The sequence below is a fragment of the Neoarius graeffei genome, chromosome 1 (genome assembly GCF_027579695.1).
Source record: "Neoarius graeffei isolate fNeoGra1 chromosome 1, fNeoGra1.pri, whole genome shotgun sequence".
Taxonomy (NCBI): Eukaryota; Metazoa; Chordata; class Actinopteri; order Siluriformes; family Ariidae; genus Neoarius; species Neoarius graeffei.
In genome coordinates, this window is record NC_083569.1 from 104334510 (window position 1) to 104473120 (window position 138611).

The following is a 138611-nucleotide window of genomic DNA, read 5'->3' on the forward strand; positions in this document are numbered from 1 at the left end:
TTAACCTAACCTGCATGTCTTTGGACTGTGGGGGAAACCGGAGCACCCGGAGGAAACCCACGCGGACACGGGGAGAACATGCAAACTCCACACAGAAAGGCCCTCGCCGGCCCCGGGGCTCGAACCCAGGACCTTCTTGCTGTGAGGCGACAGCGCTAACCACTACACCACCGTGCCGCCCGCAGATAGAACAGTTAGAAGAAAAGTTGAAACGGAAGGAAAAAGAAGAGTCTGCAGATAATGTTAAGTTCTTAGGGGACTGGTGGGCATTTTCTGCATGGAAAGAAGAAACACTTAAGAGAGAGTACAAAAGAAAGAAACAACAGGCAGGGCTCTCACCCTCTTCTCAGTGTTTGAAATTTCAGATGGACCCTGACCTGGAGTCTGCCCCACCACCCCGACACACTGCCTTCTCAGCAAGGCGGCGCATCACTCCCACAAGCACTTCACCCACAGAAAGGGGGAGAAGTCGAGACAAAGGGAAAAAAAACTGAGCCTCTGGAATCTCTCTCAGCCTACCAGCCGCCTCCAGCATCAGCGCCTCTCAGCGCTTCTCCATTACACACGAGATCCGGTCTTGCATATGGCGACAAAAGAGACACCCTCCTGGACCTGACCACATGCTCACCAGTGGGTCCTCAAGGCCGTAACCTAAAGTCTGAAGTTCTTCATCTTCCAATGGTGGAAGTGGCTGAAGCTGGCGGTGTGCTTCTAGTCCACAGACCCTGGATGACAGCTGATATCAAGGAAAGCATGGCTTCTCTTCCCAACGTGAGAAAGGTAGGAGGAAAGAGATTTGGTAACGAACTGTTGATGTTTTGCAGAGAATTCCGGCTGACCACCCATGAACTTCGCCGCCTACTCATGACCAAGATGGGTATAGATTGGAGCAAGGTTTCCAGAGAGCGGCCAGAAGCTGACCAGCGGATGGCAATAGTGAGTATAGAAATACCCTCACTGCTCTCTGTGCTTGTCTGATCAAAGCTTTTCCCTTGAACATAGACATTACTAAGATCAGTATGTGTAAGCAAGAAGATGGTGAAGTGGTGTCAGCGTTTCTCGCTTGTCTCACCGCCACGCACGAGAAACACAGTGGCCTGACCAGACCCGTGACCCTGGCTGGAGTGGAAGGCACTCCTGAGGTCTGGGAAGTGCACCTGTGGAACAGTTTCATAAATGGTATGATTCCAGCAGTGGCCAAGTCAGTAAAGCAGCTCTGTCTCCTGTGGGAAACCGCCAGTCTCACCAAGATCGAGCAGTACGCTGTGCATGCAGAAAGGCTGCTGAAAGAGGAGAAGACAAAGTCAGCACAAAGAGACCAAGACCTACACGCTGCCACTCTCACTCTTCTCCAGACTGTTCGGCCTGGACAAAGAGGAAGAGGTCGAGGTAGGGGCCGAGGCAGGATGACCTGGGGTGACTCATCCTGGATAAAAGGCCCAACCTGCTACAACTGCAATCAGAAGGGACACATGGCTCGAGATTGTCTCCACAGTAGCAGGCAGAGGCCCCATGAGGAGTACAGCAAAGCAGACTGACAGGCAGACTCTGGGAACGGGCCCCGCACAGAGAACAGGGGAGGTAACACACACACACACACACACACACACATACACATAGACAGGAGCATTCACATAACGTTAAACACATTAGTAGCAGCACCTGCATGCAACAGCAATACTACACAGAAACGCCCGATACACCAGTCCAGATACAGTGGGGCAAAAAAGTATTTAGTCAGTCACCAATTGTGCAAGTTCTCCCACTTAAAAAGATGAGAGGTCTGTAATTTTCATCATAGGTATACCTCAACTATGAGAGACAAAATGAGAAAAAAAATCCAGAAAATCACATTGTCTGATTTTTAAAGAATTTATTTGCAAATTATGGTGGAAAATAAGTATTTGGTCAATAACAAAAGTTCATCTCAATACTTTATTATATACCCTTTGTTGGCAATGACAGAAGTCAAACGTTTTCTGTAAGTCTTCACAAAGTTTTCACACACTGTTGCTGGTATTTTGGCCCATTCCTCCATGCAGATCTCCTCTAGAGCAGTGATGTTTTGGGGCTGTCGCTGGGCAACACGGACTTTCAACTCCCTCCAAAGATTTTCTATGGGGTTGAGATCTGGAGACTGGGTAGACCACTCCAGGACCTTGAAATGCTTCTTACAAAGCCACTCCTTCATTGACCAGGCACTGTGTTTGGGATCATTGTCATGCTGAAAGACCCAGCCATGTTTCATCTTCAATGCCCTTGCTGATGGAAGGAGGTTTTCACTCAAAATCTCACGATACATGGCCCCATTCATTCTTTCCTTTACACAGATCAGTCGTCCTGGTCCCTTTGCAGAAAAACAGCCCCAAAGCATGATGTTTCCACCCCCATGCTTCACAGTAGGTATGGTGTTCTTTGGATGCAACTCAGCATGCTTTCTCCTCCAAACACGACAAGTTGAGTTTTTACCAAAAAGTTCTATTTTGGTTTCATCTGACCATATGACATTCTCCCAATCCTCTTCTGGATCATCCAAATGCTCCCTAGCAAACTTCAGATGGGCCTGGACATGTACTGGCTTAAGCAGGGGGACACGTCTGGCACTGCAGGATTTGAGTCCCTGGCGGCATAGTGTGTTACTGATGGTAGCCTTTGTTACTTTGGTCCCAGCTCTCTGCAGGTTATTCACTAGGTCCCCCCGTGTGGTTCTGGGATTTTTGCTCACCGTTCTTGTGATCATTTTGACCCCATGGGGTGAGATCTTGCATGGAGCCCCAGATCGAGGGAGATTATCAATGGTCTTGTATGTCTTCCATTTTCTAATAATTGCTCCCACAGTTGATTTCTTCACACCAAGCTGCTTACCTATTGCAGATTCAGTCTTCCCAGCCTGGTGCAGGTCTACAATTTTGTTTCTGGTGTCCTTTGACAGCTCTTTGGTCTTGGCCATAGTGGAGTTTGGAGTGTGACTGTTTGAGGTTGTAGACAGGTGTCTTTTATACTGATAACGAGTTCAAACAGGTGCCATTAATACAGGTAACGAGTGGAGGACAGAGGAGCCTCTTAAAGAAGTTGTTACAGGTCTGTGAGAGCCAGAAATCTTGCTTGTTTGTAGGTGACCAAATACTTATTTTACCGAGGAATTTACCAATTAATTCATTAAAAATCCTACAATGTGATTTCCTGGATTCTTTCCCCCCATTCTGTCTCTTATAGTCAGGGCCAGCCCAAGCGTTTAAGGGGCCCTAAGCAGAATTTGATTTGGGGGCCCCCTACACCACCAAAACTACACTGCTAGCTGCCTTATTATTTCTTAGGCTACACAGTTAGTCTAGTTAGTCTAGCCACCCACCATAATCTGCGTTTTTAGTTGGTTTACATTATACTGCAACTTGTGGCTATTGCAATATAAAATATTCAGAGTGATGTGTGGCATATTTGTAAGTAAAACAACAAATCAGTAGACAAGACACTGTATATGTAAACAAGTTAACCAGTTTATTTTGCACTAATGTGCAAAACAAAACCTAACATGCACAGTTCTTACAAACAGTACTTAGTACTTGTACGTGTAACCGTTATTAAATAACAAACAAATAAATAAATCTTAAAATCTGGAATAAACCTTACATCTTAAAAGAAATCTTAAATAAATTCACAAAATGAACAGAGAAATTTGCAGCATAATAACATCAACAATAACACAACAACAACCTATTATGTTGCACTTAAAACTATTTATAGGATTTATTGGTCATGTCATTCAAAATAAATATTCAACTGTGTTTCAACAACAACATTATTTTGAAATAAAAGTGTGATTAATTCATGATTTGGTAGTAACATATTATGACTCACTCGGAGCACTTTCATCAAAGGAGCAGGAGGCGGAGGTACCCGGATCTGCCTGGGCAGATGTGGTTGATTTGTGTCCCAAAAAACCTCAGCAGGGCTCCTGCAAAATAATGGTACACCAGTACATCATTAATAAATTATTTTAATTTAATGACACAACAATAGTAACATTGGACATTCAAGTTTACCTTTTTCTTGCTGCTTTTTTTCTTCCTCTTCCTCTTCTCTGCCCCAGATGGATAATTTCTTTTTTGAGAGCCATCTAGTCCACCTGTCTTCCGAAGTGAATAACTCCTGTCACGTCATGTGCGTCTGGTTGTGCAGGAGCGCAGTGGCAGCAACCAGCAGCAAGGATTAGTTAACCTATGCCGCTTTTCCACTACAAACGCGGCTGAGTCGGGCTGAGCCGTGCCATGCTGAGTCGAGCTGAGCGGGCTGTTGGAGTTGCATTTCGACTACAACCGCGCTGAACCGTGCTGGCTGGAAGTGGGTGGACACATTGGGTGGAGTTAGCGAAAGTGGGTGGACGTTACGTGATGTCGTTAAGCAGCGCAAACAGTGACATCAGTGATCTTTTAAGTGGTAGTCTCACGACCCGGATAGTAAACAATAAACATGGAGGACATGGAGTCGTTAGTGTTGCTGGTCTTGGTGCTGTGGCTTGTTGTCACCGACAACGCCAACAGATACTGGCAAGAGCGTATAGATGAGGCGAGGCGCATAAGGCTTCATAATTCTCGTAATTCGTAATTCTCCTTCTTCCGGGTTTATGGTGTTTACAGATCCCAGCGTGCTCGCGGGGCGTGTGTGGGCATGTGAGGACACTCCTCCTCACCAATCAGTGCACAGGGGAGTGTCTCCTCACGCCCCCAGCCTCACTCGGCACGGTTTGGCTCGCTTCAGCCCCACTCCAAAACGGTGCGAGTTTTAGGGGCTAAGCAGGGCTGAAGCGAGCTGAGTCGTGCTGTTTTTTGGTAGTCGAAACGCGAGCCGTGTCGGGCTGAAGTGAGCTGAAGCGAGCTGAAAAAGGGTAGTGGAAAAGGGCCACTAATGTACCAACTATGAAAATGATACAAAAAACGTTATTTTGTGTCTTATTTTTGTGTCTTTTGTTTCTGCTATATCATGTCATTGATATTACGTTTTTTTAATTAAAAATATTTTCGCAGGTGGGCATTCCAACTGCTCTTGGGGGCCCCCTGGTGGTGTGTGGGGCCCTGGGCGGGCCGTGCTCATAGTTGAAGTGTACCTATGATGAAAATTACAGGCCTCTCTCATCTTTTAAAGTGGGAGAACTTGCACAATTGGTGGCTGACTAAATACTTTTTTGCCCCACTGTAGATACACCTGAAGTTGCATTAAGTTTGTTAAAATACACAACTACTCCCTTCTCTAAACTCCCTTGCAGGCCCGCCGACAGGGGGGGACAAACGGGTATGTTGTCCCGGGCCCAGGAATGGGGAGGGCCCAGAACTGGGCTCTGATGAAGTTGCGATTAAATTATTTTATTTCATTTCAAAATGTGTTGATTTGGGGGAGAAATGTGCTATATTTGCATTCAATAAATGATTTCTAGATCTTTTGCCTTTATTGTCTTTGAAAAAGGCGTCAAGAACCCCCTACCACCCCTAATGCAAAAATGGTTTGGTCTGACTCTTTGATTAAGGGGAAAAAAACGACATCGTTCGATCATAGTGCTTTGACAATCAGCGTGCGTGCCATTTGCCAACATGCACAAGTCAGGAGCACAGAAAAGAAAAGAGAAAAGAGAGGAAGAAACCAAGAGACTCAGGGGCTCACTGCATAAATATTTAAAAAAAGATTCGGATGATGCAGCAGGTACTAGCAAAGGCAGTGGGGCAGCTGAGCCAGGTAAGACACAGCCAACTTTTTCCAGCCCCGTAAAGTAACCCCAACCAAGGCACGTGCGGCACGCAATTCATGTTACAAACGAGGGGAGAGCAAGTCACACTGAACACCATATCAAACGCACAGGGCATTGAATCATTTCATAACCACAACGGCTTAATAACATTGTGTTTCATATATCTGATTGAAGCTAAGAATATTCACATTAGCCCGCAATCATATCCCGCCGTTTCTCGAGCGGTGTGTTCTTCTCTGCTTTTCACACTGGACAGTACGCACGCACAGTATACTATGTTCGCCCCCAGCTCTGCCCGAAATCCCCCGTCCATCGCTGCTCCTTCAAGAGCACCCCAATCGCGTGATTATAGTAGACTATCCACGAGTTTAGGAAGGCATTGTGGGGGCTGTCGCATGCAGGCTTGGGGCGTAACGGAATACATTTAATGGCGTTCGGTTAAAGGATACAAAATAACAGTAACCGCTTATTCCGTTAGGGGGGAAAGATTCAGTGAAATTGGGGATTACTTCACAGGATCACAATGTGTGTGAGGTTGCTGGTTTTGGGCTTTTTTTTTTGTTAAAATGTTAAAACTGTAAAAATGTTGAAATGCTAAAATGAAATGGTTGTTGACCGGTTGAATGGTTTTTGAATACCTGTCATTTAAGGGTTGGAGTGAGTAGAGACTGGGATAAGAAAGGTGGGTGTGTGTGTGTGGGTTGGCCCGGGGGGGGGCCCATTCAGAGCATTTTGTCCCGGGCCCAGCCAAAGCTGTCAGCGGCCCTGCTCCCTTGTATGCCCCTCACTGTATGTGGGCATGTGTTAACCTTTTTAGTAGATTCTGGAGCAGGACACTCAGTCATACAACATGGGGTACTTCCAGTAGACCCACCGCTCAGCTCAAATTCTATTCAGACGATGGGCATCTCAGGACGACCTGTAACCGAAACTTTCTCAGTCAACCTCCTGTGTAAAAGTGAGGGAGGAATAGTTACGTCCCACTCATTCCTCATCTCATATACATGTCCAGTAAATTTGTTAGCACGCGATTTAATGTGCAAATTAGGAGTAAATCTCACGTCCACTCCAGATGGACTAACTATTGAAGTAACTGAAATGTGCGGTGTACAGTATGGGTTTGGAAGCCCCCTGTATGTGTATGTCTGGCGGCTCTGCTCAGATCAACTCACACAAACTCCCAAACACCTTGTACAGCTCGCACACTTGAACACCTCATCAGGTGACACAGATTATATGAAAGAGGAAGATTTACATTGCACAGCACATGTTCAGCAAGAACAAGATGTAGAGTTTGAAAGACTTGGTTTGCAGACCCCCATGTACGTGAAAGATTGACCCTCAAAACTATGTATTGGTCTAAACATTATTGCGCTGTGCAGGGCCATTTTACTCGTTGTCCAAAGAGCTGCATCAATGTTCATCGCAGTGTTCTCAAACATGTTATACGCGGCCTCGTGTCAGAGGACTCCGAGGTCGGCTGCTGCCAGCATGATTTCTTTGACATCGTTAATTCTATATCCCATGTCTCATTAGCAAAGCCATGAGCTGCTCATTGGAAAGACGTGGGGAAGTGGGTCAAGAAGTGCGCAGTCAATGGGAATGAATGGTCCCAAACAGAGGATCCTAGTGTGTGTTTTGCCAAAAGCTTGGGGTCTACAAACAAAGTCATGCTATGTGTGTGCATGTTAAGCACAGTGTAATATTAGCCACTGATGACCAGGGTCCTGGGGACCCCGGCCATACTGGCCTGTTTGTCTCTGTTTCCACAGGCATAACTCCAGCAGAGGTGCACCCCAAATTGGCGGGAGTTCCAAGTTCCATTTGGGCGAAGGGTAAACATGATGTAGGCCTAATAAAGAATGCTGAACCAGTGGTGATCACCCCCAAATCAGATTTCAGGCCTAAACAGACCCAGTACCCACTCAAACCAGAAGCAATCACAGGTATAAGACTGGTCTTTGATTCGTTGCTGAAGGCAGGTGTAATTGTCCCTTGCCAGGACTCTCCAGTGCGCACTCCTATTTTCCCAGTTAAGAAGGCAAGAAAACCGTCCCAGCCCGATGAGTGGAGGTTTGTCCAAGATCTGCAAGCAGTCAATGCTGCAGTTGTCCTGCGCGCACCTGACGTCCCTAAAGAGCGCTCTGCAGACCACACCCACTCTGGGATTGCCTGACCCCAATAAACCATTTGTTCAAACTGTAGATGAAAAGAAGGGTTTCATGACCTCTGTTTTTTTTGCAGAAGCACGGGGATAGATTAAGACCTGTAGCCTACTTCTCCAGCAAATTGGATCCAGTGGCAGCTGGACTTCCTGTTTGCCTGCGTGCAGTTGCTGCAGCTGAAAAGGCAGTAACTGCCTCCAGAAATATTGTGGGGTATTCTAACCTCACCCTTTTGGTCCCACATGCTGTCTCCCTGCTTCTGTTGGAGAAAAAGACGTCACATTTGTCAGCACAGAGATGGTTGTAGTACAACACTGTCATAATTGATATGCCTAACATCATTGTGAAACGTTGTACTGTTCTGAATCCTGCCTCTCTTCTCCCTACAGAGGACGATAGAGAGCCACATGACTGTGTTGCTCTCACTAACGACTTAAAGAGCGACCCTTTAGGAAATCCAGACATGATCCTCTATGTGGATGGTTCAGCCTACAGAGACTCAGAGATGGGAAAGAACAAAGTAGGTTTTGCTGTAGTCTCAGATCACGAGGGCCTCAAGTCGTCGTGTCTGCCCTCAAAGCTGTTGGCGCAGGCCGCAGAGCTCTGTGCCCTTATCGAGGCATGCAAATTGGCTGCAGGGCAATCTGTCAATATTTTTACGGACAATAGGTACGCATTTGGCGTTGTGCACGATTTTGGCACCATTTGGAAACACAGAAATTTTCTCACTAGCACAGGATCTCCCATTGCACATCATAAACTGGTCTCTGAGTTGTTGGATGCTATTCTACTCCCTAGAGCCATTGCTGTGTGTAAGTGTGCTGCCCATACTAACAATACTGATCTTGTGTCTCAAGGAAATGCCAAGGCGGACGCAGCAGCTAAGTGTGCAGCCTCAGCTTCCAGTTCACCCTCTAACCTTGCTTTTCCTCAGGTTTCTACCCCCTGCTAGCGGACCTTCAGAGCACTGCCACCCAGGATGAGAGACAAGTCTGGAAACGGGCTGGCTGTATCTTTGCAAACTCGGTCTGGGTTTGTCCCTCGGGCCGTTCCTGTCTACCAAAACACATGTTCCCTTTCTATGCAAAATTGGCATATGGGCTCACCCATGTGTCAAAAGGGGGGATGGTCGCAGAAGTAACAAAGAGATGGTTCACACAGGGGTTTTCAAATTATGCTGCGAAATTTTGCAAGCAATGCTTGATATGTGCACAACATAATGCAGGTCAAGGTATCAAACTAACTCAAGCAGCACACCCAATACCAGACAAACCATTTGATCATCTCCAAATGGACTTCATTGAACTGACACTTAGAGAGGGAAAATGGGTCCCTTAAAAAATAAACTAAGCAAAGCTTGTGCAGAAACAGGGCTAGGATGGACAAAGGTCCTCCCTGTAGTACTCACACAAATGAGGATGCAAACTAGGCCTAAACATGGGTTAAGCCCATTTGAAATTCTGTTTGGACGAGTACCCAATGTGGGGATAAGGCCAGCCCAAGGAACACTGCCGGACACCACACTGTGTGATGATGCAATGTTGAATTAGGCCGAATCCCATTTCACCCCTTGGACCAACCCCTTGGCCCTTCCCCTCCATTTTGCGCGTTCACGTGAAGGGGTAGGGGTATCCCAATCCCAGTTAACGCGGAGGGGAAGGGGTAGGGCTTCTGTACCCCTCCAAACGGAGATTTTCCTGGAGCTGACTCCGAACGAAGGGGTTTGAGTGATTTCCCACAATGCCATGCGGATTTCAGCAAGATTTCATGCGGATTTCAGAAAGATGGCGGTTCCCGCGGCGAAAGATTGTCATAAATGTATTTTCTCCATTATTTACGTGTTTTAAGTTGTTATCCAGAGGAAACACGCCGCTTGATTCGCTTTCGAGCTGAGAATGAGCAGCGATTTCTGAAATCCAAGCTGCTGCTAAAAAGCTTTGGGAGTGAGTATTGTTTTCGGTTGCTTGACTGCGTACGTTTTGTTCTGTTATTCTCGCTTTTATTGTTTACATGAGTGTTCTGACACCTCATTCTGTCGGATGTGGTGCACGAAGCGCCAAAGATATCCCATTCAGTGGTGTTAGTTAACAAATCACACCCTGCCAGCAGAGATTTCTGCCTCTGGCTCTGACTGTAGCGGCTGGTCGCAGCCAATGACGCATTTGGTCGCGTTTTGCTAACGTAAACGCTGACGGAGGTACGCGATGACGTATGCGATCGTTGAAGGGCTATCCCAATACGTAGGGGTTGAATTTCAAGCCTTGTAGCTCAGTTTCAAGGGGAAGGGCCAAGGGGAAGGGGGAGGGGTAGGGGTAGAAATTAGAATTGGGATTGGGCCCTACTGTGCAACGTTGTCCTCTGCTTTGAAAGCTATCCACAAACAGGTAAAAGAAGCACTTCCCAAACCCGCTGAGGGACCTCTGCACGATCTACAACCAGGGGATTGGACAGTGGTGAAGGACTTCCGACGAACCAAGTAGAAAAAGCCACAGTGGAATGGCCCATTCCAGGTCCTGCTCACAACCCCAACGGCAGTGAAGGTCACAGGCAGAGTGATGTGGATCCACGCTAGCCACTGCAGGAGGGTTCCTGAACCGGCTGAGCAGGAGGAAAAGAAGGCCTAAGTGACCCAGACGCTGACTAAAGCTCGTGAGGAAGAAAGGCATCACTGCATGGAACAGTGTGAGTATCACATCAATCACGCATGCACCCTCAATAGGGAAGAGTATTTCAGTGTCTAGCCGATAGATAAGTCTTAGGGTTTTGAGTTTCCTCCAAGTCCCGGTGAGGTGGGACGAGGGCTGATGGGGCGTGCCCGCCCTCTGAGCACCAACAAACATCAAGAAGGACAAGGGTTAACTTGGTAACATCACAGAGGCACTGAACAAGATGTGCAAGGTTGCTGAACAATTATGAGCAGATGAACATGGAGGAGTAAAAGACAGCTGGTGGCGTTGGTTTAGTGGATGGAAGACTCTGATTCCATCCACCATATCGGTCCTGGGCTTAGTGATTGTGATGCTATGTTTGCTACCTGTTTTCTGTCAATGTTGTATGTCTGTGTTTCAGAGGCAGCTGACAAATATTGGTTACCAGATGGTGAAAATAGACCCAGACGACTTGCCTGACTGGCCTCCAAACCCACGCGAAGACTATAACATACCGTTCGATGACATCAGCACAGCTGACATGAAATTAGCCCTAACTTAAAACTCCTTCATTTGTGGTTGTTTCCTGTTCTATTGTTTCCTGATCTATGTATATAGCTTGCTAGCATTAACTTAAGATGTCTATGTCTTACAAAACAGCCTTAGCATTATCCCTGTACACTCAATGACATGTTAAGTCGAATCTCTCTGGGACCTCTTACCACTGAAATTGTGTACATTTCTTTCTTTAGCAATTATTATCCTGTAGGATAAAAAGGGGAGAAATGTGAGGGAAATTTAGTGGATGAACATTCCTATTCTCTGTGTTTCTGTGTGTTGAGCTCAAGTGGCCTAGTGTACTGAGAAAGATGTTTTTCCCATGTTGTAATCACCTTTCTGTGGCCTTGGTGGTGATAAGCAGGGTGTCTGAGTTCTCCATAACTATGCATCCGCCTGCACATACCAGAGCATGCCAGGTGCATGCTTTAACAATGGCTCAAGATTTTCTATGAAGCCATCACGTGAAGATGCAAGCAGTAAGTGAATGCCTTTAGAGTATAATAGATAACAGTCTTCTTGTTGTTCTTCTTTTCTTTGGACTGTTCCCGTTAGGGGTCACCAGAGCAGATAATATCCTTCCATTTCCTCCTGTCCTCCATATCTTTTTCTGTCCCACTAACCGTCCTTGTATGCTCCTTCACCACATCCATAAATCTCATCTTTGGTCTTCCTCTTTTCCTTCTACCTGGCAACTCCATCTCCTTTCCAACTATCTGGCAATGAAGTCTCCTTGTTCTTCTTCTTTTTTAGGCTGTTCCCGCTAGGGGTAACCACAGCAGATGATGTCCCTCCATTTCCTCCTGTCCCCCATATAATCTTCTGTCCCACTAACCATCCTCATATGCTCCTTCACCACATCCATAAATCTTATCTTTGGTCTTCCTCTTTTCCTTCTACCTGGCAACTCCATCTCCTTTCCAACTATCTGGCAATGAAGTCTCCTTGTTCTTCTTTTTTAGGCTGTTCCCGCTAGGGGTCACCACAGCAGATAATGTCCCTCCATTTCCTCCTGTCCCCCATATAATTTTCTGTCCCACTAACCATCCTCGTATGCTCCTTCACCACATCCATAAATCTCATCTTTGGTCTTCCTCTTTTCCTTCTACCTGGCAACTCCATCTTCTTTCCAACTATCTGGCAATGAAGTCTCCTTGTTCTTCTTCTTTTTTAGGCTGTTCCCACTAGGGGTCACCAGAGCAGGTAATGTCCCTCCATTTCCTCCTGTCCCCCATATAATCTTCTGTCCCACTAACCATCCTCGTATGCTCCTTCACCACATCCATAAATCTTATCTTTGGTCTTCCTCTTTTCCTTCTACCTGGCAACTCCATCTCCTTTCCAACTACCTGGCAATGAAGCCGCCTTCTTCTTTAGGCTGTTCCCGTGAGGGGTCACCACAGCGGATAATGTCCCTCCATCTCCTCCTGTCCTAGCGTATCTTTTTCTGTCCCACTCACCGTCCTCATATCCTCCTTCACTACATTCATAAATCTCATCTTTGGTCTTCCTCTTTTCCTTCTACCTGGAAACTCTATCTTCTTTCCAACTACCTGGCAATTGAGTCTTCTTCTTCTTCTCCTTCCGGCTGTTCCCATTAGGGGTCACCACATCGGATAATATCCCTCCATCTCCTCCTGTCCTCCATATCTTTTTCTGTCCCACTAACCGTCCTTGAATGCTCCTTCACCACATCTGTAAATCTCATCTTTGGTCTTCCTCTTTTCCTTCTACCTGGCAACTCCATCTTCTTTCCAACTATCCACCAATTGAGTCTTCTTCTTGTTCTTTTTCAGGCTGTTCCCGTTAGGGGTCACCACAGCAGATAATGTCCCTCCATCTCCTCCTGTCCTCCATAACTTTTTCTGTCCCACTAACTGTCCTCGTGTCCTCCTTCACCACATCCATAAATCTCATCTTTGGTCATTTTCTTTTCCTTCTACCTGGCAACTCCATCTTCTTTCCAACTACCTGGCAATGGAGTCTTCTTCTTTCAGCTGTTCCTGTTAGGCATCACCACAGCAGATAATGTCCCTCCTTCTTCTCCTGTCCTCCATATCTTTTTCTGTCCCACTAACCATCCTCGTGTCCTCCTTCACCACATCCATAAATCTCATCTTTGGTCTTCCTCTTTTCCTTCTATCTGGCAACTCCATCTTCTTTCCAACTACCTGGTAATGAAGTCTACTTCTTCTTCCTGTTTAGGCTGTTCCCATTAGGGGTCATAAAAACAAGGGTGACTGCAGTGACTGTAGCAGTTACTGGGGTATTTCCCTGCTGAGTATTGTGGACAAGGATTCTAAACTGACTCCAAGTGCTTGCCTCTCGTATCTATCCAGAATCCCAGTGTGCATGGCCGTAGCCATCTATGAGGCCACTGAGGTCTGGACCTCGGTCATTTTTAAGAGCTGAAAATACATTTGTACGCTAAATATTCAACTGGATAAAAAAAAAGAATAACCTTAAAACATCTCCATAAAAAGTGCATGGTTAATTATGTTAAACATTGATTCTGTTTTCTGTGTCTGTTTCGTGCGTGCGGCTCTGAGACCAAGAACACGAAAACGAATGAGTGCGCGACTCAGGGGAGTGAACGCAGTGCAGTAGACATGTTTTTTTCATGGTAACCATCAGCGCACTTTCATGAAGCTGTTAAATTTACATTTTCAAAGCAGCGCAGTTTTGTCCTCATCGCTTGGGCCAGATCAAACCATTAAACAAGCTCAAATTATTCTTACTCTTGCCACATACATGATTTTTTTTTTCAAAACTGATGATATTCAGTTCAAACACCATTAAAAGTAATTTCAGGAATAGATCTCTTGAGCGCTGTCGCCTCACAGCAAGAAGGTCCTGGGTTCGAGCCCCGGGGCCGGCGAGGGCCTTTCTGTGCGGAGTTTGCATGTTCTCCCCGTGTCCGTGTGGGTTTCCTCCGGGTGCTCTGGTTTCCCCCACAGTTCAAAGACATGCAGGTTAGGTTAACTGGTGACTCTAAATTGACCGTAGGTGTGAATGTGAGTGTGAATGGTTGTCTGTGTCTATGTGTCAGCCCTGTGATGACCTGGCGACTTGTCCAGGGTGTACCCCGCCTTTCGCCCGTAGTCAGCTGGGATAGGCTCCAGCTTGCCTGCGACCCTGTAGAAGGATAAAGCGGCTAGAGATAATGAGATGAGATGAGATCTCTTGTGTGACATGTAATTCACCCCTCTCATTTAAATATGTCGAAAATTTTTCAGCGCGCACTTTGCACGCGCATCACAGACCTCGGTGATTTTAAATTGCTGACTACGGCCCTGCCAGTGTGGCTTCAGGGCTGAGAGATCCACAGTTGATATGATCTTCTGTACATGTCCGCTCCAAGAGAAATGCCAAGAACGACACATGCCATTATACATCGCCTTCATTGATCTGATCAAGGCGTTTGACCTTGTGAGCAGTAGAGGTATGGTCCAGCTATTAAAGGAAATGAGCTGTCCCCCATAGTTGCTCAGCATTATAACCTCCTTTCAAGAGAACATGCAGGGTGAGGTCAGCCATGACAGGGACACCTCTGACCCTTTCTCAATCAAGACCAATGTGAAACAAGGATGTGGCCTTGCATCAACTCTGTTTGGCATTTTCTTCTCTATGGTACTGAACTTTGCGTTCAAGTGCTATGCTGAAGGCATCAACCAGAAGCGACAGGAAGCTGTTCAAATTGGCTTCCCTAAGGGCAAAGAACAAGATTCGCACTGTCCTCATTAGAGAATTGTTGTTTACTGAAGATGCGACCCTGATTTCACATACTGAGGAGGCCCTCCAGCAGCTGATCAACCATTTTGCCCATGCCTGCAGGGAGTTTGGGCTGATTATCAGCATTAAGAAGACTAATGTCATGGGCTAGGATGTCCCTGCTCCACTCTTGATCAGCATTGACGGCGAAGTGCTTGAGGTTACCGACCACTTCACTTACCTGTGGTCCATCAGCAGCAGCAACCTGTGACTCCATAGTGAAATTGACAGTCAGATTGCCAGAGCTGCCGGTGTGATGGTCAAACTGAGCAAGAGAGTGTGGACCAACAACCAGCTGACCCTGGACACCAAAATCAAAGTTTCCCAGGCATGTGTCCTCAGCACCTTGCTGTATGGCAGCGAATGCTGGACTACTTACGTCAGGCAGGAGAATCACCAAGAGAGCTTTCACCTTTGCTGCCTACGACACATACTTGGCATCACATGGTGAGACAAAATTGCCAATTGCAAATTTTGCATTTCATTTGGGAATCAAGGTCCTACATTCTGCCATACTGGAGCAAGCTGGCTCACTGAGCATGCATATTCTCCTTTGTCAGAGACAACTGTCCTAGAATACCTGGACAAAAATGGACAGAGAAAATGTCAGAAGTGTCTTACCTGGGTTAAAGGAGAGAAAGAACTAGACTATTGTTCAGTGATCCAAAGTTCTCTTTTCAGATGAAAGTAAATTTTGCATTTCATTTGGGAATCAAGGTCCTACATTCTGGAGGAAGAGTGGAGAGGCACAGAATTCAAGGTGTTTGAAGTCCAGTGTGAAGTTTCTGCAGTCTCTGATGATTTACGGTGCCATGTCATCTGCTGGTGTTGGTCCACTGTGTTTTATCAAGTCCACTGTGCAACAGTCCAGTTCTTTCTCTCCTTAGCCCAGGTAAGACGCTTCTGACATCTCTGGTTCAAGAATGGATTGATATTAGGAATGCAACAGTTGTAGCCCCTTTCCTGAAGACATCTGTGCATGGTGGCTCTTGATCAGTGGTGGCTGGTAGTCTTTCAAACAGGGGAGGCTGGTCGGTTATGATATTTCCAGATTTTAAAAGAAAAAACACATCAATTTTGCCCATACTCTTGCCTCTGATCTGGCTGATTGTTGGGCAGCATCACAAACTGTGAAATAACAGGTTCTTTTGGCCCATTAGCCTACTGTCCAATATACATGATGGTGGTGTTGGGGGGGGGTGGGTGGGTTATATTTTAATATTTTATATTTTAAAATTGTGGCATGTTGTTTAAAAATTGACCTCGGCTGTGTTTTTGTTTAAAAATGTTTTCCAAATTGTAGCGGTGTTTAATTAATATCCAGAGAAATATATATTCCAATATAATATACTCAGCATAAACATTTTAAATAGATTCTATATTTTTGGTCCATCCATGACATATTACTAAAGTAGCCTATTTACTGTTGTTGATGTGGGTCACTTGCTGTTAGCCAATTCACTTTCTCGTACCAGGAGAGCTGAAAGGAACGAGTATTATTCCCTACCTTTTTCACTAAGTCAATTTGAGGCGTTGGTCTACCCTGCTCTTTAATTTTTTCCTCGAAAGGAAGACTGGCAAATGGCTTCGCCAAAATTAAATCAGCAATACTCGGCATCCGTGCGCAGCTTTCTTGCTAGCTGACTAGCCCCCTCAAGTTCAAGTTCAGTCACTCAAATAAACGAAATTTCTGGAACTAAGATAGCAAACTTGACAACACTATATTTACACTTTATTTACAATGAAAATATATACAAACTAAAAAAGCTGGTAGAAACCGTATGTAATGAATGAAATCGAAATGTAAGCCGATCTCTTACAATACACCACAGCACTTGCGAATCCGCATGGGACTGAACTGATGTTGCCAGATACTGCTGACGTTATCCAGCCCAAAATATGTTCAAAACCCGCCAAAAAGCACTTAAAACCGCCCAATCTGGCAACACTGTACCACTGCCTGTCTATAGTTGAAACGAGCTGTCAATCAAAGAAAATATCCGGCCGCTTTCACCAATCACCAGTCTCCTCGCGGAAACTGCCATGTCCCTCCCATGTGAGGCTCGGAGTCCGTGGGCGGGCATTTTCGCAGTATTTGTCCAATAACCGTCTTGCATTTTGAGATTGAAAAGCGCATAGCTCCCAAATGCCGTTGAAGTCCATTGAGGCTGGGAGTCCGTGAGACTCCGTGGGCGGGCATTTTCGCAGTATTTGTCCAATAATCGTCTTGCATTTTGAGATTGACAAGCACATAGCTCCCAATCCACTGAGGCTGGGCTGCATCGCGCTGTCACGAGGGGGAAAAACTCACGCACACATTAGGCGAACTGGGGAAAGTTATAACGGAATGATTTCGCACTGTAGTTGGGTTGAGCACATATGATTCTGTGATTCTGGATCTGAAATAGCAATGTTATAAGGTCGGCTATAACATAAGCCTAGCGCAATTCATCCTACACGATGTTCGTCATTTTTAGAGGAGGCTGAGCCTCCCTCGTTGTCTTAGAGCAATCGCCCGTGCTCTTGATGCACTCAAACCAACCTCAGTCTACTCCTTGTGAAGCTCTCCCAAGTTCTTGAATTGTCTTTTCTTGACAATCCTCTCAAGGCTGTGGTCATCCCTGTTGCTTGTGCACCTTTTCCAGCCAGCCTTTTCAGCAATGGAGTAGTTCTGTGCCAAATCACCAGATTTTAGAGAAAGTTCCTGACTGACCATCTCAGATTTTGTTCATTTTTTTATTTTAATGTCCTTGTTACTAATAACTGCTGTGCAAAATTTTAGGCCAATATCTCCACTAGTTTCGAAGATATTAAGCCTTTAAAAAGGGGGCGTGGCCCCATATTTAGCATAAAGTGTTACAATGAAAACAGCCATAGTTTGATGGCTAATAACTTTTGAACTGTTCACACTAAATGGTTCAAATTCGCACATGATTCTTTGATATAATAAGGCTATATATACCGAAGGAGAGCTTTGTATGTGACATATTTGCAGATTTATGGCATGCCAAATATGGCTTCCTGGAATGCGCATTTGTCCATGGTAGCACTTTTGGCTCTCTAGATCTCCAGATTTAATGACACCAGATGTCTGATTCTTTTTAATATATGAGACATGTTATAGTACTATCAGGAAAACATGTTATATCTGTGACAAAAATTATACTTGTCTCATATATAGGCTCCTAAAAATGGAAAAAAAAAGCTTGTCACGTCTATATTTTGAATGCTTATAGCAAAAATCTGACAAGGTCTACCAGAAAACAAATTAGATCAGTGAAAAGAGCAAGGTCTAACTGATATATGTACCAAATATGAACTTGGTGCTGTGAAGAAAACTATTTTATGCTCAACCAACAGCCCAATGGTTCAGGATCCGCCCACCTGTGGTAAGCAGTGAAACTTACCTGACCTAATTACCTGTATTCTCACGATGCTTTGTGTAGCGTGACCTGAGACAAACAATATCAGTCAAACCAATAAAATGCTCCAGAAAGAGGTCATTCTACCACTATCTTGATCATGCAACAACAGCAGAACAATCAGTGACAATGATGATGAAAAGACTGAAACAAGGGAAACTTGGAACATTTTTCATCAAGAAAGACAAGAAATGGTAAGCTATATAAAAGTTTCTAATATCAGTATTACAAATGCCTAGCTAATAATGATATGTATGTACATGTGTCTCTTGATCATGTTGATAGGGGGACAAAGTTTCAAACTGAGAAAAAGAAGACTTACCCAGGCCAAGTGTCCTTGCCTAGGAAAGCAGGCTGATTTATCTTCATGGACGTATATACTTACAATTTTTTACAATCTGTTAGATTCTTGGGCTGGACCCATCCCTGTAACGGTCCCACAATACAGATAACTATAACGATAACTAAACGTGACACGGTGGTGTAGTGGTTAGCACTGTCACCTCACAGCAAAAAGGTTCTGGGTTTGAGCCCAGTGACCGATGGGGACCTTTCTGTGTCAAGTTTGCGTGTTCTCCCCGTGTCTGTATGGGTTTCCTCCGGGTGCTCCGGTTTCCCCCACAGTCCAAAGACATGCAGGTTAGGCTAATTGGTGGCTCTAAATTGACCGTAGGTGTGAATGAGAGTGTGAATGGTTGTTTGTCTTTATGTGTCAGCCCTGCGATAACCTGGCGACTTGTCTAGGGTGTACCCCGCCTCTCGCCCATAGTCAACTGGGATAGGCTCCAGCTTGCCCATGACCCTGGACAGGATAAGCAGTTACAGATAATGGATGGATGGATGGCGATAACTATACATAAATTGGTCCCCTGCAGTTTATGCGGTTGGTGCTCACACCAGACCGATAACAATACCTATAGTCCAGGCCTGGATTTATCGGTATCGGTGAGATTGCTTCTGGAGCCATTTTTCCAGGCCTGGACCTGAGCCGATAAAATATCTGACCAACTAGGTAATTATTTACATGTGACGTTGTCTGAGAAAACCTTGTCTTCATGGGAAGACAATTCCCAAACAAGATGGTGGAATTCTCATAGCTTCTCTCTGTGCTGCAGGATTTCATGCACCCAGATTCTCCTTTTCTTCTTCTTTCGGCTTTGCCTTCTGTGCAAAATGAGCATCAAAAGCAGCTCTTCCTCACCGTCAGCCATTGTGTGCTGCTGAGTGCACTGGGTGTGCACACAAACAACATACAACCGCTACATTTTCCAGCGAAAACCAACAACCACGTATATTTATTTACCTGAGTGGCAGGACCAACCAATATTATAGTCAAGATTATAGTTGTGGTGTGACTGCTCCAGACTGGAACTAAATTCAAGCATAGGTATAGTCATAATTATTGGTGTTGTGGGACCGGGCCCTAAACCTTTTCCAGCGTGACAATGCCCCTGTGCACAAAGCAAGGTCCATAGAACAACTTAAATGAGAAATGTCTTAAGAAATCTGAGACGCATCTTGAAAGGGAAGTCATTTTTACACAGCGTTTAATGTGCATAAAGGAAGTTTGTGCATTGCCAGTAAGTTTCTCAGAATGAAAGATTATGAAATACATAGTACAGTGGATATACTGTTTATTCGATTTCAAGGAAATGCTGGAGAATCCTTATTGAGAATGTGTATAATTTGCAAGGACAGCATTCATTCACAGACTTTCAGTTTTTAGGCATTTTATTAACAAAAAAAAAAGTACATTTCAGATCATGTTAGAAAAAAGAAAGACTGTTCAACTCTGAGAACAGATTTCCCAAGAAAGAAGAAAACTAAAGAAAACTAAAACCATCACAGGTTGTGTTAGTGTGGCATATGCTTGCCTTCATGACGTTGTGCCTCATTTACTTTGTTCAGAACACCTTGTGACATTAAGAGAAAAGTACCCAGTTTATCAGCTTCCTGCTGCCAGTAAGGCTTAAAAAGTGAGCTTGTTCTCTTTCTAGCTGTATTTTCACACAGTGTAATGTGCCATTAGTGTGAATACTCATTGAGTCCTGCTAGCTGTTTTGAAGTATCGAGTACCAAGACAAACACTCACATGTACTTTTATTTAAAGAAAAACAAAACCCACCCATATTTCCCATGTGTTTCCTTCCAGTGTTAAACAAAATACTTTCCTATTTAATCTTCTAAAACAAACAACAGAAGAAATAACTTGAAGAAAATGTCCTTTGCAATTTTCTTTTCCTGATATTTTCCTATGTCTTATGTTTCAGTAGCTCCTCCCATATTCTTGACCACTCCCACCATAGATGTTCATTAAGCCCTGCCCCGTTTCCCCCAAACTGCCCCTCAGGTGTACCCCAAGGCAGGCTGAGTGCTTCTGATCGGTGTCCCTGACAGGTTCAGTATTTTCATTTTGTTATTTCCAGAACAGGACGTTCCAGAGCAGCAGCCAGCACGGATACACAAACAGTGCCAACAGCGGGTAGACCAGTGAACCGTAGAGGGTGTGGTCAAGGATGCCCTGAGAGATAACGGACAGGAAGAGCACACAGCACTCGGACAACGTGACCGGTGCTTCCTGGAGGTCCTGGAAGAGGAAGATGCAGTACAAGATTGTGCAGCCTGGACTGAGCAGCACCATCGCCAAGGCACCTAAAGACCTGAGAGACAAGAAAAGCCTCTGATGACTCACCTGTGTCTAGGTTTACATGTAAAAAGATTCCCAACAATCCACATACAGATTCCTAATGAAGTGTTTATAATACGTTTGCGACACTGGACAGGCTGTAGAGTTATGCACATGCATGAAGCGAGGTTCACCCTAATGACGATGATAAGGAGTCTTTAATTGATTTCTCTCATCCAAGTGTAATTATTAAAAAGGTACAATAGTTGATTTTTATTGCAATGTATTAATCATAGCATTAACACAAGTATATTAAGTTGCTGAGGAAACCTGTTTGGAAAATGGACCTGTAGTCTGAAATGCTTGTTGTGTTTGGATGTACCTTTTGTCAATCATTTTATAGACACTATAGACCCCTTTCACATGACGTCACCGCGCCGCGAGATTTTGTTAGGCGCCATATTGGAAGACCAAGTACATGCACTCACAATATAAAACAAAGTACGAGCGAGAGTAAAGTGACACGATGGATGATAATTCTGGTTATGTGAGTACATTACCAGCTGCAGAAAGGGCACGGTATGTGGAGAAACTGGCTGTGATTGATGGGTTTGACCCATATGATAAGACTCGCGGCAAGGGAGAATGGAAACATAAGGAGGACCGGACACCAATTCTGCCATCTGTTTGCTACCCAGACATTGTAAACTATTTGTTGTTTACACCCAGTGCCTACACTCAGTGTTCGAACTATGCCGATATTTTCGGGGGGTCCCTTTTTTCCCTTGGGGGTGTGTGTGCTTGCGCTTGTCTCGGAGCGCAGATCTCCAAACACATGAGAAGCCTATCTTACGCACATATCACGCGGACTCCACACCTCCACACACGCATCGCGTCTGAAGTCATAACTCATCAGGGGAAATCGTGTCCGCACTGGCATGTTCAAAAAACAACCTCGCGTCAACAATGATACCACACGCAAGGAAAAAAAAAAAACAGTCAGGCTACTCAACATCCAACCTGGCAGCAGCGAGCAAGCCCCAAACCATCCTAAATTATTGTTATTATTAAATTGTAGAAGTCTGGGAGGCTTGCTCCTCATACAGTTATCAACTTGGGGCCACTTTAGCATGTTTTAAATCTGAATTTCTTGCGTTTGCTTACCTCAAAGTGTCCGCAGATCATGCACAGACTTATCCATTATATCCACAGTTTTTTGCCAAGTCTCACACAGGTTTCTTTTAAGTCTACTGTTGGGCCAATAAATCATAAATAAAACAGCTCAGATTTGTTTAAGTCGTTTGCCACTCCACTTTATTCTCGTGGGTTCACATACCGCTGCCGTTATTATCCCCTTATCACGAGTTTGTTGGTCTTCCAAAATGGCGCAGGGTCTGTTTACTTCCGGTTTCGGGTGGCGTCAGTGAAAGGGGTCTATACAGTCTACCACAGATCCTGGGGGTGGAGCTTTGTGAATATGGGTGGGATTCTAACCTCATTGTTAGAAACCCAATCTTGAAAGACATTGCTCAACATTTGATATTTGCCTGACGTTTAGGAGCAAGGATGACCTGGTTGTTTGGACAATCCAAGAAATTTATAGCATTTATAGCAAGAATAGCACGGACACAAGAAATGTCCATCCATGCTCACAATCATTTCATCTGTAACATGAACTGTTTTCTTACACAAGGAACTCATAATGACTCAAAGGCACATGTTGATTCTCATAGCAAAAGTAAACAGACACCAATATTTACATGAATGGATGGATTATTAAAAGGATTACCTACCTCACTCAGCTAAACAGGACTGACCTCAATCGATTTATTCTGATTTAAATGTATACATGAAAACATCAAACACCTAGACAACTTTAGGTACCTAGGTTCAACGTTGGCATCTCAGATTTAGCTAGAAGGAAGGAACTAGCATGGTCTGCATTCTGGAACAAATCTGGAGAAGCCCATCAGTCTCCACTGCAACTAAAATCAGGCTCTCTCACTGTTCTCCTGTATGGATATGAATCTTAAGTGATCTCTGGTGATATGGAGAAGAAAATCGACTCCTTTGCTGCATCATGCGACAGAATTATGATGAATATGGGAAAAAGGCTCCTAACGCAGGAGGGCAGGAGCAAAACAAGCCACTCTTCCCCAGACCAACAGAGAGCCTCGCCAATAATTTCCAGAACTCAGGTTAGTTACATGAGACAAATTAATGATATTATTGGGTCAGAGACACACTTCAGAGCAGGGCAATTACAACACTGTTTAGAAGAATGGAAGACAATTACTTCAGACCCTTTTGTTTTACAACGTGTGTCTAATTGTGAACTTGAGTTTGACTGTGTTCCTAAGCCGTCTGAGGGCTTTCCAAGTTCCTTACACCCAGAATACAAGTTTTTATTGACAGAACAACAGGCTACTGATGGTGAGACTGACGCTTTTTTGGAAAAACAAATTATTGAACAGTGTCAGTCAGAACTAGGGGAGATAATTTCTCCTATATTTCTAAGACCCAAGAAGGAACCAGGGGTCTACAGAGTGATTTTCAATTTAAAGTCCCTAAACCAGGCAGTAACATAAGTTTAAAATGGACACGCTTGAGTCTGCTATAAAATTAATGAAGCCCGGTTGTTTTATGTCTTCAATAGACCTGCAAGATGCTTATTACTCGATACCAATATCTCCAGGCGGCACAGTGGTGTAGTGGTTAGCGCTGCTGCCTCACAGCAAGAAGGTCCGGGTTCGAGCCCCGTGGCCGGCGAGGGCCTTTCTGTGCGGAGTTTGCATGTTCTCCCCGTGTCCGCGTGGGTTTCCTCCGGGTGCTCCGGTTTCCCCCACAGTCCAAAGACATGCAGGTTAGGTTAACTGGTGACTCTAAATTGACCGTAGGTGTGAATGTGAGTGTGAATGGTTGTCTGTGTCTATGTGTTAGCCCTGTGATGACCTGGCGACTTGTCCAGGGTGTACCCCGCCTTTCGCCCGTAGTCAGCTGGGATAGGCTCCAGCTTGCCTGCGACCCTGTAGAACAGGATAAAGCAGCTAGAGATAATGAGATGAGACCAATATCTCCTGACTTTAGAAAGTTTCTTAAGTTTGCCTGGAGGGGATGCCTGTTTCAATTTCGGGCCCTACCCATGGGGTTGACAAGTAGTCCACGGATATTTACGAAGGTGCTCAAACCTGTTTTTTCAACCTTACGAACTCAATACGGACATAATTGTTTGGGATATATTGATGATTCTTTTTTTCACAGAGAATACTGAGGATGCCTGTCGCGAGGCTACCTTACATGCAGCTCAACTACTCACTCGACTAGGTTTTGTCCTTCACCCTACCAAGTCTATATTCAATCCTACACAATCATTAGAGTTTCTGGGTTTCCTGCTAAATTCTGACTCCATGACAGTTTGTTTGACCCCAAAGAAAGTTGAGAAAATTGTTCTCATGTGTCAGAAGTATTTACATGACCAGGAACATAGTATTCGGGAAGTTGCTTCATTGATAGGAACATTGGTGTCGACATTCTCTGGGGTGGAATTTGGCCCTCTTTTTTTTTACAGAAACTTAGAATGTGACAAAGATGTGGCCCTAAACGTCGCTCAAGGGAATTTTGATGAGAAAATGCCCCTTTCCAGGGAAAGTATTGAAGAATTGGAATGGTGGGTCAGCTCACTCCCCACCGCAAGGAGAAACATTGTACATAATAATAATCCAACAATGACCCTTACAACTGATGCGTCATCTATGGGTTGGGGTGCTGCGACTCATGAAAGCCAAACACAAGGTTTATGGTCCCAAGAGGAGAGGAAGTATCATATCAATGTCCTCGAAATTCTTGCAGTAAAACTGGGACTCGTGTCCCTTTTTGGCTCAGTATCTAACCAACACATCAGAATCTTGTCTGACAATACGACAACAGTGTCTTATATTAATGCTATGGGAGGTTGTAAGAGCAAAGAATGCAATCAGATTGCTAAGGAAACTTAGTTATGGGCCATCGACCGGCACCTTTGGCTCTCAGCTGCTCATCACCCAGGACAGTTGAATGCAACTGCAGACTCACTGTCACGCCATTTCGAGGATGGGATAGAGTGGTAGCTGAATCCTATTCTATTTGAAAAAATTTGTGGGTTTTATGGGGTCCCTCAGATTGATTTGTTTGCCAGTCGAATCAACCATCAGACGAGTGCCTACGTTTCCTGGAAACGAGATCCATATGCAACCTATGTAGATGCTTTTACTGTGAATTGGTCCCAGTTCACTAACAGTTATATCTTTCCACCATTCTGTTTAATTGGCAGATGTCTCCAAAAAATACTTTTGGAACAAGCAACAGGGATCATCATAGTACCTCTGTGAACCACACAAACTTGGTTTACAAGACTTCTAAGTCTCCTGATCAATCATCCCAGAATATTCCGAGTCACAAGGAAAGTGCTTTGCCATCCAGTTCGGGGGGATGTTCATCCTCTGAGTCCCAAGCTACAACTCATGGCATGCAAGGTATCAGGCAACAGTTCATTGAATACAGCATTTCTGAGGACATTACCAATGTACTCATGGCCTCGTGGAGGCCAGGTACACAGAAACAATATGATATTCACATCAGAAGATGGGGTGAATTTTGCCTTCAAAGGAAAATTGATCCACTGCACTGTCGTGTTAGAGTTTCTTCACAGTTTACATAACAAACAATTGTCCTATTCCACAATTAATACAGCACGCTCAGCACTATCAAACTATTTAATGGGTTTTGAATTTCCTGGTACCCACTACACGATCGCTAATCATCCTTTCATTGTACGTTATCTCAAAGGCGTGTTTAATTCTTCCAAACCCACTCCTCATTATCAAGAGACTTGGGATGTCAACCCAGTACTGAAGTATATAGAACTGTTGTCTCCATTGGAAAAACTATCATTAAAGGAACTAACATTCAAATTAGTTATCTTACTAACGCTCACATCTGGACAAAGATGTCAGACATTATCATTTCTCGATATTGACGCTATGAAAGAGACTGCAGATTACTATTTATTCTACATAAGGGATCATGTCAAACAAGACAGATCTGGAAAGATTTTTGCATCATTTTTTGTTAGAAATACGTCAAACAGCAACTTTGTGTTTTTTCTACTATCTCGAAAAGACAAAGAATCTACGTAGTCAAGGAAATTCACGACTACTTATATCTTACTTCAAGCCCTATCGACCTGTTACTACAAGTACCATAGGACGATGGATTAAAGTTGTCCTACAAGCAAGTGGTGTGGATACAACAAAGTTCAAGGCTCACAGTACCAGATCAGCTGCCACATACAAAGCAAACCAGATGATTCCCACTGATGAAATATTAAAGCACATAGGATGGTCTCAAGTTTCAACTTTCCAGACATTCTATAACAAGCCTGTGCTCACTGACTTTGTTGGAGCTGTATTAAAGTAAACCGTTATCATAATAAAATTTCTTTTGCGTGTTAATTCGTTGTGTCCACGATGATTGCTGTAAAGTCTCATGTTAACCGGAAGTGACGTCACCGGGATTTGGTAGAATTATAAAATTAAACAAGCCTTACCTGTAAGGTGAAGTTTGACTGTGATTCTACCAAATCCGGGGTGATGCGCTGAGGGTTAACATTGCCCTCCCTTAAAGTTATCCTTTTTCCCCACCTGTGTTCTTACCTGTGTTCTTGCCTTTCGCCCGTAGTCAGCTGGGATAGGCTCCAGCTTGCCTGCGACCCTGTAGAAGGATAAAGCGGCTAGAGATAATGAGATGAGATGAGTATCCACAGCGGCACGTGTGCATCTCATGTTAACCCTCAGCGCGTCACCCCGGATTTGGTAGAATCACAATCAAACTTCACCTTACAGGTAAGGCTCGTTTAATTTTATAATTATATGAGATGACCAACACAGAGCCTCTCATACATCTTGGAAGATCACGACAACTCTGGTGTCTGGGCCACAGCTTATGAATGCCAGAACAAGAACTAAGTAGGAGGTACTCCCTTTACTGCCCACTGCATGACAAGAGGAAACCTGGCCGACAAAGACTGTTACATTTCCTTACATCCAGAGGCTCCTGGGAGACAGTGACAACGTATGGTGGTGGTGGTGGTGGGGATGATGATGGTGGTGGTAGTGGGGATGATGATGGTGGTGGTAGTGGTGGTGGGGATGATGGTGGTGGCGGCATGATGGTGGTGATAGTGGTGGGGATGATGGTGGTGGTGGGGATGATGGTGGTGGTGGCATGACGGTGGTGGGGATGATGGTGGGGATTGTGGTGGTGAGGATGATGGTGGTGGGGATAGTGGTTTTGGTGATGTGGGGATGACGGGGGTGGTGGTGGTGATGATGGTGGTGATGGGGATGATGGTGGTGGTGGTGGTGGTGATGATGGTGGGGATGATGGTGGTGGTGGTGGTGATAGTGGGGATGATGGTGGTGGTGGTGATAGTGGGGATGATGGTGGGGATGATGGTAATGGTGGGGATGGTGGTGGGGATGATGGTTCCATGCTTAGAAGAAAAACATCCATCCATCCATCCATCCATCCATCCATCCATCCATCCATCCATCCATCATCTATAGCCGCTTATCCTGTTCTACAGGGTCGCAGGCAAGCTGGAGCCTATCCTAGCTGACTGTGGGCGAGAGGCGGGGTACACCCTGGACAAGTCGCCAGGTCATCACAGGGCTGACACAGACGGGGAAAAACATGGTTGGGAAAAAAAGGGAACATCCAGGAGCTGAGTAACAGTAGAGATGATCAGGGCTGCATGATAAAATCATCTTCTTTCTTTACTGTTCTGCCTGATGGCAGGCCCAAGTTTCTAGGGCAGAATTACAGGAGCTGTTTCTCATTGCCTTCTACTGGATTACAGGTAGTCGTCGACTTACGACTGACCGGTCGTAAACCGATCTGGTCGTAAGTCGGCCTATGTTAAATGAACGTACGTATTGTGATGTGTAACGATATTGTAATCATCTTAAAGTCTTATTTTATCAACATTTTCTTATTTCATTACCTTGGCTCATTATTTGGTTTAAGTCAAACACTGCATACTACACTGCGTACAGTACAATTCGTTTAATATGTGCAAAACAAAAAATACGAAATACAGGTGTGAAAAATAGAAAACATTTTAGTTTGAAACATACCAAAATACAAATGTAAAACATAGCAAAATACAAAATTTAGTGACTGCTGGCATCACTGGTGCTTGGCTGTGGGTCGTCTACGTAATCATCAGCTGTTGCAGCGCTCAGGCTGGCGGGAGCATTTGCTCATTTCATAAACCAGGAGCTGGGGCGGAAACTGTATGACGGAGTGCGCGAGGGAGCGCAAGAGAGACTGTGTATGTGCCTGGAGCTGGGGCGGAAACTGTTGTACGCGGCGAGAGGCGGTGCCGGGAGCTGGGGCGGAAACTGTTGTACGCTCAGCTAGCTCAGCTGGGAAACACTTGCCAGTCATAACCGGACGGTCGTAAAGTCAATCGGTCGTAAGCCGCATAGGTCGTAAGTGGACGACTACCTGTATTTATAGAGGTTTTCTCCTGTCAACCATTCACACACACATGGGTAGTTTAGAGTAGCTAGTTAACCTAACCACGCCTTTGGCTGGTGGGGAAAACTGGAGCACCCAGAGGAAACCCACACAAACTCTACACAAAAAGGCCCTCTGTCAACCACTGGGCTTGAACCCAGAACCTTCTTGCTGTGAGGCGACAGTGCTAACCACTACACCACTGTGCCGCCCATGATATAATCTAATCATGCAAATTACAAGTGATAAAAAGACAATCATGATTTTTTTTCACTTAATGTTGAATTACGATTGTTTATCATATATCATTCAAGCAATTTAGGACGAAATTTGTTTTGCTGCAAATTAAAAAAATCAACACAATATGTTCTTGCAATCAGCTTATATACTATACATCAGGGAGTTCTCAAACTTTTTGCATCCAGACACCACTTTAACAGTAAAATATATTCCACGGAGACAAAATATCGTGAACATTTTAATTTTAAATTCATCAAAGAATATTTTGTCAATTTATTCGAGCCATAGAGCCTCCTATTCCTTAGAACACATCAGGTCCGAGTTGACTTCAGTGCTTGGACCCATAAAGATAATAACGTTGTGGGTAACGTGGGCTGTAATTTTCATCGGGAGAATGTGATTTCCATACTAAAATACATTTTTTATTTTGTTTAACTATCACCATATCTAAAGAGAATGTTGATTTACTGATCAAGATGGTGTGACAAAAATTCTTTTGGTGTTTTGATATCTGCTTGTAAGAAAGCTTTACCTACATGTTGGGTATTTTCTGATTCTTCCACGATTATTTACTAAACGGGATGGAGCAGATCCTCAGGATGTCTGCTAAATATATAGAGGATATTATACAGTTGTGCAAAGATATGAAGTTTATCTTCGAGTGGTGAATGTATGTTATCATGAATGAGGGAAGTGAACGAGTGAAAATATTTTCAAAACAAAAAGATAAACTTCATATCTTTGTGCTGCTGTGTAATGTTCTTTACGTTATATGGATACATCCACACACAAAAAAAATGCAAGTTAGTTAAAAAATTTTTAATTTTTGAACCAGTTTGCCATTTTGACAAATCAGCAGGAAAACACTGGGAGTGATGACGTCATCACTTTTTTTTTCCGTTTCCGGTTGAGAGTACGTCGTGCGCGGTCTGGCTGCCGCTTCTCACCAGAGCTTTTTTATTTTATTTCTTTTTCTAATTTTTTTTTCTGCGTGTTTGTGTAGTTTGATGTTTGTTTGAGTGTTTTGTCCGTCGGTTGTGGTGTAGCTCCGGACCTAGTTTTGGGCGTTGGCTCCCTCCAGGCCTTGGTTCGCCATGGGTGATGCCTGCGCTCCCAGCTGTGGACTGCAGTGAGCTCGCTGCTCATTTTACATCGTGGTTGTCCAGCGCTCTGCGCTTTAATGCTTGGCGTGATGTTCCGAGCGATGTTGCTCGGTGGTGTCGCGGCGGCTGTGCAGGCGGTTTGGGACACACCAGCGCTCTGCGTGGCGGAGCTTCTCTGCTCGCTTTCTGGATCCACGGCGTGGTGTTCGAGCGATGTTGCTGACGGCGTCACGGCGGCGGTGCTGGAGATGTGGGACTTGTTTTCGTGCGCCTTTTGGTGGGACTGTGGCTGCTACACCAGGGGAATTACATCCTGACCCTACTTGGTGGACTTTTTACTTTTTATTATTTATTTATTTATTCTTTCCTTGTCTACAATTGTAAAGCGTCCTTGGGTTTTTTGAAATGCGCTATATAAATTTAACTTATTATTATTATTATCGGAGTGAAATATCGGGAATTATTATGCATACAGGACAGTTTTTCGATGGAATAAAAATGCGTTCTATTCCCTTCTAGCGGGTTTCATTCATTTGGTTTGATGGCATGCAATATTGTTAGCATATCGCATATCTGACGTGTATTACGTCACTCTACCCAATGGAGAATGAGCGTTGAACATGGTTTACGATATTGCATGGTTGGCAAGACAACATGATGTCACATGTCAGAGACGTAAAACTTCCGTGCTAGCAAGCAAGTGGGACAATTTGTAAACAAACATGGTCGCCAGGTTTGCGCCGTTAATACGGAAGATTTTGAGAGAATTTTGAAAGAGAAAGACTCGTCGAACACCCAAAAGAAATGTGTATTATAATAATAATAATAGCTTTTTTTCCCTCCGTGGTATATCAGGTATATTCTATTCAGGTACTCGTCTTTGGTTCAATATCATGCTAGCTGAATGTAATATATCTGATATATATGTCACTCAGATCTGTGATGTATTTCGTATGAAAAATGTGAGTTTTTCAACACCAGAAGATAAACTTCATATCTTCAAGCCAACATGTGATTTTATTTTTATTATATCGACACATTCACGAACAAAAAGACCCCAAATTTATTAAAACAATTCATCGAGACCCTCACGAGTGGCATATGGAGATTTATGTCACAGTTTTAGGTCTCCATGTCCCAGATGGAGCTTGGATGAAAAATACCAGTGGTGGATTTCCCAATAAAACACTTGTGTCCATAAAATATAGAGCTCATTACAAAGACAAGCAGGACAGCAAAGGTTCTCGACCGTTACCGTATATCAGTACAAGCTGTGTTTATGGTGTTATAACTTGTCTTTCAAGCAGATTGAAAGTGATGCCATGACAGTCCTTATTAATGGGTGGGAATGCTGTAGCAGGATCAAGGATAAAAGAAAAATACATACCATTCATATGTTGTTAAAATTCACTTATTTAATGACTCGGAGACTGTGGTGACTTAGTGTTAATAAGATGAGCCGATGTGTTTAGTGTAGGTGTGTGTACATACTTGGGCATGTGTGGCGTGACGCAGGCAGCAGCAGGCACCAACGTGATGGCCAGGATGAAGCCCAGGGAGAAGTTGATGAGAGCCGTGCAGCCGAGCAGCACAGCGAGATAGAGTAGAGCCGCCAGTTTCAGCACCTGCCAACCCTGCTCCGTGCCCTCACCCGAGATCAACCTGACACACACACACATTTTATTCCAATATAGAATTATTATGAATTAAAACATTAGCGACAGTGATACCAGTGAGCAAAGCTAGTCGGAAAGCTGGCTAACATTAGAGATCTGTATTTAAAAAGATGCATCACGGATTAATTTCCATCCCTGACAGTAGTTCCAGTTGCAAAACATATCGCAGGTTTATATTAATGCACTCGTTCTAATACGTTAACGTTTCTATTGTAACAGCTCATTCACAGGGACTTTGCATTACAAATGTGCCACATCATCGTCGCAGCTAATAAACTGATTTAAAATGCATTGTCCACAAAAACACGTATAATTCACGCAATATATAAGGTGAATTTTTCTGTAAGCACGTGTTAAAGGAGAACTGAAGGCAAATTTTTTATTATCAGAATTATATCTCTCATTTTATTAAATATAGGAATGCATTTTTGATCGCTATTTTGTACTGCTATAGCAAGTTATGAGTGTTTGAAATATGCTCTGTAATATATCAGTCCATATGTCAAAATGATGGCCGTAAACAAGATGCGTCGAGACCTGTGCGAGACATTGTAGGACGGAAGTAAAACGTACAGCGGAAATCAAAGTGACCAACATCTGCTAACGTTATCAAAAGACGAGCGCGCCCTCTTTCGAATGCTGATGTAATCAAGCCGGAAGTTTTGTTTGTTTTGATAGCGATCAGGAAAGTTTGAAAAAACTAGGCAGTAATCGTCATTTAAACTCGTTTTTGGGCAATATTTCGTTTGGAAAACAGTTTTCAAAATGGCGGCACTGACACCTGGCTGACACTTCACGTTTCGAAGTCTCGCACAAGTCTCATGAAGATCGCACGGATAAGCGACGCCTGCCGTGGACCAAAGGAACTACAGTGGTGCTTGAAAGTTTGTGAACCCTTTAGAATTTTCTATATTTCTGCATAAATATGACCTAAAACATCATCAGATTTTCACACAAGTCTGAAAAGTAGATAAAGAGAACCCAGTTAAACAAATGAGACAAAAATATTATACTTGGTCATTTATTTTTTGAGGAAAATGATCCAATATTACATATCTGTGAGTGGCAAAAGTATGTGAAGCTTTGCTTTCAGTATCTGGTGTGACCCCCTTCTGCAGCAATAACTGCAGCTAAACGTTTCCGGTAACTGTTGATCAGTCCTGCACACCGGCTTGGAGGAATTTTAGCCCGTTCCTCCGTACAGAACAGCTTCAACTCTGGGATGTTGGTGGGTTTCCTCATATGAACTGCTCGCTTCAGGTCCTTCCACAACATTTCGATTGGATTAAGGTCAGGGCTTTGACTCGGCCATTCCAAAACATTCACTTTATTCTTCTTTAACCATTCTTTGGTAGAACGACTTGTGTGCTTAGGGTCGTTGTCTTGCTGCATGACTCACCTTCTCTTCAGATTCAGGTTCATGGACAGATGTCCTGACATTTTCCTTTAGAATTCGCTGGTATAATTCAGAATTCATTGTTCCATTAATGACGGCAAGCCGTCCTGGCCCAGATGCAGCAAAACAGGCCCAAACCATGATACTACCACCACCATGTTTCACAGATGGGATAAGGTTCTTGTGCTAGAATGCAGTGTTTTCCTTTCTCCAAACATAACGCTTCTCATTTAAACCAAAAAGTTCTATTTTGGTCTCATCCGTCTACAAAACATTTTTCCAGTAGCCTTCTGGCTTGTCCACATGATCTTTAGCAAACTGCAGACAAGCAGCAATGTTCTTTTTGGAGAGCAGTGGCTTCCTCCTTGCAATCCTGCCATGCACACCATTGTTGTTCAGTGTTCTCCTGATGGTGGACTCATGAACATTAACATTAGCCAATGTGAGAGAGGCCTTCAGTTGCTTAGAAGTTACCCTGGGGTCCTTTGTGACCTCGCCGATTATTACACGCCTTGCTCTTGGAGTGATCTTTGTTGGTCGACCACTCCTGGGGAGGGTAACAATGGTCTTGAATTTCCTCCATTTGTACACAATCTGTCTGACTGTGGATTGGTGGAGTCCAAACTCTTTAGAGATGGTTTTGTAACTTTTTCCAGCCGGATGAGCATCAACAATGCTTTTTCTGAGGTCCTCAGAAATCTCCTTTGTTCGTGCCATGATACACTTCCACCAACATGTGTTGTGAAGATCAGACTTTGATAGATCCCTGTTCTTTAAATAAAACAGGGTGCCCACTCACACCTGATTGTCATCCCATTGATTGAAAACACCTGACTCTAATTTCACCTTCTAATCCTAGAGGTTCACATACTTTTGCCACTCACAGATATGTAATATTGGATCATTTTCCTCAATAAATAAATGACCAAGTATCATATTTTTCTCTCATTTGTTTAACTGAGTTCTCTTTATCTACTTTTAGGACTTGTGTGAAAATCTGATGATGTTTTAGGTCATATTTATGCAGAAATATAGAAAATTCTAAAGGGTTCACAAACTTTCAAGCACCACTGTAAATTCAACATGGCTAAAAACTGAATAGACCGATAAGTATAATATTTAATTGCAATTAGTTGCCAATATGAGTCACGATAGAAGGTTACTAAAACCGAAAACGTAACTGAAGAATACGTTAATTAAGAAATAAAGCAAGTTTAAAAATTTCAGTTCTCCTTTAAAGGTAAATCTGTAAGTTTTCTGACATCTTCCAGAAAAAGAAAGAAAACAAGAGGTGATTGAACAAGTGTTTACGCCTGCTGTGATGTAGAAGATAACAGGAAGTACTGTCATTTGTTTCATGGACGTCTCAACGTTAACAAATTGATATTGTAATCTTGGGTAAACTGCTGAGGTATGAGAAAAATAAAACACTTTGTGATATGTAGTTATAGGAAAATAATTAACTTCAGGGTGGGAACAGTAACTCTGCTTCAAACTGGGCTGTATATCACACCACCCAATCGTTGATTATTTTCCTGTTACCGTATACACCAATGTGTTTTGACTGATTATTAGCTTGGTCATCATCATACAATACTACTATGCTGTATGTGTGTGTGAGTGTAGCGAGTGTATAGTACTTGTGTGTGTTATGGGGCAGTGCCAGGCCCGCAGTGTAGATGGCGATGGCGGTGAGCACGACTGCCTCGGTCTCGGACACAGGGAAGTGCTCTACTGCGGTTTCCTGCAACAGGATGGGGAGTGTGTACAGAGCCACGCCAGTCAGGTGGCAGATCACTATCGGAGTCAGCACAGAAAGGACACCTGGACTAGATGGCTGGAAGAAGAAAGAGTGTTTGGGGGGGGGGGATAATTGCACCAAATCAGTATTCAACACCACATACTAAGAAAATGAAAAATCTGTATTTACACACCACTAGCTATCACGACATTTAAATAAAATAACATAAATAAATAAATAATAATATTTTTAAAAAATCCCAGGGAGGGTGGGGCAAACATGTACTTCCTCCAAGACACACAACACCAACCAGCTGTTGCTCATGCTGCATAACTCACGTAGAAGAAAACACTATCCGCCCTCTTCTGCATACATGAATGAGCTCACAGATGTCTCTGATTGGCTAGCGAAAAATTTCCTAACTTAAACCAAGCGTAAACGTATGTGTGCGTTTTATATAAAAACAACGAAACGGCATCAGGAACGGCACTAAATATAAACTAACAAAAAGCCGGTTTCCGACAGCAAATTTTCCATCCCACACAGGGATCTGCTTTGGGCACTGTATTTTTAAAAACATACAAACAGCAGTACACGGAGTGAAAGTGAAAAGACAGGAAATGAGGGGTATGTATATATATATATATATATATATATTTATTAGGGTGGTCCCGAAATGTATGGGAAAAATTTTTTTTTACCAAAACATTCCGACCACCCTACCATTTTTTTTACATATGCTAAAAGAAGGCAACAAGCAAAATTTCAGAAAAATTGGTTAATATTTTGAGGTGCCACACGAGGTTGCAAATCGGGTTAAGCCATTAACGTTAGTTGGTGCGTAGACTGTTGCAGAGAAGATCTCAAACCCCCAAAAAGTCACAGTTCTAGAGGGAATATGCCACTTCTATGAAAAAGAAGAGGCAGGAAGAGTTTATAGACTGATAGAAGGTTAACTTTCATGCACTAAGGGGTTCTTAAACAATGAGCACTGATCGTAATATGCTGATGAAGTTGTGAATGTTTTTCTTTCTATGTTTTTCAGATGGCTAGCAACAGTAATACAAGTAGTACCGGTGGTGCAAAGCACAACACCAGAAAGGACAATTATGTTTGGTTAACTGGTCCCACTTCCAAGGAACTGTCTGGGAGAAAGCTTCCTTCTGCTAGGGAAGTCCTTAGTGTGTTCTTTTATCTCCACAAGATACCAGAATACCGAAGGGTTTAGAAAATCACAGACAAGTAATAGCTATTGTTACTTTGAACAGGAAGTTATATTACTGTATTGCTTGTATTAATATGAAACAGTTAATAAGCCACATTATTTTATATTGTGTCTTGAGTGAAAACTTTAATGGCTTTGAGGCACCTCTAAACATTGTTCAATCTTAACCAAATTTCGCACAATAACTTCTTTTAGGCAATGTAAAAAAAAGGTAAGGTGGTCGTAACAAAATCGTACAAAAAAAAAAAAAATTTGGGGACCACCCTAATATATATATATATATATGAATGACACACACGCACACACATAACGGAAAGCCATTAGTGTCAAAACATGAGCGAATTGTCACGAATGACATTAATTAAACGAATAATTATGAAAGTCAAGTTCATCTAATCAAAAATAGCTAAATATTTTTTACAATGCGAAACTGACCAATAAAGAACAGCGAACCAAAGGCCAATCAGAAAAGGGTTAAGGACGAGTGGCACGTGGGCCTCTAAGCTGACTACAGAAACCGTCATTAACATTTAAACCTGAAGGGTGCACTGTTTTTAGTTTCCAGATCCAATCTTTTTCTGCCTCCAGTAGATCCTGAGTTTTGGAACACACCTGTACAATGGTGAAGGACAAATTAGATTGAGAATGTCCATTCGTAGTAAAATGCTCATACAACTGCGTCAGGGCTTTACATTAACTTTTTTGCTCACCAGCCACTGTGGCTAGTGGTTTTCCCAAGTCACTAGCCATTCAGCCTTTTCACTAGCCACAATTCTGTTGCCAGGAAATCGCAGTTTTTTCTTCACCATGATATGTTAAAGTTCGGAAGATCTAGATTTAATTACGAATGGCAGCGTATAATGTATCTCTACAGTAGCACTCAAGTATTCAGTGCTGTTAAGGTCGCTCCCTAGATGAAAACATGCAACCAATTCAGACAAAAATATAAACAGAGTATTCTGTTTATTGAACTCAAATTCAAGCCCCTTACAATATGAAATATCGTATAATATGAAAAATAACATTCAGTACAACTGAACTGATTCTAATATTAAAAAGTCCAATTCAAAACATTTATCATTGAAAAACATTTGATGTTTTGATATGCAAGTATTATGTATTATCAAGTATCTCATCTCATCTCATTATCTCTAGCCGCTTTATCCTGTTCTACAGGGTCGCAGGCAAGCTAGAGCCTATCCCAGCTGACTATGGGCGAAAGGCGGGGTACACCCTGGACAAGTCGCCAGGTCATCACAGGGCTGACACATAGACACAGACAACCATTCACACTCACATTCACACCTACGGTCAATTTAGAGTCACCAGTTAACCTAACCTGCATGTCTTTGGACTGTGAGCAGGGATCCCAGCAGTAATTGAAAAAAATAGAGGAATGTAAGAAACTATCAGCAGGGGTCAAGGGGGCTGCAAGCCCCCTGAAGCTGTTGAGATTTTAACATTTAAAGATGCTATAGAACACATTTTTACATAGATTTTAACATAGAAAAGCAACAGAATTTAACAATAATGTGTATCTGTTTGATGGCATATTTTGTAATCAATGACATAAGTGGCAAAAAAAAATTGTTATTTAGCTATAAAAATTAGATGAAAATGTAGCTTTGAAGAATATACTTCTTCTAACCCGGACACTGTTCCGCTATCTCTTTTATGGACGATATCTTTTTTCCACGACATATTCAGGGCTGTGAAATTGTAAATAAGAAATCCGAGCATAAGCCATTTTAGGTGTTATATGGTGTATTCTGAGCATTTCCTGCAAGTAAAAAATTGATCTCAACAAGTAAATATTTGACTAATCTTGGTCTTCATTTTGACATATAAAATACCTATCAACAGTTTTCTCTTTTAAAATGAAAGATCCATGTAAAATACCTTGAAATATCTAATGAGTGCCTATGTATTTTATCTCTTAATCAAAATAAAAGTTAAAAAAATGTGTAAATAACAATTTAAAGAAATGTTAATAAAAGAAAACTTTGATAGGCCTTTCAAAATGACTTTGTGAAAAATCATGCTCAATATTTAAGTGAGAGATACCTGTTGTCTTCCAAATTACACTTAATTCTTGTATTATGTCCTGGCTTTTTCCAAGAATCTGTCACAATGTCTCTTGTCTACAGAGCAAAAGTTAAAAAAAAACTAAATGTTTCTTATCTAATATATTATTTACATCTTTTCTTTTACTTCTGGCTCCTTCTATTCCTCTTTGCATCACTCCCAGCTATTTCTTTCAATTCATCTTTCAGTAAGGCTATTAGTTATTAGTTCTATAGTATTTGCATTCCTCTATTAAAGCTATTTACAAAATGTTCATAGTCTGTCAAACAGCATCTAATGAAAGTCTTTTAATTTTCTTTTCTTTAACACCATCTCTTTCAGTTTTGCAAACTTGTTCTTTTTCATCTTTTCCTTCAGTCTGTCTGTGTGTTCTTTTCTAGCCCTCTTTGCATCTCTCTCAAACACCTCCTTAGCTTTCCTTTTTGATGGCATGTTTGAATAAGTTAACGTTATTCATGTTAGCATAACTCCATTTTTACATGCTAACTAATGGTGTCCAAGTTAACTATCTATGTGTTAACGTTAGCCATGGACAAGGCAATGGCAACTTGGTGGGCAAATCCATAGAAAGTCATTTGACTAACCAAACTGCATAGGTATTGTAGTGTTATCGCTAGCTCTAAAAGCACAGACAACTTCATTCCAGGGCGGCACGGTGGTGTAGTGGTTAGCGCTGTCGCCTCACAGCAAGAAGGTCTGGGTTCGAGCCCTGTGGCCAGCGAGGGCCTTTCTGTGTGGAGTTTGCATGTTCTCCCCGTGTCCACGTGGGTTTCCTCTGGGTGCTCCGGTTTCCCCCACAGTCCAAAGACATGCAGGTTAGGTTAACTGGTGACTCTAAATTGACCGTAGGTGTGAATGTGAGTGTGAATGGTTGTCTGTGTCAGCCCTGTGATGACCTGGCGACTTGTCCAGGGTGTACCCCGCCTTTCGCCCGTAGTCAGCTGGGATAGGCTCCAGCTTGCCTGTGACCCTGTAGAACAGGATAAAGCGGCTAGAGATAATGAGATGAGCAGTCATGCTTGAAAAGCCCAGCTCGCATAGATAGGTTGTGGAAAATCACTTTTTTTTGCTTTCTTCTGACCTCTACTCATACTAGGGCCTTCATCTGGGTCAGAATTTTCTCCAGGACCCAGTTTGGATTGTGTACTTTTTCTTTTCAAATATTTATCCATCGCCATCACTGCTGTCACACCCGAAGCATTACTAATTCTACTGTTTGAATGGCAACAGGTAGATACACAGGTTAATTAGCTACCTGCTGCCATCTAGTGGAAGAGTATTTAATTGTTCTGCCTGTCACTATACGTCGCTGGCATAGACGAAGGAAGACAAATTATTTGCAGTAAATAAATAATAATTTTCAGAACAATTAAGTGAAATTGGATAATTTCCCACGGTACACCTGATGATCTCTCATGGCACACTAATGTGCCACGGCACAGTGGTTGGGAATCACTGTTCTAAACAATTCTAACATGTTGTCAGAATGTTTATGCAGGCGCTCATGGGAGTTGTAGGCGCGTAATATTACATTGCAATGCGTTTATTATATCAGATGCCTTCAGAGAAAACTACAATTAAAATATATTGTCATACCACAGAATAAACCACCCAACAAAGTGGCTAGTGGGACTAAAGTTATTACCCGCCAAAGCCGAATTTTACCCGCATTTGGCGGGTGGGCGAGTGCTAATGTAAAGCCCTGAACTGCATACAATCGTTACGCAAATTTACCCTCGTGTTTCTAATAGCACTTTTATGATTATTCACACGAAGTCTAAACGTTTTTGTCTGGTCAACATACTGGGCCTTACGCAGGGTACAAGTGATAACGTAGATACAGTTGGTAGAGGTGCAGTTGGCCCCACTACTGACAAGGGCAAAAGTAGCCGAAGTGGTTGTACTAGTAATTGAAGTTTGTGAAGGAAGAATACTACAAATCTGACAACGTGACTTTCCACAAGGCCCACAAGAACCTTGTGTAACTGAATTAGTGTCTGGGTTGGGCAGTTTCGCCCGTACCAGCAAATTACATAAATTAAGGGGACATTGGAAGCAGACCAAAGGCTTCTCAGGTACACACTCTTTCATTCTGCTGGAGCAGTGGAGAATAGGGAGGTAGCCTGACAAAATACCATTAACGTCTGGAAGGCCGGGGTGATAGTCGAAAATGTACGATACACCATTCTCACTTTTCTTCATTTTAGGAGAATCATCTGAGAAGAATGTTATTATAGCACGCTCAATCTGAGTTTTAACTTTGCGTTTGCTATAACCACGTCTACAAAAAGACTGCTCAAGTTCGCAGAGACAATCTAATGCGGTATCGGCATTCGAACATATGCATAAAATATGAAGAGTCTGGCTGTACGATAGACTACGCTTGACATGACCGGGGTAACAAGGTGATGCCAGCAGAAATTTTCGGGTGTCAGTAGGTTTGATTAACAGATCAGTATGGAAAATACCTTCACTATCAAGTTTAACATAGATATCCAGAAAATTAACTCCAACAGGAGAATAATCCGTGGTAAACCTGATACATGGGTGGATCTGATTTACAAAATCAAGGAAGGCTAAAAGAGCCTCCTCACCATGGGTCCAAACACAAAAGATGTCATCAATAAAACGCCACCAAATGAACAGGGGAACAGGATTCTGGAGAATAAGTGTCTCAACTGCATGCATAAAGATAATAGCATAGGAGGGTGCCATCCTCGTACCGATGGCAGTACCTGAAATCTGTAAAAATAACTGGCTATTAAACTCAAAAAAATTATTACTAAGAACAAAACGAGCACGTTCTACAATGTCAGTGCGTCTAGTATCAGAAAAAACGTGCGTATTTAAAAAGTCAGACAGAGCTTGTAAGCCATCCTCATGTGGGATGCTAGGGTACAGAGCTATAACATCTAAAGTGACGAGAAGTGAGCTGGGTGGTACAGAACCTAATTCTCTCAGTTTATTCAAAAATTCAAAGGAGTCTTTCAGGTAAGAAGTAACACAAGGCATAAGAGGTTTCAAAAACTCAGGATCTACTGGAGGCAGAAAGAGATTGGATTTGGAAACTAAAAACAGTGCACGCTTCAGGTTTAAATGTTAATGACGGTTTCTGTAGTCAGCTTAGAGGCCCACGTGCCACTCGTTCTTAACCCTTTTCTGATTGGCCTTTGGCTCGCTGTTCTTTATTGGTCAGTTTCCCATTGTAAAAATTTTTTTAGCTATTTTTGATTGGATGAACTTGACTTTCATAATTATTAATTTAATTAATGTCATTTGTGCCACTTCGCTCATGTTTTGACACTAATGGCTTTCCTTTATATATATATATATATATATATATATATATATATATATATATATATATATATACATATACACAGTGGGGCAAAAAAGTATTTAGTCAGTCACTAATTGTGCAAGTTCTCCCACTTAAAAAGATGAGCGAGGCCTGTAATTTTCATCATAGGTATACTTCAACTATGAGAGACAAAATGAGAAAAAAAAAATCCAGAAAATCACATTGTCTGATTTTTAAAGAATTTATTTGCAAATTATGGTGGAAAATAAGTATTTGGTCAATAACAAAAGTTCATCTCAATACTTTGTTATATACCCTTTGTTGGCAATGACAGAGGTCAAACTTTTTCTGTAAGTCTTCACAAGGTTTTCACACACTGTTGCTGGTATTTTGGCCCATTCCTCCATGCAGATCTCCTCTAGAGCAGTGATGTTTTGGGGCTGTCGCTGGGCAACACGGACTTTCAACTCCCTCCAAAGATTTTCTATGGGGTTGAGATCTGGAGACTGGCTAGGCCACTCCAGGACCTTGAAATGCTTCTTACGAAGCCACTCCTTTGTTGCCTGGGCGGTGTGTTTGGGATCATTGTCATGCTGAAAGACCCAGCCACGTTTCATCTTCAATGCCCTTGCTGATGGAAGGAGGTTTTCACTCAAAATCTCACGATACATGGCCCCATTCATTCTTTCCTTTACACGGATCAGTCGTCCTGGTCCCTTTGCAGAAAAACAGCCCCAAAGCATGATGTTTCCACCCCCGTGCTTCACAGTAGGTATGGTGTTCTTTGGATGCAACTCAGCATTCTTTCTCCTCCAAACACGGCAAGTTGAGTTTCTACCAAAAAGTTCTATTTTGGTTTCATCTGACCATATGACATTCTCCCAATCCTCTTCTGGATCACCCAAATGCTCTCTAGCAAACTTCAGAAGGGCCTGAACATGTACTGGCTTAAGCAGGGGGACACGTCTGGCACTGCAGGATTTGAGTCCCTGGCGGCGTAGTGTGTTACTGATGGCAGCCTTTGTTACTTTGGTCCCAGCTCTCTGCAGGTCATTCACTAGGTCCCCCCGTGTGGTTCTGGGATTTTTGCTCACCGTTCTTGTGATCATTTTGACCCCATGGGGTGAGATCTTGCATGGAGCCCCAGATCGAGGGAGATTATCAGTGGTCTTGTATGTCTTCCATTTTCTAATAATTGCTCCCACAGTTGAGTTCTTCACACCAAGCTGCTTACCTATTGCAGATTCAGTCTTCCCAGCCTGGTGCAGGTCTACAATTTTGTTTCTGGTGTCCTTTGACAGCTCTTTGGTCTTGGCCATAGTGGAGTTTGGAGTGTGACTGTTTGAGGTTGTGGACAGGTGTCTTTTATACTGATAATGAGTTCAAACAGGTGCCATTAATACAGGTAACGAGTGGAGGACAGAGGAGCCTCTTAAAGAAGAAGTTACAGGTCTGTGAGAGCCAGAAATCTTGCTTGTTTGTAGGTGACCAAATACTTATTTTACCGAGGAATTTACCAATTAATTCATTAAAAATCCTACAATGTGATTTCCTGGATTCTTTCCCCCCATTCTGTCTCTCATAGTTGAAGTGTACCTATGATGAAAATTACAGGCCTCTCTCATCTTTTTAAGTGGGAGAGCTTGCACAATTGGTGGCTGACTAAATACTTTTTTGCCCCACTGTATATATACACACCCCTCATTTCCTGCCTTTTTTCATTCACTCCGTGTACTGCTGTTTGTATGTTTAAATACAGTGCCCAAAGAAGATCCCCGTGTGGCATGGAAAATTTGCTATCGGAAACTGGCTTTTTGTTAGTTTATATACACACACATACACACACACAGACACACACATATGTACACACACACACATGTGTACACATATATATGTATGTGTGTGTTATACTGACCGGTTCTACTTCACTGACTCCATCCTGCGTTACTGGAGCTGGACTCCCGATCTGGACCCACAGATCCATCGCCTGTAGTGAAGTTAAGGATCCTGAAGACATTTTCACTAAAACCTCCGATTACAATCATTGTTGTCACTTCAGGATGTGATGTAGTTGAGCAAAAGATTTGCTAGTCAGTGTACTCATGACTTTCATACAGACTTCATAAAGGCACAGTGATGGTAAAAATCGATTCCTTAAGCCCTCGTTTACGAGAAAACAAAACACAAACTGTTGGGATCATATACCGTTCAAAAGTTTGGGGTCACCCAGACAATTTTGTGTTTTCCATGAAAAGTCACACTTTTATTTACCACCATAAGTTGTAAAATGAAGAGAAAATATAGTCAAGACATTTTTCTGGCCATTTTGAGCATTTAATCGACCCCACAAATGTGATGCTCCAGAAACTCAATCTGCTCAAAGGAAGGTCAGTTTTATAGCTTCTCTAAAGAGCTCAACTGTTTTCAGCTGTGCTAACATGATTGTACAAGGGTTTTCTAATCATCCATTAGCCTTCTGAGGCAATGAGCAAACACATTGTACCATTAGAACACTGGAGTGAGAGTTGCTGGAAATGGGCCTCTATACACCTATGGAGATATTGCACCAAAAACCACACATTTGCAGCTAGAATAGCCATTTACCACATTAGCAATGTATAGAGTGGATTTCTGATTAGTTTAAAGTGATCTTCATTGAAAAGAACAGTGCTTTTCTTTCAAAAATAAGGACATTTCAAAGTGACCCCAAACTTTTGAACGGTAGTGTATAAGATGAGTATTTTGCCATTTTAGAGACTCGTGTAGATGAGAGGATACTCGCAGCAGCAGGATGGCAGCCAGCAGACCAAACGCAGGCATGTAGTATCCAATAGAGACGAAGTGAGACAGCGAAGGCATCAGGTAGAAGAAGTAGGACTGGTGAAGTCTCTCCAGGAGGTTATTCAACTTCCTGAACATTCCCTCCAGCAGCCTGAGAAACGTTGAAAGTAAAAAGACACAGAAGAGAGTTTCCAAGGTTTACACAGACATCATTCAGAAAACAATTTTTTTTTAACTTCACATTAAAACTGAGCTCCAATTCTGACTTCTTGCCTTTTCAATGGCGCTGATCTCTCAAAAGGCCGCAAAAATAAATATTTGGAACTCTACTGAATCAGGCTTGTAGTACTCGAATCCAGGACTCGTGCTCTAATTTTAAGGACTTGTGATTTGACTTGGACTGATGACTCGGACTTGTATTTTTGCTTTATTTTTTGTAACGACATAATAATTTGCCATAAGATATTTATATCTACATTAATTTTTGTACTAATTTCATGTAAGAGTGTCACACCTGTGCACCTTGGCGCGTGCATCAGATAGACTCTCAGGCGCGCTCCAGACAGCGCGCGCGCACCAAACGGACTCTCATGCACGTCATACACTACCGTTCAAAAGTTTGGGGTCACTTTGAAATGTCCTTATTTTTGAAAGAAAAGCACTGTTCTTTTCAATGAAGATCACTTTAAACTAATCAGAAATCCACTCTATACATTGCTAATGTGGTAAATGACTATTCTAGCTGCAAATGTCTGGTTTTTGGTGCAATATCTCCATAGGTGTATAGAGGCCCATTTCCAGCAACTCTCACTCCAGTGTTCTAATGGTACAATGTGTTTGCTCATTGCCTCAGAAGGCTAATGGATGATTAGAAAACCCTTGTACAATCATGTTAGCACAGCTGAAAACAGTTGAGCTCTTTAGAGAAGCTATAAAACTGACCTTCCTTTGAGCAGATTGAGTTTCTGGAGCATCACATTTGTGGGGTTGATTAAATGCTCAAAATGGCCAGAAAAATGTCTTGACTATATTTTCTATTCATTTTACAACTTATGGTGGTAAATAAAAGTGTGACTTTTCATGGAAAACACAAAATTGTCTGGGTGACCCCAAACTTTTGAACGGTAGTGTAAATGACTTGCACCTTAATCCTGTTCAGGTGCAAATCAGCGCACTGGTATTAAAAAAAAATAAAAAAGTGTGAAAACACACTTACTTTGCGAAGTATTGAGTTGTGTTCCTGACATGTTACCGAGCCTTATTTCCTTGTTTGGTTTCCTGATCCTTAGTTTCCTGTTTCTCGTTTTTGATTCTGCCGAGTCTACGATAGCTTGTTTGTGCCACGCTCAACCTATCACCTGTTTCACTGTTTTTGCCTGCTGTTCTGGATTGTTTACCGTCTTCACTTGTATTAATAAACACACCTTCTGCACTTACATCTGTCTCCCAACCATCTCTGACTGAATACTTCACACGCCCTGACAAAGAGAAGCACATTCACCTGTTCATATGTCATGTTCAGGAACAAACTAATGTTAATGGCGCTGAAACAGCCACCATCACGTGGTGCGGTTGGAGTCTTGTTTTCGGACTCGACCTGAAATTTTTTTTAATGACTTGGACTTGAACACTGGGGACTCGAGACTGCACTCAAACTTGAGGTTTAGTGACTCGACTACAGCACTGTACATCAGAATTGTGCTTCTGATCTTAGATCAGGATCTATTAGTGCAAGACAGCCCACGTCTAGAACAATTTGTTGAATTTTGTTTTGGTTTTTTTTGCTTAAAGAAATAGGATTCAACACAGTAGTTCATTAGTGGGTCGATTAGGTATGTTAGAGCAGGAAAAAAATGTAAAATGTGTGTAAATTATGCATCCAAATACAGTAAAGATTGGGTAATAGTTGCACTTACATGCCATGGTTAATTGTGGGTGTGTCTAAATGAGCAGGTACAGTATACGTGTGCACACTAATTGAATACAGTTTACTGCTACTGATTAAGCTTTATTACTTATATGTACAGTGGTGCTTGAAAGTTTGTGAACCCTTTAGAATTTTCTATATTTCTGCATAAATATGACCTAAAACATCATCAGATTTTCACACAAGTCCTAAAAGTAGATAAAGAGAACCCAGTTAAACAAATGAGACAAAAGTATTATACTTGGTCATTTATTTATTTATTGAGGAAAATGATCCAATATTACATATCTTTGAATGGCAAAAGTATGTGAACCTCTAGGATTAGCAGTTAATTTGAAGGTGAAATTAGAGTCAGGTGTTTTCAATCAATGGGATGACAATCAGGTGTGAGTGGGCACCCTGTTTTATTTAAAGAACAGGGATCTATCAAAGTCTGATCTTCACAACACATGTTTGTAGAAGTGTATCATGGCACGAACATAGGAGATTTCTGAGGACCTCAGAAAAAGCGTTGTTGATGCTCATCGGGCTGGAAAAGGTTACAAAACCATCTCTAAAGAGTTTGGACTCCACCAATCCACAGTCAGACAGATTGTGTACAAATGGAGGAAATTCAAGACCATTGTTACCCTCCCCAGGAGTGGTCGACCAACAAAGATCACTACAAGAGCAAGGCGTGTAATAGTCGGCGAGGTCACAAAGGACCCCAGGGTAACTTCTAAGCAACTGAAGGCCTCTCTCACATTGGCTAATGTTAATGTTCATGAGTCCACCATCAGGAGAACACTGAACAACAATGGTGTGCATGGCAGGGTTGCAAGGAGAAAGCCACTGCTCTCCAAAAAGAACATTGCTGCTCATCTGCAGTTTGCTAAAGATCATGTGGACAAGCCAGAAGGCTATTGGAAAAATGTTTTGTGGATGAATGAGACCAAAATAGAACTTTTTGGTTTAAATGAGAAGCGTTATGTTTGGAGAAAGGAAAACACTGCATTCCAGCATAAGAACCTTATCCCATCTGTGAAACATGGTGGTGGTAGTGTCATGGTTTGGGCCTGTTTTGCTGCATCTGGGCCAGGACGGCTTGCCATCATTGATGGAACAATGAATTCTGAATTATACCAGCGAATTCTAAAGGAAAATGTCAGGACATCTGTCCATGAACTGAATCTCAAGAGAAGGTGGGTCATGCAGCAAGACAACGACCCTAAGCACACAAGTCGTTCTACCAAAGAATGGTTAATCCTACAATGTGATTTCCTGGATTCTTTCCCCCCATTCTGTCTCTCATAGTTGAAGTGTACCTATGATGAAAATTACAGGCCTCTCTCATCTTTTTAAGTGGGAGAACTTGCACAATTGGTGGCTGACTAAATACTTTTTTGTCCCACTGTATGTGCATTTGATTATTCTAAATTTTATTTAGATCTTTTTCTATGCAGTGGTGATAAATGTGGCCCCTCATTTCTAATGGACGGCAATGAAACATGACAGACCTGCCCAAAGTGGTGGCGTCGGTCTTGTAGTGTCTGAAGCTGTTGATGCCGCGGATGGTCACAGCCTCGATGTGGTAGCGCAGGAAGAGGCCGTGGTCACCCCAGGGCCGACCGCTCGCCTGCTTCAGCACCATCAGTATCATGGTCTGTGCGGCGTGAGTGTAACCCTCCGTACTGTCCCAGTCGTTCCTCTGCAGCTGAGAGAGGACGCAAGTGTCTCATTTAATCATACAGTGACTGAATGATTCCACTCGTGTCCACCTGTGACCGATGTCAACTTGTTCTCTCGTAGTTAGTTGGTTGGTTAGATATTTGGGATGGTAGAAGGACACAGCTGGAGACATTTTTAATGAGAGTGAAAATGTGAAGATGATATACCTAGGACATTTTAAAAATATATATATATTTTTAGGAATTAAATACATTTTAAAACATTTATTATACTACCTAGATTAAAAATAGATGGATAAATAAATAAACTAACATTTTTACTCATTTTTAGGGCACTATGTAGATGTAAAGAAGAAAAAAAAACGTTATATCTCAAATATCCTCGCCATCAACACTGAGCATAACAGATCATTTTTAGGTCTTTTATTAAAAATAAATCAGCACATTATTTGTCAGTAAAAATATATGCAAATATTTTTAAAAAATTCATCAAAATAATGAATTCTAACAGACACAGCTTTGTTAAATGTCTCCAGGTATTTTTCAATATAAACGTATAATGCTGAGGTATAACGTAATAAACACCTACATTATAAATGACTTTTATAGTAGTCAAAAACGTTGATGGTTTCCACATACAGGTGTCCATCACGATGATTCAGAGCGATTTCTACGTCCTGACGTTTCTCTTACCTTCCCCTGAATGGTGCAGAGGATGCCGAGCTTCTGGCAGAAGGCGTGGAAGAGGTTGACCAGGTCCAGGTTGGGGAGCTGTCCGTTTAGCCCCTCCAGTACCAGGTCCAGACTGGTGATCACGTCACTGTTGAGCTCCAGCGAGACAGCAGCCTGGATGGAGCCGGCTCGGCCCTGGATCGGCGTGAAGCTCATCCCTGGTTGATGCGTTACCAGGTACAGCATGGTGTTGGATTTACACCAAAGGAAACAGACAGCCAGTGTCGATTAAACTGAATTAGATGCCATTAAACTAAATGTCCACATTGGACAGTCGATATAAGGCTCTTTTTATATTTTAGGAAAGTATGAATTGGAAATCACCTCCAAATACACTACCGTTCAAAAGTTTGGGGTCACTTTGAAATGTCCTTATTTTTGAAAGAAAAGCACTGTTCTTTTCAATGAAGATCACTTTAAACTAATCAGAAATCCACTCTATACATTGCTAATGTGGTAAATGACTATTCTAGCTGCAAATGTGTGGTTTTTGGTGCAATATCTCCATAGGTGTATAGAGGCCCATTTCCAGCAACTCTCACTCCAGTGTTCTAATGGTACAATGTGTTTGCTCATTGCCTCAGAAGGCTAATGGATGATTAGAAAACCCTTGTACAATCATGTTAGCACAGCTGAAAACAGTTGAGCTCTTTAGAGAAGCTATAAAACTGACCTTCCTTTGAGCAGATTGAGTTTCTGGAGCATCACATTTGTGGGGTCGATTAAATGCTCAAAATGGCCAGAAAAATGTCTTGACTATATTTTCTATTCGTTTTACAACTTATGGTGGTAAATAAAAGTGTGACTTTTCATGGAAAACACAAAATTGTCTGGGTGACCCCAAACTTTTGAACGGTAGTGTACATTAATAAAACTTTAACAGCTCTGTTAAAGATGATTTGATGCATCAAGGGATTAGCTGATGAGAGAACTGCATAAAACAGCAGGTGCATGCATGGGTGTTCCTAATAAAGTGGCCAGCGAGTGTACATGTTCAATGTATAGAAATGTCTGCTTACAGATAGTCAACAAGCATTGTTTTAAATGCATTTCATAAATAAAACAAAACATGCATGCCAACTTGTTGCATGTCTTGTATTTGCATACTGAAACGTGACTGGCTCTACGCCAGATGTTCCGATAACATTTTAGCTCCTGTTGCTTAAAAGGACATAAAAAAGCCTTTCAAATCCATTACCCAGAAGGGATTTAATCATGGAGTAATTACAGCATCTGCACTGAAAGGAAGAGTTTGTGAATCAAGTTAAATTTTCGGTATTTAGTTTGTACATGTAGACGTGTAACTCACCAGTGATGTTGGTGTGATGGTAGCCCTCTAACCAGGCCTGCATGCCAATAAGATCGTGTTCGTTCACCAGGAATATGATGTCTTTAGCCCAGTAAATCTGACCTGAGATTACACCATGAGAAACATTACACATGTGTTAGATACACGTGAGCAAACCAGACAGGGAACATCAACATGTTGTTTATACAACCCCGATTCCAAAAAAGTTGGGACAAAGTACAAATTGTAAATAAAAACGGAATGCAATAATTTACAAATCTCAAAAACTGATATTGTATTCACAATAGAACATAGCCAACATATCAAATGTCAAAAGTGAGACATTTTGAAATTTCATGCCAAATATTGGCTCATTTGAAATTTCATGACAGCAACACATCTCAAAAAAGTTGGGACAGGGGCAATAAGAGGCTGGAAAAGTTAAAAGTACAAAAAAGGAACAGCTGGAGGACCAAATTGCAACTCATTAGGTCAATTGGCAATAGGTCATTAACATGACTGGGTATAAAAAGAGCATCTTGGAGTGGCAGCGGCTCTCAGAAGTAAAGATGGGAAGAGGATCACCAATCCCCCTAATTCTGCGCCGACAAATAGTGGAGCAATATCAGAAAGGAGTTCGACAGTGTAAAATTGCAAAGAGTTTGAACATATCATCATCTACAGTGCATAATATCATCAAAAGATTCAGAGAATCTGGAAGAATCTCTGTGCGTAAGGGTCAAGGCTGGAAAACCATACTGGGTGCCCGTGATCTTCGGGCCCTTAGACGGCACTGCATCACATACAGGCATGCTTCTGTATTGGAAATCACAAAATGGGCTCAGGAATATTTCCAGAGAACATTATCTGTGAACACAATTCACCGTGCCATCCACTGTTGCCAGCTAAAACTCTATAGTTCAAAGAAGAAGCCGTATCTAAACATGATCCAGAAGCGCAGACGTCTTCTCTGGGCCAAGGCTCATTTAAAATGGACTGTGGCAAAGTGGAAAACTGTTCTGTGGTCAGACAAATCAAAATTTGAAGTTCTTTATGGAAATCAGGGACGCCGTGTCATTCGGACTAAAGAGGAGAAGGACAACCCAAGTTGTTATCAGCGCTCAGTTCAGAAGCCTGCATCTCTGATGGTATGGGGTTGCATTAGTGCGTGTGGCATGGGCAGCTTACACATCTGGAAAGACACCATCAATGCTGAAAGGTATGTCCAGGTTCTAGAGCAACATATGCTCCCATCCAGACGACGTCTCTTTCAGGGAAGACCTTGCATTTTCCAACATGACAATGCCAAACCACATACTGCATCAATTACAGCATCATGGCTGCGTAGAAGAAGGGTCCGGGTACTGAACTGCAATGTTGCCAGATACTGCTGACGTTTCCAGCCCAAAATATGTTCAAAACCCACCAAAATGCACTTGAAACTGCCCAATCTGGCAACACTGCTGAACTGGCCAGCCTGCAGTCCAGATCTTTCACCCACAGAAAACATTTGGCGCATCATAAAACGGAAGATACGACAAAAAAGAACTAAGACAGTTGAGCAACTAGAATCCTACATTAGACAAGAATGGGTTAACATTCCTATCCCTAAACTTGAGCAACTTGTCTCCTCAGTCCCCAGACGTTTACAGACTGTTGTAAAGAGAAAAGGGGATGTCTCACAGTGGTAAACATGGCCTTGTCCCAACTTTTTTGAGATGTGGTGTTGTCATGAAATTTAAAAATCACCTAATTTTTCTCTTTAAATGATACATTTTCTCAGTTTAAACATTTGATATGTCATCTATGTTCTATTCTGAATAAAATATGGAATTTTGAAACTTCCACATCATTGCATTCCGTTTTTATTTACAATTTGTACTTTGTCCCAACTTTTCTGGAATCGGGGTTGTAAAATCTATAAAATGGGGCTTGTTCAGGCTTTTAATAATCTGCATCATGTCTAATTTCTTTCCTGGTACATTGCCACGCCTCCTCTAGCATTATTAATTTCAGGTCAGAATTCCACCAGAGTCTTTGCCTTTTTTTTTTTTTAATCATTTTGCATAGGAACTCAATATTTTAACATCGCAGCACTCAAAAACACTCAGTCTGTGTACAAGTCTGGAACAACTCACAATTTTTTTTTTAAACCTCTCTGATACTACCTGACACCCTGGAAGCCCTGCCCTCTTTCCCTCACCTCATGTTAGTCTTGATTTTCTTGCTTGAAAGACAAATTCATTCATGTGAGATAAAATCTATCGCCAGTATATACAATATGTTTGCCTGAGCTAACATTACACAAGCATATTTTTAAATGATATGAAAGATGCCGCCCAAAACAAAATAAATAAAACAAATCTTGTGCCAAATCTAACACTATGCAAATAATTTTAATGATACTGATATTTATTCTATCCACATTCACTGGATATGAGCAGTTGCACGCTCTGATTGGCTACTCTACTAATAGGCTATCAGCTCATATACCGTGCGTAGAGAAAAACAAAATGGCGGAGCGCATCAAGTCCGATAGATCACTTTGTTGTCAAGTGTTTAAAAGAAACAGAAAGAGCTAAAAGAATATAGTTTTTTTTTTTACTCCCAATATCTCCTGTTCCACACTCCAGCCCAGTCGGTGGCAGTAATGCACCTTTAAGTTGGTTTGCCAACCGCCAAAAAAAAACCGAAAGAAGAAGAAAAACAAAATGGCAGAGCATGTTGCTGAACCAACCGAAGACAAAATAAAAGCTCTACTTGAAAACAAAACCCAAAAAGTAAATAAATAAATAATTTTTAAAAAAGCAACAAAATATGGAATAAAAGTATTTCATGGGAGGGACACATCTTTTTTTCTTTTATCTTAACGTATCTCTTATCTTGCCAAGGTCTCTTAACTTCCTGTTAGTGATCATGATTGACGACAGCTGGTAGCTTCTTTGTGCCTTCATAAAAAGGGCTTATTTACAGCACTCATTGGATTGACCAACACATAGTAAAATGGGAAAGTCCAAGGAGCTCAGTGCAGATCTGAGAAAGAGGATCACAGATATACACAACTCCAGAATGTCTCTTGGAGCCATTTCTAAACAAGTCCAGACCCCAAGATCAGTTCAAACAATTGTACCCAAGTTATTGTGAGGTGTAGACACTTTGCCAAGCCACTTTGCTTCAAGAAAACCCAAACTGTCACCCTCAGCTGAAAGGAAATTGGTTTGGATGGTCAGGAACAACCTGGGAACCACCATGGCACAGCCCTGCCATGAACTGGAAGCTGATGGATCACTGTCTACAGTTCAGATCACCATGGACTAAGAGGCTGCTGTTCAAGAAATAACCTCCTGCTCCAAAATTGACACCTTCAAGCTTAACTAAAGTTTGAAGCTGACCACACGGACAAAGAAAAAGCCTTCTGGAGGAAAGCTGTATGGTCAGATGAGACAAAGATTGAGTTGTTTGGCCACAATGACCACCATGTACAGAGGGACACTGTACCAGCTGGTGGTGGTGGTAGGATCATCATGCTCTGGGGCTGTTTTGCTGCCAGTGGAACTGGTTCATTGCACAAAGTGGATGGAATAATGAAGAAGGAGGACTACCTCAGAATTCTTCAGCATAAACCATCAGAAACTTGAACAGGACTTGGGACTTACAACAGGACAATGAACCCAAACACGCATCAGAGCTGGTTGTGGAGGATAAAGCTTAAAACAAGTCCTGACTTCAACCCTGTTGAAAATATACGGACCGTGCTTACAAGTCAAGTCCATGCCAAGAAAAAAAAACAAAAATTTAATTGAACTCTATCAGTTCTTCCATGAAGAGTCGTGAAATATCCAACCAGAATTCTGCCAGAAGCTTGTTCATGGTAAACAAAAATGTTTAGTCAAGGTGAATCTTGCGAAGAGACATTTTACTCAAATATTAGGTGTGCTGTACAGTATGTATAATTTTGACCCTGTGTTGATTTCAGAAAACCCAAAGAAAATTAAAACTTGTGCACCAAATTCTAGTGTTTTTTTAATTAAAGCTGTATGCTGTACAATCATTCTGCCACAGAAAAAGAACAGTTCAAAGAAATTACTGAAAGCCCAAATATTGCCATGACATTCATATCCAAGATGACATTCATGTCACTGTATGTAAACTTCTGACCACAACTGTACATGCAAGTATTCAACAGGGTTTTATAGGATAGTGTGTGTGTGTGTGTGTGTGTGTGTGTGTGTGTGTGTTGGAAATACAGATGTCTCAATATTCCATCATATACAGGTTTGTCTCTTTGCACCCTACAGTCATCATCCTGTGATGTCGCTGATCACCTGCTGTAGAGTTATTAGTGGATGTGATTCTTTTTTTTTTGTCCATGGAGCTTGTTTTAGGCTTCGATCTCTATTTCTACTTTCTACTAAAAGCAGAGCATAAATTTAAATGTGAACGCATGCACCAAAACCGCACCCCATAGAACTCTTGGACCCATGAAATGAAACAGTGTGGGTGTGTAAATGAGTTTATGAAACCTCTCACTTCTGAAATACTGGGCGAGAGCCAGCAGAAGACCGACTGCTTGGTTGTTGCTGTTGTCGGGACTGCAGGAGGCGCTGAACACCAGGGCTTCTGTTCGTGGAGCTCGAGGTGCTCGCAAGATCCCATACACATTAGTGCCTCGAACCATCTGAGAGAGAAAGATAATTCTATACACATTTACCCACATGATTAAAATCTTATTTGAGCTTTCACTTATGCAATATGTATTTATTTTTAAAACATTAAATTATTCAAGACTGAACCTTTCTGGGTCCAAGCACCATTTCCCAAAGACATTTTTACTGTGTATTCATTATTAAGATAACAATTCATGTTTAGAATATGATATACTGTATACTGTGTTAATACATAAAGCAAGACAATATATACTAGGGCTGTCAATCGATTAAAATATTTAATCGCGATTAAACGCATCACTGTCCATAGTTAACTCGTGATTAATCGCAAATTAATCACATTTTTTTTATCTGTTCTAAATGTACCTTAATATCGTTCCTATCGTTTCCGTAGCTACGCCTGGTTTGACAGGGTGGGGAAGCTGCCCCCACGCCTAACCTTCCTTACTTTCCTGGTAGGTGACAGTTCGGATAGGATTCAGGGTACCAGTTACTGCCTCCGATGTAGTTGGAGGGGTGCGGGTGATATTAGCCAGCAGTAGCTCCCCTGAGAATCGTCCCACCATGGTTGAATCTGCCAGGAGCAGGGGGAAGCTCTGCAGAACAAGCCTGCTCGCTTGCCACCCTGCTCCCGGTGGTATCGCAACTCAGGGTCATTGCTGTAGCCGTGAACGAGACCTAAAAGAGAGAGGACTGACTCTGGATACAGACCCAAGTATTGCCTCAGACAGGGCCAGATGGAGAGCATTCTTCCTAACGCCTCAAGGACCACTAGGCCCAGAAGAGGATTGAGTGAGTGAGAAATGTACCTTAAAGCAGTGTTTCTCAACCACTGGGCCACGAAGCACCATCTAGTGGGGCAGCAATTCCCCCCCCCCCCCAAGTTGAAGTTAATTTTTTTTAATCTGCCTCATTAAGCTACGGTCACACTACAGCTCGCGATGCTTTGTGATGGGTTATCGATGGAAATGAGGCATTTTGGTGAGCTAAAAGTTGTGGTCACACAGTAGGTGATGATGATGATGATGAGCCTTTATTATCTCTACTTGAGAGAAATTTGTTTTGGGCAAACAAGAGAGTGTGATTTTACAGAAACATATAACATAAATGTAGCATACTAAACAAGTAACATGCAAACATAGATACAGCCTAGTTCATCTGCCTCCACACACCCCCAAACAGACAGCCCCTTGTATTGCAGTCCATAGGTATTGCACACAACCATTTCCCTGAGCTACTTAGCACAGACATTACTCAGAGAGATATCATTATAATAATAAATCTCATCTCATCTCATTATCTCTAGCCGCTTTATCCTGTTCTACAGGGTCGCAGGCAAGTTGGAGCCTATCCCAGCTGACTACGGGCGAAAGGCGGGGTACACCCTGGACAAGTCGCCAGGTCATCACAGGGCTGACACATAGACACAGACAACCATTCACACTCACATTCACACCTACGCTCAATTTAGAGTCACCAGTTAACCTAACCTGCATGTCTTTGGACTGTGGGGGAAACCGGAGCACCCGGAGGAAACCCATGTGGACACGGGGAGAACATGCAAACTCCGCACAGAAAGGCCCTCGCCGGCCAAGGGGCTCGAACCCGGACCTTCTTGCTGTGAGGCGACAGTGTTAACCACTACGCCACCATAATAAATATTACACATAAAACAAAATGATTGCATAAAATTACACCACAACCTAAAAATACTACCCCCCCCAATCAATCCCCCCACACACACACTATCACTCACACCACACTAAAACCTACTATTAAGTAGTTTAATTGACCAAGGAACCATTGAGAGTTTGAACCTATTTGTTTTACAGTTTGGGAGCCTATATCTCCTTCCTGAGGGTAGCATTTCATATTCGCCATGCAAAATATGTTCCTCATCCCCTGAGATTTTCAGTCCCTGTCTCCTTACTGCTTCATCAAATAAAGCTTGCAATGATGTGGGAGGGGGCATGCCCATTATTTTCCCAGCTCTCTTAATAAGGGTATGCAATTGAGCTTTCAGTTTAACAGACAGGTTCCCAAACCATATTATGATGCCGTATCTAATGATGGATTCAATGGAAGCCCTATAGAAGGCCATCATAATATCTTTCTCAACGCCAAACACTCTCAACCTCCTCAGAAAATGAAGACGCTGACTGATCCTTGAACATAAAAAATCAACATGCTGGCACCATTTTAATTGAGAGTCAAATAAAACACCTAAATATTTATATGTGGATACCTGCTCCACTGCCCCCCCCCTTTTAGTGTCACCAAATTATGGTTACCTATGGATCTGGGGTCAAAGATGATTTCTTTTGTTTTGCTCACATTTAAAACCAAGTTATTTGACTCACACCACAACACAGCCTTGTCTATTTCTGACTGATAGACAGATGCATCAGAATCCTGTTTCAACAGACTAAGAATGACTGTGTCATCTGAAAACTTGATAATGTAATTGTTTGCGTGGTGACTTCTACATTCATTAGTGTATAAAGTGAATAACAGAGGTGAACAGTTGACTGTTGTGTCTTTGCATGCTTGAGTCTGGCACAGCTCGAGCAGCCGTGCACACTCACGGAACGCGTTGTGCGCGTGCTTGGGACCCAGTCGTTATGGGAAACACCTGATACTGAGCGCAATCAGCATGCGCAGATATACGGACACTGTTTTCACAGAGGCTTTGCGAAGTATCATTATCGCTGTCACATTTGTTTCTAGCCATGTTTATAACGCTGTTTAAATACTCTGCTTTCTGTTTTGCTTTTGTAAATATTACGCCTTCTAATAAACACTCTTCCTGCACTTAGATCCGTCTACCGCCGTCTATCTTGTAGTGTCCTGATCCCCAGATCTTTAACCCAGCCACATATAAAAAGTTGCATTCCTCCATGCTCTTCCAGGTTTTCATTTGTCTGTCTGTGTAGAACGATGTCTGCAGCACCAGGTAGTTTGAGATGTCGGGGAACTCAACGGATGGATAATTTTCCAACTCGTAGGAAAAATCCTTCTTTGTTGGCATGTAAGGATCTAATCCCACTGAGTGGTTTCTAGATCCACTTCTTGGTTTTAATAACTTGCTTGTTTGTTTTACACAAACATGGCATTAAGTTCTTGTGTTAATTGACCAGACTCCACTTTTGGATCATTAATCCCTTTTGACTGAGAATGCCCTGCATGCATGGTTTCATGCTGGCTTCTGACACATCCATACAGTTTTAAATACAAAAGAAAGAAGAAAGCACAACTTTATTCATCACACACTTGTGAAATTTCCTCTCTGCATTTAACCCATCTGAAGCAGTGAACACACACATGCACACACACGTGAGCAATGAGCACACACATATACCCAGAGCAGTGGGCAGCCATGCTAACAGCGCCCGGGGAGCAGTTGGGAGTTAGGTGCCTCGCTCAAGGGCACCTCAGCCCAAGGCCGTCCCATATTAACCTAACCTGCATGTCTTTGGGCTGTGGGGGAAACCGGAGCACCCGGAGAACATGCAAACTCCCTCGCCGGCTCCCATATGTAACAGGGAGTGATGTTGCATCCTATTAATAGACTTTACAGTAGATTATTAGATCTCATCTCATTATCTCTAGCCGCTTTATCCTGTTCTACAGGGTCACAGGCAAGCTGGAGCCTATCCCAGCTGACTACGGGCGAAAGGCGGGGTACACCCTGGACAAGTCGCCAGGTCATCACAGGGCTGACACATAGACACAGACAACCATTCACACTCACATTCACGCCTATGGTCAATTTATGCCGCTTTTCCACTACAAACGTGGCTGAGCCGTGCCGTGCTGAGTTGGGCTGAGTCGAGCTGAGTGGGGCTGTTGGAGTTGCATTTCGACTACAACCGCGCTGAACTGTGCTGGCTGGAAGTGGGTGGACACATTGGGTGGAGTTAGCGAAAGTGGGTGGACGTCACGTGATGTCGTTAAGCAGCGCAAACAGTGACATCAGTGAGCTTTTAAGCGGTAGTCTCATGACCCGAATAGTAAACAATAAACATGGAGGACATGGAGTCGTTAGTGTTGCTGGTCTTGGTGCTGTGGCTTGTTGTCACCGACAACGCCAACAGATACTGGCAAGAGCGTATAGATGAGGCGAGGTGCATAAGGGTTCAGAAATTCTCGTAATTCGTAATTCTCCTTCTTCCGGGTTTGCGGTGTTTACAGATCCCAGCGTGCTCGCGGGGCGTGTGTGGGCATGTGAGGACACTCCTCCTCACCAATCAGTGCACAGGGGAGTGTCTGCTCACGCCCCCAGCCTCACTCAGCTCGCTTTGGCTCGCTTCAGCCCCACTCCAAAACAGTGCGAGTTTTAGGGGCTAAGCAGGGCTGAAGCGAGCCTAGTCGTGCTGTTTTTTGGTAGTCGAAACGCGAGCCGTGTCGGGCTGAAGTGAGCTGAAGCGAGCTGAAGTGAGCTGAAAAAGGGTAGTGGAAAAGGGCCATTAGAGTCGCCAGTTAACCTAACCTGCATGTCTTTGGACTGTGGGGGAAACCGGAGCACCCGGAGGAAACCCACGCGGACACGGGGAGAACATGCAAACTCCGCACAGAAAGGCCCTCGCCGGCCACGGGGCTCGAACCCGGACCTTCTTGCTGTGAGGCGACTGTGCTAACCACTACACCACCGTGCCGCCCACAATACCTACAATTAAAAACAAGTTGTGTTTATTGCACTTATTTAATTTCTGGGCTCCCATATGTAGCAGGGAGTGATGTTGCATCCCATTAATACACTTTACAGTAGATTATTAGATTCCAATAGAATAGATGAGCCAAAATATATATATTTTTAAATGGGCCCCGACTCATGACAAGTATGAATAGGTGGGCCTCGAAGCAGAAAAGGTTGAGAACCCCTGCCTTAAAGGGATATTTTTCAAGTTTTTGAGGAGTGGGAGTGGACAAATCTGCTTGCTTTATACAAATGTATGTGGCCCAGTCAGGAAGGACAAGGCTGGACATAGCAAAAATTATTTTGGGGGGTATTTTATTTCCCCCACTGCATTTAAAAAAATTAAAGCAGCATTAACTTTATAATTTTGAGGGTTTAACACAATTCACTGTGAACAAAACAATATAGTATTTTCCTCTCATTATGTCCTTAACTTCCAGCCTCAAATTATGCAATAAACTAAACTAAACAAACTCGGTGATGTGGACTCTGGACACATCAGATAGTAAAGATAGTAGTGGCTATCTTTAAATAAGGAAAATAAAAATACAAAACCCAAATAAATCCATTTGTTAAGGCACACGGCTCAGAAAGATGTTTTCCAGTAAAATGCAGTAACTCACTGGTAAACATACAGAACATTCATGAGCAAAAACTGCATTCATAAGCACTTTCACAGAGCTCACACATTTCTCAGAATAAAACAAACACTCACAACACACACACACCTGGACCTTAACACATCTTTTCTCCCCTCTGGATTTTCACACAAGTCCTAAAAGTAGATAAAGAGAACCAAGTTAAACAAATGAGACAAAAATATTATACTTGGTCATTTATTTATTGAGGAAAATGATCCAATATTACATATCTGTGAGTGGCAAAAGTATGTGGACCTCGACGATCAGCAGTTAATCTGAAGGTGAAATTAGAGTCAGGTGTTTTCAATCAGTGGGATGACAATCAGGTGTGAGTGGGCATCCTGTTTTATTTAAAGAACAGGGATCTATCAAAGTCTGATCTTCACAACACGTTTGTGGAGGTGTATCATGGCACGAACAAAGGAGATTTCTGAGGACCTCAGAAAAAGCGTTGTTGATGCTCATCAGGCTGGAAAAGGTTACAAAACCATCTCTAAAGAGTTTGGACTCCACCAATCCACAGTCAGACAGATTGTGTACAAATGGAGGAAATTCAAGACCATTGTTACCCTCCCCAGGAGTGGTCAACCAACAAAGATTACTCCAAGAGCAAGGTGTGTAATAGTCGGCGAGGTCACAAAGCACCCCAGGGTAACTTCTAAGCAACTGAAGGCCTCTCTCACATTGGCTAATGTTCATGAGTCCACCATCAGGAGAACACTGAACAACAATGGTGTGCATGGCAGGGTTGCAAGGAGAAAGCCACTGCTCTCCAAAAAGAACACTGCTGCTCATCTGCAGTTTGCTAAAGATCACGTGGTCAAGCCAGAAGGCTATTGGAAAAATGTTTTGTGGATGGATGAAACCAAAATAGAACTTTTTGGTTTAAATGAGAAGCGTTATGTTTGGAGAAAGGAAAACACTGCAATTCCAGCATAAGAACCTTATCCCATCTGTGAAACATGGTGGTGGTAGTATCATGGTTTGGGCCTGTTTTGCTGCATCTGGGCCAGGACGGCTTGCCATCATTGATGGAACAATGAATTCTGAATTATACCTGCGAATTCTAAAGGAAAATGTCAGGACATCTGTCCATGAACTGAATCTCAAGAGAAGGTGGGTCATGCAGCAAGACAACGACCCTAAGCACACAAGCCGTTCTACCAAAGAATGGTTAAAGAAGAATAAAGTTAATGTTTTGGAATGGCCAAGTCAAAGTCCTGACCTTAATCCAATGGAAATGTTGTGGAAGGACCTGAAGCGAGCAGTTCATGTGAGGAAACCCACCAACATCCCAGAGTTGAAGCTGTTCTGTACGGAGGAACGGGCTAAAATTCCTCCAAGCCGGTGTGCAGGACTGATCAACAGTTACCAGAAATGTTTAGTTGCAGTTATTGCTGCACAAGGGGGTCACACCAGATACTGAAAGCAAAGCTTCACATACTTTTTCCACTCACAGATATGTAATACTGGATCATTTTCCTCAATAAATAAATGATCAAGTATAATATTTGTGTCTCATTTGTTTAACCGGGTTCTCTTTATTTACTTTTAGGACTTGTGTGAAAATCTGATGTTGTTTTAGGTCATATTTATGTAGAAATACCGAAAATTCTAAAGGGTTCACAAACTTTCAAGCACCACTGTATAAAAATACACACACTGTTTTATGTAAAAACAGTCAGAATGCAACAATATAAGTTGATTCTGTATGTAAGTGTACTATATCACGACTTACACCAACCAGCTACTCGCTACATCACTTCCTGATTTCCCAAACCATGGGGGAGGGGCACAGAATGTGCATGCATTAATCGCACGTCGAAAAAATTAGTGGCGTTAAAAGGAATTTGCATTAACACATTATTATTGCAATAACTTTGACAGCCCTTATATATATATATATATATATATATATATATATATATATATATATATATATATATAACATGACTCTGCAAGTGTATTGGGTAACTACCTAATTATGCCTTTTGATGTTTAATTTATGACATCATCCCGGATAACTCCGCCCCCACGCACGTGGCACGAGCGCATACTGCATCGGTCGATTAGGATGAAAATGATATGTTATGGCCGTCATAGTTACTCGATCTCAATTGAACAGAAAAGCTATGGGGAATTTTTAGAGCGGCGAGTCAGACAGCATCATCATCATCATCATCATCCAAACACTGCCTGAGCGAAAATATTTTCGAAAAACAGTGTTTATTGCTCCAGGATGTGTATAGAATTCTGGTCGTTCATGGTGGCCCAACTCTTCATGTTTTTCCCCCCCTATATTAATGTGTCACCTACCTGTGTAGTGGTGCTCTTTTCCTAAAACCAAACTTCCTGGTCCTTTTGAAATACTGTATAATATATCGTCATGGCAATAAAGCTAGCTTGCATGAAACTGAATTGAACCATGTGTGTGCCGATGTACAAACTCACAAATCTCTCCTTGCTCTCATCAGGGAAAGGCAGAGTGCGTGAGAAGCTCTGAGTGAAAACCTCCAGCCCTCTGTCCTGCATCGTCTTCACCAGCCAGTCCACCGGCATGCCCCTTCATCACACGCAAACATTTTCTCTCAGAATATAAAGAAACAAAACAGTCCTTGGTTTTCATTCCACTTCATGAACGTCTGTTGTACTTACCCAGCCTTTTTCTTCCGAGCTGCAAACTCCTGTGCGCTAGCCAAAGCCCTTTCTCCTGAAGGGAACCGCTCCTCCACCATGGTGGAACCCATTGCGTTCTCCGACATGTACGTCCGCAGAGTAAACGGCTCAAACGCCAGGCCCATGAACCAGGCAATGCCTGCCATGTAGCACACCACACTGTGGTCCAAATGAAAATGGCAGAGCATTAAGAAGACTTTAGTTGCCCAATTCATGGCATCTTTAGCCTTATTTGAATGTCTATTATTTAAACACTGATTCTGAAACTTTGTGCTGCATATGGTGAACCATTTACATTACTGGATCATAAAAAGATGAAGAAAAGCCAAACACCTAACACCATAAATTTAAATAATTTTTTTTTGTATTGGCTTCCCATGTTCTCACACACAGCACCAAGCCTGATGAGTGACTGCTGACCATATAGGAGCGTTGAGGCGTGTGAGGAGACTCGTCAACGCCTTCCTTCGGTTTGGGTCAGATAACAGACCCATACTGTTTCGCTGGCACTGGACTCGCTGTGACCTGGGAAACATTCATGAAATCCAAAGAGGAGTCAGTTTTTCCATTTTCAATTTCATAAAAAAACATCCAAGTTCTGAGTATCAGCCGGCATCCTCACAGTAACTGACCTGCATACTCCTGTTTATACATAAACACCTGAATGCTAGTGCTTTCTGAACTGAGGAGAAACATGACTGACAGCTGAGTAGAGCCGCCTACTTGTGCTGATTGGGGGGATTTCGGAGGTCCACATGATTTTTTTCCCTCCTCTTGTTTGGGGCACCACAGAGCAATGTTGGTAACTTACTGACTTTGTAGCTAGATTTTCTAGAACCATTATGTGACTTTATTTTTAAAAAGCGCCTAGTAGCTTTTTAATGTAACTCTCCAGTTCATATTGCAACTGCTAGTTGTTTGTTTCCAACAACCAATCACCATTACTCCCAGCAACCAACCGCCCACCGCCGCAGGTTCCCAGCAACCAACCGCCAGCCACCATTGCTCCCCAGCAACCAATCGCCAGCCACCATTGCTCCCAATAACCAATCGCCAGCCACCATTGCTCCCCAGAAACCAATCGCCAGCCACCAATGCTCCCAATAACCAATCGCCAGCCACCATTGCTCCCCAGCAACCAATCGCCAGCCACGATTGCTCCCAATAACCAATCGCCAGCCACCATTGCTCTCCAGCAACCAATCGCCAGCCACCATTGCTCCCAATAACCAATCGCCAGCCACCATTGCTCCCCAGCAACCAATCGCCAGCCACCATTGCTCCCAATAACCAATCGCCAGCCACCATTGCTCCCAATAACCAATCGCCAGCCACCACTGCTCCCAATAACCAATCGCCAGCCACCATTGCTCCCAATAACCAATCGCCAGCCACCATTGCTCCCAATAACCAATCGCCAGCCACCATTGCTCCCCAGCAACCAATCACCAGCCACCATTGCTCCCCAGCAACCAATCGCCAGCCACCATTGCTCCCCAGCAACCAATCGCCAGCCACCATTGCTCCCAATAACCAATCGCCAGCCACCATTGCTCCCAATAACCAATCGCCAGCCACCATTGCTCCCCAGCAACCAATCGCCAGCCACCATTGCTCCCAATAACCAATCGCCAGCCACCATTGCTCCCAATAACCAATCGCCAGCCACCATTGCTCCCCAGCAACCAATCGCCAGCCACCATTGCTCCCCAGCAACCAATCGCCAGCCACCATTGCTCCCAATAACCAATCGCCAGCCACCATTGCTCCCAATAACCAATCGCCAGCCACCACTGCTCCCAATAACCAATCGCCAGCCACCATTGCTCCCAATAACCAATCGCCAGCCACCATTGCTCCCAATAACCAATCGCCAGCCACCATTGCTCCCCAGCAACCAATCGCCAGCCACCATTGCTCCCCAGCAACCAATCGCCAGCCACCATTGCTCCCAATAACCAATCACCAGCCACCATTGCTCCCAATAACCAATCGCCAGCCACCATTGCTCCCCAGCAACCAATCGCCAGCCACCATTGCTCTCAATAACCAATCGCCAGCCACCATTGCTCCCAATAACCGATCGCCAGCCACCATTGCTCCCAATAACCAATCGCCAGCCACCACTGCTCCCAATAACCAATCGCCAGCCACCATTGCTCCCAATAACCAATCGCCAGCCACCATTGCTCCCAATAAACAATCGCCAGCAACCATTGCTCCCTATAACCAATCACCAGCCACCATTGCTCCCAATAACCAATCGCCAGCCACCATTGCTCCCCAGCAACCAATCGCCAGCCACCATTGCTCCCAATAACCAATCGTCAGCCACCATTGCTCCCCAGCAACCAATCGCCAGCCACCATTGCTCCCAATAACCAATCGCCAGCCACCATTGCTCCCAATAACCAATCGCCAGCCACCATTGCTCCCAATAACCAATCGCCAGCGACCATTGCTCCCAATAACCAATCGCCAGCCACCATTGCTCCCAATAACCAATCGCCAGCCACCATTGCTCCCAATAACCAATCGCCAGCCACCATTGCTCCCAATAACCAATCGCCAGCCACCATTGCTCCCAATAACCAATCGCCAGCCACCATTGCTCCCAATAACCAATCGCTGACCATCACTATTCCTATTGACTAATCATTAATAGATAGATGCAACTTTATTTACATTGCACAATACAGGGACTCAGAAATTAAATGCTATAATCACAATTATTTTCCAATCACCGTTGTTTGTTCCACCCTCATATTTCTTACACACCTGCTTATTCATGCAGTTCTCCCATCAGCCAATCACATATCAGTAACCTAATGCAATAAATCATACAGATATATAGGTCAAGAGTTAAATGTTTAAGCTGCTGATCTTCTGGAGTTTTCACACACACAACAGTCTCTAGAGTTTACATAGAATGGTGTGGAAAAACAAAAACATTCAGTGAGTAGCAGTTCTGTGAGAAGAAACACCCTGTAGATGAGAGAGGTCAGAGGAGAATGACCAGACTGTCCTGTCGGCTACAGTAACTCCAGTGATCAGTCTTTACAACCGTGGTGAGCAGAAAAACCATCTCAAAAGTGCACAACACATTGAATGTTGAGGTAGATGACAGGTACAGTGGTGCTTGAAAGTTTGTGAACCCTTTAGAATTTATGTTTCTGCATAAATATGACCTAAAACATCAGACTTTCACACAAGTCCTAAAAGTAGATAAAGAGAACCAAGTTAAACAAATGAGACAAAAATATTATACTTGGTCATTTATTTATTGAGGAAAATGATCCAATATTACATATCTTTGAGTGGCAAAAGTATGTGAACCTCTTGGATTAGCAGTTAATTTGAAGGTGAAATTAGAGTCAGGTGTTTTCAATCAATGGGATGACAATCAGGTGTGAGTGGGCACCCTGTTTTATTTAAAGAACAGGGATCTATCAAAGTCTGATCTTCACTACACATGTTGGTGGAAGTGTGTCATGGCATGAACAAAGGAGATTTCTGAGGACCTCGGAAAAAGCGTTGGTTATGCTCATCAGGCTGGAAAAGGTTAAAAAAAAAATCTCTACAGAGTTTGGACTCCACCAATCCACAGTCAGACAGACTGTGTACAAATGGAGGAAATTCAAGACCATTGTTACCCTCCCCAGGAGTGGTCGACCAACAAAGATCACTCCAAGAGCAAGGCGTGTAATAGTCGGTGAGGTCACAAAGGACCTCAGGGTAACTTCTAAGCAACTGAAGGCCTCTCTCACATTGGCTAATGTTCATGAGTCCACCATCAGGAGAACACTGAACAACAATGGTGTGCATGGCAGGGTTGTGAGGAGGAAGCCACTGCTCTCCAAAAAGAACATTGTTGCTTGTCTGCAGTTTGCTAAAGATCACGTGGACAAGCCAGAAGGCTATTGGAAAAATGTTTTGTGGACGGATGAGACCGAAATAGAACTTTTTGGTTGAAATGAGAAGCGTTATGTTTGGAGAAAGGAAAACACTGCATTCCAACATAAGAACCTTATCCCATCTGTGAAACATGGTGGTGGTAGTATCATGGTTTGGGCCTGTTTTGCTGCATCTGGGCCAGGATGGCTTGCCATCATTGATGGAACAATGAATTCTGAATTATACCAGCGAATTCTAAAGGAAAACGTCAGGACATCTGTCCATGAACTGAATCTCAAGAGAAGGTGGGTCATGCAGCAAGACAACGACCCTAAGCACACAAGTCGTTCTACCAAAGAATGGTTAAATATTTGGAATGGCTGAGTCAATGGCCAATCGAAATGTTGTGGAAGGACCTAAAGCGAGCAGTTCATGTGAGGAAACCCACCAACATCCCAGAGTTGAAGCTGTTCTGTACGGAGCAAAGCTTCACATACTTTTGCCACTCACAGATATGTAATATTGAATCATTTTCCTCAATAAATTAATGACCAAGTATAATATTTCTGTCTCATTTGTTTAACTGGGTTCTCTTTATCTACTTTTAGGACTTGTGTGAAAATCTGATGATGTTTTAGGTCATATTTATGCAGAAATATAGAAAATTCTAAAGGGTTCACAAACTTTCAAGCACCACTGTAGGTACAACAGCAGAAAACCACATCATGTTCCACTCCTGTCAGCCCAGAACAGGAATCTGAGACCAGAATTATGTCAATAAACCAAATAAAATCATGATTATCAAAAGTATTTGGGCAAATTAGGTAAATAAACTATGATGGGACCTGATGAACAGGTTATTCATCTATGATCAGATTATCCCTTAAATAACATTTAACTAAACATCTAACCATGTCTTCCACATCGCACACAGACCCGTCCATAAATTTAAAGGAATAAAAAAAAATGAATAAAGGAATAAAACGCAGTTGTGTTCATTACTAACTAGTTTAGCGCGCGCGCTGTCAGTGTCAAACCCGTCTGCACTCATTGTGTCAGCTGCTATTCTGTCACGTTAATAAAATTAACGTATCGTTTACATCATTTATACTTTAAAAAAACACACTCACAATGATTAGATATGAGTCTCCCAATTTGTACCTTGAAAAAAAAAAACAGTTAAAATCCAAAAGACCGCAAAAACACATTCATTTTCCCTGGATTTCATCGGAAGTGAAATAACACCGGAACTTCCGGTAAAATAACAGACCTACAAATAATTTTAAAAACACACTTCCGGTAAATAATGCATTGTAGATCAGCGAATCTGCGCGGTGCGGCTTGAAAACGCGACCCCTGAAATCGAGGAGAATCTCAAATGGTTCCTACTACCTGTTTAAAGTGGATGCTTTGCTGACTGATGTGTTCTTGTGCTTTTTGAATTAAAGTTCTGTGTATTTTTAATATTATTATCTTACTATGTTATTTTTTGTTTTTATATTATTAATTAATCAAAACTACACAAAATAATAAAACTTAAATTTATTCCAGGAAACATTTCACACAATCTGCTTACATCATCTCATCTCATCTCATTATCTCTAGCCGCTTTATCCTGTTCTGCAGGGTCGCAGGCAAGCTGGAGCCTATCCCAGCTGACTACGGGTGAAAGGCGGGGTACACCCTGGACAAGTCGCCAGGTCATCACAGACAACCATTCACACTTACGGTCAATTTAGAGTCACCAGTTAACCTAACCTGCATGTCTTTGGACTGTGGGGGAAACCGGAGCACCCGGAGGAAACCCACGCGGACACGGGGAGAACATGCAAACTCCGCACAGAAAGGCCCTCGCCGGCCACGGGGCTCGAACCCGGACCTTCTTGCTGTGAGGCAACAGCGCTAACCACTACACCACCATGCCGCCCCTTTTAACTTTTTTGTTAAGGAAAAAAATTAATCTAATCAAATTACCACTGAAAAAGGAACAACAAGAGCGGCACGGTGGTGTAGTGGTTAGCGCTGTCGCATCACAGCAAGAAGTTCTGGGTTCGAGCCCCGTAGCCGGCGAGTGCCTTTCTGTGCGGAGTTTGCATGTTCTCCCCGTGTCCGTGTGGGTTTCCTCCGGGTGCTCTGGTTTCCCCCAAAGGCATGCAGGTTAGGTTAACTGGTGACTCTAAATTGACCGTAGGTGTGAATGTGAGTGTGAATGGTTGTCTGTGTCTATGTGTCAGCCCTGTGATGACCTGGTGACTTGCCCAGGGTGTATCCTGCCTTTCGCCCGTAGTCAGCTGGGATAGGCTCCAGCTTGCCTGCGACCCTGTAGAACAGGATAAAGCAGCTAGAGATAATGAGATGAGAAGAAAAGAGGGGATCTCTGCTTCGGTTTCCCCCACAGTCCAAAGACATGCAGGTTAGGTTAACTGGTGAGTCTAAATTGACCGTAGGTGTGAATGCGAGTGTGAATGGTTGTCTGTGTCTATGTGTCAGCCCTGTGATGACCTGGCGACTTGTCCAGGGTGTACCCTGCCTTTCGCCCATAGTCAGCTGGGATAGGCTCCAGCTTGCTTGCAACCCTGTAGAACAGGATAAAGTGGCTAGAGATAATGAGATGAGATCTTTAGGGTATAATAATGCACCCCCAGTGGCTGGATAGTTTTGGTATTGTACGAGAAAGTGTGGAGGGAATGAGAAGGATATTAGAGTGGTGCAAGACATGTATGAGAACAGTGAAACAGCAGTGAGGTCTGCAGTTGGAACAACTGAATGGTTCAAGGTGAAGGTGGGACTCCATCAAGGATCTGCTTTGAGTCCTTTTTTGTTTGCCATAGTGATGCTTGACTATGCTTGACGGATGAAGTGAGGCAAGAGTCACCATGGACCATGATGTTTGCGGATGATATTGTGATATGTGGTGAAAGTAGAAATGAGGTTGAGTTGTGTTTGGAGAGATGGAGGGATGCATTGGAATGAAGAGGAATGAAGGTGAGCAGGAGCAAAACAGAATGCATGTGCATCAATGGAGAGAATGGGGATGAGAGTGTAGTGAAGATGCAAGGAGTAGACATAAAGAAAGTTGGTGAATTCAAGTTCCTGGGGTCAACTGTGCAGGAAAATGGGAGCTGCGATAGTGAAGTGAGAAAGAGAGTGCAAGCAGGGTGGAGCAGTTGGAGAAGGATTTCGGGAGTCATTTGTGATAGGAAAGTCCCAGCAAAAGTAAGATGTATAAGACAGTAGTGAGACCAGCTGTGATGTATGGATTGGAGACCGGACCCTTAACGAAGAGACAGGAGGCAAAGTTGGAGGTGGCGGAGTTGAGGATGTTAAGGTTTGCGATGGGAGTGACAGGGTTGGACAGGATAAGGAATGAGCACATCAGAGGGACAGCACATGTGGAGAGCTTGGGAATTAAGCTAAGAGAGATGAGACTGAGATGGTATGGGCACATCCTGAGAAGAGATGCAGAGCATGTTGGAAGGAGAATGTTGAGGATGGAGCTGCCAGGCAAAATAAAACGAGGAAGGCCAAAGAGGAGATACATGGATGTGGTGAGAGAGGACATGAAAGTGGCAGGTGTGGTAGAGAAGGATGCGGAAGACAAGGAGCAATGGAGACGAAAGATCTGCTGTGGTGACCCCTAATCAGGAGCAGCCAAAAGTAGAAGATGATCTTTAGGGTATAATAAACATAACATATTTTATTATTATTATTATTATTATTATGTAGAAATAATATATAATATTATATAGAACCGAGTGTTTTACTGTGAAATAGGAAATACGCCACTTGTATTGTTCATACAAGCTCCATCCGGGACATGGAGAACCAAAACCGTGACATAAATCTCGATATGTCAATCATGAGGAAATCGATGAATGTTCTGATAAATTTGGGTACTTTTGGTTTGTGAACGTGTCGATATAATAAAAAGAAAATCACAGGTTGGCTTGAAGATATGAAGTTTATCTTCTCGTGCAGAAAAACTCACACTTTTCATACGAAATACATCAAAGATCTGAGTGACATATTTCACTCCGATGACGGCACTCCCAGTGTTTTCCTGCTGAATAGATGTGCATTGTCAAAATGGTGAACTGATTCAAAATTAAAATTGTTTTGATTAACTTGCGTATTTTTTTTTGTGAATGTGTCCATATAATATAAAGAACATTACATGGTTTCACGAAGATACGAAGTTTATCTTCTCATGTTGAAAAATATATACATTCACCACTCGAAGATAAACTTCATATCTTCACGCCACTGTGTAATATCCTATATATGTGCTTTTATGACAGCAAATGTTACTTTATAAATCATTATGGCATGAGCCAGTTTCTAACCCATGAATCTATGTGGAAACCTGTGACTATAATTGTGCTATTGCAGCATATAAAAGGATTTATACCAGGTCTAGCTGTATTTAATTTAATCATCCTGTTGGATTTACTTTTTTCCCTTATAATGGACTCATTAAACACAGTATGTCGGTGATGTAAACCATAGCAGCTTGGTTTTTTAAGTGTTTTTTTTTTTTTAAACACTGGATTAAAAAGCACATCAGTTCCATTACATGCATTTGGTACAGATGATGAAGGATGAAGGATCTGTGATAAAAGATTTTTTTTAAACTTTATTTTTTACTTGTATTGCACAGCGTATGGTTTATTGCTCCTCTGTAAAGTTGGCATCCCATATGATGTGAATGTGAATAAAAGTATTTTGATTTGTTTGTGTATTGCTTGTGCAAGTTTGTGCATGCAGAATAAAAATTTGTGCTCAAATAGTTTTAGAGGAATTAACCGTTAAATGTTTTAATAATGTTTTAATGTCTGATTTGTAGCCCTGCGATGACCTGGCGACTTGTCCAGGGTGTACCCTGCCTGTCGCCCATAGTCAGCTGGGATAGGCTCCAGCTTGCCTGCGACCCTGTAGAACAGGATAAGTGGCTACAGATGATGGATGGATGGATGGATGGATGTCTGATTTGTTTGTGCATCATTTGTGTGTTAGCCCTGTAATAGATTAGTGACCTGCCCAGGGTGTATCATGCCCCTCGCATGAAGTCAGCTGGGATTAGCAGTATAGATAATGGATGAATGGATACTTGGTCATGAATCTTTCTACTCCAGGTTTGTTCCCAAACCAAGAGGTAATACAAAAGTTTAAACCAGTTAATAAAAAGTTAACAATCAGACTGCAGAATTGGTCACGCATCATTTGTTGTCTCTCAGAAAATTAGAGTTTATGACAGAATAAGGGTTGATGATGGTAGGGGAGAGCGGGGTAAGATGAGCCAGGGGGTAAGATGAGCCACCCCCTGTTTCTAAGAAACAGTAAACAAATGTGACCATGTGACCACATTCAAAGGGGGGCGGGACCATTTACTTACACTTGTGGAGAGGAGCACCACATGTCAAACTTGGTGAGGGAGATATTTATAAAAATGTGTTTTTGTGCTTTCTAAGTCAATTCCATGTTTGTCCACAGTGAAGATGATTTAGAGAAGACAAAAGTAGAATAATATTTAGACACATTAGGGTTAAGTTAGTGGCTTTCTAAGCTATGATATGAATGCTAATAAAAATAATTTTGATTAGCCTAATCCCCTTTATTAGCATTTTTCTACAAAATGGTGGCCACGGGGTAAGATGAGCCATTAGATGTGGGGCAAGTTGAGCCACTGGCTCAACTTACCCCATTGGTGGCTGAGCTTACCCAATATGGATGACACTTAAGTTTTCACATTTACTGGTCATATATGACAACAACAACAACAACAACAAATAAACAAACAAATAAATAACATGTTAATGTAAATAATATGTTTAAAAGGTTTTTAATAAATAAAATAATGCCTTCTGTTATTACAGGTGTGCATGATGCCACGCTCATACAAAAGAAAAACAGACAGGGCCGCGCAGTCCCGTGCAGTTTTGGAGAGAGCCGCAGAGGAAGCCAGGAAAGGCAGGCCTATTCGGGCTGTGGCGAGGGATATGCATTTGGACAGGATGACTCTGACTAGGTTCATTGAAAAGATAAAGAATGGAGAGGTAGAGACAGGTTATACCAAGTTGGTGAAAGTGCATTTCTTCATTGGCCAGATAATCAAATTGGATGTCTTTGAAATAGAGGCAAGATTTCTCAAAAGAAGCCGGTCATGCCATGGCTCTGCAAGAAAGCCAACCTTTGTCTTCAAAGAGAAAGATGAGGCTGTCCTGTCAAGACAGGATATTGTGAAAAAATTGCCCCGCCCCTTTACTGTTGGGGGGACAGCACGGAGGGAGAGGCAAATGGTGTTCCCTTGCCATTTGAACGCTTGGAACATTGAATAACGATGAAATGAATGACTGATGGAATGATTGCTGCATGTTTTAGCAATGTTTTAACCTACTGAAAGAAATAAGATTTTTTTGGCACTGTTCTACTGTTTTAGTAATTTCTATAATATAGTATATCTCTCATTCCCTCGCTAACCATCCCTCTTTCTATCTATCTACGCATATCTCTCTCTCTATCCATCTATCTATCCCTCCCTATCCCATCTCGTTCTATCACCTCTTTCTTCATCTCCCCTTCTCTATGCAACGGCCCTATCCCCCACTTGATTGACTTGACTTGATTCATTGATTGCATTTCTAATAATAAAAGTTGTTTACTTTGTTAACCTAACATGTTTTGTGTTGGCTCAATTTACCCCACACAGTGGCTCATCTTATCCCGTGCATGGGGTAAGTTGAGCCACTTGACTTTTTTTTTTCAAGAGGTAATATCACTCTAACCATAAGAGCTTATCAATTATTTTTTGCTCAGATAGTAACAGTACACTTTGAAATTTGGTATGGTGTGTAGACTGGAAGCAAAAATGGCTTTAACATGTAGTTATGATGAAAAATGTAAAAAGTGGCTCATCTTACCCCGCTCTCCCCTACTATTGAAGAAGTTGAAAGCTTCTGTGACCTAGGCGACACTATTATATACACTTTAATACAGACTCAAGGCCCACAAAACAGACATTACATTACATACAACAAAAACATTACATAAATATTTAAAAAAGGAAGAACAAAAAAGCTAAAAAAAAAGGCACTCATGCCAATGTTCCCAGATCTTAGAGGTATACTTAACAGAGCTACGACCTGGATCTGTCATCAGAACAATTATCTCATTTGTAGAGCGGTCCAGCCTGCTCATAAACTTAAAGGTGAGGTTCCTCAACAGTGCCATGAACGTGGTTAGTCCCAGTTTACAGAAAAGGTTACTGGCTCTAGTGCTCCTTGTTTTTTTCAGGAGTATCCTAAGACAGTCATTATATGCCACCTTCAACTTACGCAAGCTTTCCTTCTTGTACTTCACCCAGAGTGGAGCTGTATAAAGAGGGGATGCTCCCCTGATAGATAAAAAGTAGGGAACTTAATTTCTATGTCATCCTTGGTCCTACAAACCATTACCACACTCTTCTTAGCATTATACTTAATGTCAAACTCCACCCCATAATTAGAACAGATGTTAAGCAGCCATTGAAACCCACTGCTACTGGGGATAGAATGGTAAGGTCATCTGCATATAGAAAATGATTAATCAAGGTATCACCTACCATACACCCTGTCTGGCACCCCCCCAACTGCCTAGACAGGTCATCCATATAAACATTGAATTTCAGGAGTATCCTAAGACAGTCATTATATGCCACCTTCAACTTACGCAAGCTTTCCTTCTTGTACTTCACCCAGAGTGGAGCTGTATAAAGAGGGGAGCAGTAGGCTCTAAACAGGTTTACCTTAATGTCAACAGAGCAGTGCTGAAATGTTCTGACCAGCATGTTAGCTTGTACAGTACATAGAGCAATCTCCTCTGTCTACTCATGTCAGCATTGTCCTCCAATGTATCAGTAATAATGTGCCCCAAATACTTAGTAGAATTGGACACCCCCAGCTCTTCCCCTGATAGATAAAAAGTAGGGAACTTAATTTCTATATCATCCTTGGTCCTACAAACCATTACCACACTCTTCTTAGCATTATACTTAATGTCAAACTCCACCCCATAATTAGGACAGATGTTAAGCAGCCATTGAAACCCACTGCTACTGCAGATAGAATGGTAAGGTCATCTGCATATAGAAAATGATTAATCAAGGTATCACCTACCATACACCCTGTCTGGCACCCCCCCAACTGCCTAGACAGGTCATCCATATAAACATTGAATAGGGCTGGGGATAGAATTCCCCCCTGCCGTACCCCATTACCTACAACCCCGATTCCAAAAAAGTTGGGACAAAGTACAAATTGTAAATAAAAACGGAATGCAATGATGTGGAAGTTTCAAAATTCCATATTTTATTCAGAACAGAACATAGATGATATATCAAATATTTAAACTGAGAAAATGTATCATTTAAAGAGAAAAATTAGGTGATTTTAAATTTCATGACAACACCACATCTCAAAAAAGTTGGGACAAGGCCATGTTTACCACTGTGAGACATCCCCTTTTCTCTTTACAACAGTCTGTAAACGTCTGGGGACTGAGGAGACAAGTTGCTCAAGTTTAGGGATAGGAATGTTAACCCATTCTTGTCTAATGTAGGATTCTAGTTGCTCAACTGTCTTAGGTCTTTTTTGTCGTATCTTCCGTTTTATGATGCGCCAAATGTTTTCTATGGGTGAAAGATCTAGACTGCAGGCTGGCCAGTTCAGTATCTGGACCCTTCTTCTACGCAGCCATGATGCTGTAATTGATGCAATATGTGGTTTGGCATTGTCATGTTGGAAAATGCAAGGTCTTCCCTGAAAGAGACGTCGTCTGGATGGGAGCATATGTTGCTCTAGAACCTGGATATACCTTTCAGCATTGATGGTGTCTTTCCAGATGTGTAAGCTGCCCATGCCACACGCACTAATGCAACCCCATACCATCAGAGATGCAGGCTTCTGAACTGAGCGCTGATAACAACTTGGGTCGTCCTTTTCCTCTTTAGTTTTGCTCCATACCACTGTGCAAACTCCCTTCTGCTCTGGAAACAGCCAAACTTATTTTTAATCATGTCTTCCGAGTTTTTGGTCTCCCTCAGGACATTGTCTCAGACCAGGGGCCCCAGTTATCCTCCCGAGTGTGGCACGGCTTCTGCAAGCTCATCGGGGCCACTGCCAGCCTCTCCTCTGGGTTCCACCCCCAGTCCAATGGCCAGACGGAGAGGCTCAACCAGGACCTGGAAACCACCCTGCGAGGCCTGGTGATGGATAACCCGACATCATGGAGCACCTGGCTGCCATGGGCAGAGTACACCCACAACACCCTGCAGTCATTGGCCACCAAGCTGTCGCCGTTCCAGTGCCAATTCGGGTTCCAGCCACCTCTGTTTCCGGACCAGGAGGAGGACGCTGGGGTGCCCTCGGTCAACTAATATGTGAGACGGTGTCGCAAGACCTGGAGCAAGGTCAGGAGGACCCTCATCCAGACTTCCAGGTCAAACCAGACTCAGGCCAACCGCCATAGAAGGCCTGCCCACGTTTTCCGCCCTGGGCAGCGGGTTTGGCTGTCTGCCAAGGACCTTCTGCTGTGGGTGGAGAATCGCAAGCTTGCTCCTCGCTACGTTGGTCCCTTCAAAGTTGTGCACAGGGTGAACCCTGTCTCCTACCGGCTCCAGTTACCACGGATGCTAAGGATCAACCCCACATTCCATGTTTCCCTGTTGCGGCCCATACTGTTGTCCACGTATGCCCCTGCCCCTAGGAATCCCCCGCCCCCCCGCATCCTCCAGGGTCAGACTGTGTTCACTGTGCACAGCCTGCTTGACTCCCGCTGGGTCCGCGGTGGGCTCCAATATTTAGTGGACTGGGAGGGCTATGGCCCTGAGGAGCGCTGCTGGATCCCCACTCAGGATGTATTAGATAAGGAACTTTGTCGGGACTTCCATTCGGCCCATCCGGATCGCCCTGGGAACGTCAGGAGATGCTCCTTGGGGGGGGGGTCCTGTTAGGACTGGGACTGTTTTGGCCTCTAGAGGCCGCTGTGATTTCCTTATCTTGTCTTGTTTGTTTTGGCCTCTAGAGGCCGCCACTGTTCTTGTGTTTTGTGTTTGTGTTGATTGCCTGTTTGTCCTCATTAGTGTCACCTGTTTCCCATTTAGTTTTGTGTATATATACTCCCTCAGTTTGGTCCCTAGTCACGGAGTCTTTGTGCTACCTATGGTTTGTTTCCTCTGTCCTGTGTACCTTGCTTATGCTCTTGTATTTTTTGGTATTTTGTTTTCTTTGGATTTGTTCTACCCTTTTGGATCTTCTGAGCGTTTTGCATTTTGCCTTTTCTTTTCTTTGGACTTTGTACTACCTTTTTGGATTTTCTTCTTTTCTCATTTTTTGGACTTTGAACCTTTGGATTATACTTTTTGGTTTTTTCGCCCTGGATTGTATGTAGTGTATATATTGTAAATAAACTGTTTTTTGATACTCTACTTTCACCTCACGCCGTTGCACTTGAGTCATTCCCCTGGTGGCCTAGTGGGGGTTTGCTGGATCACTACACCAGCGATCCGGGTTCGATTCCCAGCAAAACCCTAACAGATATGTTCAAACTCTTTGCAATTTTACACTGTCAGGCCAAGTTTACATTAGACCATATCTGTCTCGTTTTCTTCGCGGATGCACTGTCCGTTTAAATTAAAATACCGGGAAACAGGAATCCGCCAGGGTCCACGTATTCAATCTAGATCGTGTCTGGTCTGGTGCTGTGTAAACCTTGAGAATACGTGGATACGCTGTGCTGAGCTCTAGCTGGCGTCATCATTGGACAACGTCACTGTGACATCCACCTTCCTGATTCGCTGGCGTTGGTCATGTGACGCGACTGCTGAAAAACGGCGCGGACTTCCGCCTTGTATCACCTTTCATTAAAGAGTATAAAAGTATGAAAATACTGCAAATACTGATGTAAATACTGCCCATTGTGTAGTTATGATTTGTCTTTAGGCTTGCCATCCTTCCACTTGCAAGTGGTAAGTGATATGCACTGAGATCACACACACAACGGCTCAGTCCCGAATCACTGCTCGTGCACTACACTCGCGTGCTCTGTGAGCTGCGCAGGGCCGGAGTGCGCACCCTCCAGAGGGCACTCGCTGTTCAGGGTGGAGTGATTTGGAGCGCAGGATGCCTGCGGAGCTGAGCGTATCCGTGTATTGGTGTTGCTGTGTGCACACAAATCTTGTATTGGTGTTGCTGTGTGCACGCTAATCGTTTTAAAAACGTTAATCTGATGATCCGCTGATACGGTCTAATGTAAACCCTACCTCAAACTTCTTTCTGATATTGCTCCACTATTTGTCGGCACAGAATTAGGGGGATTGGTAGTCTGGCTAACGCGACTTCAAAACTCTGCGAGCATTTGGTCTGGCAAAGCTATTAAGCCCAACCATTTCCCAAAGCATGTGGTTGACCCGCCTCCCTGAAATGCCTCAGTTTGCTACTGGTTGAAGCCAGAAAAGGCTGTGACGAAGCTTAAACCAATCACATCACACTTTCCTCTGACGTATGTGACGCGACGGAAACTGCTTGAGTAACAGGAAGAAGAAGGAGGAGAATAAATACCTCCAGGGCTGCTCTTTGCTCCGTTTTCAATGAGAATTTCCCGTTGAATGCTTTCAATACAGCATCTACCGCTGTGTCAAAGGCTTGCCGCTGCTCTATGTTCATGATGTTTCTAGTGAATGAAGCGTTTCCGGCATAGATTCTGTAAACAATCTATGGCTTCCGGTCGCAGTTCTACTACGTCAGTGCCTTGAACACGCCTCTACCCAGGGCCGTTGGAGATGCTCAAAGTTGATTGGCTCCCGATTTTTCGGGAGCTTGGAAAAGCTGTAGATAGCTTGCCTTGCCAGACTAAGTTCGCAACAGGTCCTCGTGTTGCGTCACACTTAGGATGGGCGGGCCCAGGCTAGGGAATTGGTGATGCTCTTCCCATCTTTACTTCTGAGAGCTGCTGCCACTCCAAGATGCTCTTTTTATACCCAGTCATGTTAAAGGAACAGTCCACCGTACTTCCATAATGAAATATGCTCTTATCTGAATTGAGACGAGCTGCTCCGTACCTGTCCGAGCTTTGCGCGACCTCCCAGTCAGTCAGACGCAGTCAGACACGCTGTCACTCCTGTTAGCAATGTAGCTAGGCTCAGTATGGCCAATGGTATTTTTGGGGGCTGTAGTTAGATGCGACCAAACTCTTCCGCGTTTTTTTATATTCTATGCTATGGAAAGTCCGCACTATAATGACAGGCATACTAACACCTTCTGCGCGCTTCGGCAGCGCATTGATATCTGAGCTCCGTATCAATGCGCTGCCGAAGCGCGCAGAAGGTCTTAGTACGCCTGTCATTATAGTGCGGACTTTCCATAGCATAGAAAATTGCTATGTTTCAATTTGTGTAACTGAACTTGTTTCATATCACTAGTCATATAAACCTATGTAAACAGGAAAAACACGGAAGAGTTTGGTCGCATCTAACTACAGCCCCAAAAAATACCATTGGCCATACTGAGCCTAGCTACATTGCTAACAGGAGTGACAGCGCGTCTGACTGCGTCTGACTGACTGGGAGGTCGCGCAAAGCTCGGACAGGTACGGAGCAGCTCGTCTCAATTCAGATAAGAGCATATTTCATTATGGAAGTACGGTGGATTGTTCCTTTAATGACCTATTGCCAATTGACCTAATGAGTTGCAATTTGGTCCTCCAGCTGTTCCTTTTTTGTACCTTTAACTTTTCCAGCCTCTTATTGCCCCTGTCCCAACTTTTTTGAGACGTGTTGCCGTCATGAAATTTCAAATGAGCCAATATTTGGCATGAAATTTCAAAATGTCTCACTTTCGACATTTGATATGTTGTCTATGTTCTATTGTGAATACAATATCAGTTTTTGAGATTTGTAAATTACTGCATTCCATTTTTATTTACAATTTGTACTTTGTCCCAACTTTTTTGGAATCGGGGTTGTATATGACACAGTATTGGGTCATAGTGAAGCAGGAAAAAATAGCGGAGAATTGGCCCTAAATTCATTAATTGTTCTATTTTTTAAAAAAATAATAAAATTGGAAGTCTGTAATTTGAATTCAGTAGCTTTTGGTCCACAAAACAAAAATTATTGGGTTTCGGGGAAAATTCTTTTTATGACTTACACTTGAAAAATCTGAAAGGCAGTCTAGCTTTAAGTAGTAAAGATCTTGGTTCTTTGAAAAAAAGTCTCCTTTGGAGAGCTCTAGAATTCTAAAAAGCATTCGACTTTGAATTTCAAATGAAGACAAAAACATTTTTTGTGTGATTCTCAAAGGGACAAATTGAAAAGTCCTATCGGGTGGCTAGATGGAATTTCTTTCATGAGAGTGTATTTTAAAATGATAACCACTTTTGAAATAAAGCTCATGAACACCAAAGTCTAAAGATTTTTTTTATTGCTCAAATTTTGGTAAGTTGCCACAGTGATGAGGTTTTTGTAAATCCATTAGTGACAAGAAAAACTTATAATAGTACAATATAATAGTTGGTGAGGTGAAGCTGTATTTCACTTAAGCTTCTTGGCACACACAAAGGGATATTTCTTTTTACAGCGAATGTCATTCCAGTCCTTCTTTTCTGCAGACACAGAAAAAAATAGGTATAGAGTTAAAAATGACATAAAAAATGACTCTCTAAACCTTAAGAGATAGATAACACAATATACGTGTAGCTACAAAACAAATTTCCAGATCTGCTTACTGCCGTAATTCATATGCGCACAGCACTCTCCAATTAGCTGATTTGGTTCTCTTGGGTTCCACTTGGTGAAAGTCAGTTTGGTGCCATCAGACCAAAACCACTTACCTTTCTGAAAGGATGAACAGTAGACAGTCAATTACATACTGGAATATTTGATAAACAACTTGAGAGATCTGACTCTGATAAATCTTGTTTGATACTTAGCAAACCTTCTGACAGCTAGAAAGGCCGATCCATGTTGGATTCTGCTTGGGGTCATGAGTACGGATAAGGGACTTGGCCAGCTGGTAATCATTTTCATTGTGTATTGATATCAAGTGTCCACCCAGATGCACACAGTGTTCCTAGTGAAGAAAAAAGAGCTCTGGCATCATTGCACAGTAATTAACTGCAGTTATTGGAGTTATTTTGAGGCAAAAATTACATTACTGTTCATATTGTTCATAAATAATTTTAATTTTTTGCAGACCCTTTAAGTGTTAAAAGTACAGATTTATATTATAAACACAATCCAAGTATTTTATGATAATGCTTATTATTTAAGTTTACAATCATTTTAAAGCCAAAGAGCTTTTTAGTCCAGAACCGTCCACTTAAAGAACACATTAGGTCCAAGCTGACATCATTTAACATTCAAACTCTTGCTTGTTTTTGAGTTATTTAGGTTTTTACTAAATCCATTGTCACACCAGCCCAGGACAATACGTCACCACACGAACACCCGAGAATTTTGAATAATTGCCTTGTTGGTATTTTCAATATCCTGTTCAGCAGATGGATAAACCACATGTACACTCACTGGCCGCTTTAATAGGAACTTGTTCTTGATCCCAAGATCCCTGTTTTTGGCAGCAGGAGTGGAACCCAATGTGATCTTTTGCTGTTGCATGCTGACATGCTTTTCTGCTCACCATGGTTGTAAAGAGTTGCTATATCCTTCCTGGCAAAAAAAGCTCAAACCAATCTGGCCATTTTCCTCTGAACTCTCTTATCAACAAGGTGTTTGTTTCCACCCACAGAACACTCACTCAGTTACCATTCTGTGTAAACTCTAGAGACTGTTGTGTGAAAACCCCAGGAGAAACCTCAGCAGTTTCTGAAATACTCAAACCAGTCCATCTGGCACAAACGCACTTTCATGCCACAGTGAAGGTCATGCTTTGAGATCACAATTTTTCCCATTCGGATGTTTGAAGTGAACATTAACTGAAGTTCTTGATTTGTATCTGCATGATTTTTTGAAGGTTCTGGGTTTGAGCCCAGCAGCTGACTGGGGCCTTTCTGTGTGGAGTTTGCATGTTCTCCTCGTGCCTGTGTGGGTGTCCTCCCACAGTCCAAAGACATGCAGATTACATCAATTGGCTACTCTAAATTGCCTATAGATGTGTACGCACCACCAGATGAGGGTTTGGGTCCCTCTCGCGTGCTATAATCACCCAAGAGAATTCATGGAAGCTAGTTGATGGCTTCCTGGAGCACTAACTTTGAACCATGAGGAAGCTGTGGCTTATTGGTTAGAGAAGCAGCTTTGGGATCAAAAGGTTGCTGGTGCAATTACCTGCAAGAATGGCTGAAGTGCCCTTGACACCTAGGTCTGGGTATGTTGTCTCATCTTATCTCATTATCTCTAGCCACTTTATCCTGTTCTACAGGGTCGCAAGCAAGCTGGAGCCTATCCCAGCTGACTATGGGCGAAAGGCGGGGTACACCCTGGACAAGTCGCCAGGGCATCACAGGGCTAACACATAGACACAGACAACCATTCACACTCACATTCACACCTACGGTCAATTTAGAGTCACCAGTTAGCCTAACCTGCATGTCTTTGGACTGTGGGGGAAACCAGAGCACCCGGAGGAAACCCACACGGACATGGGGAGAACATGCAAACTCCACACAGAAAGGCCCTCATCGGCCGTGGGGCTCAAACCCGGACCTTCTTGCTGTGACAGCGCTAACCACTACACCACCGTGCCGCCCCTGCAAGAATGGCTGAAGTGCCCTTGACACCTAGGTCTGGGTATGTTGTACATAGTATAAACATAATTTGCAGTCCTGTTCAGAACTGTATAATATAGGTTTAGCTCTAAGTGCCAACAAAAATTGATAACACCTTGAATATTTTTACATGGCTGTGTGTGTAATTAAATATTTATAATTACATCTATCTCTAGGATCACTTTCTTCTTGAAGAGGAAAAAGGCTGCCTTACTGACTGATTCAATGAGATGAATCGTTAAGGTTAACTGGACAAATTAAACCTTATGTACAATAAAAGATTTGAATCTTACTGTCCTGTGCTGTTACTGATTGCTAACTGCATATTACATCTATATAGTTAATATCCATTGCATGACTACTGTGCTTATTGGTAAACATATAATTACAGCACACACTTTAATAAAGACAACAAATGTGAATAAAGATGAAATAAATTGGACTGAACCTCAGCAGAAGCCCAGATCACCTGGGTGGCCTTATATATGAAGCAGCGTCTATTATATTGCACCCAACCAAATTGACAGCATTGGGAACATCTGTCATTTACTCGACGGTCTTTGGCTTCTGGCCAGTTGGGAAGATACAAGTAAAAAACAAACAAACAAACAAACAAACAAACAATCTTTAGACACACTGTAAAAAATGATTTGTTGTTTTAACTTAAAAAAGTTAGTGCAAGGGTTGCCTTAAGGGCTGCCTTAACATTTTGAGTTCACTGAAATTAATATAGTAAGTTCACAACAATTTAACTTACTATGTGAATTCCAGTGAACTCAAAATTTTAAGGCAGCCCTTGCACTAACTTTTTTAAGTTAAAACAGCAAATATTTTTTTACAGTGCAGTAGCTTATTAACATGGTGCTGCTGAGGTGGCATGGTGGTAAATTTTTATAATGAAAACCAGAAATGAATATAAGGCCACAAGTTAAGCTTCTAGAGATCTATATACTGTATTAGCTACGAAATACTTCACTCAGTACAACTACAGAATTTTAAAATTGACGAAGAAGAATTGATTCAATTAAATTTTGACATTTTAACAAACTTATATCATGAAAATGACTGATAACAATAAACTTTACTCTTTGAATGACACATGACGACATGGATATAACATTAGCCCACATCAGCTTAATGTCTATTGTGGCAGCGGGGGCATGGCCGAGCGAATGGAGGGCGGAGTCAGGGAAGGTGAGTGGTTGTATTGCTACACCTGTTGTCAATTAATGTGTGTTTGTGTCTCTTACAGTGATGCCGCCCTATAAATGGAGAGAGAGGAGGGGAGATCGGCGCTGAGAACTTGATAATAGTCTGTGTGTATGTTTGTGCTGAAAAGCAGAAATAAAAAATAACTCAGAAGCAAACAACCACCTGCCATACTTCTGTGCTCCACCCACATCTGGAAATTGTCTACAGTGGTGCTGAAACCTGGGAGTGCAGAAGGGAGCAGCCCCATGGAGTCCTTGCCATTCAAAGACCTTATCCACGCCCTCGCCACAGCCCAGCAGACCCAGCATCAAGCGCCGATCGCCCTTCGAAAGGAGCAAGAACAACGGTTCTAAGCCTTGGTGCTGGCCCAACAAGAAGACCGCCAGGCGTTCCGGCACCTGCTCGCATTGGCGAGGTCCACGACCGCCACCGGAGCGGACCCTCCCCACCTCAACCTAACAAAGATGGGTCCGCACGACGATCTGGAAGCTTTCCTCGTGCTCTTTGAGCAAGCAGTGGAGGTGTGGGGTTGGCCGGTCAAACAGAGTGCAGTGTGCCTCCTCCCCCTGCTGACGGGCGAGGAGCAGCTTGCCGCGCTGCAGCTCCCTGCTGACAGCCGGCTCGTGTATGTGGACCTCCAAAGAGCCATTCTCCAGCGTGTCGGCCGCTCCCCAGAGCAACAGTGGCAGTGCTTCCGCTCACTGCGCTTGGAGGAGGTCGGCCGGCCATTCGCGTTCGGGCAACAACTCCAGGATGCCTGCCGGCGGTGGCTGAGGGCAGACGACTCCAAGGGAGTTATTGACCTGGTGACACTGGAACAATTCGACTTCCGGAAGGAACGGCAGAGTGGGTCCAGTGTCATCGCCCGGCGTCGCTGGATCAAGCTATTGAGCTGGCAGAGGACCACATGGCGGCAGTTCCGACAGCAGGAAGACATGTTTCCTCTTCTCCTCTTTCCTCTCTCTTCCTCTCTCCCTTTGCTTCCTGTCCTTGTCCCATTCCCCCACTGCAGAGGCGGGGGCCAGCTCCCCCCCAGCCGGCCTGGCACACCCGTGGTGTCCTCCCGTTTTCCCCTTCCTTATCTGTGTCTTCTCCCCCCCAGGCGAGTGATATCCGTAACACCTGTGCAGAGGGAGAGCCTGGGCTGGTGTGCTGGTGCTGCAGGGAGCCGGGACATCTCCAACATCAGTGGAGGTGGGCGTGGTGGTCTGGGTCCCCGATGTGCCAGAAACCGCCCTCGATCAGGCCGGAGCATAATCGTATACCGGTAAGTGTCCAAGGGGATATGTACCAGGCTTTGGTGGATTCCGGCTGTAATCAGACCTCAATCCACCAAAGCCTGGTGCAAGGTGAGGCAATGGGGAGAGCATGAGTGGTGAAGGTGTTGTGCGTGCACAGGGATGTTCACAACTACCCTTTAGTGTCTGTCCACATTCTATTTTGGGGTGAAAAGCATAGTGTAAAGGCAGCGGTTAACCCTTGTCTCACCCACTCTCTGATTTTGGGGACTGATTGGCTGGGTTTTAAGGAGTTAATGACACATATAGTAAGGAGTGGGTCCTGCAGTAATCCATCTGGAGAAGACCCCGGACTAGCATTGGTGGGAGAAGCTGTCACAGAGCCATTTACATCAGCACTGCATCAGGGTGATATGGAGAGTGAGGAGCACCCTGTCCCTCCTCCCTTTCTTGGGGATTCCCTTGGGGATTTCCCGTTAGAGCAGTCGTGAGACGGGACTCTGCGGCATGCATTTGACCAAGTGAGAGTAATCGATGGTCAAATTCTCCAGCCAAATGCGACGCTGGCCTTCCCCTACTTTTCTATTATTAAGGATAGGTTATACCGAGTGATGCAGGACACTCAGACTGGGGAAAAGATAACAGTTATTAATCCCAAAGAGCCATTGGGAACTCATATTCCAGGCGGCTCACTTTAATCCCATGGCCGGGCACTTGGGGCAGGATAAAACACTAGCCCGAATAATGGCCTGGTTCTATTGGCCGGGGATTCACAGGGATGTCCGTCGGTGGTGTGCGGCGTGCCCCGAATGCCAATTAGTAAATCCCGCGGCCACTCCAAAAGTGCCTTTGCACCCTCTCCCTTTAATTGAGACCCCTTTTGAAAGAATTGGGATGGATCTTGTCGGGCCATTAGATCAGTCAGCACAGGGATATCACTTTATTTTAGTGCTGGTGGACTATGCAATGCAATATCTGGAAGCAGTGGCTCTCTGCAATATCTCAGCATGCAGTATTGCGGAAGCGCTTTTCCGCTTTATCTCCCGGGTTGGGATTCTGAAAGAAATCCTGACAGACCAAGGCACTGCTTTTATGTCATACACACTGTGCGAACTGTATGGGTTACTGGGGATTAAGCCTATCTGCACCAGTGTCTATCACCCACGAACTGATGGCTTAGTGGAACGTTTTAATCAAACTCTCAAAAACATAATTCAGAAGTTCGTAAGCAAAGATGCATGCAATTGGGACAAGTGGCTCGAGCCCCTGTTATTTGCAGTATGAGAGGTCCCGCAAGCCTCCACAGGTTTTTCACCATTTGAATTATTGTATGGCCGTAAGCCGCGTGGCATTTTGGACGTACTACATGAAAATTGGGAGGAGGGACCTTCATCTAGTAAGAACAAAATTCAATACATTCTCAACCTGCACGCCAAACTCCACACACTCACGCACTTAACCCAGGAGAATTTGTGGCAGGCGCAAGAACGTCAAAGCTGACTGTATGAGAGGGGCACGCTCCTTAGATAGTTCACACCGGGAGACAAAGTACTCGTATTATTGCCCACATCTAGCTCCAAATTGATCGCCAAGTGGCAAGGGCCCTTCGAGATCACACAATGAATCAGGGACGTCGACTATGAGGTGAGGCAAATGGACAGGGGTAGGACATTGAAAATTTACCACCTCAATCTATTAAAACATTGGAATGAGGAGGTCCCTGTGGCATTGGTGTTGGTAATCCCAGAGAAGGCAGAGCTGGGGCCGGAGGTTCAAAAAAGAAAATTGACATCGCCAACCACTCTGGTCCCTTGTGGAGACCACCTCTCCCCGGCCCAACTCACGGAGGTAGCCCAGTTGCAGAAAGAATTTTCCGACATGTTTTCGCCCCTGCCCAGCCACACCCACCTCATAGAACACCACATTGAGACCCCCCTGGGGGTGGTAGTGTGCAGCCACCCTTACCGCCTGCCTGAACACAAAAAAAGGTGGTCTGGGATGAACTCGAGGCCATGCTCGAAATGGGCATAATCGAGGAGTCCCACAGTGACTGAAGCAGCCCAGTGGTCCTGGTCCCCAAGACCGATGGGTCGGTCTGGTTCTGTGTGGACTATAGAAATATCAATGCGGTGTCTAAATTTGACGCGTACCCAATGCCTCACATTGACGAGTTGCTTGATCGATTAGGCACTGCTTGCTTTTATTCGACACTGGATTTAACGAAGGAGTATTGGCAGATCCCCTTGACTCCTCTGTCCCGAGAGAAAATGGCCTTTTCCACACCATTTGGCTTACACCAATTAGTCACACTTCCTTTTGGGTTATCTGGGGTTCCCGCAACATTCCAGCGGCTCATGGACAGAGTTCTCTGGCCCCACACCACCTACGCAGCTGTGTATCTTGATGATATTATCATCGATAGCAATGACTGGCTGCGGCACCTTGAACACCTTAGGGCCATCCTAAAGTCGCTGAGGCATGCGGGTCTCACAGCTAACCCAAAGAAGTGTACAATTGGGCAAGTGGAAGTACGGTATCTGAGTTTCCACTTAGGCCATGGGCAGGTGCGTCCCCAAATTAATAAGATGGCAGCAATCGCAGCCTGCCCAAGGTCCAAGACCAAAAAGGGGGTGATACAGTTCCTGGGGCTGGCTGGCTACTATCGTAGGTTCATACCTAATTATTCAGATGTCACCAGCCCGCTGACTGATCTCACTAAAAAGGTAGCACCAGATCCGGTCCAGTGGACGGAGCAATGCCAACAGGCTTTCTCTAGGGTAAAGGCTGCACTGTGTGGGGGGCCACTGTTACACTCCCCTGACTTTTCTCTCCCCTTTATTTTACAGACAGATACATCGGACAGAGGGCTGGGGGCCGTTCTGTCCCAGAAGGTGGAGGGGGAGGACTGTCCTGTGCTGTACATTAGCCGGAAGCTGTCAATGCGGGAAGGCAGGTACAGCATGATAGAGAAAGAGTGCCTAGCCATCAAGTGGGTGGTCCTCGCCCTCCGGTACTACCTACTGGGATGCCCTTTCACCCTCTGTTCGGACCACATGCCCATCCAGTGGCTCCACTGCATGAAGGATGTCAATGCACAGATCACCCGTTGGTATCTTGCCCTCCAGCCATTCAAATTCGAGGTGGTCCATAGGCCAGGGGCGCAGATGTTGGTGGCAGACTTCCTATCCCATCAAGGGGTGGGGGAGTCCGCTGCAGGCCAGACGGCTACCCAGCCTGAGTCGGGCAGTGGGGGTATGTGGCAACTGGGGTATGGCTGAGCGTCAGTCTGTGAATGGAGGATGGAGTCAGGGAAGGTGAGTGGTTGTATCGCTACACCTGTTGTCAATTAATGTGTGTTTGTGTGTCTCTTACAGTGACGGTGCCCTCTAAATGGAGAGAGAGGAGGGGAGATCAGTGCTGAGAACTTGATAATAGTCTGTGTGTATGAGTGTTTGTGCTGAAAAGCAGAAATAAAAAATAACTCAGAAGCAAACAACCGCCTGCCGTACTTCTGTGCTCCACCCACATCCAGAAATTGTGTACATCTATTCTTCCATTTTTGCTAATAATTAATAATATTTATGAATTATAAATGATTAACTGGAGGTCACTTGTGAAATACCACAATGTTCTCAGAACATATTTAACAGTTATTCCACGAAATCGAGTCGTACATGAGCTGATAGCCAATGAGGCGCGTAGCACCGAGTTGTCTATAACCCATGTACAACGAGATTGAGTGGAATAACTGTTTTATTCTATCCACATTCACTGGATTTTGAGAAACAGACCATTTTTATTTTTATTTTTTTGCAAATTCAATAAATAAAAACTTTATACAAAACGTCTGAGAAAATAATTTCTGCTTAGAATGTAAACAAAAGGGTGAAATGACAGGAGCAATTTGTAAAAAATGCTATAATAATTCTTGAAAAATAAAAAAGCTACACTCTTACCATCAAATACTTTCATTCCATATTTTGTTGCTTTTTTGCATTTGGGTGTGTGTGTGTGTTTGTTTTCGAGTAGAGTTTTTATTTCTTCCTTGGCTGGTTCAGCAACATGCTTCACCATTTTGTTTTTCTCTACTCACGGTATATGAGCTGATAGCCTAGTAGCAGAGTAGCCAATCAGAGTGCGCGATTGGTCATATCCAGTGAATGTGGATAGAATAATATCTATGAGCTTATGCTCTGCAGTTAGTGGCCATGACTTTGGCTCATACAACAACACGTTGACCTCAATATATTAACCTGTGGCATCAGTAGATGAACTGTGGTCATGCCTTATTAAAAAATGTACTACCGTGTAACCTCAGTGGCTCTGTTTGTTTAAGTTCTATAACAATTTACATTTTAAAAAAAGTAAATATACCACTAATTAAGGATTACTAAGATCATGTGCAAGTTTTATATTTACCCTGTACGATCTTATCAAAATAAGCATCTAGAAAATGGAAAGAGACAGAGAATTATTATTAGTGGTAGCTACTACGTAAGGCTACTCTTGATCCTATTCAAGTGTTTAATTTTAACATAAATTTAATTTTACCTGACAGAGGGACCACAGTAGCTTAAAAGGAGAAAAATGGGAAAGATCAGTATGTATAATAATAAATTATTTTCAATTTTTTTCAAACATGCAAAAACACTACAAAAGTGGAATAGTCAAGCAGCTACTGTATACAACTACAACTATCATATCATTTGGAGGAATATTTCGAAGTACAGTTGTGGTCAGAAGTTTACAAACAGTGACATGAATGTCATCTTGGATATGAATATCATGGCTTTCAATGATTTCTCTGAACTGTTCATTTTCTGTGGCAAAATGATTGTACAACATATTTCTTTAATAGAAAAAAACCCATGAATTTGGTGCAAATGTTTTCAATTATTTTAGGTTTTCTGAAATCAACACAGGGTCAAAATTATACATACAGGGTCAAAAATTAGATTATTAATTCAGTGCTACTGAAACTTCCAAAATGTCTTTTATCTTGCCAAGGTCTCTTAACTTCCTGTTAGTGATTATGATTGATGACAGCTGGTAGCTTCTTTGTGCCATCATAAAAAGGGTTTGTTTACAGCACTCATTGGATTGACCAACACATAGTAAAATGGGAAAGTCCAAGGAGCTCAGTGCAGATCTGCGAAAGAGGATCACAGATATACACAACTCCGGAATGCCTCTTGGAGCCATTTCTAAACAACTGCAAATTCCAAGATCAGTTCAAACAATTCTATGTAATTTACTGGGAGGTGTAGTCACTTTGCCAAGCCACTTTGCTTCAAGAAAGCCCAAACTGTCACCCTCAGCTGAAAGGAAATTGGTTTGGTTTGGATGGTCAGGAACAACCTGGGAACCACCATGGCACAGCCCTGCCATGAACTGGAAGCTGATGGATCACTGTCTACAGTTTAGTGAGTTTTATATTACCATGGACTAAGAGGCTGCTGTCCAAGAAATAACCCCCTGCTCCAAAATTGACACCTTCAAGCTTAACTAAAGTTTGCAACTGACCACATGGAAAAAGAAAAAGCCTTCTGGAGGAAAGCTGTATGGTCAGATGAGACAAAGATTGAGTTGTTTGACCACAATGACCACGATGTACAGAGGAACACTGCACCAGCTGGTGGTGGTGGTGGTAGGATCATCATGCTCTGGGGCTGTTTTACTGCCAGTGGAACTGGTTCATTGCACAAAGTGGATGGAATAATGAAGAAGGAGTACTACCTCAGAATTCTTCCGCTTGACCTCAAACCATTGGAAACTTGAACATGACTGGGAGTTACAGCAGGACAATGAACCCAAACATGCATCAGAGCTGGTTGTGGAGGATAAAACAGGCTAACATTAAGCTTAAAACAAGTCCTGACTTCAACCCTATTGAAAATATATGGACCGTGCTTACAAGTCGAGTCCATGCCAGGAAAAAAAAAAATTAATTGAACTCTACCAATTCTATCATGAAGAGTCATGAAATATCCAACCAGAATTCTGCCAGAAGATTGTTCATGTTAAATAAAAAATGTTTGGTCAAAGTGAATCTTGCGAAGAGACATTTTACCCAAATATTAGGTATGCTATAATAGACTTTTATGTATTTTTTTACCTTGTATATATACTTTTGACCCTGTGTTAATTTCAGAAAACCCAAAGAAAATTGTGCACCGAATTCTAGTTTTTTTTTTTAAAGTTGTATGCTGTACAATCATTCTGCCACAGAAAAAGAACAATTCAAAGAAATTACTGAAAGCCCAAATATTGCCATGACATTCATATCCAAGATGACATTCATGTCACTGTATGTAAACTTCTGACCACAACTGTATAAATGCTCCTGTGGCTGTGTTATTTTGAGGTATACTGTAGTATTCTGATTAATAGAGACTCTTACCCAAACCTGTCGCTGCTGTGGCAACAATAAGAAGTAACACCACTTCAGTGTGACGAGCCATGGTTCTGGATTTTCATACACTACAAGAAATTAAGAAATTGAAGCAAAATTAAATAATACAATGCACACCCCAAAACTATCTACTTACATCTAATCAGGAGTCTCTTCTTGCTTTCTATAACACACTGAGGGAAGTGGTGATGCTTATATTGTGATGGAAACCTCCTCTATTTCAGTCATTTGAATTTGAGTTAATGATTATTTCTTATCTATATAAAATGTTCTTTGAAGATGCCAATAACATAGTAATATTATGGCTGACAGGTGGCATGCTGAGCCTGAAATGTTTGGATATGTAAATGATTTAACATGTTCAGTGTTACTGTTGCTGTAGATCCAAACTACATGAATTAAAGAGGAAAAGAATAACATGAAAAACTAAAACTGTAGATACTTTTCTAATAATCCCCCCTGTAAAGTTAAAAATCAGTAGTCAATATTTATCATATCATATATCATATTAGTACACTCACCAGCCACTTTAATAGGAACTTGTTCTTGATTCTAAGATTCCTGTTCTTGGCTGCAGGAGTGGAACTCAATGTGTTATTTTGCTGTTGCATGCTGAGATGCTTTTCTGCTCACCACAGTTGTAAAGAGTTGCTATGAGTTACTATATCCTTCCTGGCAGCTCAAACCAATCTGGCCATTTTCCTTTGACCTCTCTTATCAACAAGGTGTTTGTTTCCACCCACAAAACTGTTGCCCACTCAATGTTTTTTTGTTTTTCACACCATTCCGTGTAAACTCTCGAGACTGTTGTATGTGAAAACCCCAGGAGATCAGGAGTTTCTGAAATACCCAAACCAGTTCATCTGGCTCAAACCAACACCCGTGCCACAGTGAAAGTCACACTTTGAGATCACAATTTTTCCCATTCTGATGTTTGAAGTGCACATTAACTGAAGCTCGTGATTTGTACTGTATCTGCATGATTTTATGCATTGTTCTGTGTAAGCCACACACTCGCTTGGGTTAACCAGGTCTTCTTTCTTTTTTTCCCCTCTTTATTTGTGTCTGACTTATGTGATATCATAGGAAGTTTATCGGAATTGAGACTCCCTATAGTATATGAGAATATGTCTGGAACTAGAAGGGCACACGGTAGAGTGCATGGCTCCACTAAGGCACATATTTTGAACATCATAATCAAACCACTTGAACCTAGGACAATACTAAAGCTGTACACTAAATTTCATTCAAATCCGTTCACTACTTTTTGAGTTACATTGGGAACAGGCAGAGAAATTCTAGCCACATACATATCGGGATCCTGGATCCACTTACATGCCTGGATTTGCATCAAAATGTAATGAGTTGTTCCTTGGCCCATGGCCCACCTTTCCACCAAATTTCATCAAAATCTGTTCACTAGTTTTTGAGTTACATTGGGAACAGGCAAACAAACAGACAAACAAACAGAGGCGAAAACATTACCTTCTCCAACAAATTTGATGGCGGTAATTAGCCACACAGTTTCAGTAGTTGTGCAAGCTCTTACCATGAAAATGCAGCAGGTCAAACCATTTTTAAAAATATGGGAAATATTAACTTATCTGATGAGATGCACACGATGCACAGGCCCATCATAATTTGTTGAGCTACATTGTCTGCTGGGTTCACCAACCATTTATTACATTCAAAGCTTCCCATCTGTATTTGCACTGACTTTGACCCATAACACTGGGAAACTATGTCAAGCTTCCATTCTGTATTTGATCTGACTTTGACCCATCATTATGTATCTCATTGTACACAATGATTTAAAGTAGTTCTGACATGCAGCATTTCTCATGTTCCCAACTTCAGCTTATGAGCTGTGTAAGGTAGTGGTCCTAAAGAACAATGCTTTTCAGTAGAACAATTCTGATCAAGCACATGAATAGACATGGATTATTTGATTAAGAAATTGCTTGTCTTGCAGACACTCACTTTTCAAGATGATGATAATGATTGTAAACATGTATTTTATTGTCTTTACTCATGGATTATTTGGGAGAAAAAAACAGGACCTTGCATAAGTATTCACTTGATCTTTTCTACATTTTGTTGCGTTACAACCTGGAATGGAAATTACTGAGATTTTATTTTATGACTCAATGTTTTTATCAGGATTATAACCTATGGAACACTCTGGAACACTTGTGACATATCTTTAACAACAAAAGTGTCTGTCTATCAGGTGGCTGTTCTGACAGTGTTGCTATATGGCTGTGAAACGTGGACAGTATATCGATGTCATGTAAAACAGCTTGATGCATTTCATATGCTCAGTTTGTGAAGGATTGAAGGAATATCTCGGCAGGATCGTATACCTAACACTGAAGTCCTGTCTCGCTGCCACATACGTGGAATAGAGGCCTACATTATGGAAGCAAGACTTCGATGGGCAGGGCACGTTGTTCGGATGGATGAAGAAAAACTACTGCGTGCTCTTTTATATGGTGAACTGTCTGATGGTGTGTGCCCAGTCGGTGCTCCAAAGAAGCATTTTAAGGACCTTCTCAAGAGTTTGCTGACCAAATGTGGCATATCAGACTTTGAAGTACTTGCCCAGAACAGAGTCTGGTGGAGAACAGCAGTGAAGGTTGGCATGGCTAGTTTTGAGGAGAGTCGAATTGAAGAACTGAAGGGGCATCGTCACTGTCAAAAGGAACGAATATCAGCACCTGGAAGTTATCCTTGTGATAAATGTCCACGAATCTGTGGATCAGCAATTGGACTTGTGAGCCATCGCAGGGCTCATGACTGCAAAGGAGACTGATGAGATGCTGCTGCTGAACATGGATCTGTCGCTTGCGACAGCCAAACCAACAACAACCTATGATTTAAAAAGAAAAGAAAAGAAAATGTTTCTATATGTAAGTGTTCATCCTGGATAAGCTGAAACCCTGAAATTACTTCTGGTTTAAACTCTTGCCATAAGAAGTAACCTAATTATTTGGATGGAGTCCACATGTGCACAATTAAAGTATGACCAGAGTTTGTATACCTAAATGAACTTTATCATGAAACCAAGGAATTATCACAATAAGTTGTGGACAACGAAGGACAAAGGTCTGGAAATGTATTAATCAGTGTTTATAAAAACACCCCATGCTTTTGAACATCCTCTGGAGCACCATTAAATCCATTCTTAAAAATGGAAAGAATATGGCACCACCAGGACTCTACTGAGAGGAGGTTGTTCAGCAGAATTCAATGAGTAAGTAAGGAAGACATTAGTCAGACAAGCACTGAAGAGAGGCCAAGGGGCAACTCAGAAGGTTCTGATCTTAGTTTGCCAGAGGGTGCATTCAGGACATAGCATATTTGTGGGAAAAAGATTCACTGGTGGGGCGGCACGGTGGTGTAGTGGTTAGCGCTGTCGCCTCACAGCAAGAAGGTCCGGGTTCGAGCCCCGTGGCCGGCGAGGGCCTTTCTGTGCGGAGTTTGCATGTTCTCCCCGTGTCCGCGTGGGTTTCCTCCGGGTGCTCCGGTTTCCCCCACAGTCCAAAGACATGCAGGTTAGGTTAACTGGTGACTCTAAATTGACCGTAGGTGTGAATGTGAGTGTGAATGGTTGTCTGTGTCTATGTGTCAGCCCTGTGATGACTTGGCGACTTGTCCAGGGTGTACCCCGCCTTTCGCCCGTAGTCAGCTGGGATAGGCTCCAGCTTGCCTGCGACCCTGTAGAAGGATAAAGCGGCTAGAGATAATGAGATGAGATGAGATTCACTGGTATTGAAATTTTTGGCCTATATTTGGTGAAAATCTAACATTTCCCCACCAATGATCTCCATCCAATCTGACAGACCTTGAGCAATTTGTCCATGAAGAGTAAGTATCAGGATCCAGACGTGCAAAGCTGTCTTACTCAACTCACTCAGGGACTCTCTGCCCACACCAATCCTATTATTTTATATTTAAGGCAGTAGGCATGTGCCATCCTTGATCACCATGCAATGGAGTAGTACTGTAAGGCATCTCCTTCCCTCCACTAGCCTGGGGTGGTGCCTTGAGCAAGCACTAGCAACCCCCTTGCTCTCCCGGTCAGGGTTACAACTGAAGACTGGACTCAGCAGACTGTGCAGAGGAGACCGCTACCTTGTGGTTCAACAGACAGGATGGCGGATCCAGCAAAGCATTTGTGGAGCACGATCAGGGCACAGTGCAACATGTAGAACACTGTTGGCCATCTGCTGCATCCTGACCTAGCTCCAGCCATCCTGATTCTGTCTTGCCCCTGGATCCAGTTAGGTCAGGACGAGAGAGTGAGGCTGACATCTGTGTAACTCTCCCTCACTCTAATCCAAGTCATGCGCAAGTCATGACTTTAAATTCAAATTCAAGTCCTGTGGTGATGGAGGGTTAAGACAGAGTGCTAAACTCCTAGCGGTATCCTCCGGGCAACAGCTACAGCAATGACCTTGGGTTACGATACCACCAGGGCCATGGGGGAAACCATCAGGCCTGTCCTGTAAGGTTCTCCTTGCTCCTGGAAGGTTCTACAATGGTGGGACCGATCCCAGGGGAGCTGCTGCTGGCTAATAGCACCTGCACCACCTCAGTCCTTGATGGGCGGTCTACAAAACCAGGTGGGGGTGTGTGCAGGGCCAGCAACCCACCACTTAAAAAATTCTTGCGACGAAACCTCGACAAATGAGAAACTCTGATCAGACTGATCTTAACGGAGCATTGACCCAGGAACGACTAGATATACGGAAGAAGCCTAATGGTAACACTTTGAGGATAGCTACATGGAATGTGCTGTCCATGGGAAGGGAAGGGTCAGCACAGTTAGTCTCAAATGAACTTGCACACCTGAACGTCTCCATGGCGGGCCTCACCGAGGTCCGCTGGACTGGTGCAGGAACCCATATAGCAAATGGATGCACCTTTTTTTGGTCCGGAAGGGAGGACAACATACACCGCCAAGGAGTGGCACTCACCCTCGCACCCCCAGCTCAGCGTGCTCTGATCTTCTGGAAACCTGTCGACAATAGGCTGCTCCTAGCCCGCCTATGACATAAATATGGAAGGATCACGGTCATCATAGCTTACACTTCAATGGATGCAGCTTCTGACCCTGAAAAGGACGATTTCTACATTAAGCTGTCAGACCTCACAGCCGGGATTTCCAGGCACGACATCATTTGGGTTCTAGGGGATCTAAATGCCACACCAGGCACAGACAGACAGGGGTTTGAGGGGTCACTTGGGCCCCATGGTACAGGCACCTGCAACGACAACAGCAGGAGACTCCAGGAGTTCTGCTCTAGCTACAACCTTCGCTCTGAACGATCCTTCTTCCCACACAAGAGAATCCACTGCATGACATGGATTAGTAATGATGGCCACACCACTAAGGAAGTGGACCACATCCTCACCAGTAGGTGTTGGCATACCTCCATTGACTGCCGGGTCTACCGCAGCACGGAATTTGGAAACACAGACCATCGGCTGCTTGCCATGACTGTCAGCCTGCACCTGCAGAAGAACTCCATGTCAAGCAAGCAACACAAGTTTGATCTGTCCAGACTCAAGGCAGAAGAAGTCAAAGCCAGTTTTCAACTCGATCTTCAATACCGCTTTGCAGTATTATCTGAACCCTCTACCAAGGATAGTCTGGAGGAAATCTGGGGATCATTCAAATAAAATATTACAAGCTCTGCAGCAAAGGTACTTGGCTGTAGGAGAACCAGAAAGAAGGACTTTCTATCTGAGGAGACACTCAGAGTGGTGGAGGAATGGAGAGAGGCCAGACTGAGAGGGAAACAAGACGAGTACAGACGCTTGAACCTGGTAAGAAACCAACTACTGCGCAGAGACAAGCAACAGTGGCTTGACAAACTCATTGATACAGCATAGTCAGCTGCACATAGGGGGAACCAGGGCACCCTGTACAAGACACTCAGAACCCTCACAGGGATAACAACCCCTCCCACAGCCTGTGTGACAGCTCTAGATGGATCCGACCTGGATATGCCTAAACAACAGCTGGATCGCTGGTGAGAACACTTCTCTCAACTCCTCAATCAGCCACCACCACCCCCATCTCCAGAGCTGGATGCTTTAGCAGCCCAGGCCACTGAGGACAAGTCCATCTCAACTGAGCCCCCCAGCCCAGATGAGGTAGAGAAGGCCATACGCAAGCTCCAGCCTGGACGGGCTGCTGGTGCTGATGGCATTCCTCCTGAACTGCTGCTACACGGCGGCCCACCCATGGTGAAACAACTGCACTCTCTGATCTCCTGCGTCTGGAACTCTGAGACCATCCCTACCGACTGGCGTCATGGAATCATTCTCCCCTTTTGGAAGAAGGGCCCCAAGAGCAACTGCAGCAACTACAGGGGTATAACCTTGCTGAGCATCCCAGGGAAAGCGTTTGCCCACATCATCCTAACCAGACCGCGACCTCTTCTTCTCCGGAAGCAACGACAGGAACAGAGTGGATTTACCCCAGGCCGCTCCACAGTCGATAGGATCCTGACACTTAGGCTCCTAGCAGAGATGAGACGGGAGTACAGGAAGCCTCTCTATGCTGCCTATGTGGATTTAAAGCAAGCATTTGACTCCGTGGGCAGGAAAGCTCTGTGGAAGATTCTCAAGTTCCTGGGAGTCCCTGCAAAGCTGCTGGACTTGCTGTCCCTCCTCTACTCCAACACAGTCTCCTGCGTAAGAGTGAACGGGATGCTGTCGGACACCTTCCTCATAAACAGCGGCGTCCGGCAGGGATGCGTTTTGGCACCAACCATCTTCAACACCGCCATCAACCACGTGATGGGAAGCACTATGGCTCAGAGTGCCTGTGGAGCTAGCTTTGGCAACATGACCATCCCTGATCTGGACTATGCGGACGATGTGGGCATCCTTGCCGAATTAGTTCAGACCCTCCACCTCGCCCTCAAGGTCATGGACAAGGCAACCAAACCACTGGGACTGATGATCAGCTGGAACAAAACAAAGATCCAAAGCCTAAGCAACTTCGAACTGTCCCCAGCTACACCAGTAATCAGCACCCAGGAGGTGGAAGTGGTGGAGAAGTTCAGCCACCTTGGCTGCATCCTGACCTCCGACTGCAAAAGCACAGCAGACATCAGGACCCGCATTGGCCAGGCTACTGCAGGCATGGCAGCCCTTTCCACCATCTGGACCAACAGTCGTCTCCCTCTCCACACTAAGATCAGACTGTACAACAGCCTGGTACTGTCGATCCTGTTGTATGACGCAGAAGCCTGGACCCTGACAGCCACTCAAGAACGGCTCCTGGACGCCTTTGACAGCAAGTGTCTGCATAGGATACTGAGGCTCCAGTGGTACAACTTCACCTCGAATGCCACAGTACGCCAGCTGACCAACCAGCCACAAGTCTCCAGACTAATCCGATCAGCCCGCCTCCGTCTCTTCGGCCACATAGCCAGAACAACACCACCTCTCGAGCTGGCCAACCTGATCAGGGAACCCGCCCCACCCCACTGGTCCCACCCCAGAGGGAGACCCCGGACCAGGTGGCTTGACCAGCTTAAGGCAGACCTGAGAGAGGCCGGACTTAACCTCCACACAGCCTGGCTTGCTGCCGAGAACAGAACGAACTGGAGGGTCATCTGCCGAGGCGCCACGCTCTCACGAGCCAGCAAGGATGAGTGAGTGAGTGAGGTGATGGACAAGTGGTGAAACAGCAGGTGTGGAAACACTAAAGCTGTAGTCATAATCCTGCATGTAGGCGGCCCAGGGCATACGGTCGCTCTCTGCTGGAACGAAGTGGCAGCAGAGTTCAGCAGTCCCCTGAGTGTCTGAGCAGCCCTATTTAGGATTCACTCTGCTCACCTCCATGGAGGAAGGGGCTAGAAAAGGTGCCCCAAACATAGCTGGCTTCACCTCACCCTGGCCAGCACACTGCAGCTGGCGGAAATCCAATTCAGCCATCGAAACACGACAAAAAGATAGTGAAGGTACTCAACCTTGGCACGTGGAACATACACACTCTATTACAGCACCTATCCATGTGTGCCAGACGTGTGCATACCTTCAAAGCCCAGATTGGCCTCATCAGTCATCTCCGGACCCACAACTGCCACCCACCAAATTGAAGTCATGGTCATCTTCAACCCCGAAGGACGAACATCATCATCATTATTTTATATGCAATAATAAACAAAATGAACACTTTATAGAGGATTTTGGATAAGGGAACAGTTTAATAAAAATAAAATAAAAACAACTGAACTAAAACTGCATCCACAACAAAATTAAATGCTGAATTTGACTTAAAAATGAACCTGCATCACAACTTTCTGTTGTTTCTGTTGCTGGTAATGGCCCAAAATATTTTCTTATAGTGCCTAGAATAAGACCATTATGCTGTTTAGCTTGGTGAAAGGTTTGAACTCAGGAAAATCATTTATTCATTGGTTATTATCACCAGATTTGCTATAGTTCTGAAATGATCTATAGGTGGTCGATGTTTCGAACACCTGAGCTGTGATTAAAGTCAACAGGTTACTGGTATCATAGCTAAAAACACAATGTGTATTAGCCTGACACTCCTTATTCTAGACACTACTTAGCTAGGTGGTTAGCCACTAACTTTTTCCTTTTGTGCTTTTCTGCCTCAGATAGATATGAACCCTTCATGATCTTCTGAGATTAGTCACATTAGTTCCCTAATTTAGTTACATACATTACTGTACAAAAATCTTTGGCACCCTATTTTTTTTCATACAAGCTTTGTTACATATTTCTGTTTTATGACTTCTACATTATCGAATCAGTACAAAAATATTTTAGAGTTCCGAATGTTCGTTTTCCAGCACAAAATAAAATATTACAGAAAAAATATTTGTATCTGAGCAGCATATTACATAAGAGAGCACTTTTCAGATTAAAAAAGAAAACATAATGAAGGCTACTGGGTTTTGGTGCAAAATTAAGACGCGAGTGTGACAGTCAAAGTGTCCAGAAGAACTGTGGCTGGTTCTGCAAGATGCTCAGTAAAACCTACAGCTCATTTCCTTATCAAACTGCACTCATTGGACCTGAGACTACTATTTTTTTTTTAAAGCAAAGGATCATCTCACATCAAATATTGACTTTGTTTCATTTATTATGGCTTACTGTTTATAGAATTTTTTTATGTTGAAACATGTCATTTCATTATTTTGAAGCCATTTTTGGTTGACAGCATTTCTTTACATGCGCCTAAGACTTTTGCAGTGTACTGCAAAAGTCCACAAGAGGGACCACATGCAGCTGTCACATACATAAATAATTTCACTAAATGACAGTAATGTCAGCATATCTACTTCAAAATCATGAGGCTCTGGTGGTCTGGTGACCGCGTATACAGCTTGTAACAGCTCTGGACACATTAAGATAAGATTGGCACCAGAAATTTCAGCCAAAGGTTGGGTTGAAACACCAAGTATTGATCCGGTTAATATTTATGCTTTTTTTTTTTTTTTTTTACCTTAACATAAAATATCTTGTATGACATATTTTAACAATGGAGACTCAGACAAAATGCAAGGAGATATTTTAGAAAGTTTTTAATAAAAACTCAAAGTTCACAATCCAAAGTTGATTAACTAATCCAAAGCCCAAATACTAACATGAATATTATTGATTATATTATACGATATATATGTACGTATAATATTACACAAGTATTATCAGTGCACAGTTCAAAAGCCAGCATCTGTGACAGTATGACGGTGCATTAATGCTCATGACATGGGTAGCTTGTACACATGGGAAGGCATCATTAATGCTGAATGATATATCCACGTTTCAGAGCAATAATGCTGCCATCCAGACAAAATCTTTTTTCAGGGAAGGCCTTCTTTTTTTCAGCAAGACAATGCCAAACTACTTTCTGCACATATTAAAACTGGATGGCTCCATCGTAAAAGAGTCTGGGTGCTAAACTGGCCTGCCTGCAGTCCAGACCAGTCTCCCATTTAAATTATTTGGTGCATTATGGAGAGCAAAATACAACAAAGAAGACCCCGAGCTGTTGAGCAACTGAAATTGTATATCAGGCAAGAATGGGACAACATTTCTCTTTCAAAACTACAGCAATTGGTCTCCTCAGTTCCCAAATGTCGACAGAGTATTGTTACTGTAAAAGTAGAGGTGATACAACCTTGTGGTAAACATGCCCCTGTCCCAACTTTTTTGAAACATGTTGACATCAAATTCAAAATGAGCATATATTTTTCAAAAAACAATACAATTTCTCAGTTTCAACATTTGATATGCTGTCTTTGTACTATTTTCAATGAAATATAGGGTTTTCAAGATTTGCAAATCATCGCACTCTGTTTTTATTTACAGTTTACACGGCGTCCCAACTTTTTTGGAATTGGGGTTGTACACACAACATGAGGAATCAGTAAATTCATGATCGGAGAACCAGGAACAGCCAGGAAGTAACCTAATACTGTAGTGTGAGTATTAGAGGTCACACTTGGAGTCAGGAGTCCAACATTTGCTGACAGGGAAGGGGAAATTTCCTGAGTCCTTGTTACACATATTGTTTAAATGAAATGTTAAAAATCCCAATTATATCTGTTTCAATTCCAGACCAGTGCTACAAAATGTGGAAAAAGTTAATTGTGCTAAATTCTTATGCAAGGCAGTGTAATACAGTATTTTTGTCTTTGGTCTTCATTTTCTAGTTCTAATTTTTCTATCTTGTGTTCCAATTATCTTCTGGTTTTAAAACCTAGACTATTACAATGTCTAACTATTATAATACAGACTTGTATTTAATTGTAATGATGATAATATCTCTGTGTTTCAACCCAAGCCATGGATCTGAACCATGGACATTGAAACCCTTCACACTAATCATGTTGTTATTTTTACTCATCTTCTGGATCATCAGTGATACAATAAAACATAAGGCTCCATCCAGTACAAGGATGGAGTTATCTAACCTGTACATCATGAGAAGGAAACTAAATATCACCAGACATCACCACTTTCGTTACCTCATGAATAAAGTTTTGCTGCCCAAGACAAACATTCACACTGCTACTCTTATAAACAGTAAAGGAACTCGACACTCCAATTGACTGGTCATATCAGACTTGTTTGCCTTTATTATCATGCCAAAAGTTTTTTTAAAGTACATTTCCTCTTATGATTATGTATTGTATTTTATTGAACACAGCTTGCCTGCGACCCTGTAGAACAGGATAAAGCAGCTAAAGATAATGAGAATGAGACCTCATATATCTCATGTTTATTGTATTGTAATTATTAACACAAGTGAAACACCTGTTGTCTGACTTTACATGACCTATGGACCCTTTTCACGTGACGTCACGACAAACGCGGCCGCCATTTTGGACATGTACTACCAGTAGTTTACCACAGCCAACATTGAGGAACGGCAGCAAAGAAAGTGTTTATTTTCAGCAAGACTTCCATCATGCCACTATATTGTTGTGCACCTGGATGTAGTAACCATCAACAAACAAGGCAAGGGTTATCATTTTATCGGATCCTGGTAGATGCTGACCGATGGAGAAGATGGATAGCGGCATACCAACGCTTGTGTAGTGACCACTTTGTTGGAGGTAAGACGAATAAAATTAGCCAGAAAAGGCATTACATTGCTGTTAACATTCCATTCTAGTTTACTGTAATTATGATCTGGCAGCTATTTACACCGGATCCAGTGTAAATAGCTGCCGGAGCCAACGTCCGAGGTTCCGGAGCGCGCTCCAGCAAGCTCAGACGTTGGCTCCGGCAGCTATTTACACTGGATCCGGTGTAAATAGCTGCCAGATCATAATTACAGTAAACTAGTAAATACAGTTTTCTGTATCTCGCTCCTTTTTCTTTTATGTTTGTCGCCTTCCTCGCATTCAAACCAATTCGAGCCGAAGTCCACTACATGTCCAAAATGGCGGTCGCGTTTACGAAGGTCACGTGACTGAAAAAGGTCTATAGTGCAATCAATTATAAATGTAGCTCCAAGAAATGTATAAATGTAATAACTGCGTGCAAAGTACTATAAAGTAGTGTAAAGTATTCACTATCTATCACTTATTGTTAGATGTCTTAGCATTTTTGTCAAGAATATGGACAAAATATGGAGAATATTTCAAAATGATACCTAAATGATGACCATTTCTAAAATCATTCCAGACAATCACCTTTCCAGTTTTCATCTCTTACTTGCTATTGATTAATTATGATAATATGCCACAGTGTGATTTCGTAAATGTATTGTGTCCGTGGCAGTGGGGCCGTGATCGGACGTCAGCTGTGGGTGGGGAGAAGTCATGTAGAACCAGCATAGAGAGTTTCACCTGTGTTTGATTACTGGCAATCTATTTATGTGTCTCTCTTGTGTTCTTGCAGAGAGAAACCAGTAACCAGAGAGAGACAGAACTGAACAATCCAACACTGTGTGTGTATATGAGTGTGTGCATGTGAGTAAAAGTCACTGAAAAGTGAAGCTGAAGGAAAAATAAAATGCAACTTGAGTTATCAAACCTCTTGACAAAAGGAAAGCTCTGTTTAAGTTATTGTATACATTTAAGTTATTCTTATCCTAATTAAAAAGATATCATGACATTTAAATTGATTCTATTTAATTACAGCATGCAAAGATATTCTAGACAATTGTGCACTTCCAACTTTGTGGAAACAGTTTAGGGAAGAACCACAGATGCACTTACTTACTTACTTACTTACTTACTTACTTACTTACTTAGGCGATTGCATCGTCCGAGATGCTAAATTGCCGTAGACTCTTGAAAATTCAGTATGTTATTGCTATACTTCTTATGAGATGACTGACCAATTTTTATCATTTCAGGTTCAAATGAACAGCTATAGCAGGAATTGGAATACACCCTACTAAAGCCTGATTGTCGCAGCTGGTGAATTTCAAAATGCAATCTGGACGTGAGGACACTTTAGAAGAACGATATGCAATAAAATTCTGTTTTAAACTTGGAAAAACTGCCACAGAAACGTATGGAATGCTTCAGACTGCTTATGGACCATCTTGCATGAATCGAGCATCGGTTTTTGAGTGGCACAAGAGATTCAAGGAAGGCAGGGAGTCTGTGAGGGATGATGAGAGGTGTGGGAGGAGTAGGGAAGTCAGAACACCAGAGTTGATTGGCCAAATAAGTAATTTCATGGATACAGACCGTCGTGTGTCTATAGAGACAATAAGTGCACAGTTTGGTGTCAGTGTGGGAACTGTACACACAATTATTCACAAGGAACTGAAGATGCGGAAGATTTGCGCGAAGTTTGTCCCAAGGGTGCTCAGTGAAGATCAGAAAGAAAGACGTTGTAATGACAGCAGGGAGATGGTCGAGCTCATTAATTCAGATCCCCAAGTTCTTGATGCCCTGGTTACCTGCGATGAAAGCTGGATCTACTGCTATGACCCAGAGACCAAGAGACAGAGTTCCCAGTGGAAGCATGCTGGCTCTCCCAGACTCAAGAAGGCCAGACAGAGATGGGCATCAAGACAGTTCCTCACCCTCCCTACAGCCCAGACCTTGCTCCCTGTGACTTTTGGTTATTCCCTAAGCTCAAGGAAAACCTCAGAGGCAGTCGTTATGAGACAATTGAGGAGATGAAAGAGGCTGTGACGAGGGTCATTGACACGCTCACACAAGAGGACTTCCAGGGGGCCTTCCAGAAGTTGTTGGAACGGTACAACAAGTGCATTGCAGCCGGGGGAGATTACTTCGAAGGGGACTAGAGTTTCATGTGTGTACTATCAATAAAAGTGCCCATACGAAAAAAGTCTGGAAACTTATTGAAGGCACCTCGTATCTCAGCAACACTATCAAGCTCAGTGTCTCTGTAAAACATGTTAAGGAATGTAAGGTGGGGACGCTCGTGTCCTTGCTTTCCATGCTTCCGGTCCCAGAACAGCAGCTTGTGCACCAGTAGATTGTCATGAGTTCATATATCTAGGCAGCAACATTGCATCCTCCAAGAGAGACGTCAAGTTTTGTCTCAGAAAAGCCTGGGTAGCTCTAAACAGCTTGGATAAAGTTTGGAAATCCAACCTTCCACCAGACCTAAAATGTAACTTCTTCAGAGCCACCGTTGAATCTGTCCTGGTTTATGGGTCAACTACCTGGACACTCACCTCCAAACTCCAATCCTCACTCGACGGTGCCTTTACAAGAATGTTAAGAACAGCTTTAAGTATCTCCTGGAAAGACCATCTAACAAATAAAGAACTATATGGATTTATTCCCCCCATATTGGCAACCACCTGGGAGAGAAGATTACAGTTTGTTGGCCACTGTTGGCACAACAAGGAAGAGCTGACTAGTGATCTCCTTCTATGGCAGCCCAAACACGGTACCACCTCTGTGGGTCATCCCGCACGTACCTACATTGATCAACTGCGGGACGACACAGGCTGCCTAGTAGAAGAACTGCCTGGGGCAATGCAGGATAAAGTCAGTTGGAGAGGTAGGGTCATGGGGGTCCGAGCTTGCTCGACATGATTGATTGAGGTCGTCATGTCGTCTTATGTGGCCTGCGAGCTTCATACTCTTCTCTTGGATTTTGGTGGTAGTCTAGCAGTTGTTTACTCTCTCACTCTCTCTCTCTCTCTCTCTCTCTCTCTCTTTTGCATTGTGTAGGCAAATAAAACTCATCAATCACTCCTTTTTGGCTCCCAGCCGTTTATTCATATACCCGTGTGCACCTGATAACAATAGACTTCGTAAATGTCTCACAGCGAATCCGTGGATTACAAGTAGCATAAGACAGGCTACTGTAGACTGGTAGCGTATATGTATGCATTAAAATAACAGAACATAAAACTACCATATGAACACCTATGTGTACCTGATAACAACAGACTTCGTAAATGTCTCACAGCGAATCCGTGGATTACAAGTAGCTGAAGACAGAAAGAAAATATTCATTCACTATTGACTACTGTTTACATCAGGTAATGCTAGCTAGACTCCCTGATTAGCACAACGTGGTTATTTTAACAAACCAAAGTACAAGAGATAAAATAAAACAAAGACGATATTTGAGCATCTTGCATTAAATGTGAAACTCTCCACTTGCAGATACTCTTTGCAAAAGTAATATTTCTACAAATGAAACCTATTTATTCAACTATTTAAGTGGAGCTCATTGTACACAAACTTACCATAAGACAGGTTACTGCAGACTGGTAACGTATGTGGGGAAATCCCCGTAATGTCTGCAGTAGCATCAGTAGAGGGCGCTCATCTCATCTCATCTCATCTCATCATCATCTCTAGCTGCTTTATCCTGTTCTACAGTACAGGGTCGCAGGCAAGCTGGAGCCTATCCCAGCTGACTACGGGCAAAAGGAGTGGTACACCCTGGACAAGTCGCCAGGTCATCACAGGGCTGACACATAGACACAGACAACCATTCACACCTACGGTCAATTTAGAGTCACCAGTTAACCTAACCTGCATGCCTTTGGACTGTGGGGGAAACCGGAGCACCCGGAGGAAACCCACCCGGACACAGGGAGAACATGCAAACTCCGCACAGAAATGCCCTCGCCAGCCACAGGGCTCAAACCCGGACCTTCTTGCTGTGAGGCAACAGTGCTAACCACTACACCACCGTGCCGCCCGCGCTCATTCATCATATATTAAATAGAAAGAATTCTAACAAAATAAAAAAAGTTTTCAGACAGCTGATAATGTCAAGTGGAATATATGACTCTGTTACATTCCCCCCTACTGATCTCCACTTGCCCATTCAGACAACTAGGATCAAAGTAAAAGACATGGATATAAGTGCTGTGAGGACACTACATAACAAAACATATCAAGTACCAACAACAACATACAAATGCACTGAGTAAAAAAAAAAAAAAATCCCCTCCTAGAACTGCCACCTTATTGTGGTGGAGGGGTTTGTGTGCTTGAATGATCCTAGGAGCTATGTTGTCGGGGGCATTATGCCCCTGTTAGGGTTTCCCAAGGCAGACAGGTCCTAGGTGACAGGCAAGACCAAGAGCAGTTCACCAAAAACCCCCTATGGAGAAAAAATCCAGGACCGTGACGTCGCCCGGTAGGACGCAGCCAGGGCCCCACCCTGGAGCCAGGCCCGGGGTTGGGGCTCGTATGCGAGCGCTTGGTGGCCGGGCCTTTGCCCATGGGGCCCGGCCGGGCTCAGCCCAAAGAGGTGACGTGGGCCCGACCTCCTGTGGGTTCACCACCCACAGAGGTAGCAGTAGGGGTTTGGTGCAGTGTGGATTGGGTGGTAGTCGAAGGCAGGGGCCTCGACGACCTGATCCCCGGACACAGCGGCTGGCTGTTGGGACATGGAATGTCCCTTCGCTGGGGGGGAAAGAGCCTGAGCTTGTGCGGGAGGTTGAGAGGTACCGGCTAGAGATAGTCGGGCTCACCTCCATGCACAGCTTGGGTGCTGGAACCCAGCTCCTCCAGAGGGGCTGGACTTTCCACTTCTCTGGAGTCTCCCGTGGTGAGCGGCGGCGGGCTGGTGTGGGCTTGCTTATAGCTCCCCAGCTCAGCCGCCATGTGTTGGAGTTTACCCCAGTGAATGAGAGGGTCACCTCTCTGCGCCTTCGGATTGGGGAGAGGGCTCTTGCTGTTGTTTGTGCCTACGGGCCAAATAGCAGTATAGAGTATCCGGCCTTCTTGGAGTCCCTGGGAGAGGTACTGAGGGGTGCTCAGACTGGGGACTCCATTGTGCTACTGGGGGACTTCAATGCTCACGTGGGCGACGACAGTGACACCTGGAGGGGCGTGGTTGGGAGTAACAGCCTCCCCGATCTGAACCCGAGTGGTGTTTTGTTATTGGACTTCTGTGCTAGTCACGGTTTGTCCATAACGAACACCATGTTCGAGCATAGGGGTGTCCATAAGTGCACATGGCACCAGGACACCTTAGGTCGGAGGTCAATGATCGACTTTGTTGTCGTTTCATCTGATCTCCGGCCCTATGTCTTGGACACTCGGGTGAAGAGAGGGGCTGAGCTGTCAACTGATCACCACCTGGTGGTGAGTTGGATCCGCTGGCGGAGGAGGAAGCTGGACAGACCTGGCAGGCCCAAACGTATGGTGAGGGTCTGCTGGGAACGTCTGGCCAAGCACTCTGTTGGGGAGGTCTTTAACTCCCACCTCCGGGATAGCTTTTCCCAGCTTCCGAGGGAGGTGGGGGACATTGAGTCTGAGTGGACCATGTTCTCTACCTCCATTGTGGACGCAGCTGTTCGGAGCTGTGGCCGCAAGGTCTCCGGTGCCTGTCGTGGCGGCAATCCCCAAACCCGGTGGTGGACACCGGAAGTAAGGGATGCCGTCAAGCTGAAGAAGGAGTCCTATCGGGCCATGTTGACTTCCGGGACTCCTGAGGCAGCCGATGGGTATCGGCAGGCCAGGCGTGCTGCAGCTCGGGCAGTTGCGGAGGCAAAAACTCGGAACTGGGAGGAGTTCGGGGAGGCCATGGAGAAGGACTATCGGTCGGCCTCGAAGAAATTCTGGCAAACCGTCCGGCGCCTCAGGAGGGGGAAGCAGTACTCTGCCAACACTGTTTACAGTGCGGGTGGGGAGCTGTTGACCTCGACTGGGGACATTGTCGGGCGGTGGAAGGAATACTTTGAGGATCTCCTCAATCCCACCGTCATGTCTTCCACTGAGGAGACTGAGGCTGATGACTCAGAGGTGGACTCGTCCATTACCCAAGCTGAAGTCAATGAGGTGGTTTGCAAGCTCCTCGGTGGCAAGGCACCGGGGGTGGATGAGATCCGCCCTGAGTATCTCAAGTCTCTGGATGTTGTGGGGCTGTCTTGGTTGACACGCCTCTGCAATATCGCGTGGTGGTCGGGGACAGTGCCTCTGGGGTGGCAGACTGGGGTGGTGGTCCCTCTTTTTAAGAAAGGGGACCGGAGAGTGTGCTCCAATTATAGGGGAATCACACTTCTCAGCCTCCCAGGGAAAGTTTACTCCAGGGTACTGGAGAGGAGAATTCGACCAATAGTCGAACCTCGGATCCAGGAGGAACAATGCGGTTTTCGTCCTGGTCGCGGAACACTGGACCAGCTCTATACCCTTCATAGGGTGGTCGAGGGTTCATGGGAGTTTGCCCAACCAGTCCATGTGCTTTGTGGATCTGGAGAAGGCATTCGACCGTGTCCCCCGTGGTATTCTGTGGGGGGTGCTTCAGGAGTATGGGGTTCGGGGCTCTTTGCTAAGGGCTGTCCGGTCCCTGTACGAACGGAGCAGGAGTCTGGTTCGCATTGCCGGCAGTAAGTCAGACCTGTTCCCAGTGCATGTTGGACTCCGGCAGGGCTGCCCTTTGTCACCGGTTCTGTTCATAATTTTTATGGACAGAATTTCTAGGCGCAGCCAGGGGCCGGAAGGAATCCTGTTTGGGAACCACAGGATTTCATCTCTGCTTTTTGCAGATGATGTTGTCCTGTTGGCTTCTTCAAACCAGGACCTTCAGCATGCACTGGGGCGGTTTGCAGTCGAGTGTGAAGCAGCTGGGATGAGAATCAGCACCTCCAAGTCCGAGGCCATGGTTCTCGACTGGAAAAGGGTGGCTTGCCCTCTCCAGGTTGGTGGAGAAGTCCTGCCTCAAGTGGAGGAGTTTAAGTATCTCGGGATCTTGTTCACGAGTGAGGGAAGGATGGAGCGTGAGATCGACAGGCGGATCGGTGCAGCCTCCGCAGTGATGCGGTCGCTTTACCGGTCCGTCGTGGTGAAGAAGGAGCTGAGCCAAAAGGCGAAGCTCTTAATTTACCGGTCGATCCACGTTCTGACTCTCACCTATGGTCATGAGCTTTGGGAAATGACAGAAAGAACAAGATCGCGGATACATGCGGCTGAAATGAGTTTCCTTCGCAGGGTGGCTGGGCGCTCCCTTAGAGATAGGGTGAGAAGCACAGTCACTCGGGAGGAGCTCGGAGTAGAGCCGCTGCTCCTCCACATCGAGAGGAACCAGCTGAGGTGGCTCGGGCATCTTTTTCGGATGCCTCCTGGACGCCTCCCTGGGGAGGTGTTCCAGGCATGTCCCCCCGGGAGGAGGCCCCGGGGAAGACCCAGGACACGCTGGAGGGACTATGTCTCTCGGCTGGCCTGGGAACGCCTCGGTGTTCTTCCCGAGGAGCTGGCCGAGGTGTCTGGGGAAAGGGAAGTTTGGGCTTCCATGCTTAGACTGCTGCCTCCGCAAGCCGGTCCCGGATAAGCGGAAGAAGACGAGATGAGACGATAATAAAAAAATACACTGTACTGTTCAGATCACATACACTAAGCATTCCGGTCAATGACCATTCCCAAGGAATTAGAATGAGAAAGGGTTGCAAATCCTTCCAACATTCATAGAAAAACATGCCCATCTACATGTTAGACTACCAGATATCTCATAATTTACACAGTACACACTTAAACCACCTGGGTCTCAAAGTCTCACACATGTTTGTATATCACACAGAGGTGGTCGCCCTAAAATAAGAAAAAATGCCACTTTCACAGTTTATAGAATGACAAAATGAAAAACATTAAAGCCCAGCAAGAACCTTCCGGTGCATGTTTTGAATCAGCCTCACGACAGGCCTAACAACTCTCCCACATCTAGTTCTCACCCCAAGTATCCCATCATTAGCGGTGTGTAGTCGGGATGGTAGCACACTAGCTCTAACTACAGCACCTACAACTGAGGACTGCACATTGGCTGGCATAGAAGGGATAGGTTCTATGTCTGTCTGGTCAGGCTGACAGTCTATTCCAACAGGTACTGTAAGTCAGGTGAAACGGTCTGATCAGGTCTATCAGCAGTGAAGTCATAGGATTCAGTCCGGTCCTGTGTGTCAAGTGTCTCGTCCAGGTCAATAGGTAAGTCACAGGAAACAGTCTGGCCTTGTCTGTCAACTGAGGCAGTCCGGTGACTATCAACTGAAGTTGGAAGGTGGTAGACCCATGATGCAGTTCTGTCATTTGGTCCACAATTAGGCAGTGCAACAGAGCCAGCGGCATCGTCTTCCTCCAGCAGTGAGTTGTCTGTAGCCCCTGTGGTCAGTTCACTGACACAAGAACTGCCATCATCAGACTGAGTTGGTATAGGTAAGAAATTGACAGGCATTATTAAATTCCTGTGAACCACCTTTTCTTGGCCAGTTGCTCTGTTCCTGATCTTGAATGTATGTGTGTTCTCATGCTTCTCAACAACAGTGTACAAATGATTCTCCCAGTGATCGGCTAATTTTCTCTTTCCATGTTCACCCTTATTAGCTAAAAGAACTCTGTCTCCAATGTCCAGAGCTGCGCCCTTGAACCTCTTGTTTTAAAGGTCAGCTTGCTTCTGCTGCTGTTTGGTGGTGGAGAGCTGAACAACTTTGATAGCTTCTGCCAAATCATGCCTGAGATGCTGCACATAAACATCAAAGTCAACCATATGATCATCCTGAAGGGCAGATTGAAACATGAGGTCAACCAGCAGCCTGGGCATTCGTCCGAACATAAGCTGAAACAGAGCAAACCCCATAGTCTCATGCACTGTGGCATTGTAGGAGAAGGTGAGAGATCTTAACAGCTGGGGCCACCTGTGCTTGGCTTTGGGAGGGAGGGCCCTAATCATATTCCCAAGCGTGCGATTGAACCTCTCAACAGCTCCATTGCCCATGGGGTGGTAGGGAGTTGTGTGTGATTTCTGGATGCTGGCAACAAGGAGCATTTCTGCAATCAGACTGCCTTCAAAACTTGCACCTTGGTTTGAGTGTATGTGTTCAGGAAAGCCATACACACAAAAATAATTGTTCCAGAGTTGTTGTACGACAGCTTTAGCTGACTGGTTGGGACAGAGATAAGCTTGGGCCAACTTGGTAAAGTGGTTGGTAACCACAAGCACATCCAGGGATTTATTGGAAGAGTCTTCAGCTGACCAAAAATCAATGCAAACCAACTCAAGCAGTCTGGATGTTGTTATACTCTCTCATGGCGCTCTGGCTTCTGGCTCAGGAGATTTACTAAGCACACAGTGACGACAGCACCGCACATGTCCCATCACATCTCTCTCCATACTATGCCAGTAAAATCTCTGTCTACACAGGTAAAGTGTCCTCCTTTGACCTTGGTGGCCAGCTTCATCATGCACACCTTTGAGGACCACTTCTTTCGGCATCTTTTGACACACGGTAGAGCATGCCTGATTTGATGGTGAGTTTCTCCCAATGCCTGAGGCACTTTAGAGCATCAACTGGTTCATGCACACATTCTCCTCTCGATGGGCACCTCTGTCTCCACATACTGAAGCACGCGGCTCAAAGAGGGGTCAGCACGCTGCAGATCTATCAGCTTGTCCTTAGGTAGAGGTCGTACCTCAGACAGCTCACGTGGTCAAATGGACTGCACAAGCTGAGGCAAGAGCAAGGCTTGGGGAGGCAGACGTTCTTGGTCCAGAGACCACTGTAGGACTGCAGACACTGCCTGCTTGGAGATGGAGGGGTTCAGAGGCATTGTCACTGCACATCCAGAGGCCCCCACTGAGCAATGGCACATCTGTAGCCTGGCCTGTGGGTCACAGGACTGATGAAAGGCATCCTGCACACATTCAGGGTTCAAGGCACTTGCCTCTTCCATACGTGCACCATAAGGGACCCTTGTGAGGCGATGGAGCACGCTGGGCTGTATGAAAGATTCACGGCTGACGGCATCTGCAACCACATTCTTAGGGCCTGGAATGTACCGTATGTCAAAATCAAATGGAGCAGGCTTCACTACCCATCTCTGTTCACAGGCATCGAGCTTTGGTTTACTAAGAATGTAGGTCAATGGATTATTGTCAATCCATACAGTAAACGTGTGGCCTCTGAGCCAATGGCTGAATTTGTCACAAACGGCCCATTTGAGTGCCAGGAACTCTAACCTGTGCGCTGGGTAGCAGGACTGGGCGTAACTGAGAGATTTGCTGGCAAACACAATTGGACGTGTTACGTCATCACCCTCAGTGTGTTGGGATAACACCAAGGCCATTAGAGGAGGCATCAACAGAGAGCAAGAAGGGCCTACTAAAGTCTGGATGAGCCAGAGTGGCGTTGTTTAACAAAGCCTGTTTCAGCCTCCTGAATGCTTCATTGCACTCTGGTGTCCAGTCAGCAGAGGTGAGTTTCTTGGTCACAGGTGGCTTCCTCTTGCCCTTGCTACAGTATATCGTGGCCTCTTCACCCCAGAGGTCAAAGCAAAAAGAGGTTTGCTGATGCGAGAGTAGCCCTCAAAAAATTGTTGGTAGAAGCCAACCATGCCCAGGAAGAATCTTATCTTGGAAGGAGATGGGGCGCCGCTGCTCTCATTCATCAAATCCTTCACACTGAGGTCAACAATGGCTTTGACCTTTTCCAGGTCAGTGGAAATGCCATCCTTGTCCACAGCATGCCCCAGGAACTTAACAGATGACTGCATGAGGTGGCACTTTTTTGGAGCCAACTTCAGGTTAAGCACCCTCAATCTCTCAAACACCATCTCTAGTCTCTGAAGAGCCAGATGTTCACTAGAGGCAAAGACTAAGATGTCATCTAAATAGCACAGGAGGCTTAAAAAGTTATGGTCTCCAAAAATAGCCATCATCCTCCTCATGAATGTGGCAGGACTATTGCACAGTCCTTGAGGGAGCCTGTTGAATTCATACAGCCCAAAGGGAGATGTAAACGCTGTGAACTTCTTGTCCTCCTCATGTACTTCCACATTATAGAAACCAAAGGTTAAATCCATGGTCGAGAAAAATGCATTCCCCCCAAGAGCAGCCAAGGCATCAGCCTGGTGAGGCAGGGGGTGTGTGTCTGTGATGGTGCAAGCGTTCAGCCAATGAAAATCTGTGAAAAGCTGCAGATCACCATTCTTTTTCCAAACCAGAACCAGTGGCGATGCATACTCACTCATAGACTTTCTTGTCATGTCTCGCTCTTCCATCTCATTCAACGCCATGTGAAGCTTATCATAGTGGGATGGAGAGAGGTGCCAATAAGGCAGTCTGAAAGGCCTGCTGTCACTCAGCCAGATGCGGTGAACAAATCCTTTTGCTTTTCCACAATCCAAGCTATGGCGGGAGAAGATGGACTCGTACTTGGCTAGGAGATCAACCGGCTTCGCTTTCCAGAATGGAGACAGGACAGCTGAGTCAATGTCAAGGTCATGCAGTCCTAAGTCATGGAGAACTGATCGTGTCTGTCTGGGCACAGAGCACCCTGATTCGGCAGTCAAGCTTTTCTCACTACCAGTAACAGTCAGTTGTGCAACATTGGCTATATTGCACTTCACATCATCAGTCTGGTCAGTCACGTACAAACAGTCATTGTCAAAGTCCTCAAGTGCCACACATGGAGATACGTCGGCAATCTGGCAGTTGCGTTTCAGAGTCACAGGTTTATGGGAGGGGTTAATGATTATCACAGGGACCCATCCGTTGCCCCACAGTGGTGTCACAAGTCGACCTACCATGACTGTTCATGGCACTGTTTGTGACTTACTTGGCTCCACCACTACCATATTGCCAGCAGAGAGACATGCATGGCTAGGCAGACATCCCCATACTAGATGTTCCTTCATGAGCTCTAAAGTCACAGCACATTTCAGTTTGACAGTGACCACCTTATCAGGGATCTCGCTGCCTTCCCACTTCTCCACAGTGGCCATCAGTTGCAGTATGGCTCCCTCCTCTGCAGGCGCCCGGTGTGTAAGAGAAAGTTGTTCCCAGAAATCTTTGGAGGCCTTCATTACGTGAATGAGATGCTTTATCACGTTGCTTCCCAGAATCAAGTCATCACTCTGGCCATCCACGATGAGTGTGGGCACTGAAAACTGGCAGTCAAGGACCTTCACTTCAACCCTCCACAACCAATCAAAACAATTGACGTCGGAGAGATAGAGTCAGGTGAAACAACATTGGCCTCTTCCAGCATTGGAAGCAAACGTGAGTTAAGGGAACAGGCCATTGAGCCACTGTCCAACATGGCACGCAGCTCCACAGCATCATGGATCAAGACATTGGTGTAGAAAAGATTATCTGTTGCAATCAATCTTTGTGTGTTCTGAAAAATTAAAGTTGGAATATTACTCGCTGAGGCACAAAATTCAGAATAAACAGACTCAAGGTCAGCAACCTCACTTGGGGACATGCCAACTTGCTTAAGTGTCAAAAATGGGCCGGGGACCTGACCATAAGTCCAAACTAGGCTTGCTGTGCAGCCCTACTCTCACTACATCACGTGCTCTACTTTGCAACTTACTCATGACGACTTCTTCTGCCTGATCACACAACTTCACATCCCTCCTAGTCAGGTACAGTATAACAGCCTCCTCCCATTCTGACAGTGAGAGCTTATCTGTCTTATCTCCTCTGAAGGGCTGTGGCTCGTAACTATTGTGGCTAACAATCAGGTTAACTTTAGAGAGGTCAGAAATGCTCAAAGGGCTCAAACTTGACTTACCAGTTGTAACTGACTTAAGGCATGAGACAATGTTCTCCCAAATGCTGCTGCCTATCTGCTTCACTAAATCACTAGGAACATGTACTGAGACATGCTCCATATCCTGACCCACAGAAAATGCGGGCAGGTTACCTGCTTGAACACCTGCAGTAGCATAGGCATCATCACATTCAGTTTCATTAAGTATTGCATGGTGAGGGGTAGATGTAAGAGGCTTCCCCTCATTATGACCTCCTATGACTGGTTGTGAAGGGCTAAGCCACAACTTTTGACCCCTGCCAACACCAGATAGGTTTGGCCCATCCAATTTCAATCCATTCTCCATCCCCTCCATTACAAACCAAATCACAAAATTGTAACTATGTGAACACACAGTGTTGGTAGCATAAAAATCAAAAGGAGATCACAGAATGGCTTAAGATAGCTAGAAAGTCACTTCACAAAATGACAAATACAAAAGAAAATTTAAAACACAAAAAGTTCCCTTTTATCAACTAAGTTCAATGCAGATATGTATTTTGTTTCTCACAAGCAAAAAGAAAGAGCTTTCATGGTAAACTATGAAATAATAAGTATTAAATGCAGTTACAAATTGACCAGCTGCATAATATCTAATCTAAAGGGTTTAAATCAACTTTTCTTTTTTTCCTTTTTTTTCCAAACCTGTCCTCTGCTAAAAGTGTCAGTCTATTGGCAACACACAGCGTTGATGAGATGATTGTGGAATGGCGGAACTCCATATATATAAAAAATAATAATAATAGTAAAAATAACTGCTCCAGCTACCATTCGCCGCCCTATTATATATAGCTATTTACATGTGGATGTAAAGTTGCAAGTTGGAATCTCCCTCTCCCCTCCCTTTTTTTTGGTTTAAATTTTTTTTTCCTCTCCTTTCCTCCCTTCTCTTTCTCTTTGCCTCTCGCTACTTCACTCAACCCTGTTCTGCCTGGGCCCCATGGGTGGCTTGGGCGGCTCGGTCCTGTCGGGTTGCCATGTGGGACCGGTGTTGGTCAGTACTGTGGGGTATTCGTGGGTTCTGGGCCCCCGCCGCGCACTCACCCTTTGCACACACGCACATACCTCTTCCTGGCAATACACAACACGCCTTATTCTCTTTTAAATGTACTACACATTAGATTGCATACATCATACATCTACCAATAACCAAGAACAACAAATAGACTAGGGCAAGCGAGGCGTGCATGCAGATGCCTCTGCAGGTGTTTCACTGCACGCCTCGCTGCAACTGTGCATCCATTTTGTTGAATTAGCACCTACTTCATAACAGTTTGGTAAAAAAAAAAAATGAAGCCGGTACACAGTTCCTGGAAATGCCTGTAAACCTGTATAGACCCTTTTCACGTGACATCATGATAAACGCGGCCGCCATTTTGGACATGAACTACCAGTAGTCTACCACAGCCAACAACGAGGAACGATGGCGAAGCATCGAAAGGAATATAGCCATCAAAGAAAGTTTTTCCTTTCAGCAAGACTTCCATCATGCCATTATATTGTTGTGCATCTGGATGTAGTAACCATCAACACACAAGGCAAGATTTATCATTTTATCGGATCCCGACAGATGCTGACCGACGGAGAAGATGGATGGTCTCTAAAATATTGGCAAAATGATGTTTATTGACATAGCAATCGTGTGTAATGGGAAGCATTTGCATATCCGAAGTGTTGTGTTTACATCAAAGATAAAATAAGCCGATATGACAACGACTGCTGCTGCCAGGTTGGGGACACAAACTAGTAGAAAGGAAGTGTGCCAACAGACTTCCTTTGTGGTCGATTCTGCTTTAAGGTAAGATGCATTTAATTATTCATCTGCTGTGGGTTTGGAATCGGTAGCCTGACCGATTCGTTCATGTTTGTGGTGCCATTTGTTTGTTGACACGTGTTGAAATGGAAGCTTGGTTGTTGACAAGATTTCCAGTGATGCTTTGGTGCTGCTGTGGATCAGATGTGTTGAGTAGCCTAACTGTTTTTTTTTTTCTTGCGTGTGGTATCATTGTTGATGTGAGGTTGTTTTTTGAACATGCCAATGCGGACACGATTTCCCCTGATGAGTTATGACTTCAGACGCGATGCGTGTGTGGAGGTGTGGAGTCCGCGTGATATGTGCATAAGATAGGCTTCTCATGTGTTTGGAGATCCGCGCTCTGAAACAAGTGCAAGCACCCCCCCCCAAGGGAAAAAAAGGGACCCCCCGAAAATATCGGCATAGTTTGAACACTGGGTTGGAGAAAGTAATGGCAGATAGTGAGTGCACAAACCATAGAAGGTAAACTGTACACAGCGCCAGGGCAGTGTGATGGTATGTCTACTTTTAGATTGTGTTAGCTTATCAATGAACACACTCGTCACTCGATGAGTTTCACGTCTTTACGACGGATACTTAAATGTGTGTTAGGTTTTATTGTTGCAGTCTAAGCAGTCATTGTAGCAGCTAGATGAGCGAGAACCGAAAGGGTCTGTGCCATAAACCATTATTTCTTCATGTCCAAAATGGCGGTCGCGTTTACGAAGGTCACGTGAGTGAAAAGGGTCTATAGGAAAGTTATTTACATTTATACAGTAATCCAACAAGTGAGTGTAATTAGTAAACGAGTTTGGACAAGAAGGGAAGTGTGTTTATTGATTGTTGGTGGGGATACTAGTAGGTCTCAAACTAGGTTTATTTCCATAAACATTAAAATCTATTTAAAGCAGTGCTTGAAATTTGTGAACCCTTTAGAATTTTCTATATTTCTGCATAAATATGACCTAAAACATCATCAGATCTTCACACAAGTCCTAAAAGCAGATAAAGAGAACCCAGTTAAACAAATGAGACAAAAATATTATACTTGGTTGTTTATTTATTGAGGAAAATGATCCAATATTACATATCTCTGAGTGGCAAAAGTATGTGAACCTCTAGGATCAGCAGTTAATTTGAAGGTGAAATTAGAGTCAGGTGTTTTCAATCAATGAAATGACAATCAGGTGTGAGTGGGCACCCTGTTTTATTTAAAGAACAGGGATCTATCAAAGTCTGATCTTCACAACATGTTTGTGGAAGTGTATCATGGCACGAACAAAGGAGATTTCTGAGGACCTCAGAAAAAGCATTGTTGATGCTCATCAGGCTGGAAAAGGTTATAAAACCATCTCTAAAGTGTTTGGACTCCACCAATCCACAGACAGACAGACTGTGTACAAATGGAGGAAATTCAAGACCATTGTTACCCTCCCCAGGAGTGGTCAACCAACAAAGATCACTCCAAGAGCAAGGCGTGCAATAGTCGGCGAGGTCACAAAGGACCCCAGGGTAATGCTGCGTTCATGTGCTATGGGAAGATGATATTTTCCAGTTGGGAAGTGGTATTTACCAGTGTGTTGTGTTCACATGCTTTTGTTGTTGTTGACAAATTAAAGATGGTGGACCAGATTAGCTATCATTAGCAATAGCGTCTGCTCTGGATAACCATAACAACACATTTTTAAAGGAAACGGATTTCTAATGTATTATATTACACTTGTTAATGACACAACATTGCATAGACACCAAAAACTACCCACTAGTACTAGTAAAAAAAAAAACTTTAGTAGCATACAATGCTTACCATTCAAGTGTCTTGTACTGCTCGCCGCCATGTTGAAAAGGTTAAAGTTCATCTCATCTCGGCAACTCGTGTATCAAAATTTTCTATGAGTTGCCCAGTGGAAAATACCACAAGAGGGGGTGTTTATGTGTGCTTTCCATGTCGGCGTTTGGTATTTACCATAATTCCCATAGCACATGAATGGAGCATAACTTCAAAGCAACTGAAGGCCTCTCTCACATTGGCTAATGTTAATGTTCATGAGTCCACCATCAGGAGAACACTGAACAACAATGGTGTGCATGACAGGGTTGCAAGGAGAAAGCCACTGCTATCCAAAAAGAACATTGGTGCTCATCTGTAGTTTGTTAAAGATCACGTGAAGGCTATTGGAAAAATGTTTTGTGGATGGATGAGACCAAAATAGAACTTTTTGGTTTAAAGTAGAAGCGTTATTGTGGCAGCAGGGGCGTGGTCAAGCATCGGCCTCTGAATGGAGGGTGGAGTCAGGGAAGGTAAGTGGTAGAATCACTGCACCTGATAGCAGTACCAGTTCACCCAATACGCACACTACGCACGTTGCGTAGGGCCCCGCAAACTCATAGAGGCCCCGTGGGGAAAAAAAAACGTGATGACATGACCGTCCATCGTGCTGCTCGCGCACGTCAGATTCCCAGTGCATGTGCATCAACCTAGCAAGATGAAGCGGAGTTAACCCTCGGGGAGTGAAAAAAGGAAAAAGAAACTGCATGAAAATGAACAGCAGGAACAGCAGTCAGGTAACTCTCCTCTCTGGGTGGGAGAGTGGGAGGGATGGGGCTAGTTGGTGTTTGACCTACTGTTACGTTCCCCGCAGCACCTAGGGGATGGGGGGAAGCAACAAAGATAAACCAAAAAGACCCGGGAGGAAAAAGAGGACAAAGAAGCAGACTCAGGGCCAAAATGGAAACCGTTTTTATTCACAAAATAGTAGAAAAAACAGTTAAAATCACTGGTCTCCAAACGAAAGAAAAACAAACACAAGAGCCAGGTTTTCTCACCAAAACTACAATAAACAAACCACAACCAAACAGTTCCGGGATTACGCACGCTCCTTTCCTCTTAAAGGAGCAGCGCACACTCGCTAGACGTAGCTCACAACTCTCTCTCTCTCCTAACTGTCACCGCCACAGCCCACCGGCTCACACACCTCTCTCAAAAGGCGTCTTCCTCTCACTTTTAAACATGGCCCCTCAATAAGGTGAGTGGGAACAGCTGCGTATAAGAGGAAGGGGCATCCACCTGAGAGAGAAAGAGAGAGAGAAAAGAACACACGCACCCACACATAACCACACACACGACCCCTGGCACCAGGGTCGTAACACCCCCACCCATAAAAAACAAACCCCCAGTTTGTTTAGGAAAGTGGTAGGGAATACCGGTTTACAATTGTCAATTCGTTACCTCACCCATGGGAGAGCGCATCAGCTACCACATTATCAACCCCTTTTTTGTGTTTGATCTCAATGTTATACCCCTGCACCAACAAAGACCAACGCATCAACCGTTGGTTATGGTTGTACATCTGGGCCAGAAACACGAGGGGATTATGGTCAGTGTACACAGTCACTGGGAGTGTACTTGAGCCTACATAGACCTCGAAGTGTTGTAAAGCAAGTAACATGGCTAGGGTTTCCTTCTCAATGGTGGAGTAATTCAGCTGATAGGATTTGAATTTTGCAGAGAAGAAACACACTCGGTGAGAAACCCCGCTACCATCACTCTGGAGCAATACCGCACCGGCCCCGGACGCACTAGCATCAACTTCCAGCTGGAAGGGAAGAGAGAAGTTAGGTGCAACAAGTACAGGGGCACTACACAAGAGAGATTTAGCTGCTTCGAAAGCATGCTGACACTCGGTGGTCCACACAAAAGGGACGTTCGGGCTACACAGAGTAGTAAGAGGGGCAACTACAACAGAGAAATTTTTTACAGAAGCACCGATAATAGCCTGTCATGCCCAGAAAACGGTGCAGCTCACGCCTGGTGGTGGGAACTGGATAGGTTACCACAGCCGAGATTTTAGCCTCCACCGGTCGGACCTGCCCCTGTCCCACCTGTTTACCCAGATAGGTGACGGTAGCCTTGCAAAATTCACACTTGGCAAGATTAAGAGTTAGATTCGCATCCACCAGCCGCTGAAATACTGTCCTCAAGGTGGACAGGTGGCTCAACCACTTACTAGAGTACACCACCACATCATCGAGGTATACATTACACTGTGGAACATCACCCAATACTTGGTGCATTAAGCGCTGGAAAGTAGCGGGCGCATTCTTTAACCCAAAAGCCATGACTGTGTACTGCATGAAGTGGTTGGGGGTCACAAAAGCCGAAATATCAGACGCTCGAGGTGTTAATGGAACCTGCCAGTACCCTTTTAAGAGATCTAATTTTGTGATGTAAGTAGCCGGGCCAATACTGTCCACACAGTCATCAATACGGGGCAAAGGGAAACTATCGGACACCGTAACCGTATTTACCCTCCTAAAATCGGTACAAAAATGGGGCATTCCATCAGCTTTTGGCACTAACAAACACGGGGAACTCCAGGGGCTACGACTAGGCTTAGCGAACCCATTTTCCACCAGGTACTCCACCTCAGTCTTCATTAGCTGACGTTTATCTACTGAGCATCGATAGGCATGTTGCTTAATAGGAGCAGACCCCCCCACATCAATATCATGCTGCGATACCTTAGTACAAGACGGCACATCCCCAAGCAAGGTAGGAAAGGACTGAAACAAGCTCAGAATTTTATATCGCTGTTCGGCTGGAAGGTAAGAAAGACGGGAGTCAGCATCCGACAGAAACTCAGAATTTGTTAGTTTACCACTCTGTTGGCCACCAGAGGGCACATTGAGTCCGTCATCCGCTGATACCTCAGCACACACCAGGGAAGCCGGCTGTTCAGCGCTGCCCCGCACCTGAGACGGTTCTCTAGGAAAATAAGGTTTTAACATGTTTACATGACAGTCGTGGTTTTGGTCTATGTTCAGGGGTACGGATGATATAATCCGTGTCTGATACTTTTTTGTCTATCACATACGGACCCAAAAACCGGGCGGTGAGAGCAGAACCAGGCACCGGTAGCAACACGAGCACTTGATCACCAGGGTGGAATTGGCGCACCACCGCCTTACGGTCATACCGCTTCTTCATATCCTCCTGGGAAGCAGAGAGGGCTTCCCTCGCCAGCGACGTGGCGCTATGTAATCGGGCTCTACACTGACACAAAAATCTAAAACATTGGTTTTAGGAAGGGAACTGGTCATGAACTGGTCCTGCAACACTTTTAAGGGGCCACGTATATTGTGGCCAAACACCAGCTGCGATGGACTAAACCCAAGTGACTCCTGCTTAGCATCATGGATAGCAAAGAGCATAAATGGCAGCCCCTCATCCCAATCCTTCCCAGACTCATAGCAATATTTTTGCAACATCGATTTTAGAGTTTGGTGCCATCGTTCCAACGCACCCTGTGACTCTGGGTGGTAAGCGCTACCTACGGAATGGGAAATCCCCAAGGACTGCAGGGCCTGTCGGAATGCTTTTGACATAAAATTCGTGCCCTGATCTGTCTGCACGATACGTGGAAGGCCAAAAGTGGTGAAGAACTTTAGGAGGGCTTTACTCACCACCGATGCAGTAATTTTCCGAAGAGGAATAGCTTCAGGAAAACAAGTCGCGACACACATCACTGTCAATAGGAACTGGTTACCGGATTTAGTTTTTGGTAGGGGACCCACACAGTCTACGATAACATGCTCGAACGGCGCACCGACAGCAGGAATGGGACACAGCGGGGCTGGAGGAACCTTTTGATTTGGTTTACCAGTCATCTGGCATGTATGACACGTTCGGCAAAACGGGCTACGTCTGCTTTCATTCCAGGCCAAAAGAAATGTTTTAGGACCCGATCATACGTTTTAGTCACCCCCAGATGACTGGACCACAGATGTTCATGGGCCAACGACAACACATGCTGCCTACAACCCTCCGGAACCACTATTTGATGGACCGACCCCCAGTCCTCATCCACCCCTCCCAGTCAAGGAACCCACCTCCGCACCAACAAGCCATCATCCAGTAAGTACAATGATTTTATTTTATTTCCATGATTATCATCACCAACAGCAGCAAAAGACTTTTTCAAAGAGGGGTCAGCCTTCTGAGCTTTTATAAGGGTGTCCCGATTTAGTGGCAGGGTGACATCAGGAGTGGTAACCGTCTCCACTACCTCTGGCAACTCAACAGAAGGGGGCAGCTTGTCCTCAAACAGGGTGGTACCGAACAGAGAGTCAGACAGATTCACTTCCCTACCTTGCTTATGGGCCTGAGCTCTGGTCAAGACACTGATGCCGAACACATCTGGGTGTTTCTCAGCTAAGACATCAGGCTCATGAACAGAGATAGGAACACTCACGACTTCTGGAGAAGGGTAAACTTTCCTACCCACCAAATCATTTCCCATAATAAATTCAACACCTTCTATAGGGAAAGAGGCACGAGCAGCCACCGAAAAAAACCCCAGTTACTAACTGTGATTGCACATGGACGAGGTGGAGGGGCGCAGGCACAAAACTCATCCCAATCCCCCTAATCACAGCACTCACATCACAGGCAGATTCTTTATTCAAAGGTAAAACGCTAGATAGTATAAACGACTGGGAACCACCAGTGTCACGGAGGATGGTAACCGGACACTGATCCTCCACTCTACCCGTGAGTGACACGAACCCAAGAGAAATGAACGGTTTAAAACACTTTTCTGACTCAGGTATGGCAGGACACTGACTGATTGGTGCCGAGGCCGCCGTTTTAATCAGACCCACTCCTTTTGGTGGTTTCGGCACAGCCCCCTGCTGCCTCCACCTCAGTGCCTCACAGTCAGCGACCAGGTGGCCCGGCTTGAGGCAATAAAAGCAGGGCTTTCCCCCTCTTGGGCCCTGAGCAGGTGGACTAGGACGGGGAGCTGGACCCACCGGCGAGTCAACAGCCTTGTGGGAAAAGGTGCGGGTGGAAAAGGGATCATGCCGCTCGAAGTTGGTTTTGTGTGTCAATGAAAACTCATCTGCCAGCACCGCAGCCTGCTGCAGTGTTGACACCTTTCGCTCATTTAAGTATGTAACAATATGGTCAGAAACACAGTTCTTGAACTCTTCCACCAACACCAGTTCCCGCAAGGAGGTTACATCCCCAACCTTATATGCGGCACACCACCTGTCAAACAACACACCCTTTTCCCGGGCGAAGTCGGCATAAGTTTGGCTATGGTTTTTCCTGAGCCCCCTGAAGCATTGGTGGTACGCCTCTGGCACCAGCTCATATGCCCGCAGGACAGCTCCTTTAAGTTTATCATATTCTAGGCTATCAGTAACTGAGAGTGACGAGCAAGCTTCTTGGGCTTTACCACTTAGCTTGCACTGTAGCAAAACTGCCCACACCTCCTGTGGCCAGCTTAATGCTACAGCGATTCACTCGAATGCACTAAAATAGGTTTCAACCTCAGCCTCGCGGAATATCGGGACCAGGGGAATGTTTTTACTCACATCAAAGCCCCCTCCGGTCAGAGACAGCGGTGACCTGGTCACCACCTCCGACCCTGTCTGTAGTTCCACCTGCCTCATTTTAATCGTCGTATCTGCCTCCAGTTTCCTCAATTCCAACTCCCTCCGAAGTTGGAATTCCCTCTCACGCTCCTCCTTCTCCAGCTGGAGGCGAGCGAGGCGAATTTTTAGCCAAGCGTCAATCTTCGAACCAGGGGAGGATTCGACTGAAAAGGGATCAAATTGCGGCAGAGTGACCGGTTTCTGTTCCTCCAGCACACTGGAGCGAGGGGTCAACCCAGTCGGCTGGGCCTCAGCCAGCTCCTCCAAAGGAGAAGAGGGGCGGCTCACCGCAACATTTGTGTCCCCAATACCACTTGGGAAATCCCCGGGCACCAGGCTGAGCACCCCTTTAACCACTAGAGCCTCCGCAACCGCAACTTTCAGGTCACACTTACGGAGAGAAAATGGGACGGAGACGCCATAGTGCCTGGCGATTTCAAATAAGTCCCGTTTCCTACACTCCTCCAATCGACCCCATGTAGGACCGGCCACAAATGCTGCTACATCAAATGTTGCCATAGCTAACAATAGCGCTTCATTCATAAAACAAGAGAACACAACTAACCCACTACACAAACACAGACCCACCGGCTAACAGTTCACCCCCGGTTCCTACCTAACCAAAACTTCACCTACCTCAATCTTCTCGGAGCGTGCCGGGCTCGAGGCGACTTTAAAGGCTATCCCTCGGCAGTCGAAGCCCCGAATGCCTACCCCTGCCAGGGAAGTATATCCCCACCCAGGATTACTCCAAAAACAAAAAAGGCAAAATAATAAACAAGTGCCTGATGGAAAGACTGAAATCAGCCTAGCTGGACACTCACCTATCTCAACCAGGGAAACTGTCACAAACCTACACACACGCCGGTGATCCACAACCAAAACCCTCTCCTTCGATGGGAATACTCCCGGGCGAGCCCCCACTTGTTACGTTCCCCGTGGCACCTAGGGGATGGGGGGAAGCAACAAAGATAAACCAAAAAGACCCGGGAGGAAAAAGAGGACAAGGAAGCGGACTCAGGGCCAAAATGGAAAACGTTTTTATTCACAAAATAGTAGAAAAAACAGCTAAAATCACTGGTCTCCAAACGAAAGAAAAACAAACACAAGAGCCAGGTTTTCTCACCAAAACTACAATAAACAAACCACAACCAAACAGTTCCGGGATTACGCACGCTCCTTTCCTCTTAAAGGAGCAGCGCACACTCGCTAGACGTAGCTCACAACTCTCTCTCTCTCCTAACTGTCACCGCCACAGCCCACTGGCTCACACACCTCTCTCGAAAGGCATCTCCCTCTCAGTTTTAAACATGGCCCCTCAATGAGGTGAGTGGGAACAGCTGCGTATAAGAGGAAGGGGCGTCCACCTGAGAGAGAAAGAGAGAGAGAAAAGAACACATGCACCCACACATAACCACACACACGACCCCTGGCACCAGGGTCGTAACACCTACATAACAGGGTGGTGAGCCCTGGGTGAACCCCAGATGGTCTCCGTGTGCGTCTTGCTGGCTTCTACAATGTAAGTGTTATATCAATCGTTCTGAGTGTAGTTACAACTGCACTTATACAAAATGGAAAGTAATGGATAAATATTTACTAAGATTGAATTTTGTTTGCATGGATAGCCCACAGGCAAATATAGATGCAGATATATTAGTGAATAAATAAAACTCGTGAAATATTATGACAATGGTGCTAAATAGGCTAAATAATAATCTAAATCACCTACATTTTAAGTACAGTATCTGAAGGTAAAACAAGTGCAGCCAATTTGATGGAGCTGAATTAATAGTAGCCGTATCTATATTTTACAGGTGCTATGCTTAAGTTTCTAACAAGCAGCACAGAGTCCAGCCAGTCAGCCAGTGGAGGGACAGAACCATTTAGGACAGGCACAGATGAGCCACCTTCAACCAGCACAGATGAGTCATATGCCAGCTGCCTCAGCCAGTACAAGCAGCAGCACAGGTCCAGTACAGACACAGGGGAAGAACAGGCAGCCTCGGCCACTATTCACACAACCACGTGTGCACAGCAAGCATCAGAAGCTAGCTCAGACCCTAAAGCAACAGTCTCTGCTCCACCAAATGATCCAGCAGACTGGCCCCCAGTCTTAACGGACTGTATGCGGATTGAGTTAGTGCGCAGAGGTCCATTCAAGCCAGGAGTAGATTTTTATTACCCCAAAGACAAGTCCAGAAGAGGGTTCCATCCAGGATTATTACAGAGATGGCTGTCAAATGGTGAAAAGATTACCAGGAGCTGGCTTTCATACTCAGTGAAAAACAACACTGTGTATTGTTTTTGCTGTAAGCTCTTTTCCACAAAAAACACAAAATAATAGGAGAAGGTGTTAATGATTGGTCAAATACCAATGCCATTCTGAAGCAGCATGAGGGTAGTCCTGAACACACAAGCAATATGTGTTATATCATATGATGACATTATTGATGATTTTGCATCCAGAAAGTGCAGAAAGGGACATTTTTAATGGTGAGTAATTTGTTTCACATCTAGTTCGATTTGATTTGGTCTGTATTTATTTGGAGTTAGACCAACAGGTGGCAACACTAGTGCAATATGTTTAAAGGGGGGATGAGTGGAAGCATTGGGTGTCAGGTGCGACTGTTGAACATTTTGGGGTTCAGTTAAGAGGGCCCCTGAGCAGAATTTTGCCTAGGGCCCCATGGAGGTCTGAACCGGCTCTGCCTGATAGGAATTAACCTGTGTTTGTGTGTCTTCCCCAGTGACCGCGCCCTATAAGAGGAAAGGGAGAGCAGAGGAAGGGAGCTCTCCCCCAACCAGAACACTTGTGTGTGTGTGTGTGTGTGTGTGTGTGTGTGTGTGCCTGGGAGAGTAAATGTATAATGCTGAAAAGTTAAGAATAAATGAGGTCTCTGAGAACTCAGTTCTGGCTTGCCGTGCTTCTGTGCTCCACCCAGCTGGTCTGATTTTACAGTTATGTTTGGAGAAAGGAAAACACTGCATTCCAGCATAAAAACCTTATCACATCTGTGAAACATGGTGGTGGTAGTGTCATGGTTTGGGCCTGTTTTGCTGCATCTGGGCCAGGACAGCTTGCCATCATTGATGGAACAATGAATTCTGAATTATACCAGCGAATTCTAAAGGAAAATTTCAGGACATCTGTCCATGAACTGAATCTCAAGTGAAGGTGGGTCATGCAGCAAGACAATGACCCTAAGTAGACAAGTCATTCTACCAAAAAATGGTTAAAGAAGAATAAAGTAAATGTTTTGGAATGGCCAAGTCAATGTCCTGACTTTTATTCAATCGAAATGTTGTGGAAGGACCTGAAGTGAGCAGTTCATGTGAGGAAACCCACCAACATCCCAGAGTTGAAGCTGTTCTGTATGGAGGAATGGGCTAAAATTCCTCCAAGCCGTTGTGCAGGACTGATCAACAGTTACCGCAAATGTTTAGTTGCTGTTACTGCTGCACAAGGGGGGTCACACCAGATACTGAAAGCAAAGTTTCACATACTTTTGCCACTCACAGATACAGTATGTAATAGTGGATTATTTTCCTCAATAAATAAATGACCAAGTACAATATTTTGTCTCATTTGTTTAACTGGGTTCCCTTTATCTACTTTTAGGACTTGTGTGAAAATCTGATGATGTTTTAGGTCATATTTATGCAGAAATATAGAAAATTCGAAAGGATTCACAAACTTTCAAGCACCACTGTATATCACTCTTAAAACTAAAAAAATCCAGAAATGCAAATTCACCTACTCATAACTGATAAGTGAATGCCTAATAAAGTTACCAAAACAGATTAAACTCTAAGTGTGTTATTGCTTTTTTCTTGCCAGTAGCTTATAAAGACAACTGAGATGTTCCAAGGATTAACTGAAAGATAACAAGATTTATTGCTATCTACTCTACTACTAAGCTATCAGCTCATATACCGTGAGTAGAGAAAAACAAAATGGCAGAGTGTGTTGCTGAACCATCCAAAGACAAATAAAAACTCTACTCGAAAACAACCCCCCCCCAAAATAAAAAAGCAACAAAATATGGAATAAAAGTATGTGATTAGAAAAGAACATATCGTTTTTTATTTTACAAGAATTATTATTATTATAGCATTTTTCACAAATTGCTCCTGTCATTTCACCAGTTTGTTTACATTCTAAGCAGACATGATTTTGTCAGACATTTTGTATAAAGTTTTTATTCCTCGAATTTACAAAAAATAAAAAATGCTCTGTTTCTCAAAATCCAGTGAATGCCGATAGAATAAAAAAACAGTTATTCCACTCAATCTCGTTGTATGTGGATTATAGACAACTCGGTGCTACGCGCCTCGTTGGCAATCAGCTCATGTACTACTCGATTTCGTGGAATAACTGTTAAGTGGCCAGTGATTTCTGCTGCATTACTCCTGTTTTGAATAGTTGGTGCTCTGGTTGTAACTGGCAATTTTCACTAACAATTATCCTACGGAGTATCCACATGGTGTAGTTCATCATATTATTAATTGTGACAACCAGAATAATCTTAAGTGTCTGAATACTTTTTAGTCTAATTTTGTCTTTTTATCTATTGTCTATTTACTGTAATTCAATAATTACATAATATTTTTTCCATGATTTGGAATTCAACTTGCAATTAAAACATTTAATTTTCATCCACCAAATAACTCAGGGCTTAGTGAGGGGTTGAGCTTCTTCTTCTTCTTCTTGTTAAAAATTCATTCTACACCTTAATTGATGTTGGTCTCATGTCTAAATTACAATGTGAACCCTCCCGGATGATAATATAATATTGTTCACTGGGACACCATCCATGTATTACATTCCCAGCTTCCCATCTGTATTTGCACTGACTTTGACCCATTACGTTAATAAAACCACACTGGGGACTTTCCTGTCAGCTTCCCATCTGTCTTTGAGTTGACATTTCCCTGTCATTTTGTACTTCATCGTACACAATGATTTAAAGTATTTCTCCCATGCAGGTGCATTACCATACAATGTTTCTCATTTTCTTAGCTCCAGCTTATGAGTGGTGCAGGATTTTGTAACCTACAGGACCCCTGTTTTAAAACAGGAACAATTTTAAGCAAGCACTCCCAATGTAACATGGAGAAACATGAAGTATTTGATAAAGATATTCACTTCTCCTTCTCTTGAAGACACTTGCTTTTGGGATGAAAATAATTTCACCAGCACAAGTTATTGTCTTTACCCAAAGGTAATGCATCATGCAGACCGACTAGTGGCCTAGTGGTAGCGTGTCCGCCTCTCGATCGTGAGTTCTATTCACGGTCGGGTCATACCAAAGACCATCATAAAAAATGGTACCTACTGCCATCTGGCAAGGCACGCTGCAATACAGATGTGCATGGGGAGTTAAACTCTCGTGGTTACCAGAGGACTAGCCCCCCACTGTAACCCTAGCTATGTAATAGGCGAGAGGCCGAGGGCTATGGAAACGGAGATCGGTGCCGCCCGATGCGCCACATATAGAGTTGGGCCTGGTTAGTACTTGAGTGGGAGACTGCCTAGGAATACCAGGTACTGTAAGGTGTGGGAAGGACTTTAACTTAACTTTAACTTAATGCATCATGCATAAGTATTCATTGAACTTTTCCATATCTTGTGGTGTTAATAGACTTAATTGGGATTATGTGTTATGATACTACACACAGTAGTCCATAATAGTCAACATTGTTTACAAAGCTATTTGCAAATATATCATGAAAAGGTTTTGATTGTTTTTGCACCTGCTTGCACTCAAGACTCCACTTTCCAGAATTCACAGCGGCCTTCAAATATGGCTGCCACAGCCTACATAGACCATCCTGCACCTCACTGCTTACAGTCTACAGAGTTCTCACTACTAACACCTGAATTCAATCACCTTTCAGTCTCAAAGCTACCATCTTTAAGGTCATTCAGTTCACTCACACATTGTGAAGTATACGTGCAGTTCATTGTGTCTGACTCCACCAAGCCTTTGTTATGGCTCCATCTGGTCCAGGTGACACTTTGATCTGCATACAATTATTACCTACTTGTATAGGAGCACCTGTACACCTGCATATTCATACAATTATCCATTCACTAGTACAATGCATAAAATCATGCTGATCCAGGTCAAGAGCTCGAGTTAATATTAAACTGGTCAGTTGAAGATTGGTAAAAGACCAGGCAATGATTTAACAATCTTCCAGTCAATTGTCCAGTTTCTGTGAGCCTGCACACACTGTGTTCTCAGATTCCTGTTCTTGGTTGACAGGAGATGACCCTGGTGTGATCTTTAGCTGTTGAAGCCTATCCACCTTATCATTCTATGTCTTGTGCATTGTGAGAAGCTTTTCTCCTTACCTACCTTCCTGCCAAAAATTACAAAAATCCATGAAGAATTGAAAGAGCAAAAGTGATTTGCGTGAAATGTGGATGACGCCATCATCTGGCATCGTCCAGTCTATCCCAGTCATAGTCAGCTGGGATAGGCTTCAGCTCACCTGCGACCCTGTAGAACAGGATAAGCATCTACAGATAATGGATGGATGGATGAGTGAGCAGTTCAACAAAAATCACTTCTTCTCCATCAATTACTCACTGTTTTGGATTCTTTCTGGCAAATAGGTACAGGTAGGTATTCCTAGGATGGATATAGCTTCTATATATAGCTTTTACCGGTATATATCTTGCAATATTTATTGCGCCCATAAGGTGGACCACTTTAGATGGTTTCTTTTGGACTAGATGGGGCCAGAGTGAGCTACGCCATCATTGACAGTCTCGTTTCAGCTACTGTAACATTCTCCTCTGTCCTCTTTCATCAATAATGTATTTTTGCCCACAGATTCCCCACCACCATCATTCTTTGTAAACTTTAGAGTGTGAAAATTCCAGGAGAGCAGCAGTTTCTGGGGGAAGCCATGGCTTAGTGGTTAGAAAAACAGCTTTGGGGCTAAAAGGTGACTGGTTCAATTCCCTGGACCAGCAGGACTGGCTGAAGTGGCCTTGAGTAAGGCACCTGACCCCCAACTGCTCCCTAGGCTGTTCTGGGAATGTTGTATGTTGCTCTGGATAAGAGCATCTGCTAAATGCCATTAATGTAAAAAATAAAAAAAATACTCAAGCGTCCCATCTGGCTCCAACAAGCACGCCATGTTCAAAGTTACTAAGATTACAGTTTGATGTGAACATTAACTGAAGCTCTCAACCTGTACATGAATGATTTTATGCATGTAAGCAGTCACAAAACCAAAGTAGGCTACTGTATATACACATGTGAGAAAAGGAGAGAGTTGTACGTATCAAAAGAGACACAGGCAGGACAAATAGAGATGTAAGCAGCTAGAGAATGATTTGAGACATGCAGAAGGAGACACACACTAAGACCAGTTTAACATCTCTCTCTCTCTCTCTCTCTCTCTCTCTCATATATGTCTTCTCTCTCTGTCACCTCTCTCTCACTCATGTGCTCGCTTCATCCTTCTTTTGCTCGCATGCTCTCTCCTTCCTTCCTTCCTTCCTTCCTTCTGTCTGTCACCTTTCTCTCTCGTGTGCTTGCTCCTTCCTTCCTTCCTTCCTTCTCTCTCTCGCTCCCCTGCGTTCTCTCTCTCTCTTGCAGCGTATGGTGACCGGGTGGAGGTGAGCATGCCGGGCCGTTCTCTCGTACGGTGGGATCTGTCTGCTCCAACCTGGGAGCTGCTGTGGACGTTACGCACCTCTCTGCAGGCTATGCTTCATCGTAACCTCCGACCTTTAACCTCTGACTGTAGTGTTGAAATGAAGAGCACTCAGGACAGCCAGCTCATCTCTTTATTAGTGGACCTGTTGAACAATGCAGAGCCGGACGCTCACGCTGCAGACTACAGTGATGGAGAATGATGAAGCTTTTTTCAGCTGTATGATAAAACTTGCACTTCCTCTAAAACACCCTGCCTCATATACAGTACCCGTCAAGTTTGGACACCCCACTCTGCTCCTTCATATAGGGTTTTCTTTTTCTGTATTTTGACTTTTCTACACTGTAGAACAATACTGAAGGTATCAAATCAATGAAATAACGTATGGAATGATGTGGTAAACAAAAGTGTTTACAAAAACAAAGTATCCAGTATTTTACCTTGATGACGCTTTGCACACACTTGGCGTTATCTTAACCAACTTCATGAGGTAGTCACCTGGAATGCTTTTCAGTTAACAAGTGTGCCTCGTCAAAAGTTAATTAGTGGATGCATTTCTTACCTTCTTAATGTGTTTGAGACTTAATAATAATAATAATAATAATACCACAACTGTAGTAATCCATGTTATTGTAGCCCTGCTAGATTTTAATGCACCGCACGCGCATGCGCATAGACTCTGTCGCGCGCATCTGTAGATTGAACGTCAAGACTTTAGCTCGAACCTCACGAACCCTAGAACGTCACTTTGAACTTGTCTTGATATAACTTTTTACAACTTCTTCTTTAACATCTTATACTTCTTTCCACCGTTGAACTTCTCTTTTTCCCGTTTTCTACTTGAAGAACACCTTTTCTCTTTTGTAATACACCTGAAGAACTTCGGTGAGTTATTCAAACGCTTCGTGAATCAGAATTTCCATAGTGAATATAATAGTGATTTAGAAGCCATAAAGGTTATACAAAAACCAATCGAAGTATTTACTCTGTAGTATAGACCCTTACCTGTTGAATATGAGTGGTATTCCCACGTTTACTTTTGTTATTCAATCTTAACATTGAATTTACTTGACGTGAATGTCCGTAGCAAATGTGTTTATGGAATATGTAATGGTATTAGCCCACCAATAAATTAATATTAGCCTGCTAATATTGTGAGGGAAATAGTAATTTGTTTGACTTCTGATCGACATTTCAGTGTATAGTGTGTATTGGTATACACTTCCTTTCATTATACATGTAGTTTTCCTTAATGATTCACATTTGTTTGCCTTGTAATTCATATGTACTGTATACGGTCCGCTTAAGCTAGTGTTGGTTTACTGTTAGCTTGCACTAGCCGTCAGCTAGCTACAGCTGAGACATTGCTATGTTTCAGGGCACTATAGCGGTACTGACTGATTGTTTACATGTTGATACTGATGGAGATACTGATGCTATAGAAAATATCACATAAAAATTTGGATTGGAAGTTGATGAGTAACTGTCATGATATTTCGTGTAGATTGGTTTTTTTGATACGGATTGATTCACCGCGAGCTCCAGAGAAAACCTGAAGATGGCGAGCCTGTCCCTTGAAACCCCCCGTTCTCTGATGCGCCTGTAGCAGTCTGGCCAACTGCTGCAGGTCGCCTTCACCAACTGTTCCTGTCTCAAGGAGTACAGATAAGACATTTAAGATACTTTTCTCTTTCCTGGAAAAAAAGAAGACCCTACTTTATATACTCTAACTTGACTTGACTTTCTTTAATAGACGTGTGTGAATGAATGCTTTGTGAATGACTTTTGAGTGGGATTGCACTGTTACCGTATCAGTATTACTTGCACTTATTTTTGTTTGTATGTACAAAGTTGTGTATTTGGGTGAATACCCAACAATTGCCATACGGCTTTTATTTTATTCTGGTTTACAAGTTGTAAGGTCTTTTCCCTCAATTTAATAGTGAGCTGAACGGCTCACTATTATTGTTATCACTCTGATATCTGATTTGTAGTTGAACACCTGGGAAGTGAATGTGAAGTGCACTATTATTAGCGATAGTGGTGTTTTTTTTTATTTATTCACTACTCCCAGAGCACAGATGTGAATTACATTCTATTACTATTTTGTTTAATTTTGTATTGGATATATACGTATCGCTTTTGCAACTTTGCCTGTTTTCTCTTCTCTAATAACTCTAATCTCTAATACTCTTCTTTTAACCGCTCTTCTCTTCTTCATACCAGGAATCTGTACAAAATAAAGTTTTACAGTTTTTTTTATATATTTCTAGTCATTACCTCATTTCACAACTCAGGAATCTAGTAGTCTAAATAAGTGGTAAATAGCACAATACAGGTCCAAGTGAGAGAAGTGCTACACAAATTTGGCGAGCCAGCCCGGAGAGTTGTGGCTTTAATTTGTACAGTCTCCTCTTTGATATATTGTGAATTTATATTCGTCTTGTACGCTGACTTTTTAACTTCTGAAAATGGATGTCATTAGAAACGAGAATGTCAAAGTACCGAATGCGGTATTAGTAAGTGGACTGTCTCACTCTGAGGCAGATGAGTATGTCTTTGAATTACTTGGCATGCATGGCAAGATAGGTAGAGTTCTTAAAATAGAGAGCCCCAACCCACCTTTCCAAAATACTGCCATTGTAGAATACGAGAGTGGCGCTGCCACTGAAAGTTTAAAATATGAGCTGCCTTGCTCTAGAACATCCCCTTCTGACTCTAGTGTAACACACCACCTTCAACTCCTCTCTACTGTACTGTCCGCTTCTCTAGGTTCTTGCATAACCAGCAGCTACATAGCAGAACTTGAAAATGTTGCTAGACTAGGTGGCATAGATTTTGAATCTTTACTTAAGTCAGAGTTGGCCCAAATTCAAGGCTCTACTAAACGTGAATCTCCCCATGTAGTCTCTCGCATGAAACCCCAACACTGTAACATGACTGATGTATCCATACAAATAGAGGATGATATTGACAAAGTAAAACCCTGTTCATTCCTCAAAGAAAACATCAATAGCCCCCTCTCTTTACCCAGAGTTATAGTTGACACTTCATCCCCCAAGCACTTGTCTTTTGACCAGCAATACACCACTCCTCCAAGTGCTGCAACACACTTTCCTGTTCATCAGCTTAACACCCCCGAAGTCCAAAGGCTAGTGGTTGAGCACATTGTCAAGGGCAGCGAGACCTCTCCTCAGCATCACCGTGCCCTCAAACTGAGATCGTTCTCAGGGAAAAGCCCTGTTCCTCCCATGGAAGTTGACTATGAGACCTGGCGAAGCCACATCGACTTCTATCTCAGAGACTCCACCTTTTCTGACATGCAAGTTGTACGAAAGATTGTTGAAAGCCTCCTGACTCCAGCAGCAACTATTGTAAAGCACCTAGGCCCCCTAGCCAGTTCCAGTTCATACCTCAGTCTGTTAGATTCTGCATATGCCGATGTTGGAGATGCCGACGAACTCTTTGCAAAGTTCCTCCACACAAATCAGAATGCCGGTGAGAAGCCCTCAGTCTACCTTCGACGGCTCCAGGTCGCACTCAGTGCTGTAGTGAACCGGGGTGGGCTAGATCCAAGACAGATGGACCGTCAGCTGCTCAAGCAATTCTGTCGAGGATGTTGGAACAACAGCCTGATAGCAACCCTTCAGCTAGAGCAAAGGACTCATAACCCACCACTACTGTCAGAATTAATGCTCATGTTAAGAACAGAGGAAGAAAAACAAGCAGCGAAATCCAACCGCATGAAACAGCACCTTGGCTTTACAAAAACAAAAGCTCAATCCAACTTGTATACTGTGTTTGATCCCTTTGCCAGTGAGTCTGACATGCCCATGACATACCATCAACCCCCATCTGAGCTAGTCACTGAGACCCAGACCATGAAAAAACAAATAGCTGACCTTCAGTCCCAGTTAGCTAATCTAAAAGTGTCACAGACAAAAGAACATTTAGGGGCTAGGCCCAAACTAAAGACATCTAAAAAATCACAAGAGACAAACTCAAGTACACCCCAGAGAGCTACGGGAAAACTCAACAAAAGACCCAGACCATGGTACTGTTTCAACTGCGGTGACGATGGACACATCTCACCATCCTGTGAAAATGCCCCTAACCCTGCAGTTGTTGAGGCTAAACAAAAAGAGCTTAGGCAGAAACAAAGAGCCTGGGACGAGTTAAATTCAGACTCCACTGATGCATCTTTAAACTAACCCCTGCTCCAGTTGAGGGGCAAACAGGAGCAGCCCTGAGTACCACTAGCCCTAAGCCTAAACCTGAACACCGAACTGCCATCCTGTCACACACTGTTAAACATACACCTACCCCCAAGCCAAAGTTAGTTGGTGAGAAGTGCACTGCTATTGTAAATATTTCCGGGATTGAATGTAGTGGGTTACTAGACACTGGTTCCCAGGTCACCACAGTCTCATCGTCCTTCTACAATGAACACTTGACCTCACAGCCTATCCAACCCTTAGAACACCTCCTAGAAGTAAAAGGTGCGAATGGACAGTTAGTGCCATATCTAGGATATGTACAAATTAGTGTTATCCTCCCAAAAGAACTCATGAACAATGAAAAAGCAGTAGCCACTTTAGCCCTCGTTGTCCCTGATACCAGCTCAAACAGTGAAGTGCCTGTCCTGATAGGAACTAATTTGCTTGACACAGTGTACAGTGAACATCATGGGAACCGCCCCAAAGCTAAGCATTCTCCAACTAATGCCTATGCTCAGATCCTCAAAACCCTCAAGTTAAGGGAAGTCCAGAACACCAATGGACGAATTGGACTCATGACACTGAGAGGAAGAAAGCAAGAAATCATCCCTGCTGGTCAGAGAGTTGCACTGGAGTGCGCTATGAAAGTTAATACCACCCTCACTGAGTCCTGTGCACTGGTAGAGCCCCCCACACTGTCCTCTCTGCCTGGTGGAATCTGCATTGAGCAATGCCTCATCACCTTGCCCAGCCAGACACCCAACAAGTTCTCTGTGTGGGTCAGAAACCAGACAGACCATGACATAAAACTCCCTCTCAGATGTGTTGTTGCACAGCTTAGTGTTGCCGATAAAGTTCTTGCCTGCCCAAACATTGAGAAGTCTGACAGTATGCAGTGCACAGTATCCACACAAGTCTGCCCTCCAGCAAGCGGTTCCAACTTGAACTTCGATTTCGGAGACTCTCCTCTCCCAGAGGAGTGGAAGAGGAGAGTCTCTGAGAAACTGAAGAGTTATGCTGATGTCTTTTCCAAACACGACCTCGACTTTGGCCATGCCACTTCTGTAAAGCATCGCATAAAGCTGAAAGATGACACCCCTTTCAAGCAACGAGCCAGACTCATCCATCCACGTGACCTAGAGGCAGTGAGAAAGCATCTGAAGTCCCTCCTTGAAGCTGGTGTAATCCGCGAGTCAGAATCCCCATACTCTTCTCCAATCGTTGTGGTGAGGAAGAAGAATGGCGATGTCCGGCTCTGTGTTGATTACAGGAAGCTGAACTCTCAAACCATCAAGGACGCTTATGCATTACCCAACGTTGAGGAGGCGTTTTCTGCACTTACCGGTTCCAAATGGTTCTCCGTGATGGATTTAAAGTCTGGATATTATCAGATAGAGATGGAGGAAGAGGACAAGCACAAGACGGCATTTGTGTGCCCGCTAGGATTCTGGGAGTTCAACAAAATGCCCCAGGGTATCACCAATGCACCAAGTACGTTCCAAAGATTAATGGAGAAGTGCATGAAGGACATTAATCTGAAGGAAGTGCTGGTGTTTTTGGATGACCTGATTGTGTTTTCCACCTCCTTAGAGGAACATGAAGCAAGGCTGTTGAATGTGCTGCAGTGTCTCAGAGAGAATGGCCTAAAGCTTTCCCCAGAAAAGTGCAAGTTCTTCCAGTCACGTGTTCGTTACCTTGGCCACATCGTGTCTCGGGAAGGTGTTGAGACCGACCCTGAAAAGGTCTGTGCACTGAAGACTTGGCCCAGACCCCAGACCCTCAAAGACCTGAGGTCATTTTTAGGATTCTCAGGCTATTACCGTCGTTTTGTGCAGGACTACTCAAAAATAGTCAAGCCCTTAACAAACCTCACTGCTGGGTACCCTCCATCTCGAAAGAATGGCAAGAAGCCTGCCAAAACTGTCACCTACTTTAACCCCAAAGAACCATTCTCTGAGCGCTGGACAGACGCATGTCAGCAAGCGTTTGAGTGCATCATCGACAGACTGACCACAGCTCCTGTACTTGGGTTTGCTGACCCAAAGTTGCCCTACGAACTCCACACTGATGCCAGTGCCGTTGGCCTGGGAGCTGTACTCTATCAGGTGCAGGAAGGTCAGCAGAGGGTCATCGCCTATGCAAGCAGGGGTCTGTCGAAGA

General features: G+C 43.8%; 2 protein-coding genes across 5 annotated transcripts; both read right to left on the minus strand.

Annotated features, from left to right (window-relative positions):
• Positions 1 to 20017: 20017 nt before the first annotated feature.
• gpaa1 (glycosylphosphatidylinositol anchor attachment 1) lies at positions 20018 to 67452 on the minus strand. 4 transcript variants are annotated; one of them, XM_060913892.1, is made up of 14 exons: positions 67354 to 67444; positions 65108 to 65154; positions 62750 to 62854; positions 62309 to 62488; positions 62105 to 62216; positions 54180 to 54327; positions 49671 to 49772; positions 48323 to 48519; positions 47459 to 47655; positions 44033 to 44186; positions 43170 to 43241; positions 34543 to 34739; positions 31322 to 31492; positions 20018 to 20964 (listed from the first exon to the last, which is right to left on the minus strand). In XM_060913892.1, exons 3-14 carry the CDS (start codon positions 62821 to 62823, stop codon positions 20721 to 20723), a joined length of 1848 nt encoding a protein of 615 aa, XP_060769875.1. In that variant the 5' UTR covers positions 62824 to 62854; positions 65108 to 65154; positions 67354 to 67444; the 3' UTR covers positions 20018 to 20720. The 4 variants fall into 4 exon arrangements, with proteins under 4 accessions (XP_060769875.1, XP_060769883.1, XP_060769861.1 ...); XM_060913900.1 differs by lacking the exon at positions 67354 to 67444 and adding an exon at positions 67230 to 67262; XM_060913878.1 differs by lacking the exon at positions 65108 to 65154 and having other exon boundaries at positions 67385 to 67452.
• A 12332-nt stretch (positions 67453 to 79784) lies between these two features.
• On the minus strand, positions 79785 to 90887 carry LOC132889395 (lactose-binding lectin l-2-like). Its single transcript, XM_060925840.1, has 7 exons — positions 90827 to 90887; positions 88978 to 88998; positions 88846 to 88872; positions 82425 to 82543; positions 80188 to 80322; positions 79979 to 80087; positions 79785 to 79855 (listed from the first exon to the last, which is right to left on the minus strand). The coding sequence occupies exons 1-7, from the start codon at positions 90885 to 90887 to the stop codon at positions 79785 to 79787; spliced, it is 543 nt and encodes a 180-aa protein (XP_060781823.1).
• Positions 90888 to 138611: the final 47724 nt, after the last annotated feature.

Excerpts from the sequence above, each read along its gene's own strand:
- LOC132889395 (XM_060925840.1), bottom strand. The coding sequence starts at position 90,887 with ATGGCTCGTCACACTGAAGTGGTGTTACTTCTTATTGTTGCCACAGCA. Across the intron at positions 88,999-90,826 it reads CACAGCAGCGACAGGTTTGG|CTACTGTGGTCCCTCTGTCA; the intron begins GTAAGAGTCTCT and ends TCTCCTTTTAAG. Across the intron at positions 88,873-88,977 it reads TACTGTGGTCCCTCTGTCAG|ATGCTTATTTTGATAAGATC; the intron begins GTAAAATTAAAT and ends TCCATTTTCTAG.
- gpaa1 (XM_060913878.1), bottom strand. The coding sequence starts at position 67,431 with ATGTGTTTTTGCGGTCTTTTGGATTTTAACTGTTTTTTTTTTTCAAG. Across the intron at positions 54,328-62,104 it reads ATGAGAGCAAGGAGAGATTT|ATGGTTCGAGGCACTAATGT; the intron begins GTGAGTTTGTAC and ends TTTCTCTCTCAG. Across the intron at positions 44,187-47,458 it reads GACGCCACCACTTTGGGCAG|GCTGCTGGAGGGAATGTTCA; the intron begins GTCTGTCATGTT and ends AACGTTTCTCAG.